The 144,179-nt window shown below is 40.0% G+C and overlaps 1 protein-coding gene and 1 long non-coding RNA gene across 4 annotated transcripts; one reads left to right on the top strand and one right to left on the bottom strand.

Annotated features, from left to right (window-relative positions):
• The first annotated feature begins 32,494 nt into the window (after positions 1–32,494).
• LOC133559229 (rab11 family-interacting protein 2) lies at positions 32,495–107,090 on the top strand. 2 transcript variants are annotated; one of them, XM_061910785.1, is made up of 8 exons: positions 32,495–32,683; positions 33,319–33,848; positions 46,347–46,753; positions 47,911–48,247; positions 49,111–49,183; positions 56,665–56,878; positions 71,857–71,976; positions 106,824–107,090. In XM_061910785.1, the coding sequence occupies exons 2-8, from the start codon at positions 33,496–33,498 to the stop codon at positions 107,027–107,029; spliced, it is 1,710 nt and encodes a 569-aa protein (XP_061766769.1). In that variant the 5' UTR covers positions 32,495–32,683; positions 33,319–33,495; the 3' UTR covers positions 107,030–107,090. The 2 variants fall into 2 exon arrangements, with proteins under 2 accessions (XP_061766769.1, XP_061766770.1); XM_061910786.1 differs by lacking the exon at positions 106,824–107,090 and adding an exon at positions 75,610–75,653.
• LOC133558797 (uncharacterized) lies at positions 89,105–91,048 on the bottom strand. Of its 2 annotated transcripts, XR_009808002.1 has the most exons (5): positions 90,941–91,040; positions 89,841–89,915; positions 89,577–89,641; positions 89,336–89,431; positions 89,105–89,240 (listed from the first exon to the last, which is right to left on the bottom strand). It is a non-coding gene; the product is annotated as an uncharacterized LOC133558797 (long non-coding RNA). The 2 variants fall into 2 exon arrangements; XR_009808003.1 differs by lacking the exon at positions 89,841–89,915 and having other exon boundaries at positions 90,941–91,048.
• Positions 107,091–144,179: the final 37,089 nt, after the last annotated feature.

Raw genomic sequence — 144,179 nt, 5'->3', positions numbered from 1 at the left:
CCCAGACCAGTAGTCTCGCATCTTCCATTTAAATCTGGCTGCAGGATGGAGGGAAGTGGTGTCCTGTGGGGATTAGCCTTCTGCTTTGTTTTTAGCCCCGCTCGGCATCCGCGTTTCCGATCACACCGCTGGCGTCTGCTCCGTAGACGGCCCCCGCTGCTACTATACTCCCCTGCTTCACAGGCCGCTGGATGTAGCCGCCGACGTATTCCCATGCTAGTTAGCACGTTTAGCACGCACGCGTCTATCGGTCCAAAACGGCCCGATATGTCCACATCCAGAAGTGTCTGGCGGTCGTACGTGATCACGGAGTGACCACGATGTGAGCCAGCCATGAAGTTTGTAGAATTGTCCGGTATTTCTGCCAAAAGTTTCATCTTTAGCAGGAGCTCCGCGAGGACGCAGCCCGTCCGGGCGCCGCCATCTTGGACATATGTAATATGTAATGCAATACATTGTATCGTATGCATGTTCGAAATAAACTGAAACTGAACTGAACTGAAATGGAAAACAATTTCACATTAAAGTGTTAAATGTTTGTTTGGGAAAACAGACATGTTTTTGTTAACATAAACATGATGTTGCATATTTAAAGCCAATAAAGTCATTGTAGAGAACAAGGAATTGGGATAAGATTGCTACAATATGAAAAGGGTTAGGATTAAATAAGCTCAGCTTTTTCCTACTCCTTTTTGAACGTGCTATAATGAAACAACTGGAAATATGTGATGCAATACATTGTATCGTATGCACGTTCGAAATAAACTGAAACTGAACTGAAACTGAACTGAAATGGGAAACAATTACACATTTAAGTGTTAAATGTTTGTTTGGAAAACAGACATGTTTTTGTCAACATGAACATGATGTTGCATATTTAAAGCCAATAAAGTCATTGTACTTCTAACCAACCTGATTGTTTTTTTCATTTATTTTTGCCATTTTGCAAATTATGCTGATACCTAATACTAGTTTTCTTAGCAATAGATTGTATCAGTGTTTCATTAAATAGTAGTAGTACTGTATTTATTTCTATTTCATCCTCCTTTCTACCCTTAGTATTGTTTCTTTGAGTATTGCAGCTATCAACATTCATTGATTTTATGTTTAATTATTTACTATTTGTATGCTGTTTCTGTTTTCATTGTCCTTGTTTATAGCTGTTACAGGTTTACATTGTGTATTTGTTGCTAATTTGCTCTATAAATAAATTATTAATGTGATACATTTTTGATGATTATGCTAAATATAAATGTCTACTGCTGAGACATTAATTCTCAGGAATAAAAATAAATAAATAAAAAAGTAACAAAACTAACTAAATAAATACTATACTACCCACTTGTTTTAAATGTCAACTTTGTACTTGTATGTTTGGGCATATTACTTAATAATACATATCAAAACAGGTGCATCCTTGCTGTAAATGTTGTGCTTTTGTTGACTTAGACAAGTGCAGTGAATTACAAAACCCAAAACCAGATCACCACATGGGCTTAGGAACACTTCAGAAAAAAACACTGTCAATAACTACAGTTTGTAGCTACATCTGTACATCTGTAAGTGCAAGTTAAAACTCTACTATGCAAAGCAAAAGCCATTTATCAACAACACCCAAAAAATCAGACTGAAAAGCTTCAAAAAATTGGTCTCCTCTCTTCCCAAACATTTACTGAGTGTTGTTAAAGGGAAAGGCCATGTAACACAGTGGTAAAAATGCCCATGTGCCAACTTTTCTGCAATGTGTTGCTGCCATTAAACTCTAAGATAATGATTATTTGCAAAAAAATATTTAGTTTTTCAGTTTGAACATTAAGCATCTTGTCTTTGCAGTTTATTTAATTAAATATAAGTTGAGAAATATTTGCAAATCATTGTATTCTGGTTATATTTACCACAGGGACCGGGAACCTTTTTGGCTGAGAGAGCCATGAAAGCCAAATATTTTGAATGTATTTGCGTGAGAGCCAGATAATTTTTTTTAACACTGAATACAACTAAATGCATACATTTTTAATCAATAACTTATTGTAAGAGTACAATAAGTCTCTTATTATTTTTAATTACATTTTTATTCTGAAGCTAACAAATAATACATAAAACACTTCTTACCAATAATGCGACTTCTTTAACAAGTGTGGTAGAATATGGATGGATTGAATAAAATGCATGAGAATGTTTTATATTTTGAACGTTATTTTTAACACTGTGATTACCAGCAAAATTACTAATTACTTATTGTGTTAAGAAATGTCAGCTAAGATTTATCTGAGAGCCAGATGCCGTCATCAAAAGAGCCACATCTGGCTCTAGAGCCATAGGTTCCCTACCCCTGATTTACCATGTACACAATGTACCAACTTCACTGGTTTTGAGTTTTGTATATTTATATCGTGCTTTCCTGCGATGAGGTGGCGACTTGTCCAGGGTGTACCCCGCCTTCCGCCCGATTGTAGCTCAGCACCAGCGTCCCCCGCAACCCCAAAGGGAATAAGGGTTAGAAAATGGACGGATGGATATAGTGCTTTTTTGTAGTGACTCAAAACACTTAACATAGTGCAACCCATTATCTAAGTTACATTTAAACAAGTGTGGGCGGCAATGGGACGAGGTGGGTGAAGTATCTTGCCCAAAGACACAACGGCAGTGATGAGGATGGCGGAAGCCGGGATCGAACCTGTAAACCTGAAGTTGCTGGCACAGCCACTCCACCAATACAGCCACACCGCCCCTAAATTAAATATGCTTCATATTAAATCATGTGCATACTCTCTTAAAACCCTTCTTTTGCAATGGACAACGGTATCTCAATGAATAAATATTTCCTAACGCATCTTTGTTACTGTTTTGAAGGTAGACATTTTATTTTATTTAAAGCAAACACAAATGCATTGCTGCCTATCTATACATTTGTTGCTTTAACCATCTTCAGTAGTTTATATGAAAAAGTAGTAACCTGTGTCTACTAGGGTTGTACGGTATAACAGTATTAGTATAGTACCGCGATACTAATGAATCATTTTCCGTACTATACCACCTGTGAAAAGTACCGGTTACATTTACATTTTAACAGAAGTGTAAATTGAACCCGCTAAAAAAAAAGTAAGCAGATATTAACAGTGAATGAACAAGTAGAATAATAATTTATTTTCTACCACTTGTCCTTTTATATTGTTGACAACATAATCGAATGATAAATGACGCAATATATTACTTCATACGTCAGCAGACTAGTTAGGAGTCTTTATTTGCTTACTTACTAATAAAAGACAAGTGGTCTAGTATGTTCACTATTTTATACATAAGGAGAACATTATCACCAGACCTATGTAAGCGTCAATATATACCTTGATGGTGCAGAAAAAAGACCATATGTATTTTAACCGATTTCCAAGCTCTAAAAGGGTGAATTTGGCGATTTAAACGCCTTTCAATTGTTCGCCTGTCGGACCTTTCACCCGTGACGTAACTTAGTGAAGCGACCCGCCATTTTCTCAAACGCATTACACACACCAAGTCGAATCAGCTCTGTTATTTTCCGTTTTTTTCGACTGTTTTCCGTACCTTGGAGACATCATGCCTCGTCGGTGTGTTGTCGGAGGATGTAACAACACGATCAGGGACGGATTCCAGTTGCACCAGTGGCCAAAAGATGCGAAAGTCCCTCGATTGTTCTGCACACTGTACCGACGCCTGCTATGCTACAACAGAGATGGCAGAGATGGTAAGAATGTGTGGATATCCTGCGACACTCAAAGCTGATGCATTTCCAACGATAAAGTCAACGAAATCACAAAGGTGAGTTTTGTTGATGTTATTGACTTACGTGGAGTGCTAATCAGAAATATTTGGTCACGGCATGACTGCAAGCTAATCGATGTAAACATACTATTTAGGCTAGCTGTATGTAGATATTGCATCACTATGCATCATTTGTAATTTTATTTGCATCCAGCCTTTCCCTCCACCCACATTTAATGCCAAACAAACACATACCAATCGTTGGTTAGAAGGCGATCGCCGAATTCGTCCGCGCTTCCACCCGTGCCGCTGTCTGTTCGGGATATGGCTCAAAAGCTTCTGTCTCTTCTTTAATTTTGTTTTCGGTACCTGCCCCCATACTCCAACAATCCGTTTCAATACATGCGTAATCTGTTGAATCGCTTACGCCGCTGAAATCCGAGTCTGAATCCGAGCTACTATGCTATATCTTTCTGCGCAATCCGCCATGTTTGTTTCTGGTGGCTTCACGCAGTGACGTCACAGGACAACAGACGGGTGGATATAGCGATGGTGTAAATCAGGCACTTTGAAGCCGTTTTTCGGGAAATTGCGTGATGGGTAAAATTTTGAGAAAAACTTCAAAAAATAAAATAAGCCACTGGGAACTGATTTTTATTGGTTTTAACCATTCAGAAATTGTGATAATGTTCCCCTTCAAGGACAAACTTACAAAAGGAAACATATGTTTAATGTACCCTAAGATTTTTGGTTAAAATAAAGTTCTCTTCATAGCACAACAGCTTCCATTCTTGTTGTGAATATGGAAAAAAGTGCAGTGGACACAAGTGTACTACAGGACGCCTGGCTTAGTTCAATGTTGCCAAGTTGCAAGAATCAGATTGATGGAATGAGGTGGCGACTTGTCCAGGGTGCACCCCACCTTCCGCCCGGATAGGCACCAGCGCCCCCTGCAACCCCAAAGGGAATAAGCGGTAGGAAATGGATGAATGGATGGAAAGTTAGGGAGGAGTTGTTGCTTCACTACTTTGCATGTGCGGGCTGCATTTAACAAGAGGATGGCGAGAGGGCTCAATACAAAAGCAGCGCAGCCCAAGCCCAGAAAAGGCGTCATCAACACCATCACAACATTAAAGAAGCTCATTATCCCACCAACAAAAGTACACTTTATTTTCACTTAACGCTATTAGTCATTAACAGCAATTCTAAGTTTTACATTCATCCAGGCTCCCATTCTCTGCCAATTAGTCACAGTTTCATGTTCATAACACATTGACAGTTTCAAAGCAAACATATTTCCAGTGCTGGTGTCTGTGTTAATCATGCCACCCACACATTTCATGGATTAGTCATTCACATTGCATGAAATATGAAACAGCGTGCAGCTCTGCCAGCGATGTATGTGCGCATTATCCAGACTCTGCAAGGGTTTAGGTAGTCGCTATATATGTATAAATATATGGAGAGAGAGAGTGAGGGGAGAAAAAACAATAATTCATAATCCACTCAACAAGCAGCTGAGATAATTATGCATTTCATAAATGATTAGCAAAATACAGGAATATTTAATCCCGCTTTGCATTGATGTATTTTAAACAGCTCTTAGGTACACCAGGGCATTTGATGAGCATCAAATTGGCCTTTCTACTGGAAAACAGTATATTTGTGGCACAAGCCATTTTTGAATGTGACATTTGCATGCACCACATTGAGGTTTTTAACATATTCATAATTGAAAATGCTCTAAACAGTTTACAAGCAGTCAATCCCCATGTCAAGGGGTACTGCATGCATTGATTAACAAAAAACAAAACGGCAAGTTTTACTCAAGAAGAAATGCATTTTTTCAATCAAGTATGGGTGTTTCCTCAAAAATAATCAGTAATATTGAGAGGTAATCACGAACCCATTATTTATTTTAATCATAGCAGAACTATGGTTTTATTTATTTTTTGTACAGTTGTTGCAATTTTTCTGTACATTTAGGTCAATACAGTGTTAATGCATTTAAAATACACTAAAAAGCAATGTTTTGGTCAGCAAAGTTTGAACATGACTGATTAACGTTATTATTTATCGTACCTGCCTCTATTTTTTTCCACACTGGCTGGAATCAGTTCAACAGGTTTATTGAAACTGATGATATGTTGTAGTGTGTATGCTACTAGGGATGATGTTTGATAAGAAATGATCGAGTTCGAGCGCATTATCGAATCCTCTTATCGAACCGATTCCTTATCGGTTCTCTTATCGAATCCAGATAGGTTGTTGTATATGGGAAAAAAACACACAATATTTGGTTTAACAAACACCTTCTACCATCCTAGTCACATTCGTGGTGTCCTTGGGCAAGACACTTCACCCTTGCTCCTGATGGGTCCTAGTGAGCACCTTGCATGGCAGCTCCCACCGTCAGTGTGTGAATGTGTGTGTAAATGGGCGAATGTGGAAATACTGTCAAAGCGCTTTGGGCTCCTTAAAAAGGGGTAGAAAAGCGCGATACAAGTACAACCCATTTACCATTTACCATAACAAAAGCTCACGTTTATTTTATGAGAAAAAAAAATATTAAATAAATATTGACGGTTGTTACTCCCCTAAAAAAAATGTAAAATAAATATTGATTATTGTTACCCAAAGTATATTACAGTAAGTGCATTTTCAGAAAAACAAATATATACAGTAGCACAAAAACAACCTGTCTCTGTGATCACTTATAGTAACAGGTTATTAATAATAGTCTAATACTACTAATAATAGTGTTAAATAAAATCAGTCCCTTGGCCACAAAACAGAAAATAATACAGCTCTACAAAAAGTGCACATCAGCTGCTATTGGAAAATACTAACTGCAAACACTATGACACTAAGTACGCCAGAGTCATCAATCAACAATTCTTCTTCCAATAAATGAGCATGTCTGCTTTTTCAGGATCAAGTCTGACCCTCTCTTAGCTAATTGTGTCGCCAGCGGTGGAAAAAACACATTCACTTTGCATTGAACTAGCTTGGACACACAGATAGGTTTGACGACATCCTCCTCCAGTCTGTATCTCATATTTGCCAACCTTGAGACCTCCGATTTCGGGAGGTGTTGGGTGAATCCTTCAACAGTCAAGGGGGGCAAGGCAAGAAGACAGTCCGTGGGCAGGCTGGAGAGAGGCAACAAGGTCCGTGTCCAAGCGGAGGTCTAGGATCGAGGGAAGCAGTCCAATGTCCAGTGGGAATTCAAGGCAAAAAGCTCGATCACGGGAAACAGAGGAAACATTGTGGGGAACACAGAGGACAAAAGAAACCGGCAGAGGGAAAGCACAGAGAGAACAAGTACGCAGAGGGAAGCCTGAGACGGATGCTTAGTACAAGGAGTGAACTATGTTCCGGCACTGTATCTTTTGGTCCGCTGGTCTTTATACCGCCTGCCCTCATCAGAACCAGGTGCGCTCATTGATGATTGTCTGCAGCCATGCAGGTGCATGGCCACGATGCGGGAATAGCGAGCAGGGGCCTGTCCCGGTGTGCTTTTAGACAAGCTGCCGGCAGCGCTTGCAGCAGATGACATGCAGTACTGCGCATGCGCCGTGACACTTTTGATTTCAAAATCAGTTTCTTTGTATAAAAAAAATAAATAAATGTAATAATAATGCAATGCAGTTACTTTATGTACTTTATATAACACTATTGTGACTTGTGATTAAAACAAATTTGAAGTTATGTCAAAGATACAAGAGTTAACACACATATATTTAACCGTTGGAGTAAAGACATTGCTAACCAAAACAGCAGCACCCACAGAAGCCTGTGTTAACTAAAGGTGTTGTACATTAATTTTTACATGCCTTTTGTGTACCTTTTTGGTTGTTCATTCTCAATTATGTTACTAGTGTGCATTTTGTGGTGAAAACTGGGGGGTCTCCTACCTGGTAGAGGTCTGATCATTGAAAGTTTTATTCTAATTACCATCAACAAAAGAGTAGGACATATGTGGTATTATAGATTGCTCCAATCAGGATGAGTCATGGTTACGAACAACTTACTAAAGTGATTTAGTAGGTGTAAAAAATTGAACAAAATGTTGTGCTGTATGACTGCTTCTATTTGAACTCTCATATATCATGGTGCATCGACGATATCGTCTCCAAGTGTATTGTGCTTAAAATCGTCATCAACCATCCACCAACGTCATCAGTTACTTGTCAACAGACTGCAAGCTCTGTGAGCACTTTTTCTGCAAAGTTAACGTGAGTGGTAGTTCATATAGACATAAAAGTGGAGCGGCAAAGGCTGCAATTCACAAATAAAAGGGAAAAAAAAGAGAGCAGGTGTAGCGATTGTGTGCTATTTCTCACTCTGCGCTGCATTGAGGTTTCCGACTGGTTCGAGCGGAGCATGAACCCAGGCATGAGAGGCAAGCATGACCACCACCAAACTTCCAGCCAGGTGTATCAATTCGATAGGATAGGGCCAAGAAGGCCCAGTCATGCGGCGACCGACCAGTTAAGGTTATAAAGTCAGCTGGGATAGGCTCCAGTTCACCTTTGATGCTAATGAGGACAATGTTGGTATGAATGACTCTGAAGGAAGTTGGTATCATAGGAAGACAGCGCATCACAAAAGGTCATGAGCCTCCAAGTGCCAATCAGACATGGCAGCTCTGCTTAATGTCATCTGGCTAACCTTTTGTGGTTGATATGGCACCAAAATGAAACAATAATATAGTATTTCTCCATCATTGGTCTTGACCTTTGTTGTCACATTGACAATGTGGAAATGATCTCCAGCCACTGCAGTTTGTCATCACCGAACTGATAGCTACTAGCAATTCATGCGCCCCACTGAACAGTCCATGAAGTAATAAACTTCAAAAGACACAAACTTTTCCGTATACTTCCTGTGTGACCAATCAGTGTTAAAGCGTTGTTGTAGATATAAATAATATATTGATTAACATTATTTTCCAGCATCAATCAAAGTCCATTGTTTTATTGTCTTTTACACAAATGTCTTTAAAAAACTATTAGTAGTTGAACAAGCTCTTGGTGATATCCAAACATCTGGCGAACATGTTTATGAAGTTATTGTGTATGGCGATGACAGGGCATCTGTCACTGTGCTTTGGCGTGAGAAGAAGAGCAAACCATGTGCTGAAAAACCAGCAAACCTTCTGACCTGATTGAGGATCCCCTCTAGGGAACGATTAGTATAGATACCTATAGACTATCCTGACACAGTCAAGGTGACTAAGAGTACACACACACGCACACACACACACACACACACACGCACAAAACACACACGCACACACACACACACACCAATAATTAATTTCGAGGCCGAAAATAATATTAACAAATCTCCATAGTAGATGTATATTCTGCATAAAACAATGGAGTTAAAGGTGCCATATGTAATAATTACACGTCAAGTCATCATTAAATGGCCCTGATACGTCAAAAGGCATTAATAAATCATGTTCTTTTCGAATACCTTTATAACTGATAATGGTAGTTCTGCCGGGATATGCTCATTTCAAAATTTGATTTATTGTTTTCATTTTGATGCCCCGCCCTCCACCGTTTGACCAATTAGAAAGTCTGTGAGTGTGTCACATCCAGGTTGCCAGTTACGCACTGCCACCTTCGTCAAGCTACTGCCACTGGTAAAGTTACTAAACATGTCAGACCGTAGTAAATATAAAAGCCGTCGTTACAATTCTCAACTTATTAATGACAAAGCCAGGAACAAAAAGAGGATTTGTATCGGCGGTGCCTTCGACAGATGGAGACGATTGAAGGCGGAGAAGATATTTTCATCTGACGCCAAACTTGCCAATTTAATCCTTGATAGTTAAGTAAGGCATTTACATTTTCTTATTACTTTTAATAAAGGGAAATGGACATTTTGTATGTAAACTATATTGTCCAATACAGGCTATGATGTTGTCTAACAAAGCTAGTATGTTCGTGCACACGAATGCTTAGATGCAAACCACCATCCAACTAGTGTAGCTCAGCATGCTATATGACACATTGACATATAGGCTAACGAGGGAAATATATGCCCGTTAGCCTGGATGTCGATATTTCATCCAACTGACAGGGCAAAATATATTTTCGACAAATAAAACCCATGTGGATATTGGTTGTGTCAGTGCCTATTTCGTTCTCAATATGCTGATACGCTGAGGAAATGCATTCAAACATTAGAATGGCTAATTGCGGTTTCTGATACTGTATCTGCATCAGGCACAAATGGGGTGGTATTTGCTTGGCACAATATAATGCATTACATGTAATGATGTTCTACTTTGTGTATTGACATGGTAGTAGCCAAAAGGATTTATGCGTAACATGGTTTATGTGTAACACGGGTTGTCTCATGGAATCACACTTTGCACTGAAAGATGGTGATGTGTGTGCATGGAAGAGAATGCAGTGCATCAGGTTGGATGCAACATGGAGTTGTGCTGAACAAAATGTGGCTGTAATTTTACTGTTGGCCTTGACTTGCCATCAAAGTAGGCTGATTGTGACGCTTGTGTGGCATTGTAATGCCGGATTGGTTCTTCCGGGGATGCGTCGAAGCGATGAACACAACAAGGTAAGTTATAAATGGATTTATTAAATAATAAAAGGCTAGGAACAAAAACACTACTGTAAAGAGAAAGCAAACCAAAAACAGAAAAACAGTTCCTCAGCATGTGAGCTGGAATAGACAAATGGCTTAGCGTAAAAGCTAGCGAGAATATACATACAAAGATGAAGGTCGAGAGTCGTCAGTGTTGCGCGTGGGCAAATTAGGATCCGAGACTGAACAAAGAAAAGAGGAAAGCTTATATAGGGAGAAATCAAGGAGAACCAGGTGTGTAGAAAACGAGGAGCCGGTGAAATCAATGTGTAACCATGGTAACGGACTAAACAGGAAGTAAGTGGGTCAGAAGAGAATGAAACAAAGATGGAAAAATAAACATGTGAAGATCTGAGTCACAGATCGCAACAGTATTCCCCCCCCCAAAAAGACAGATTCCAGATGTCTCAAAGAAAACAAAAACAAATAAGAAACAACTTGAACCCCCTCCCCAAAAACAGAGTCCACAAACGAAGGGAGGGCGGAGGGAGGCCACGGTGGAGGGTCGCCAAGTCGTGTGTCCCCGAATCCACCGAGGACAAGTCAAGTGGCGGCGGCGGATGGAACGCCGCTGCCGAAAAAGTTTTGGCGGGCGACCTCGAAAAGGCCACATTAGTGGCCGCATCGCAGGATGAGGTGCCCGGCGAGGCGGACGACCCGGGCACGGCCACATCCGTGGCCGACATGGAGGAGGGAGTGTCTGGCGAGGAGGATGACCTCGCAGAGGCCACGCCCGTGATCGACGTGGTGGACGACGCCTCAGCACCGAAATCCCAGCAGGCTTGGAAGCAGCAGACGAGGGTGCGGGGACTGCAGCCAAAGCAGGCCCGAGTGCAGCTGGCGAGGATGATGCGGGTGCTGCAGCCGCAGGAGTCGTCGGAGGCGGCCTGGGAGCCGCAGGAGTCGTCGGAGGCGGCCTGGGAGCCGCAGGAGTCGTCGGAGGCGGCCTGGGAGCCGCAGGAGTCGTCGGAGGCGGCCTGGGAGCCGCAGGAGTCGTCGGAGGCGGCCTGGGAGCCGCAGGAGTCGTCGGAGGCGGCCTGGGAGCCGCAGGAGTCGTGACTGGTGTGAGCTCCAGCCTCATCGTCGGCGCCGGTGTGGGCTCCAGCTTCTTCGTCGGCAGTGCTTGGCGGCGTGGAGCTGGTACCGGCGCTTGTCGAGGAGCTGGCACTGGAGTGGGCTCCAGCCCTGTCGACATAGGTGAAGGTTCCAGCCCCGTCGTCGACGCTGGTGTGGGCTCCAGCCCCGTCGTCGACGCTGGTGTGGGCTCCAGCCCCGTCGTCGGCGGTGCTTGGCGGCGTGGAGCTGGTACCGGCGCTTGGCGGCGTGGAGCTGGTACTGGAGTAGGCTCCAGCTCTGGAGCTGGTACTGGAGTGGGCTCCAGGCTAAAGTCTGTAACTGGTATGAGAACCAGTTCTGGGTCGGAGGCTGGTGTGAGAACCAGGTGGGAGTCTAGTGCTGGCTTGAGAACCAGGCTAGCAACATTTTCTGGTGTGAAAACCAGGCGAGAGTCTAATTCTGGCTTGAAAACCAGGCGAGAGTCATGTGCTGGTGTGAGAACCAGACTGGGAGCAGTGCAGAACACCGGTGGTGGAGGACGTGCTGGAGGTAATGACCTCGCGAGTCCGAACACCGGTGGAGGAGGTCTACAAGGCCGTTGAGACTTGGCCGGGGGAAAAACAGGTGGAGGAGGTCTACAAGGCCGTTGAGATTTGGCCGGGGAAAAATCAGGTAGAGGAGGTCTACAAGGCCGTTGAGACTTGGCCGGGGGAAAAACAGGTGGAGGAGGTCTACAAGGCCGTTGAGACTTGGCCAGGGGAAAAACAGGTGGAGGAGGTCTACAAGGCCGTTGAGATTTGGCCGGGGGAAAAACAGGTGGAGGAGGTCTACATGGTGGCTGTGGTTTAGAGGGTAGTATCTGTGCTACCTCCGTAGCACAGCTATAGGTCATAGCCCCTTCCTCCAGACGGGGATCCCAGACCCGTTCCCTATGGTCAGGGACTGACCTTAAGGGAGGGTGGTGGGAGGCTTGGAGGCGGGCCGACTCCTCCCCTTTAATTTGTCCAGAATTTCCTTTAGAAAAGGGAGGAAACACCTTGGACTTGGCCGGAGAATGAGGTTTTAAAGGAGGTGTAGGAGAAAAACTAGGTGACTGAGGTTGACTAGAATAATAAGAAAAAATATCCTGATAATTCTGTATCTTGTCATGAATGTTATTGATATTCAAAAAAGGTTGGGAATGAGAATTACTGTCCACAATATAAAAATCTTCTGAAAAAATGTCATCAACAGAGGCCGGTGTTGCGTCACCGGTGGGCGTTCCCCAATTGACGTCATCGCTTGTGTCAGAAAAAGTGTCATGGCAGCTTAAGGAATGATTTGAAAAAAAACAAGCAGGATTACCGGTAATGACGGGTGAATCCTGGACGGGGTGAAACTTGCTGTGTCCATGGGGAGGAATAAGTGGTGCTGGAACATTACTGCCGTGCGGGGGGCCTCTCCACTGGACCCCCCGCCTCTTCGGGGCAGCGCGAACGGCTTCGGAGGGGACTTCAGGCCCACAGTCAAGTCTTTCCTGCTCCCAAGCCACGAGCTCCAACCACAAACCCAAGTCGAAGGGTTCCTCCCGTGGTTTCGACGCGGAAAAACATTTTGATGCTCGGATCCTACTGTGACGCTTGTGTGGCATTGTAATGCCGGATTGGTTCTTCCGGGGATGCGTCGAAGCGATGAACACAACAAGGTAAGTTATAAATGGATTTATTAAATAATAAAAGGCTAGGAACAAAAACACTACTGTAAAGAGAAAGCAAACCAAAAACAGAAAAACAGTTCCTCAGCATGTGAGCTGGAATAGACAAATGGCTTAGCGTAAAAGCTAGCGAGAATATACATACAAAGATGAAGGTCGAGAGTCGTCAGTGTTGCGCGTGGGCAAATTAGGATCCGAGACTGAACAAAGAAAAGAGGAAAGCTTATATAGGGAGAAATCAAGGAGAACCAGGTGTGTAGAAAACGAGGAGCCGGTGAAATCAATGTGTAACCATGGTAACGGACTAAACAGGAAGTAAGTGGGTCAGAAGAGAATGAAACAAAGATGGAAAAATAAACATGTGAAGATCTGAGTCACAGATCGCAACACTGATGTGATATATAATATATTATACATTATTATATACAGGTATAATTATTTCGATGGTGGTCCGTGCGGTCAAACTAGACATATTTTAACAGGGTAATGCCAACAAACTGTCCCGACTCCCGACTAAATTATTGCTGCGTAACTTTACAAATACATTAGGCTAATCAACATTAGTAAAATGTGGCATAATTACTTTGTAAACCATCTTGCAAGAAGCATAAACAAAATAAATCTACAGCAAGTTCCCTGGAGTAGGATTTGGATTTGGCTGTGTCTCTGGCAACCTCAGTCAGATAGAGTGGGAGGGGACTACAGAACTTTGACCGTGATTGCAGTACCATTTCTGGCCACATTAATACATATGGCACCTTTAAACTATGGAAGGGATTGAGCATAAATTTTGCATGATGACCCAGTTAAGAATTAAAAAATCAATAAGGTGTTTAAAAAGGTACATTATATTGCTGTCCCTTGTGTATTGTGGTTATTACAGTGTAGGATTATTATTTATATATCAATTATTTTCATAGTGAGAGCATAAAAAACTGTTTGTGACCTTACATACACTATGTTTAAACAACAGCCCCATAAACATGCAATAACAGCCATATAGTAACTTTCAGCTAATGCCATACGAAAAAGAAAAATATTTTTCTCTTACAATAACAATGTCGCTACAGTTTGGTTGTTTACAGGCTACGGAATGTAAATTAAGTATTGTTTGCGGTTTTGGGATGCACTTTCAAAGTGACTTAGAGGCACAATGGAATGATCCTATTAGCTGCATTGCTAGCCACCGAGAACGAGATGATTATTACACATTAGAATCCGAAAAAAAAAAACTTTTGTTCTCTTCATCCATCCATTTTCTACCGCTTATTCCCATTGGGGTTGCGGGGGGCGCTGGTGCCTATCTCAGCTACAATCGGGCGGAAGGCGTTGTACACCCTGGACAAGTCGCCCCCTCATTGCAGGGCCAACACAGATAGACAGACAACATTCACACTCACATTCACACACTAGGGCCAATTCAGTGTTTCCAATCAACCTATCCCCAGGTGCATGTATTTGTTCTCTTGTCCCTCATTATTGTGAACAATAGGCAAAATAGTATGAACGTGTGAGTATTGTTGACTATAGCTTCAGAAAGAATAGACTTCAAGGCTCTGCTGCATAAAAAGTGTCTGTAACTGTCATAAATTGGCAACATACATAATGTATTCAAAGTACCTTTTCAGGGATGGAGCATGTCACACAATATTTTACGTACATCAGGTACTTTCTCTGTGTTTTTTCTTATAGTTTGTTCAACTTTTCTAAATGCAAATTGTTTGTATTGTTTTTTGGATGTAAAAAAGCTGTGGCGGGCTTCGCATTTTGTACCTGGGTCATCAGTGATGGCTCAACCGATCCACCTCTTTATAGCACCACTATTGCATCGCAAATATACAACAATCAATAATATACAAAATGCAATATGACAAGGTGTGTGACACATGGTAAATGGGTTATACTTGTATAGTGCTTTTCTACCTACAAGGTACTCAAAGCGCTTTGACACGATTTCCACATTCACCCATTCACACACACATTTATACACTGATGGCGGGAGCTGCCATGCAAGGCCCTAACCACGATCCATCAGGAGCAAGGGTGAAGTGTCTTGCTCAAGGACACAACGGATGTGACGAGGTTGGTAGAAGGTAGGGATTAAACCTAAACCTCATCCTAACCTCTCTAGGAGCCGTCCTCACCCAGCGCGACCCGTCCACTGGGAAACTGCATCTCCGGAAACATCTTATTTCTCGTCACCTGACACAGGCAGAAAGAAATTACAACATGGGAAATCGGGATCTCCTGGCTATCGTATTGGCCTTGCAGGAGTCGAGGCATCTCTTGGAGGGCTCACAAGTCACAACAAACCTTTAATGTCCTCACGGATCACAAGAACCCGGCATGACTCTGGTACGCACAAATACTCAATGCCAGGCAGGCCAGGTGGGCACTTTTCATTTCAAGATTCGACTACTCTCTTGTGTTTCGCCCAGGGACTTTAAATGGCAAGCCAGATGCCTTATCCAGGCTACATTCTGCAGAAATGAAGGACAATTATTCCTCTTTCTTGGATTCATGTTGGCTTCTGGTGGGATGCCTAAAATGAGATGGAAGAAACACTCAGGACCTCACCTGCACCTGCTGCTTGTTTCGCAGGTGGACTATTTGTGAGTCTTAAACTACGGCCTAAGGCATTATCCTGGGCCAATAGCTCTGAAGTGGCCTGCTATCCTGGTGTCCATTGGACTATTTTCCTGCTGGCCCAATGATTTCAAGGAGTTTGTTGCCACCTTCTTTGTCTATGCCCGCAAAAAGTCATCGTACCAGGCTCTAGCAGGCTTCTGGTCTCACGTGGGTTCGGACTTTATTACTAAACTTTCGCCACCTAATGGTAAGTCTGTCATACTCACTTTCGTCGACCATTTGTCTAAGGTGGTACATTTTGTCGCTCTGCCCAAGCTTCCTACTGATTTAGAGACTGCCCATCTCCTGGTCCAGCATGTGTTCAGGCTGCACGGCATTCCTGTGGAAGTGGTTTCCAACCGAGGCCGACAGTTCACATCAGCTGTCTGAAAGGAAATCTGCAGGGCATCTGCCAACTTGTCCTTGCCGTACCACCCGCAAACCAACAGCCAGATAGAGCGTGCAAACCAGTGTGTGGAAGCAACAAATTTTGCATATATCACCAACAACCGGTTTCCTGGGCCCTCAATTTACCATGGATAGAGTATGCACAAAATGATCAATCAATCAATCAATGTTTATTTATATAGCCCTAAATCACAAATGTCTCAAAGGACTGTACAAACCATTACGACTACGACATCCTCGGAAGAACCCACAAAAGGGCAAGGAAAACTCACACCCAGTGGGCAGGGAGAATTCACATCCAGTGGGACGCCAGTGACAATGCTGACTATGAGAAACCATGGAGAGGTCCTCAGATATGGGACTCCCCCCCCCCCCCCTCTAGGGGACCGAAAGCACTGGATGTCGAGCGGGTCTAACATGATACTGTGAAAGTTCAATCCATAGTGGCTCCAACACAGCCGCGAGAGTTCAGTTCAAAGCGGATCCAGGACAGCAGCGAGAGTCCCGTCCACAGGAAACCATCCCATGCGGAGGCGGATCAGCAGCGTAGAGATGTCCCCAACCGATACACAGGCGAGCGGTCCATCCTGGGTCCCGACGAGCGGTCCATCCTGGGTCTCGACTCAGGACAGCCAGTACTTCATCCATGGTCATCAAACCGGACCCCCTCCACAAGGGAGGGGGGATATAGGAGAAAAAAGAAAAGAAACGGCAGATCAACTGGTCTAAAAAGGAGGTCCATTTAAAGGCTAGAGTATACAGATGAGTTTTAAGGTGAGACTTAAATGCTTCTACTGAGGTAGCATCTCGAACAGTTACCGGGAGGGCATTCCAGAGTACTGGAGCCCGGACTGATGATCTCGTCAGTTCAGCCACTGGAGTTTCTCATTTTCACATGGCCTATGGATTTCAACCTCCCATATCCCCATCATTGGAGGAAGAATCCGCAGTACCAACAGTATCGGCCCATCTTCGCCATGTACGCAACCAGAAGCTGGCCAACCGTCATAGTCGCCCCACACCAGACAACAGACCTGGTCATATGGTATGGCTCTCCACTAAAGACTTACCTCTTCAATATGTCTCTCAGACGGTTCGGCATAGGTGCATTGGTCAATTTCCGGTCACACGCACCTTCTGTCCCAACTCCAACTGCCAGAGTCCCTCAAGGTTTATCCGGTATTCCATGTCTCTCCTTTAAACCATTGACGTCCTGCGACCTGAGATCTCCTAAGGGGTTTCCAGTACCTGGTGGACTGGTAAGGTTATGGCTCAGAGAACCGATCCAGGGTCTCCCGATCACTCACTCTCAATCCATCTCTATTGTCAAACTTCCATCAACAATTTCCCGGAAAAAACGGGGGCGTCCATTAGGGGAGGTACTGTTACATATCTGTGTTTTGGTGCCTCCTACTGGACTAGTCTTTTCCACATTCCTTTTTTCTGTTTCGGACGCCAGTTTACCCAAGGAAAAGCAGGATTGACCAGCACAACTGTAGTCAATTTACCCCCACCTATATAATCTCCCCTCACGCAACTACTTGATGTCGGATCTTTCCACGTAGTCCCTATTTGTGACTCCAAGTCTATTCAGCTTGCTTCCAGTTCCTCCAGCTTGTTGAGTATATTCCTGTGCTTTTTTTTCCCAGTTTGTTAGTTTTGTATCTGAGTATCCAGTCCTCCAGTTTTTCCCTTGTGGTCTCAATTTTGTTTGTTAATTGCTTTATTTGTTTTTTTTTTTCTTTTCGCTGGTTTTTTCCCTCAGGTGACATTGTTTTTTGTTTTCACCCTCCAAGACTAGCGTAGTGTTCAGGTTTTTACGATCCTGGCCTTTCTGGCCCTGATCATCTCCTTTTGTTATGTGTCGCTTTTTGTGAAATTAAAAAGACATGTTTGTATTTCGGCCTCTCTAGTATTTTTTGAGATCTCTTTTGGAGTCAAAGCGTAAAAAGGTGTGGCACTACAGAGAGCGAGTCATTCTGCATATTGGTTATGAACACCATTATTACTAAAGCAAGAAACCCATTTAACCCTTTATCTTCAAGTACATACTTGGCTGCCTGTAAATTGGACGAATGTAATGTATTGTACTATTATGTCAATGTAATATTTATCTAAAACCATAGCAAAAACATCAAAACAATTAATGGATTACCGTATTTTGCGGACCATGAAGTGCATCGGTATACAAGCCGCACCCACCAAATTTTAAAAGAAAAAAATATATTTACATATTTAGCCTCACTGGGTATACCTCACAGATATGTATGTAATGAAATGAGTTATTTACACTAAAATATATTGTAGATGTCTATTTACATACCTTTTAATTGTTTTCAAACAGTGCCTGTAACATAGCTGTAAAACAGCGGATCAAACAAAATTGAAGTCATTGTCATGGACTAACTAGCTCTCCAATCAACTAAACAGACTCAATAACTCTACAGTGACGTTTTGTTGAATTTACTGAGCAATTTGTGAAACTGAAACTATAAAAAAAAGAAGGCCATTGAAAATTATGTTTCTAATGACGGTAGCTTCATTCCATAATGATTGCATGTACAAGTATGCATGAAAACACTCATACTGACATCACAAATGGGACGGTTTAGTAAGTCTAATTGGTTTTAGTTATATTGTAGAACCTACGAAAGTTGCCTGGAGTAACAAATGAAGAAACCATATCAGTAGAAATGCTCTAAAAAAATACTAGACACCGGGAACTGCACTTGTACTTCCGGTTGAAAGCACTAAACAGGAGGAGATAATGTAAACGTTGACCCCGCAGCACATGCATTGAGCGAACTTGTCTGAAAGATGGCACCATAGTACAAACACTAACACACTTTTTCAGTGTCTTTGCCTGTGTTTTATGAAAACTATTTGCAGTAGCCGTTAGCAAAAACAAAAAAAATCCAATAATTAGCTGCACCGTTTTTTAAGCTGCAGGGTGCAAAGCATAGGGGGAAAAAAAAAATCGGAATGATGTCCGAAAATTATTATACATCCTACTCACTAAAGATGCTGATTATTTGTATACAAACTCCATCTTCCTTTTCATAGACCATTAGTTAAACGGTTTTGCTCCCATCACCCAAATATAAAAATGTTATAAATCAGTACACCTGATTTTACACTAACATGGCAACACATAGAAACTGAAATCTGATTGGACGATAACATCTAACATACACATTCTGGAAGCAGTGCAGCCAAGAGACACACTACGAAAGGAACATTATACACTGTTGGGAGTGAAGGAACTCAATATTATGGAAAAATAGTGGAATATAAATTGTAAAATGTCAAAACCATATAATGTGATAACGCCACATTGTGTGACGCTTACCTGGCATTGTGGTTATGCGGGTGCGTTCTCTCTGTATTGCAGGTGGACAGGACACAGCGTGAAAGTAAGAAATTATGATTTATTTCTACTATAAAACAGACTAAGAACAAAAAGACTTGCACAAGGCACTGAAGACAAAACCAACAGAACTAGCATGGGAGCTAGAAAAAACTGAAAGCACTAGCATGTGAGCTAGTGGAAGCTAACAAATACAAAAATACTTCTACCACAATAGGAATTGGCGACGTCACCTGTTGCATCGATCAGCAAACTAGAATCCGAGGTCGAATGAAAAAAAAAAGGCAGGCTTAAATGAAGAGGATAATCACAAAGCAGGTGCGCGTGAAAAACAAAAGGCAAGTGACACAAATGCGTTACTATGTAAATGGAAACAAACAGGAAGTGCCACCAGGAACTAACATGACGAGATACAAAACAAAACCCGAATATGACATGATCCGAGCCGCGGATCATGACACATTGTTCCCACATCCATTCAAGTTTTGTATGAACTAATCCAATGGTGGTGCTGAGCTAAATAATTATATTAATTAGAAGAAAATGTAAATGTCTTATGTTGTATAGGCAGGTTGCTGTAAAGTTGAACAGAGTGAGTAGCTGTGTGGGATGTTTATCCTTGTGGAAATGCTTCTAGCATTGAAGGCTTGTAAATATAATGATGCAGCTCACTCTCTTTTGCTGAAAAGTAAATCTATCTCATGTGTATGATGACGCTCTCATTGCATGTTAAAGCAATGCCAAATTTGCTACAGTGTGCACATGTTGGTGCTGTTAACATGTCAATGGTTATTTTAGTAGAGGCATTTGATAGAAGATTTACATTAATTACCTGCGGTGTTGAATCGGCTCACTGAAATACATTCTTATACTCTCCAATGTATTCATACCTGAGAGTTTCCATTGGCCTCACAAACATGTTCTTGCCATTAGTATGCCTTTGAACTCTGGCTCACAATAATGTCTCCACCCCAACAGTTGTGATAAATGATATCATTGTGTATGGGCTGACCTCAGGGCATACATGTGTGGGTAGAGTCGGCAGGACTGACACCTGTTTCATGACCTGTGAATGTCTGGCTGAGGCTTAACGGTATCTGCGTGTACTGTAAATCTGCAGCATTAAGCAAGTTATTTGTCTCTGGTGCAAACATGTAATCTACTACAGTGTTTTTCAACCTTTTCTGAGCCAAGGCTCATTGAAAAAATTCTGAGGCACACCACCAGCAGAAAACATAAAAAAGTGAAACTCAGCAGCCGATATTGACAGTAAAAAAGCGTTCTCGCAGTTGTTGGATATGACTTTGAACCATAAACAACCATGCATCAATATAGCTCTTGTCTCAAAGTAGGTGTACTGTCACCACCTGTCACATCACGCCGTGACTTATTTGGAGTTGTTTGCCGTTTTCCTGTGTGTAGTGTTTTAGTTCTTGTCTTGCATCTTATTTTGGTGGCTTTTTCTCCTTTGTTGGTATTTTCCTGTAACAGTTTTATGTCTTCCTTGTACGCTGTTTATATATTATATATTATATATATAATATATGTTATATATTATATATTATTACTATTGTCTATTGTGAGCGAACTGTGGTGCTGAATTTCCCCCAGGGATCAATAAAGTACTTTCTATTCTATTCTATTCTATTCTATTCTATTCACTGCGGACACTATCCTTCTTTGTGGGTACATTGTTGATTATTATGTCATGTACGGATGAACTTTGTGAACGCCGTCTTCTCCACAAGCTGTAAGTCTTTGCTGTCGTCCAGTATTCTGTTTTTGTTTACTTGGCAGCCATTTTAGTTTTAGTTTAATTTTGCATAACCATCCCTAAGCTTCAATGCCTTTTCTCAGCGGCACTTGCCTTTTGTTTATTTTTGGTTTATGTTTTAGATACCTTTTTACCTACACACTGCCTCCCGCATATTGTGATCACGACATCGACTAAGCAATTAGCTACCTGCTGCCACCTAGTGATAATGAGGAGTATTACATGAATAGTCTGCCGAGCTCTGGACAGCACAGACACTCAACAACGGCACATTTGCAGATTATAATTACTGGTTTGCAAAAAATATTTTTAGTTAGTTAGTTGAAATTACATATTCTCCCACGGCACACCAGACTGTATCTCACGGCACACTTGTGCCGCGGCACAGTGGTTGAAAAACACTGATGTACTAAAATGTATTTCCTATTGCGCAGCTTGAGGACCACTTGCAACATGCGGCTAGAATTGTATTGGTTATACAGTCTATACACTACATTTAGAATTATGGCTACGTTAAAGAGAGAAAACTTGAAATAATGAATGTTTGAACCAGTATGATAATTTGGAGTTTAGCATATCTTAGCTCACTGGTTTTACTGTGTTTAATGGAAAATAATATTGTGAAAAAATGACTACATTTCCACAGCGTACTTTCATTTTTCTGAAAGTCGCTTACGGTGTGAAGAGTTTGGACAGCCCTAGTATACTATAAACGTATTTAGTTCAATATATGTGTATGTATTTTCTATTAAATATTGGGATGTTTTTACACACTTGCTTATGAGTAACATGAATGTTTGCATTTAAAAACTACAAATTAAAAGGAAACTTTTTCGAAAATAATGGAAAATGAGGGAAAATAAAGGCAAGTCCCCGCGCCGTGGTGTCACATTACTACTATGTGGTGTGCTTTTATTTCGAAGACATAACTTTACAGGCTGCAAGACATGGTAAACCATAGGTGTCAAACTCAAGGCTCGGGGGCCAGATCTGGACAAAATGTTTGGGTATTGGATAATAAAAAACATAGAATGTATGCAATTCAATGCAGTACATGTATTTTTTCCTGTGAAATGGAAAATAACTAATACATTTAGTAAGAAAAGACACCTTTACGCATATTTTTTGAAACGTTCACGGGCCACATAAGTTTTTTATTATCCAATACCCAAACATTTTGTCTTGTTAAAAAACAAATAAATACTTCAATATCTACTTTCAAAGCAAATGATCAAATTGTATGCAATAAAAAGGACAATAGATTTCATGGTAAAAACGTGTAACTCTAAATTGAAAATAACTGTACCACAGTCTTTACTGTAAAATTCTGGTGACTAAACTGCCTTTTTTTTTACTCTAAAATCTGTGGTTTAATGATGTATTACTGTAAATGTTAAAACTGTACTGCGGTTTTTTTAATGGTAAAAAACTGACAGCTTGGTTGCCAGAAATAAGAACAACAATGGTACAGTTTTTCCATTTACAGTAATATGTTGTAAAAAATAAATCATTATTGTACTGCAGAATTCGGGCAACTAAACTGCCAGTATTTTACTGTTAAAAAACAGTGGGTACTGTTTTTTTCATTCCAGAAGGTACAAGCAGTAGGAAATGGATGGATGGATATTGTAGAATAAATCTGTATATTTTACAGTAAAAAACTGGCAAGGCATTTCCCAGATTTTTTTTTTACAGTGTACATAGAAAATATACAATAAAATGTATAAACAAATTCATATATTATTCACTGTTACCAGCGGCCCTCTGAGTGCAGCCATAATTGCGACATGGCCCGCAGTGAAAGCGAGTTTTATACCTGTGTGTTACACCAATGTTTTCCAAAGAGTTGCCTCGTAGACCGGAAGCTATGCTGCTGTGCTCTGGCAAATCTACAACATGTTGTTGTGTTTTTTTATGAAAGGTGTAATATGGGAAAAACTCAGAAAAGGGATGCAAGCGGGAAAGAAAGGAAAAAAAAGGAGTTTCCTGTGGACGAACTTGGGGGTTTACACAGGGTCCCGAATCAGAATTTTATCTTGAGCCCACTTTTTCATATATGTGTAACATGTTTTACAAATTTTTTCATCAAAATGTCATATAATTTAATGCATTATTTGCTAAAAAACAAAAAACAATGGCAAAGACATTGTTCAATAATCTATTTCATAGTACAAAAATAGCAAATTTGTAACATACATTTGTATAGCTTTCTGGCATATCTCTGGCCCGGTACCAACGCTGTGTGCTATAAGGGACAATGAGTTTGGTGAAATTTGCCATTGTATTCCTATGACTGAGCAACAAGAGGAAAGGAATTACAATGCTGTAAGATTTAATATTATTTGACATTTTAAATACTCACACAAAACTACGCCCCCCACCGATCTCGGGGCCTGACGCGGAGCTTGAGATCTGCGTTTTGCAAGAGGCCGCCCTGGGTTTACATGTAAGTAAATTGTATAGGTTTGAACAGTTTTAACACTATCATATTCCGAAATATACATTATTTTAATGAACACATTATACAGAGAGAAAAACACCCAGTACTAATAAAAAGGTGTCCAATGTAACCATTGGGTTGACATAACAAAATATACATAACACCCCATCGAGGATAAAATACTTTTTATTTTTATCCGTTCAAGTTTTAGAAAACAGAAAACATACCTAATCTTTAGGAAGTTAAAACGTGGAAATAAAGACTTTTAGGGAGTCACCACAGTTGAAATGTTGCTCCAGCTTAGCGGCCTGTGTTAGCTCTGCTTTGCACATTTGCACATCTGCACCCATATATCAGTGAATTTCCACAAAAACATTCCTGAGGAAAAAGCCGGCGGTTGATTTGTGTGCCTCTCTCCTTCTTTTTCATTAAAATTTATTCAGGATCTCGACTGATCGCTGAGCTAAAAGCTAAAAGGCCTTTTAAATCAGTCAGTCTTGCAGAATTTGGACATCAGTGCGTCCGCTATAAAATTACCTCAGTAAAAAGACAAAATGGTGCCTCAAGATGTTTTTAGGTATTTAATAAATTAATCTAACATACAATATAAGGGGTCTAAACATGGTAGACCATGTGGCCCCAAACATACAAGCTGGTTCACTTGGACAGTTTATGACTCTGTGACAAGCGAGTCCACATCATACTTCTAAATTATAGAGTGATATTTTATTTGGAAATGCAGCAATGTATTTTCTAGCAGAGGTGGGTAATAAAAGGACACAGGTGATGTTGGAATGCAGCGGCTTTCATGCTTTATCTCACAAAGGAGGAGTGCACTGGTATTATGTTCTTCTAGGGGGTAATATATGACGTTTGCTTGACTTATTATCAAATCATGGGAGCGCAGTGACCCCAGTGGACCATATGGATTCCTCTGGACATTAGTTCATACAGTTCAACACAATACTCCCAAACGGAGCAGGTAATACAATAATTCTGAAAATGAATGTAGGTGCTCATTAAACTGGATAAATCATACTTGGGAGTAAAACAGGAGCTTCAGTTTTGACATACAGTATTATATTCACTAAATACAAGGTTTTGAATGAAACTATATTCAGATAAATTACATGTGGTGGATAAATAAGCTATGTCAAAAAATAAATCCTAACTGATGAAGAGACCCATTTGAACAGGGATGCGTAATTAGAAGAGGCAGGTGAGGCTCCTTAACTGTCCATCCATCCATTTTTTTCCGTTTATCCGAGGTCAGGTCGCGGGGGCCGCAGCCTAAGCACAGAAGCTGAGACTTCCCTCTCCCGTGCCACTTCGTCCAACTCCTCCCGGGAGATCTCGAGGCGTTCCCAGGCCAGCAGGGAGACATAGTCTTCCCAACATGTCCTGGGTCTTCCCCGTGGCCTCTTGCCGGTCAGACCCTGATCTTGTCCTTTTGGTCATAACCCAAAGCTTATGACGATAGGTGAGGATGGGAATGTAGATAGACCGGTAATTTGAGAGCTTTGCCTTTCGGCTCAGCTCCTTCTTCACTACAACGGATCGATACAGGGTCCGCATTACTGAAGACACTGCACTGATCCGCCTGTTGATCTCACAATCCACTCTCCCCTCGCTTGTGAACATGACTCCGAGGTACTTGAACTCCTCCACATGGGGCAATATCTCCTCCCGAACTTTTCTGATGGCACTCCACCCTTTCCTGGGCGAGAACCATGGACTAGGAGGTGGTGATTCTCATCCCAGTCGCCACACATTAGGCTGCGAACCGGTCCAGTCAGAGCTGAAGATCCTGGCCAGATGAAGCTATCAGGACCACATCATTTGCAAAAAGCAGATACTTAATCCTGCAGTCACCAAACCGGATCCCTTCAATGCCCTGATTTCGCCTAGGAATTCTGTCCATAAAAGTTATGAACAGAATTGGTGATAAAGGGTAGCCTTAGCAGAGTCCAACCCTCACTGGAAAACGGGTCCGACTTTCTGCCAGCAATGCGTACCAAGCTCTGACACTGATCATACAGGGAGCGGACCGCCACAATCAGACAGTCCGAAACTCCATACTCTCTGAGCACTCCCCACAGGAGTTCCCAGGGGACACAGTCAAATGCCTTCTCCAAGTCCACAAAGCACATGTAGACTGGTTGGGCAAAGAGTATAGAGATGGTCTACCGTTCTACGACCACGACGAAAAACCACACTGTCCCTCCTGAATCCGAGGTTAGACTATCTAGCATAGCATCCTCTCCAGTACATCTGAATAGACCTGACCGGGAAGGCTGAGGAGTGTAATCCCACGATAGCTGGAACCATACTTGGCAACCCTCCCGGATTTTCCGGAAGACTCCCGAAATTCAGCGCCTCTCCTGAAAACCTCCCGGGACCAATTTTCTCCCGAAAATCTCCCGAAATTCAGGCGGAGCTGGAGGCCACGCCCCCTCCAGATCCATGCGGACCTGAGGGAGGACAGCCTGTTTTCACGTCTGCTTTCCCACAATATAAACAGCGTGTCTGCCCAATGATATTATAACTGTAGAATGATTGAGGGCGAGTTATTGGTTTCTTATGCGGGTTTATTGTTAGGCAGTTTCAATAACGTCCTCCCAGCGTGGTAACAACTCACAACAACAGCAGTCACCATAAAGCAATTTGTCTGCCGTAAACAGCAATGTTGTGACACTCTTAAACAGGACAATTCTGCCATCTACTGTACATGCATATGTGACGATAACATCTACGGTTTTTAGAGAGTGCAGTGCACAACTACGCACACAACAAGGAGACGAAGATGGAAGATTCCAGACTGTAGTGCATTTGATGAAAGCACTTTTGTGTGTGCCACACAGCAATGCAGAGGGTGTTCAGCATGTTTAGAAAAATAGTGACAGAGAATAGAACAAAGATGGACAGTACAACCCTTAACTCAACAATGAGTAGATGAGTGTTTTGTATATATATATATATATATATATATATATATATATATGGGGCTTCACGGTGGCAGCGGGGTTAGTGCGTCTGCCTCACAATACGAAGGTCCTGCAGTCCTGGGTTCAAATCCAGGCTCGGGATCTTTCTGTGTGGAGTTTGCATGTTCTCCCCGTGAATGCGTGGGTTCCCTCCGGCTACTCCGGCTTCCTCTCACTTCCAAAGACATGCACCTGGGGATAGGTCGATTGGCAACACTAAATTGGCCCTAGTTTGAGAATGTGAGTGTGAATGTTGTCTGTCTATCTGTGTTGGCCCTGCGATGAGGTGGCGACTTGTCCAGGGTTTACCCCGCCTTCCGCCCGATTGTAGCTGAGATAGGCGCCAGCGCCCCCCGTGACCCCAAAAGAGAATAAGCAGTAGAAAATGGATGGATGGATATATATATATATTTATATATATATATATATATATACACATATACAATAATAAAACAAATATATATATATATATATATATATATATATATATATATATATATATATATATATATATATACATATATATATATATATATATATATATATATATATATATATATATATATATATATATATATATATATATATATATATATAGCTCAACAAACAGCACAGTGTCCTGTGATTTGGTTTGATTTTGGAAATGTTAGATATAAACTCATGCTATACATTGTATCCATTAGGTCATCGATGGTATTGTGCTTATTATAGGGTTTAAGAGGTCAATGATTAAGTCACCACATAAGAAAATTACTTTTGATGTATTTTAAATTTTCAGGAGTTATGCAGATCCTAAATGCACAACAGCAGGTACCTATGGGTTCTGCATGATAGGACCCCTTTAATCCACTCCTTAAACCAGGGGTCACTAACGCGGAGCCCGCGGGCACCAGGTTGCCCGTCAGGAACAGATGAGTGGCCTGCTGGCCTGTTCTAAAAATAGCTCAAATTGCAGCACTTACCAGTGAGCTGCCTCTATTTATTACATTTTATTTATTTACTAGCAAGCTGGTCTCACTTTGCCTGACATTTTTAATTCTAAGAGAGACAAAACTCAAATACAATTTGAAAAACGTGCACTTAGGGAAAATATAAAAATAAAGTGTTGCATATTGATATTTATCTGTTTCTATATATATTTATTGTGAGAAATCATTTAGATGATCAGTGTTTCCACAAAGATAAATATCATTAACTATTAATAATAACATAGAGTTAAAGGTAAATCAAGCAAATTGGCTATTTCTGGAAATGCATTTAAGTGTGTATCAAACTGGTAGCTCTTTGCATTAATCAGTACCCAAGAAGTAGCTCTTGGTTTCAAAAAGGTTGGTGACCTCTGCCTTAAACATTTCAATACTTGATTTTGCTGTTCATTATAAACAGATGATCAATATGCTTTATCTTTTTTCATGACCTATTTCAGAGGTTAGAATTCTAAGATATTATCAATATCAAATAACATGTATTTTTTTTTTTTCACCACTTTGTAGTTCAGGTTCTTTCACCTACATTGCTACTTCTCTGACGTTCTTGTTCGTTGTGTTGATGTAATTTAGTTCATATCCTTGCAAAAGCTATTCCTTTTTTTTTTTTTTTAGGATCAATCCATGTTTCTGAGATAGCGAATACTATAAAATGCTCATTGAAATGTTCCCAAGAAATTTTAATTACAAAATAAGGCAAAATTCCTGATCACAAAGGTTTTTATTTTTCAAATTACGTGGGAACACTTAAAAAGTTTATTTTTACAAAAAATATATGGTGGAGTGAATGGGGAAATATAAGCTTGAGGATAGTCGCGTGTGGAATGAGGAAGGGTTAAATTGTGTGACTCTTAACACTCAAAGCATGAGGCTTGGCAGCCCTGAATTGGCTATTTCTCGTCTTCCAGAAACTTAGTTTAATACCCGCCATGGAAGCGAGAATTGTTGACTTAGAAGTGGCTCTACACTGTAGAGGGAGATTAGCCGCTAGCAAATATACTACAGTGCTTTACGTTCGTTCGCTTGTTGCTGTCAAATTTGCAAAACACAGTTAGAATGTGTGATCAACATGCAGTATCACGATATAGTGATAGTATTATAAGCTACGACAAATTTGTATAGCTTCTGTAGCCGAGGAACGGACCGCCAAGTGCCCTGCCTTCGGCTGCCGCCCATCTCACATTGCACCCGACCTCTATGGCCCCTGCTATGGGTGGTGAGCCCATTGGAGGGGTGACCCACGTTGCCTCTTCGGGCTGTGCCCAGCCGGGCCCCGTGGGTTCAGGCCCGGCCACCAGGCGCTCGCCATCGTGCCCGACCTCCGGGCCAGGCTCCAGAGGGGGGCCCCGGTGACCCGAGTCCGGGCGAGAGAAATCTGGGTCCACGATATTTCTTCTTCATAAAGGTCTTCGAGCTGCTCTTTGTCTGATCCCTCACCTAGAACCTGTTTGCCTTGGGAGACCCTACCAGGGGCATAAAGCCCCCGGACAACATAGCTCGTAGGATCATTGGGACACGCAAACTCCTCTACCACGATGGTGGCAGCTCAGAGAGGATGAGAATCAGCACCTCCAAGTCCGAGTCCATGGTTCTCGCCCGGAAAAGGGTGGAATGCCATCTCCGGGTTGGGGAGGAGACCCTGCCCCAAGTGGAGGAGTTCAAGTACCTAGGAGTCTTGTTCACGAGTGGGGGAAGAGTGGATCGTGAGGTTGATAGGCGGATCGGTGCACCGTCTTCAGTAATGCGGACGTTGTACCGATCCGTTGTGGTGAAGAAGGAGCTGAGCCGGAAGGTAAAGCTCTCAATTTACCGGTCAATCTACATTCCCATCCTCACCTATGGTCATGAGCTTTGGGTCATGACCGAAAGGATAAGATCACGGGTACAAGCGGCCGAAATGAGTTTCCTCTGCCGTGTGGCGTGGCTCTCCCTTAGCGATAGGGTGAGAAGCTCTGCCATCCGGTAGGAACTCAAAGTAAAGCCGCTGCTCCTCCACATCGAGAAGAGCCAGATGAGGTGGTTCGGGCATCTGGTCAGGATGCCACCTGAAGGCCTCCCTAGGGAGGTGTTTAGGGCACGTCCAACCGGTAGGAGGCCACGGGGAAGACCCAGGACACGTTGGGAAGACTATGTCTCCCGGCTGGCCTGGGAACGCCTCGGGATCCCCCGGGAAGAGCTAGACGAAGTGGCTGAGGAGAGGGAAGTCTGGGTTTCCCTGCTTAGGCTGTTGCCCCCGCGACCCGACCTCGGATAAGCGGAAGAAGATGGATGGATGGATGGAAATTTGTATAATAAATAGTGTATATCATCTTTAATTGCGCAACCCTACACCACGCTACCGAAAGATTTAGTTAAACTCATGGTGCTCCTTCGTTTACCCAACAATGAAGATATGTTTTTAAGGATTAGGTAAAATATTATTTATGACACACATTATGAACAGTACACAAAAAAAAGCCCAGATTGAAACCAAACACAGAACTTAAAAACATTAATGCTATCACCGCATTATTTATCCCATACCGATACTATATTGCACAGTATAAATGCAATTGGATTGTTAAGCTGAACAATATAATATTGGGTCAGCCATTTTTAACTAATCTTTAACTTAATTCAAAAAAATTTTTGGATAAACTTGTGTTCGATGAATGGCATGGCCAGACCCCAGCCTGGTGGTGTGTACCCTGAATGTGTGCAATGCAGTGGATGAAGCACATGATAAAACCAACACAGCTTGGTGTGTTTGGTTAAGAAGCTCTTGTCAAGTGAGGTGACAATCAAGTCTGTGCTCATTCAAGAGAACCTCTTATCTGTACCTCCATGTCCCACTCAGGGGACGAAAGCACTTCCTTGTATTTGTATGATTTTCTTCTTAAGAAAAGTGCACACGCTCATTTTGCACATTAACTCACTGTGGGGGGTCCACGCGTCCATGTGGGCAGGGCATGTGCGGAAGGCGGCTACGAAGCAGCTGCAGGTGAGTTGACAACCCAGCTGGAACAGGTTGTCTAATCACCTGTCTCTTGTGTTTAAAGCAGCGCGAGGAGCCCAGGAGGAGGGACGAGCCAGGGGAGACGGAGAAGGGAGAACCTTAAGACCAAGAGACTGTATAAACAAATAAAAAGAGTGTATATGCTGATAAAACGGCTGCTTATTCCTGAACACTGAGAACCCCGAGCACGAGACGTGTTACACTCACATTTATATTTAACAAAGGTACCTTGCTAGAGAAAATGTTGCTTCGTTTCAGCTTATAACGTGAAATCCATCCATCCATTTTCTACCGCGTGTCCCTTTCGGGGTCGCAGGGGGTGCTGGAGCCTATCTCAGCTGCACATGGGCGGAAGGCGTCGTACACCCTGGACAAGTCACCACCTCATTACAAGGCCAACACAGATAGACAACATTCACCTTCACATTCACACACAAGGACCAATTTTAGTGTTGCCAATCAATCTATCCCCAGGTGCATTTCTTTTGAGGTGGGAGGAAGCTGGAGTTCTTTGAGGGAACCCACGCAGTCACGGGGAAAACATGCAAACTCCACACGGAAAGATCCCGAGCCCGGGATTGAACTCAGGACTACTCAGGACCTTCGTATTGTGAGGCACATGCACGAACACCTGTACCACCGTGCTGCCCCTAACGTGAAATCATTGCTACAAAACATTTAAAATATAGTGTAATGTGTTAATATTTCATGTTTTTCCATGTGTTTCATTGCTTTCACATGCCTCTTAATCACGTTTTATCTGTTGAGCTGTAGAGGTCAGTGATCTGTTTGTGGAATGTGAGAGTGTACATGTGTTTTGGGAGGAGATCAGAGATTGGCTGAGAAACAAGGGTGTGGAGATGTCCCCATTCTCTATTGAAGAGGTCAAATTTGGTATTTTTATAAATGACTGTAACATAGAAATGTTTGTCAACATTATTATACTACAGGTAAAAAAAAAATCTACATAAATGTCGATTTATGAAAGTAAGGTCAACATGTTCTAATTGGCTTGATAATTTAGAATTATCAATCAAATCTTGAAGGATGATTAAGAATACAAACACCCTTAAATGGATATACCGTATTTCTTTGGATTGCCGCAGGGCATATAGTATGCGCCTGCCTTGAATTACTGCCGGGTCAAACTCGCTTCCCAAAAAAATTAGCGCATGCTTAGTATTACCGCTTGGTCAAACTTGTGACGTCACGAGTGACAATTCCCCTGTCATCATTTGCAAAATGGAGGAGGCTGATTTCAATACCGGTAATTTGAAATTGTATAAAGGGAAGAAGATTAAGAGGTATTCAGTAGGATTTAAGGTCCAAGCTTATATCACACTCAATTTTTTACTGCATACTTTTGGTAAGTGCCGTAGTGAGAAGAGGTTTTAAAATAATTAGCGCATGCTTACTTTTACCGCATGCCTTTGGTGAGCGCAGGAGTGAAAAGAGGTTTTGAATTAATTAGCGCCCTGGCAGCAATTCAAGGAAATACGGTATGTGTTAAAAACATTTAATGTGATTTAGGTAGCCCTTTTTGTCTGTCATATTTATTGTTATTATTTTTAATTATTATTATTTAATACTCTAGCTGAATTTGCTTTTGTTTTCTTTCCTTGACATGTTTCGCTGATGTTGAAAGTGCCTTGACATTTGTGTACATTAAAAATGTATGTTTGTCGTTGAATAACAAAAATAAATTAAACAAACATGCCACGTAATTATTTCTGTTGGGTGTGTCGTTTTACAGCAGCAGGGGGGAGTTATTTACCTCAACTTCTGCTGGCGTGTACAGGAAGTGACGTTTGACAAGGAAGTAGCTGTCGTATCCGGTCGACGGCAAGTGATTAGCAATGGAGAGAAAGAACTCGAACTACAACTTATCCTAACAAGTACCTGGTGTAGAAAAAAAAAGCACCGCGTTTTTTTTTACCAATGAAGTCGACCCGTGTTGGACTGAAATGTCACCTCAAATGACTCTCAGGTAAGAGTTATGTATAAAGTGGTGTGCGACTGCTAGCGCTGTAGGTAGCCGCTTAAAGCTAATGTTGTGGTGCAGCCTGCTCGTTTTAAACAATCACAACAATATAATAGTTGTTGTTTACTGTTAGTCTTTTGTTCGGGAAGCAAATGTTTTATTCACCGTGTCAAACTTCTGCAAATTGGTTGACGATGGCAAGCGAAATGTCACAGTATTGTATTGTGCATTTTCTGCGTTCTGTAGTTGAAATACTAGATTAAGACTCCTTAACTCCATTGTATGACATTGCATGTGTGAATGTGAGCCATATACAAAACAATGAATGAAAATATTGTCAGTCACTAGTAGTGATAGTGTAATCATGGGCGTTTCCCCTGCATCACTAGTTTACTGTCACCATGATGTGATCATCACTCATATTTCATCCATCTATTTTCTACCGTTTGTCTTTCTTGGTGATAACATAATCACATGCATTGCAGCTCAAGATTGTAGCAGGATGATTATATTCTGAAAATAATGTATATTCATCTCTCAGAACAAGTAATTATTTTGTAATCCCTGTGCACCATGACTAATGCCATCGATCATAGGACAAGTTGCACGTTTTCATCTTGTTTATTTTTTCCCCCATCCAGATGACTTTCTAGTGGCTTGGACACCTGTGAATTGAACTGTGTATGTTTTTTTTTTTACTGTAGGTGGTATACATTATTAACATGAATAACAAGTTACTGTTAAGTATGTTTTTTTACATTACACTACACATTATTTACATTACATGTTCAGATCTGTAACACTATAAACAATTGACAATGTCACTGGGTGAACAATCACAGAAGTGGTTTCCAACTCATGTCCAAGCCACTGTTCTTCAAGCCGCGGGTTTACAGCCCAAAGGCAAAAATGGCACCAATGATGCGTTCACTATCATCCAGCTGGGGAAGGAAAAGTACTCTACATCAGTGGCGGAGAAGACACTCAACCCTGTCTGGAGAGAAGAAGCTTCGTTTGAATTACCAGGGTTACTTTTGCAGGGCAACCCGGAAGTGTATGAACTGTGCTTCATTGTTATGCATCGGTCATTGGTCGGGCTGGACAAGTTCCTCGGGCAGAGGACCATCAATCTCAATGAAGCATTTGACGACAAGGAAAAACAGAAAACTGAGTGAGTATTCCTGAGTTCCAGCCTTAATAATCAATTGATTAAGAATAACAGATACATAAATAATAAGTCATTTAGAATTTGGTAAAGTTTGCCCACCATTCTCCTTAGATGGTCTGCCTGGTTTCTATCATATAGTGGTTCATTTTAGACCTGAAAATATAGGAAGTGGAAAATATTTACAGAAGTTGCATCTACTAAATCAGTTTCCTTAATAGGAAGTAGTGTATCATCTCTTAAAGGGGTCATATTATGATTTTGTTTCTACATTCAAAACATTTGTGGTCTACAGACTACAGCAGTGTTTTTCAGCCACTGTGTTGCGGCACACTAGTGTGCCGTGAGATACAGTCTGGTGTGCTGGGGGAGATTATGTAATTTCAACTAATTGGGTTAAAAGCATTTTTTTGCAAACCAGTAATCATAATCCACAAATAATGTTCCATTGTTGAGTGTCTGTGCTGACTAGAGCTTAGCAGAGTAACCATATTATACTCTTTCATATCAGTAGGTAGCTTTTTGCTTTGTAGATGTCGGGAACAACGACACTGGTTTGTAGTGATCACAATGTACAGACGACAGCGGTCAAAAGCTATGTAATGCCGAAACCAAACATGAACAAAAGGCGAATGCCGCTAAGAAAAGGCATTGAAGCTTAGGAAAGGCTATGCAAAACAAAACTAAAACTGAACTGGCTACAAAGTAAACAAAAACAGAATGCTGGACGACAGCAAAGACTTACAGAGTGTGGAACAGAGACGGCATTCACAAAGTACATCCAAAATGAAAATGACAATCAACAATGTCTCTACAAAAAACGATAGCGTCCTAAGCAGAGAAGCCCAGACTTCCCTCTCCCCAGCAACTTTGTCCAGCTCTCCCTGGGGATACCGAGGCGTTCCCAGGCCAGCTGGGAGACATAACCTCTCCACCGTGTCCTGGGTGGTCTCCTACCGGTCAGACGCGCCCTAGACACCGCCCCAGAGTGGCGTTCATGGAGGACTATAGTTTTAGTAAGTGGATAAACACTAGCTTTTTTTTTCACACACTTTGGCCATGTGCAAAGCGACTGCTGTAGTGATCGTTCTTCACTGTGCTTCTTTCTCATCATGCATGGTATAGTCATACATATCTGGTGTAAATGATTCCTCCATAATAAGCTGCTTTATAGCCAGAGTTTGTTTGCTGTTGTGGTCTTTTCGCCTTGTAAACAGTTACATTTCCTGCCCCCAACTGTAGAACACTTTTATTTACTTTGGAATAAACGTCTCGCTTTCATTAGCGTTAGCATTAGCCATATTTTGCTAGGTTTAATTAAGAGGGAGGGTAGAAGCTACGGAAGCTCCTGGGGGGAAAAAAATGCCGTAGCAAGAAGGGGCACATTAAGATATTGGGATTTTTTTTAATTGCTTGCGACAAAAAACTTGAATTTATCAAAAAAAAAACTAATACCAGGCAGGTCCATGGGAGCCAGTCCGCCCCACAACAAGATGATAGAGAAAAATAAAGAACTTGTTGACTACAATGTCGGACTACAGTGGTGGATATTGCGCAAAGCTCTTCGGATAAACCTTTACCATTTATGGAGCTCTTCGTTGAGGTCACATGTTGTAAAAACGTCACAAGTTGTGCAAATTCCAAACGGCTCGTTTGGAGGTAGTACTGTTTGAAAGAAGGAAAGATTATTTTATAAATATCTGCGCAATGTCTTCATTGATCCCAACTACTCAAAAACAGGTACCAGTAAGTAAGAAATTTTATTTTTATTCATAATACAGGAATGTCAAATGTTGCGTCAACATATCATTATTGGGTTTTATTGAAATATTGTGCTAGGATGGCAGTCAAAAAAAAGCGTCAAAAGATTAAGTTAAATGTTTTAATGACTTTCCGACTTCCGTGGCTTCTCAGTGCAACATACCATGAATTGATTTACATGGACCCCGACTTAAACAAGTTGAAAAACTTGTTCGGGTGTTACCATTTAGTGGTGAATTGTACGGAATATGTACTGTACTGTGCAATCTACTACAAACCCCGTTTCCGTATGAGTTGGGAAATTGTGTTAGATGTAAATACAAACAGAATACAATGATTTGCAAATCCTTTTCAACCCATATTCAATTTAATGCACAACCAAGACAAGATATTTGATGTTCAAACTCATAAACTTTATTTTTTTTTGCAAACAATAATTACCTTACAATTTCATGGCTGCAACAGGTTCCAAAGTAGTTGGGAAAGGGCATGTTCACCACTGTGTTACATCACCTTTTCATTTAACAACACTCAATAAACGTTTGGGAACTGAGGAAACTAATTGTTGTAGCTTTGAAAGTGGAATTCTTTCTCAATCTTGTTTTATGTAGGGCTTTAGTCGTTCAACGGTCCGGGGTCTCCGCTGTCGTATTTTACGCCTTATAATGTGCCACGCATTTTCGATGGGCGACAAGTCTGGACTGCAGGCGGGCCAGGAAAGTACCCGCACTCTTTTACTACGAAACCACGCAGTTGTAACACGTGGCTTGGCATTGTCTTGCTGAAATAAGCAGGGGCGTCCATGATAACCTTGCTTGGATGACAACATATGTTGCTGCAAAACCTGTATGGACCATTCAGCATTAATGGTACCTACACAGATGTGTAAGTTACCCATGCCTTGGGCACTAATACACTCCCGTTCCATCACAGATGCTGGCTTTTCAACTTAGCGCCTATAACAATCCGGATGGTTATTTTCCTCTTTTTTCCGGAGGACACCACGTCCACAGTTTCCAAATATTATTTTAAATGTGGACTCGTCAGACTACAGAACCATTTTCCACTTTGCATCAGTCCATATTAGGTGAGCTTGGGCCCAGCGAAACCAGCGGCGTTCCTTGGTGTTGTTGATGAATGGGTTTTGCTTTGCATAGTAGAGTTTTAACTTGCACTTACATGTAGCAACCAACTGTAGTTACTGACAGTGGTTTTATCAAGTGTTCCTGAGCCCATGTAGTGATATACTTTACACATTGATGTCGGTTTTTGACGCAGTACCTCCTGAGGGATCAAAGGTCTGTAATATCTTCGCTTACTTGCAGTGATTTCTCCGAATTCTCTGAACCTTTTGATGTCTTTACGGCCCGCAGAAGATACAATCTCTAAATTCGTTGCAATAGCTCGTTGAGAAATGTTGTTCTAAAACTGTTCGACCATTTGCTTACGAATTGGTGACCCTCGCCCCATCCTTGTTTGTGAATTACTTAGCATTTCATGGAAGCTGCTTTTATACCAAATAATGGCACCCACCTGTTCCCAATTAGCTTACACACCTGTGGGATGTTCCAAATAAGTGTTTGATGAGCTTTCCTCAACTTTATCAGTATTTATTGCCACCTTTCCCAACTTCATTGTCATGTGTTGCTGGCATCAAATTCTAAAGTTAATGATTATTTGCAAAAAAAAAAGTTTATCAGTTTGAACATCAAATATGTTGTCTTTGTAGCATATTCAACTGAATATGGGTTGAAAATGATTTGTAAATCATTGTATTCCGTTTATATTTACGTCTAACACAATTTCCCAACTCATAATATGGAAACAGGGTTTGTAATAAAAGTTCCAATCAATCAATCAAAACAACACACAACACTGGAAATGTGTCCCGTGAAAACCCGTCCGACCGGACTTCCTAACAATAACCACAGTTCCGTGGTTGAATTATTACCCACTATGTGGCAGCACATCATGCAGATAGAATTTTTTTTTTTCTGTCATTTGTTCTCTTTCTTTTCTTTTTTTCCTAAGAGTGCTCACATACCTGATAATAGGTCCCATTTGAATTAAATGATCATGTGAAGCACTTAAAATACAAAGACTAGCATCTCTGTTACTGACCTGTTAACCCTCGGATTATCTATTTTAGTGGTAGCCTAAACAGGTTTTCCCACAGGACTGCAATCTATTTTGGCATTGAGTTGTGAGTGGCCGTGGGAGGGACATTGTCTAATTTGCACAAATGGCCTTGGACGCATGTGCATGCAATTTTGAGTGATGCTATGGGAGACAAAATGTGAGCAGTAAACATGAAACTCAAAAACAAATATTTTTAGAAATTGAATTTAATTTTTTTCTATTGCTTGTTTTTCTGGGGCGGTCCACTGCAGCACCTTCTGCTTGTTGAGAAGAACACTACATGCTTTCATAAAAAATATACCAAAACACCAGAATAGTTTGATCAATATAGTTTCATTAAACGATCTAGATGGTTTTAAATGAGGGATGTGCCCATCGATTGGCCACCGGTCATTATCGCAGATTTTCCCGAAAAATTATGTAAGCCCCATTAACGATTATTAGCTGTCAAACTGTGGACTATAGGGTTTGTTTTTCCAGAAGGCAAAGGAAAGTTGGCACGGTCAAGACGTGATTGTAAGTACATATTTATTTATTACACTAACAAACTACAAAAAAAAAAGCATACAAAAGGCGCGCACAATGGCGGAGAACCAACTTGACTATAAAATCAAAAAACTAGCACAAAGGCAAAACTATAGACAAAAGGCAAAATTCGATAACTGTGACATAAAAACAAAAACTTACGTGGCATGGGCAGGAGGGAAACTATGGACAGAATGATTAAACAGGCATGGCATGGCATAAAGGAAGTATAGGTAAAGTCGCCAGGCTGACTACCTGGCAACTACAGGTTTAAATAATGCTTTGGAGATTTGTGACAGGTGAGCAAGTGCAAAACGTGAGACAGGTGCGGGACATAAGGACAAGTGAAAACTAATGGGTTGCTATGGTGACAAAACAAACAAAAATGCACAAAGTGTCCAAAAACTAAACCGAACATGACTTAAACAAAACATGATCACACAGACATGACATTAGCACAGGACCAGGCATGCTAAAAGCTAACATAGGTGCTCTCAGCTGGCTTGAAATAAGAGGCAAAATACGTTCTTAATAATGTTTAAAAAGTGTAGATGGAACTGCGTTACAGCAGAAAGTCATCTGTTATTAACAGGAAATTTAACAAGTAGATTAAGAGTCTAAAGAGAAAAAAATACAACAACCGTTGTTGCAGTCAGTACACAACATGTAAGGGAAGTGGGTGGATTGATCCATAAATTAGTGGTGTCGACAAAGGTAATATGGTATCATGAATTGATCAATACTAGAGTAATTAGATGGATATTTTAATTTTTTTATGTTGTTTTTGTTAATGTGTACAGATTCAGAGAATAGAGCATCGGTCTTTAAGTGCAAAAAGGATTTAAAATAGTATTAGACAGTATTTTTTTATTTTGTCGTTGTGTCCTAAGGACTTTGTTTTGCCCAAACAATTGTATGTCATAAAAAATAACAAATAACTTTTTTTAATATTTAACTGATATTGTTAAAGGGGAACTGCAATTTGTTTTTTAAATGTTGCCCATCGTTGACAATTATTATCGAAGCCATGACGACAGATTTTTTTAATGCATTCGAAATATTCAATAAACGTAAATAACAGTCTGCATACAGCAGAGCTAACAGGATGTCCAATATTTCGCCCATTAAATCCAATAAATAACCAATCAAAAACCGCCAACGGTAATTCATTTACATTACGTAAATGTATTAGTGATATAATATTGTTATTATAAGCGATAACGCAGACAAACTATTTTAACGGCGCCGTGATCAGTTCCGTGTGTCCCTAAGTTAACATCATCAAGTGATCTGCTGCTTTCTCGCTTCGTTGCTCCCTGCAAGTTTATTGTAGATCATAAATCATACATCTCACCTGGACAGAAAAAGTCTTGAGGAAGTAATCCGACGAGTTGGTACACTTCGACAGCCATTTAGGGCCAGGAAATGTCGACAAAGAAACAAAGATGCTTGGTTTCTTTCATTTAAGTGGGAATATATGAACATTCGACTGTAGCAGTTGGTATCCTATTGACAACAGACATTGCACAGTAAGATATTTTTTATTACGTTGGCTCTCAAAGTCTGCCGTGAGTAATGAACAGTGATCAAGAGCAAAAAAAAAGAAAACGTGACGCATGTTTTAAATTGATGTGCGGCGTATGCTTAAAATGATCAAAATATATAAATATTATAAATTACCCATTACTAAATCACATGTATACTTACATCATGTATATAAAACCTCAATGGAGGTGTTTGAATGTTTTTTTGAGGGCTTTAAACAGTGGTGTCCATTTGCGGCCCGCATGTCATTTTTTTAACGGCCCCACGGCACATTTTAAAAATACTATGGCAAAAAATTAAGAACATAAAAAGTGGTATAAAAGAGTAAACAGGTGAAGTGTGACAAGAACATGTTGAAACGTTTACTCTAATAACACAAAGCTGTCATGCAGGCTGTTTCTTCCTTTAAAAAAAAATAGTGAATCAAAATCAATTATGAATTATTGACCAATTTAAGGCTCCAATTTTGTCACATTAAATATTTTTGGGGGCAAATGTTGCATATTTTGTGTTTGCTATATAAAAAACTGAGCTGTTTTGTTTTTTTTTCAAAGAAAGGCCTAAAACGAACAAACAAAAAACATAAACTACAAAAAAAATTATAATTGACGAATAGATCTGAAGTCGATCTCTCGAGACCATTGTGTTAAAAGTAAACAGTAAAAAAGATATTATTTATTTTTTAACACTTTAATGAGTAGGACCCTTTTGGATCAGCGTGTTTTGTTTTTATGTGTCATTGCACAAAAAAAAACAGTGAATTAAAATCAATGGTGTTATGAGTTGTTGACCTTTTTACGGCTCCAATTATGATATAATCTCAAACATTCTACTTAAAAAAAATTTCTTGGGTAAAAATATTGCATTTTTTTTCCCATAAAAAACATGGTTTTCTTTGACAAAAAGAGCATGCAACTTAAATCTTTAAAAACGTCATATTGACAGATAGACTTAATGTTGATCTAGAGATTCAAAATTTAAATAATAATAAAAATAATAATACTGTATAATGACACATTTTCAACATTTTATTTTTACCAAAACCCTTTGGGGTCATTGGGATCAAGATTGAGTGGAGGCCTAAATGTATATTTTTTATTCATATATTGATGAGGTGGCGACTTGTCCAGGGTGTACCCCGCCTTCCGCCCGATTGTAGCTGAGATAGGCGCCAGCGCCCCCCGCGACCCCAAAAAGTGAATACGCGGTAGAAAATGGATGGATGGATGTATTGGTTTTTTAAATAAATGGCCCCCTGCTTGTTTTGATTTTCCAGTGTACGGCCCTCAGTGGAAAAAGTTTGGACACCCCTGGCTTTAAAAGTGGGATTGCGCGCCTCCCATAGGTTCCATTGTAAGCAAACTTTTGATCGCATTTATTTAATATTTTAAATGCAAAAAAAAAAAAAGATCCATCGTCATGTATCCCATAATGATTGTGGATGATTTTCCGAATTCCCCAAAAAGTCCAGTTCCTCTTTAAACTGTCAGTAGCACTCATACATAAGATTAAACAATTACAGTTAATGTGACCTATACCAGTTTTTGGTATTGGCCGATTTTACTCAAGGATTATCAGTATCGGAATCCTCAGCATAAATCCCCAACCAGAACATCCCAAGTTTAAATACTTGCTAAATAAAGCTACACAATCGCAACACATTATCTTGCATGATGGTAGCAGGTTGCACCAAATCAATGTGGCAGTCATCTATGAATAAGTGGATGTATGGGAGTTAATATTAGTGGATATTCTGGACTGTTCTTGCTGTTAGTAGTAATGTTACTGTGCTATATTTGCCACAACATAAGTTAAGGTTGCGCAATACTCACAAATATGCCTGACAAAACGAATTTTTGGTCTATCGATATATTGGGATTATGCTTGTTGACATATTCTAGCTGCTTCCTGGAAGTTTAACAGCGCCAAGCATTCTCAATACTCACAAATATCCCTGACAAAAAGAATTTTTATTCTATCGATATATTGGGATTATGCTTGTTGACATATTCTAGCTGCTTCCTGGAAGTTTAACAGCACCAAGCATTCTCAACACAATGTTCTGTCTTCTCTAGTGAACATGGATAATGTCCATCTTCTAGGGGTGTAAAGGTACACAAAAATTTCGGTTCGGTACGTACCTCGGTTTATAGGTCACTGTTCGGTTCATTTTCGGTACAGTCAGAAAACAACAAAATATAAATTTGTTGGTTATTTATTTACCAAATTTGTAAACAATGGCATAACATACATATACACACAGGGTCCATTGCCAGGGTTAATGTGGTCGACATATATAAAATAAAAACTAAATAAGATAAGGCTCAGAATGGTTTCTTAACAAAACCTTTCTACAAATAAAGTGCTTTTTTCGATTTGTTGATTGATTGAGACTTTTATTAGTAGATTGCACAGTACAGTACATATTCCATACAATTGGCCACTGTCTGCTAACACCCCAATAACTTTTTCAACTTGTTTAAGTCGGGGTCGACGTTAATTAACATTAAACTCTCTCAAGTTGTTGCTCAGATTAATTAAAATGACAAAACTTTTCTTCTACATATAAAAAGGGCAACCTTAATTAGTTTCAAGTCAACTCGGCCTCTGATCAACTTTTCTTTTCCCCCCTAGCCTGGCTAACTTGGCAGTAAGAGGATATATGGGCTCATTTTTCTTCCACCATAGAAGTGGGTCAAAATCTAGTTTTTAATGCAATATGGACTTAAATCTGCTGCTATAAAAACATGTTATTGCTTTAACCCTGCCTGACTCGCAGAGGAGAGGCTGCTTGAATGTGGTGGTAAAGCTTCAAATGGGTTAGCATGTGTTATTAGAGTAGCGTATGTGTGTTTGTGTGTGGCCCTTTTAATATGTGAAAGCATGTGAGGTGAGTGTGTGGGCGAGCGAGGTGAGGGAGCGGTAGCGTGAGTGCGGGGAGTGGCTACTGTTTTGTTGGATTTGCTGTGTGCAAGACCTCAATAAAGCCACAATTTGCAACAAATCGGCAGACTCTTCATTTACCCTGGAGTCCGGCGCTGTGGAGACCCTCTGCCGGGTAGAATGACGGTTGTTACCCCCGAGAATACATCAGCCCTGGAGGAATGTCTCCCCTGCGCTCCTCGACTACGGTCTGGGAGCTGGAAGCAGGAAAGGTGCAACACATGTTTGACGTGTTGTCAGAAGCAGCTGCTGAACAATGTCGGCAAACCTCTGTCCTACATTGTTGTATCGCGCAGCCAAAGTGTTCCCACACGGGAGATCTTAACGAGGCAGGAGGGTCTTCCAGCTCTGGCTTTTACTTGTTGTCCTAGCCCGGTCGCTGTTAGCATGTGTACTCGTTCGGTACACCTCCGAGCCGAACCGAAACCCCCGTACCGAAACGGTTCAATACAAATACACGTACCGTTACACCCCTACCATCTACATACACTACGATATATCGGCACTGACAATACCAGGTACAGTGTCAGTTTATGGTCGATACTACAGTAATTTGATTGATGATTTTTTTTTATCATTGCTAAATTGGTGTTTGTTATTTTTATTAATTTTTACAAACTCAAAGTATGTTCCTAGACACAAGAGGACTATGGCGCAAAAACAAGGATTCAAATCAAAAGCAATAATAGTTTTTGTTTGTGTTTAGCGAGTGTGTAGTAAAAGGCACTAAGTAAGTAATAAATTGATAATGTTCAACCACCATACTGTTTATAAATCTGTTTATATTTGTGATCAAAAATGTAATTGTCAATGATCTTGTAAATTTTGAGAATCATATTAGTATGGCCAGTTTTGCCTCTAACTGCAAGTATCCAAACAACAAAAAAATAACTGGTTTGTGTTGATACAACCATGTTACAAGAGAAAGTAACCAGCTAGTAACAATAAGGTAATGAAATGTTTTTGAAAATAATACAACTGTGAATGACGCAATTTGTTACCGCATACCCGAGCAGCCAAATTAGGAGCCTTTTTCACCGGTTTGAAATGGTTCGTTTGTCATTTATATGCCAAAAAATATTATATATTGTTGAGGATGCAATGTATTTCGCGGTATAGATTTGAGACAATTCCGAGCATAAATGTGATTTTATTTATTTACTTATTTGTCTTTTACGAAAAGGATGAAGTTAAACATTGTTGCTGGCTTGTGGACATTTACTGACCTGATATTACCTTTTTGTGACCCTTTTTTTGAGGCTTAGCAATGGCTTAGGCTTCTTTCTGTAGAAAGAGTATTTTTTGCCTGATCACTTAAATGGGTAGCACGGATTGACCTATTTATTAAACAAATGGCGCTTGCTGATAAATGAACATGTTATGATGGACCATTCGATTCATTTAATCTTTTTTTTTTTTGGAAGTAATTCATTTTATACCTGTTCTGGTTGATTTTGCTTTACCTCATGTTTGATAGTCACTGACTGATAAAAGACTAGCTAATTTATGGTGAGGTGTAGACTGTATAAAACATCACTGTGATTTACCAAAAGCCTGACGTAATAATTGTAGTGTAAACTAACAAATTAGGTTGATTTTCGACCTTTAAAGACCCACATGCTCTTGCTTAACTCTACATTAAGGAAACAGGAACATATTAACCAAAATGGATCTGGTGTTAATTAGCTCAGCAATAAAGAAACACATTAGTACTTCCTCACCGCCCAGCAGTTTAGACAATGTAATATGTTATAATCAGTGTGGATGTGGGACGGATTTAATTTTTCTGCCGGTACTTTTTCCCCTCCAAGGTGGTGGGCTTTTGTCATCATAGTGTTGGTAAGTGTAGTGTTGCCCACGCTTCTCGTCGGCCCATTCCCACACTGCAGGCAAGTTTTACAATGACACCTGGACCGTAGAAACTATATCCGCACTCCACTGTCTTATATGCTGCGGCTCATTTGTGATGTTTTGAACTGATATTTTGGGGAGAAAATACTGTCTCTGTATGTGAGTGGGCAGCACATAATTATCGTGCACCTGTGTTTGTTGATTGTGACGAGTTTCTCAGCAGTCTGGGGGCCAAATAGGAGGATTGTCATTGCAAATGCAAGGTTTATCTTGGCCTTGAGACGCACTTAAGCTGCAGCCTCGGCCGGCCCCAAAGCGTAGGCCTGCTGCTGATCTGACCGAACATGCTGTGCAGCCTGAGAAAAGGATCCAGTAAGGCCCTTCATGATGGGCTACTGGGAGCTTGATGGTTTAGATTAGCTGCAGTTGCGTCAAGCCAATTGCAACATATTTTGGAATTGAACTGATAACTATGCATAGTGGAATTCATAGGAAATAGTACCAATACCAATATATAATGCCACCCAAACGCCTCCTTAGGGAGGGGTTAAGGGCACGTCTAACCGGTAGGAAATCACGGGGAAGACCCAGGACACGTTGGGAAGACTTTGTCTCCCGGCTGGCCTGGGAACGCCTCGGGATCCTCTGGGAAGAGCTGGACAAAGTGGCTGGGTAGAGGAAAGTATGGGCTTCCCTGCTTAGGCTGCTGCCCCTGCGTCCCGACCTCGGATAAGCGGAAGAAGATGGATGGATGGATGGATGGATAGATAATACCAGTCATGAAGATTCATTGAAAGTTAGTGGGACATCAAAACGACAAAAGCATTCATCACGCAGCAATGTCATTGAAGACGTGCATATTTGTGATGAGCCTTTTGTAATGACAATTACCTAATACCAAAAAAAAAAATTGCTCTTTAATTGGTAAAACAGGTGTGTTTTTTCTAGTGTGGCATAAATGATTTTTAAAAAGTATGTCAATTGTGTGAAATGTATTATGGATTGTGTCTTTGAGTGAGTAAGGCAAAATGAAGTGTAGTCCTCGGCTACAACTCGCATAGCTCCTGCGGATGTTGTTTCAACAAAGAACAAGAAAAATAATGTCATCTTTGGGAAGTCAAGCTCTATCCTAAGGTAGCATCATTTTGGAGTTTAAATGATTAAATAGATTGTCCCATCCTCTTAAAATATTGTTTATTTTAGTTTATGCATTTATTTTTTTATAGTATTTTGGTGTCATGAACTGTGTTTTGTAAATTTCTGATAACACAGAGGATATGGCTGGTTAGCATGCATGAACTGGCTGGTCACCCTGTGGTTCAGTGTCCCAATTGCTTGTCTTTGCATTTCTCAACAAAGGGCAGATTTGTGCAAATGCCATTTTATTTTTCCTCCGAGTGAATGCATAAATCCTATTACTTCCAGTTGAAAATGCGGGGAAGTTAAACGAGTAAGTGCCCAAAAGGAAGCCTGAAATACTTTTATTCAGGAGAAGGCTATTTTTTTATATTATGATTTGCAAAGAATTATGTTTGTCCAAAATGTATCCTCTATAAATGAAATAATTTGAGCTGCTCCGTTGGTGTGTCGCTTTTGGATTAGTCTCCTCAAATTAATCTTGTATCGTTTCCATAAATTCTGCTTTAATGGATATTCAACATGGATGAATCCTGTTCCTTTTTGTATAAATGGCCTCATTTAATACGGAGTAATGCTAAGCTTTTCCCGTTTTCATTTCAGCTGGTATATCCTGAACTCCAAGCCATCAAAGAAAAAAAAAGAGCGAGGACGTATCCAAGTCAACATCAAGTTTATGCGGAACAACATGACAGCCAGTATGTTTGACTTATCCATGAAGGAAAAGCCCCGCTCACCTTTCTCTAAACTTAAGGGGAAAATGAAGGGTCGGAAACATGACAGTGGTTTAGGTGACACTTCGTCAGCCATCCTGCCTCACTCTGCTGCTTACAACTCCGAACTCAATCATCAGCCCACTGCCTCTATACCAAAAGCCAAAACTGATACCAAGCCTAAGAAATCGCTGCTCTCTGGGGCCCATAAACTCTCTGCTGCCCATTCCATGTCAGATCTCATTGGTACCCCCTTTCGCCCCAAACTGGACTCCATGAACTCCATAGAGGAAAGGGGTGAGTAAATATATATTAATAAAAAAATGTTATAGCATGTCATTTGTATTACCGTTGTTCAAAGCTCTCAAAGACTACCTGTTGAGCATGGTAGTTTTAACTTGGCAGTAAGTAATGTGGTCATTAATACATTAGAGACATCTCTAAAATTGCCACTCCCATTTATCTCAAAAGCCCCTAAAAATGTCCAAACTCACATATTTCAAATAAAATGCAGCACTGCATAGTGATGCTGAGATTAGGTGATATAATCAACCATGAAAATCAGTCCACGGCAATTATTTCATTTGAATGTGTTGATTTTCTAACACTCTAACCTTCCCAGGCGCGGCCATCGCTGCCACCCACTGCTCCCCCCACCTCCCAGGGGGTGATTAAGGGTGATGGGTCAAAAGCAGAGAATAATTTTGCCACACCTAGTGTGTGTGTGACAATCAATGGTACTTTAACTTTTTAACTTAATAATACAACAACTACATAAACACTACAATAAGTTATCATATATGTCAGCAGGCAAAGGAAGAGCTTTTAAGCTGTTATAAAAATGCTTGCATTACAATTAATTAATGGTAATACAATTAATCCTTCAAGAGCACGGTGACCAGGCCAGCATATATACCAAAATAATAATTTTGGTATATATCGTGCGCAAGAGGCTGCAATTCATTATTAAGCAGAGTGGACAAATTGATTGATTTTTTTTTTTTCCCGGGTTGTTTAGATCAGTTGACTATTAGAAAAGATTAGCTGTTTGAAAGATAGTTGTTATTGGCAGCACTATCAATGTACAGGTATACTAAGGCCAATAAATCAGTTGTAATGTGATCAAGGCCAGCAGCATCAAACCTTGTCCTTACTTCGCTTGTGTTTATAAAATTGTTGTATTTCCATTTAGAAACCACATTCATCACCAGCGATGGTTTGGGATTTACAAAGGTCACACATAAAAAATGCGACGGAATGTTATGTTGCAAAAATTTAAAAAATCGTAGGACAGCACTAAGTTTGACCAATATGAGAATGAAAAAATATTATATATTCATGTTTTTATTGACCATTTAAAAAGTTGTAACAATACAGATGACATGATAATCAACTCTAGGAATTCAAACATTAATGAGTGATGTAATGCCATTGCCTTTTGGTTCAACATACAGCTGGCCCTCACAGGCGTTCCCAGAGCGAGGTACCAGGCCTCGAAGACAACGAGGCACACGGTGACCCTTTTACTGATATCAGTGACACCCTGCCACAGAAGTATGCCACGCTCCCACGCAACCGCAACCCTTTTGAGGGGGAGCAAGGGCAGCTGTGGGACCGGGCTGAGCGGAAAGAGAAAAAGGAGAAGGTCAGCCTACTAGAACGCATGACTGGAAAGAAGGACGGCCGCAAGACTAGCAATGGGGGTCGCTCTGGCAGTTCTGGAGACCCCAACCCTTTTAGTGGCAATTCACAAGTGCACACTAACCCTTTCAGCTCTACATACAAAACAAGGTACATGACGCGTTTTGTTAGTTGTTTAAAAGACCACTTATGATTTATGTAAAATTGTCAATTTCCTTAAATGCTTAATTCATTCCGGTTCCATGGCCTGTTTCAGCATAGTCGGAGTAGTTATATTATACACTGGAACAATTGTTGTCCATAATTCCTCCCTCAAGAGCGCGGTGACCAGCCAGCCTTTACATCATTGTTAAAGGTGTATGACGAATTGTACATTACACCTGTTATAACTGGTACGTCAAGTCATTCATCCATCCATTGCTACCAGCAAATTTTAATTAACTCTAACAAATACAGTAGGCTCAGCTGATGTAAAATGTTATTTTATACTTAAGTTCAACATCTAATATTTTGTTGATCATATTGAAATACATTTCCTATAGATCTTTCATTCTACCAGTTATTGCTGTTTTCATTGTGCCTGTTGTGTCTTTTCCTTCCTTAAAGAGTAGTGGAGCGCTGCAGTTATATAGTGCTTTATCAGAAAAGAAGGTGTCATTAGTGGCTCTTTAGAGAGCTTTAGCTTGATAACAGAACCCTCTGAGCAATCATAATGCGATCCTCTGCAGTGATAGACCACCCAATTAACCACTTATCTTTATAGGCACAAGTCCATCATCTTTACTGCAGCCTTTGTTATCCAGTAGCTCATTGGTCAGTTGTAATGGGGTGCATTGATACATAGAGGTGGTTTAATATCCATAATTACATGCATTTCGAACATAATCGCAACTGATGTATAATATTCATGCACATCTGCCCCATTCCTTTCATGTATTTAAACCTGCTTGTTATGTACCTGATAGTTATATGCATAACTTATCGATATGTCCTTCTGTTTGTTTACTTTGCAGTGACAAAAAGTCAGTTGGAAATGAAGTCATAACCCCAGGCCAAAGGAGCAGCAACATCGACGGCATGAAACATGTGAGGCAGGGAGCAGAACTTGGCATGTCTAACTACATAATTCCTCCGGTTATTTATTATTATTGCATGGTGTCACTAGTAACAAATTAAAATGGAAGAAGGGACTTCCATTCTATAATGCTGAAGTTTTGTAATTGAGAACATGTCTCATTTGACGCAGCAGCTGGTGACAATGATCCATGAGGCCTAGTCCTAAAAATTCAAATGTGTTATTACACTAATTAGCAGCTGCACACTTTGGTCATCATGTCTGATCTGAATTTGAAGCAGTGTTAAATTGTCGTAAGGTTTGATAGTTTTCTATGTTTTGTACTTTGAGGTTTTGGTTAATAAAATCCATAGAAAAATAGTTTATTTTTTAAAATATTAATATTTGCACATGCTATAATATTCTTTCTACTTAATTATATGAATTGTATAAAATGTTGTCATCCATAACAGAAAAAATTGGTATTTATAGCACAGTAGTAGCTCAAGGGATGCCTAAATGAGAAAGTGAATGCTGATAATGGCTTTCGTCACCTTTCTTAGAGGGTGTTGAGGTCTGTCATTATCCACACATGTGCCCGTGCACATGGTGCAATGGCTTGCAGAAATGGCAGCTCCCATTTCCTCCTCTTCAAGGACCTAATTAACCACATGCAAGAGTGTGGGGTGTGGGGGTAGGGGCGTTAGTGCACAGGATTGAGCTTTCAAATTCTCAAAGTTTAGCTCATTAGAAACAGTAATGATGCAACTCGAGAAGTTTATTCCTTATCTTTTCTTACCTGTGAAGAGGAATAGTCATCATGTCAGTTCATGGTCAAAACTGATGCTCATTTCAATGTACAAACCCCGTTTCCATATGAGTTGGGAAATTGTGTTAGATGTAAATATAAACGGAATACAATGATTTGCAAATCCTTTTCAACCCATTTTCAATTAACGCACTACAAAGACAAGATATTTGATGTTCAAACTCAAACTTTATTTATTTTTTATTTTTTGCAAATAATAATTAACTTAGAAGTTCATGGCTGCAACACATGCCAAAGTAGTTGGGAAAGGGCATGTTCACAACTGTGTTACATCACCTTTTTTTTAACATCACTCAAACGTTTGGGAACTGAGGAAACTAATTGTTGAAGCTTTGAAAGTGCAATTCTTTCCCATTCTGGTTTTATGTAGAGCTGGGGTCTCAAACTCAATTTTCCTAGGGGCCACTGGATGCAGAAACTGGGTGAGGCTGGGCCGCAAGAAAAGATTTCTTAAAAAATCTAACATGCACTTTTTAATGAATTCACCTTCAATGAATGGCTTTCCCGCCCTAGCAACATACATGCCAATCCTCACGATTTTTCCGGGCGACTCCTTAATTTCAGTGCACCTCCCGACAATCTACTGGTGCAACCATTTTCCCGAATGTGTCCCAATTTTCACCCGGCCGACATTATTAAGGGCTGCCGTGACTGCACTGCCTTTAACATCCTCTACAACAGTGGTTCTCAACCTTTTTTCAGTGATGTACCCCTGTGAACATTTTTTTTATTCAAGTACCCCCTAATCAGAGCAAAGCATTTTTGGTTGAAAAAAAGAGATAAAGAAGTAAAATACAGCACTATGTCATCCGTTTTTGATTTATTAAATTGTATAACAAGTGCAAAATATCATCATTTTCTAACTATAAAGCGGACCCACCTAATTTTTGGACATATTTTTTTTAGCAGATGTATTGGCCGCACAAGTCTATAAGCCCCAGGTGTACACATAATACAGAATATTTACACAGGTAGTTGTGCTCATTCACACATTTAACAAAAGACAGTGCCTGCAGCAGTGAGTACCCTTCTGGGGAGGTCAAAGAGCACCAATAAGAATACAAATTAAAGATGCATAGAATGACGTGCATTTTATACAATAAAAACCTACCCATGGGGCGGCATAGCTCGGTTGGTAGAGTGGCTGTGCCAGCAACTTGAGGGTTGCAGGTTCGATTCCCGCTTGTGCCATCCTAGTTACTGCCGTTGTGTCCTTGGGCAAGACACTTTACCCACCTGCTCCCAGTGCCACCCACACTGGTTTAAATGTAACTTAGATATTGGGTGTCACTATGTAAAGCGCTTTGAGTCACTTGAGAAAAAGCGCTATATAAATATAATTCACTTCACTTCACTTCACTACCCGGTGTGTCAGAATGTTCTCAAAGAAGACCCTTATGATACATGTCGGTAGACAATTATCAAAAATATTTTATGCCAACTTTTTTTTGTATTCACAATGGAATTTAAATACAAAACCAGTTCAGTTGGCACATTCTGTAATTCGTAAATAAAAAAATAATACAATGATTTGCAAATCCTATTCAACTTATATTCAATTGAACACACTGTACAGACAATATATTTAATGTTCAAACTGAGAAACTTTATTTTTTTGCAAATAATCATTAACTTAGAATTTAATGGCAGCAACAGATTGCAAAAAAGTTGGCACGGGGGCTTTTTTTTACCATTGTGTTACATGGCCTTTTCTTTTAACAACACTCAGTAAATGTTTGGGAACTGAGGAGACCAATTTTTGACTACGTTATTACACCTCCATACCATCACAGATGCTGGCTTTTGAACTCTGCACCTTTTAACAATCGGGATGTTTCTTCTCTTTGTTCCGGAGAACACGACGTCCACAGTTTCCAAAAAACAATTTGAAATGTGGACTCGTCAGACCACAGAGCAGAGGTTTACCTTGCACTTACAGATGTAGCGACAAACTGTAGTTACTGACAGTGGTTTTGTGAAGTGTTCCTGAGCCCATGTGGTGATATCCGTTATACACAGATGTCAGTGCTTGATGCCTTAGGGATCGAAGGTAACGGGCATTTAATGTTGTTTTTCAGCCTTGCTGTTTACATGCAGTGATTTCTCCAGATTCTCTAGACCAGGGGCCTCAGATATGCGGTCCGCGGGCCATTTGCGGCCCGCAAGACGTTATTTTGCGGCCCCCACCTTAATATGAAAGTTTATTGTTAGTGCGGCCCGCAAGATTTACATGAGTGCCGCTTGACAGTGTTGTGTTATTTGGGTCCAAAATCGCTCTTTCAATGTTCCGGGTTGCCCACTCCTGTTAAGTTAGTGGAAAAGCGGCAAATGAGTGAAAGCGACAGAGACATTGCCATGGAGACGAGGGTTTTCTAATGTGCCTGGCTGCAGTCACACCCCGACACCTGTCCGTCAGTAATAACAGTCCCCAATAACCTAGACCAATTCAAACCGTTATTTGTTTAATTTGCATTGCCTCACACGATGAACACTACATATATTTCTATATGACACCGGATAACACTCCGGGAGCTACCACTTTTTTGCACTCGCTATCCCGGTATTTTGCCGGCTATTAGCCGCCGGCAGCCGTGTTCCTGTCAGGAGCGTCACTAGACCTAATACTGTACTGGGGCACACCTGGGGCACAAATAATTCATGTGAGCGTGCAAAGCGCGCAAGCAAAAAAAATTTTAGCACTTATTTATCATAAAAAATACATAAATAGTGCTTTAAACTATGAAATCATATCAGATAATGTTGTATGGATATTTGATTAACCACCTGAAATTAACTAATGCATTTGACCTACTTGTGCACTTTTTTACTCCAGACTTCTAAACTGCTACTGGTAAAAGCAAAAAGGAAGAGCAATGAATCTTTTTGAAATATTTATTGCAGTAATCATCTGCTAATTTAACATCTACAAAAGTAAAACAAAAATTAAAGCACCCCTACCTCTCTGGGTTCTATTATATTATTTAATTTCCATTGATGGCAATGTGGCTAATCCTATTTCAGATACAGAAAACTATAAAACATACACAAAACAATAAAGCCCCAGTAGTAGAATAAATGAACAACTGTTGTGTGTCTGTTCAGGGAATCATTTTCTGAGAAGTAAACTGTAACGTCTCGTTTTCATTTTTGCAAAGTGGTCAATCACTCTGGACAGACATGGAAATATTACAGTAACTGTTATACAGTTGACCAGTGGTTCCCAACTGGTAGGTCGTGACATAAAAGTGGATTGTGTGTCATTTTCAGTGAGTCGCAGTCAGATGTGTGCATGAAAAAAAAAATTCTAATTGTGGCAACAAAACCAGATATTTTTAGCCATTTTTCTTGTGACTATTAGTGAGTATTTTAACAAAAGGCAAACCGACTAACAAGTTGGAGGAGTACTCAGGACAGACATGGAAATAAAAAATTTTTAAATCTAAATGCGGCAACAAAACTCAATATTTTCAGCCATCTTTCTGAAAACCAATACAGAAATGTTAATTTTTTTTTCTGGAAACAAAACCAGATGCTTTAGCTGTAGCCATTTTTCTGGTGACAAAACAAGATTATTTTAGTCAAAGTCACACCGATTAACAAGACAAGTCGACTGAGCTATTTTTCTGTGAAATAAACTTCCATCCATCCATTTTCTACCGCTTATCTCAGCTACAATCGGGCGGAAGGCGGGGTACACCCTGGACAAGTCGCCACCAAACTTGAAAGATTTAAAAATTTGGCTCACGACTTGATATGGAAAAAAAAAAATTCTTCCTGAAGATAAACCATTTGAGAAGCACTCAACTCACACATGCTTACTTTAAAGCATCATTGATGCAGAACCAGCAGACAATAACCAACATTATGTTTCATGTTCATTGGAAATTCCCCCGACAGCACGTACAGCAAATTAATCTGTTTGTCTTGATACAAGGAATAACGTTTGCTAACTTAGCATCAACTTAAGACAATGATGTTGCCTAGCTAGCTAGGACTTCACTTACATCTATCATTCCTGCTGCTTCTTCCCTGCTGCGGGCAAATAACTTTCTTAAATCCATATAGGAGTTACAGTTTGAGTCAAATCAAAATCAAAATAATGTAATTAACAAATTGTTGTTGGCTAACGTTACCTACCTCAGCAGTGATGCTCATCCTCTCTCTTTCTCTCTCTCAACTGAAGCCTCGATCCACACGTGAATAAATTACCATATTAATTAGCCATGTGCTCATTGTTAGGTGGAGTGAATACAGTAGCAATCAATTACCATACTAAGTAGTATGTGCACTGTTGTCTATATTATGTAGACTTAAAACTGAAGCGTTTTTTTTTTATTGGTGAAATTTTTACTGGGGCACTGCAGATCAACAGTGGGGCACGTGCCCCAGTGAAATCTGTCTGGTGACGCCCCTGGTTCCTGTAGGGAGGAAAAGCAGAACGACACACTTTGCGAAAGTAACATTATTCTCTTTGCGTCGGCTAAATACAATTATATTCCACAACCCCAAACATGTCTTTTTCAAAGCCTGCAGTGAAGAGTAAGGTTTGTGATGAGCAAAGACAATTCCAAGAAAAGTGGGAGATGCAATATTTCTTTGTTGAGCACAGGGGTACCCCGAAGTATCGTATTTGCACAGAGAAAGTTGCGGTGCACAAGGAATACAATTTGAAACGCCATTATACAACTAGACACGCTGAGGAGTATGCAAACATTTTTTTTTTCTAAGAAATCTTTTCTCGCGGCCCAGCCTCACCCAGATTCTGCATCCAGTGGCTCTCAGGTGAATTGAGTTTGAGACCTCTGCTCTAAACCTTTTGATGATATTACGGACCGTTAATGATGAAATCCCTAAAATCCTTGCAGAAGCTCGTTGAGAAATGTTGTTCTTAAACTGTTTGACAATTTGCTCACTTATTTATTCACAAAGTGGTGACACTCGCCCCATCCTTGTTTGTCAATGACTGAGCATTTAGTGGAAGCTGCTTTTATATCCAATCATGGCACCCACCTGATCCCAATTAGCCTGTTCACCTGTGGGATTTTCCAAATAAGTGTTTGATGGGCATTCCTCAACTTTCTCAGTCTTTTTTGCTTCTTGTGTCAGCTTTTTTGTAACATGTTGCCAGCATCAAATTCCAAATCAGCTAAGATTTGCAAAAAATAACATTGTCCAGTTCCAACGTTAAGTATCTTGTCTTTTCAGTCTATTCAATTGAACATAGGTTGAAATTTATTTGCAAATCATTGTATTCTGTTTTTATTTACAATTTACACAACGTGCTAACCTCACTGGTTTTGGATTTTGTAGATTAAAACAATTTGTGTATGTTTTATCAGTCAGTAATGAGTACACAACATTAGGTAGATAACATAAGTACTTTAGTGAGTCTGCCTCAGTAGATATATTTTTGCGAATGAGAAAAACATATTTAAGTAACATCATTAATCATACTTCATTTAGTGACATAAGAATGTAATGTCCATTTACAAGGTTTGTATACAAATTTAGATAGTCAATAGTTATTCACAGCTGCTTTCAATCAAACCCAACTCCATACAACTGTCATTATTTCACTTTGCATCCCTTGATGAAGTGAATAGACACATATTTGTCCATTGTGCTATTTAGATCAGCAGCACAAGTCGCACACTAAAAAGGAGCCAAGTGAAAGATTTACCTGATGCGTCATAGTAATGTCAGAGTTTTAAATGCATTAAACCTTAATGTTAGCGTTATTGACTCTGAATGTTTGATTAATTGGCCTAATGATGTCACGCTTTTTAAACATAATGTCATTGTTTTAGATGGCCAAGTGTGGTATTTTAATTGCATTTTTGTTTCTTTGCAAGTCAGTATCGTTACTTTTACCCTGCACCCGCCCACTCCTCAGTAGCCTTTGTGCTCCTAAAAGTGATAAGGCACCTGGCGAACAGTTCAACACAGTGCCCTTCTGCATTGTCTATACTCAGTAGTCGAGGCATGGGAGTGCAGGATGATAACTGTGGTATTTTAAACAGTCAACCATTTGCCACGCTATCGATTTAGGGGAGGATATTCAGCATTAAGGTGATAAAGTGCTCCCTCATTAAAAATGATTACAGCTACTGTGGTTCTCATGCAATAAGATCCTTGCATAGAATGTCTATGCCGGTGAAATAGTATGGTCTCATTTGAGCAAAAAGGGTAAGAAAATATGTGAGCCAACAAATCATGTCGTTAGAGCTGGTGGTTTTGCAAAATTGTTAAAAAAGTACAATATGGTTTTGTGGCTAAATGAGTAGAGGAAAGGAGTTTTTATTTACATTTCACAGTTACAGTTCACTACACCTTGAACTGGTCACCAGGCAATCACAGGGCTCTAGACAAATAACCACTCTCATTGAGACCATCACTGAACTGGAGCTGAACTTCTGCAGTAAGAGTCACTGCAGGTCAGGGTTTCCATCCATACAATTCATTGACATGTCACTTCTAAGTCTACTATCTTAATGTGTTCCAACTGGCCTTTATTAGCAACACTCAACACAATTTGTCACCTCACTGTGATCTATTTGTCCAGCACTTAAAAGGTAGTCTCATGCTCTAAAGATATATTAATCAATGTCTCTTTGCACGTAGCAGAACAGGTGAGACACCTTTTAGGGGAAATTAAGCAATTTGTGTATTTTCCCTTCTTTCCAGGCAACAACACAAGCAAATATGGCACCCTATAGAAACATGTCTTTTGAAGAAGTGGTGCAGGAACTTATCAAGCATAAAGAAGTGGTAAAAAAGAAAGATGCCCATATCAGGGAGCTGGAAGATTACATAGATGACCTGCTGGTACGTGTCATGGAGGAGACGCCAAGCATACTGCGAACACCCTATGAACCCAAGAAAAAGGCTGGTAAAATGGGTAAGAAGTAGATGAAGGAGCGACACAGGCAATATACTTTGGCAGTCGGTTGTGCATCTTGTGGTGAATTAGGCTTGATCAACTTAAATGAAACTATTATACTGTGCTCATGGTTCCTTCTTCAAATCAGATATTTCCAGTTATAAATTGTTTAAAGCTACCAATGCTATATGCATTTGAGATACTTATAATGACTTAATTGAACACATAGCACATGGCTCCAATTAAGTTTTGTTGTTTGCACTTGTTGCAGACTTAGCCTATATCATTTTCCTAGAATCTCTTCAAGTATGAAAAAAGCCAAATCTGTGTTTACTAGATGCTGTATAAAACAAGTTAATATTGTTTATTAACAGGTGATTGTGATGAATGAGTATGTAACATTTGCGTTTACGCTGTAGCGCACGTCTTAAATCCGCCACATTTAGTCCAGACGGTAACCGTTTACTCCAGAGTTGCTTCCTCGTCATTTTTGCCTATTTTAAATGAACAATTTTAACATTCCTAGCCTTAATTCCAGGGTTGTTTACTTTTAAGTGTGACGACTATCATTCACGACCATTATCTCTCTTTTGTTGTGGGGAATGATTTTACTTATATGAAGTGCAATAATCATCTTTTTGCATCTTGCTTTATATTATGCTGGTAAACTTGTTTTCTCTTTTAGCATGTTTTTGAGTTCATCTTACCATTTCCATTATTCTAATGTATATACAATTCAGTTTGTTATATTTTTACCTGCTTTCATCTCCAATTCAGTGCAACTTACTGATGTGATTGTATTCATGTTACCTACCATAGTTTACCTTTTACTTTACTTACTAGATGCTGACACAGCTCTGTTACATTTGAATACTAATTGTATATATTGCTTAGGTGGATTGCTACTGTATCTGCCTACCCTGACCTTGTCAATGACACTGCTGTTTTAACATTGGTACAAAATGCCTGCTATAAGAAGTGATGTGGCAATATGAATGATGAATCTTTTTGCATTTAAATGCTTCTTTTTTTGGAAAGTACTGTAGTACAGTGTGTGACAGCACTTTTCTTTCTTTTTGTCTCATTAGAAGAGTCCAAAGCAAATCATTTATTTTAATCATGGATTTCCTACATAGTCTGTTAACACTAAATTATTAATATGAACTTGTTTGACTTTGTGACTCATCTTGATGTGAGTGAGGTGCAAAAAGCAGCTGTTGAATCACACTGCTGGTACTGACATTAACAAAACAGTTATCTTACCATATTTTCTTAAATCATCTGTGCTACGTGTTGAAAAGTTATCTTTAGGTTTGCTTTTTATTCTTTTGAGAGAAATCAGCTGCATCCTACAGTGTTAAAGCCTGTGTTATTCCTAATGTGACTCTCTTACATCCAAAGTTACATATGTGCAGTTTATTAACTCTCTGCTATAAATAGTATCATCATTCCTGATACCTGTTCAACCACTTTGCCCTTTATGATACAAAATGATCAGGGAAATCACTTGATTAATTACCCTTGCTGCCATCAAGTAGTTATTTTTGCAAGAAGGTACGTGGTTTTGTACCTAAAGCCAAACTTTTTTCTCGAGAATGTATTTTGGTTGGAATCCAAGATTGTTTCATGTGTAAAGATGTCAAACCAACAACGTCATTGACCCTTCCTTGCTTTTCTGTTATGTCACCGTTCCAAAGAAATAATTTAATCTAATAAATTTGTTTTTTTTTACCTCCACAACTGTTGGACAGGCAAAGAAGACGCTTACAACTATGTTGCATGTTTATACTCCAGGTGTAATGAAGGAGCATTTTGTGAGTAGATTAGTCCATTTTTGCATGAATACTGTACTACTTATGTAGATAAAAATTTGTTTTTCCTTTCTGGAAAATGATCACTGATTGCCTTCTAACATGTGCTTAAGTGTGACCTTACTGGCGTTACATTCTTGACCTACTATTTTTTCAAAGTGTACTTGGTAGCTGTTTAAAAGTAACTTATGTTGGTTGGTAACCATCCTTGTCTACCCTCAAAATGTTCACCTACTGTTTATGTCGTTTCTTGTAAATTTTTATTTAAAAAAAAAAAAAGGTAGAGCAGCAATGTAAGAGGGAAACAGTGCAACACATGGGCCAGCAGTAGGCAGGCAGAAGTAGATTGTAATGGAAATGATAGTGAAAAAGATCAGAATTTCTCTTTTTTCACAAATGTTCCTTATTTACAAGTGCATATGTTGACAGGTATGATTAGAATGAAACGCTCGTTGAAATAATAGTCTATCTTTGTTGTTGGGCTTGAAAATATTTTCTTTGGCGATTTACAAGTGCACATTTTTATTATAGATCTGGAGACGGAAACTTGATGCTCCGGAACTGACATTGTTCTCCAAATAGGGCGCTTTCACAGCCAAATATGGTTTTGTAGGCCTAATAAATCAATAGAGTTCTATCAGCGTGATATAAAACACCATATAATTTATGCTCATTCCCACTAGGTGCCTGCAGAGTGGAGCATATCTTACTAAAATGATGAACTAGTAATATTAAAGATGAGATGCATTTAACATATTTCCACCCTAAGGAGATTTAATTTACACAAACACAAAAAAGATGAGTGATTTGTGGAAATAACTGTGGTTTTTGTGTTGTCTTTTAGCTTCATTGCAACATTTGCATTATGTTGTCAGATAATTTGGTGCTTTGGTATTTGTCAGACAGCAACATGTAAATCTAAAACGAAAAGCATTTTCAAATCATTTTTCAAGCACAAAAGTGAAAGGGAAGTGACTATCCTCATTATACTTCTTTGCTGCCTCTTTGCATAATGTTTATCGTTCAGTCAATGCTGCTGTTTGAATATGCAAAGCACTGAATACGCTTGAAGGTAATATTCCCTACAAAATATGGTTATGGCCGTCTGTCTGATTGTTGTGTGGAATCATTGCGTGTGAATATATCCCACAAGGTAATGTAAAGCTTCTGATCATTCCCATAATTATTTTCTTGCAGTATTCTTGCGCCACATTGCTTAACAATGTTTATAATGCATTACAGTTCAAGAATGAAATATGACCGTCTTTGACAAACCATTACAGTTACGCACATAAATAGATGAGTTCATCAAATGGTACTTCAGGGTTCTTATGTATTTAAGGTCTTCCGTTTAGTTCATTCACATGCCTTGAAGTGTAAATGACCCAACTATTTAATCAGTGTGCTGTCATCACATCTGCATGTTTATCATCAACAATTTTTTACTATTCACCGTCATATTTCCCATTAATTTTCTCAAGTAAGTACTAGTAAATGTTCCTTCTTGAAAGGTTGGAAGTTGACTGACTTATATTACATTAATATTTGCCTTCTGTGGCCAGTTTGAGGTTTTTAAACCAGAATATTTGGGAGCAAGGTTGACTTTCGTGCAAGGAGGATTTGATTATGTTTAAGGTATAATTCAGACATGATGACTATGTCAAGTGCCAATAAAAACACTCAAACTAAATAATGCTTACATGTGTTTGATGATTAAACGAATGCAAAGAACATGTTACTAATCATGTTGTAATTGAATTCCAAGGGTAATTTGAATATTGCTTAAAAGGCACAATCAAGACTGTATTGTCCTTCTGAATAAACTCACTCAAAATTCTGCTGACTCACTGCTCTTTCTTTTGTGTCATTCCTGTCAAACTGTTCATTTTCCAAATTTGATTCATCACACTTTAAATTTTTTTATTAATTGTGATTCCAATTGTCAGGAGCAGGTCCTGACTGTTCTCGGTGCATTTGGACCTGGAGTCTATCTTGTGGTTGCTGGAGAGCATCCCTACTGAAGATTCTGTAGTTCTTCTTGGAGTTTTGTATGCCCATGTTGGCAACAACGGTATGACCTTGCTGGGTGCGATTGGGAGGAATAGCCTACCCAAATTAAACCTCTGCGGTGCTATGTTATCAGACTTCTGTGCTAACCACGGTTTGGCCATAATATCCTGATCATGTTTGAACAATACTTTAAGACCCTTCTCAACCCAATTGACACACTTTCTTTAGGAGATGCAGATTCTGAGGATACAAATGCAGATGTGTCCATCATTGTGGCTGACATTGCTGAAGTGGTCCATAAACTCCTCAGTGGCAAGGCGAGTTTATCCCTTAATTCCTAAAGACCCTGGATGTTATAGGACTGTTTTAGATGACCCATCTCTAAAACATTGCACAGAAGTCGGGACCAGTACATGTGGATTGATGTCGTGGTCCCACTTTTCAAGGAACGTCACCAGAGGGTATTGGCACTACAAGAGGATCACACTCCTCAGCCTCCCTGTGAAAGTCTATTACAAAGTACTGGAGGGAAGGGCAAGACCGTTAGTCAAACCTCAGCTACAGGTGGTACAGTTTTCGTCCAGCAGTAAGTTGAGCACGTTCACTGTGAACATTGGACTAGGCCAAGGCTGCCCTTCTATACTGGTTCTGTTCATACTTTTTATTGACAGAAAAGGCATTGAGGGTGTTCAGTTTGAGAGCCTTAAGATCTCATCTCTGCTATCTGCGGATGATATGGTTCAGATGGCCTCACAAAGCCGTGACCTCCAGCGCTTGCTGAGGCGGTTCATAGTTGAGTGTGAAGCTTCTGAGAGGAGACTTGGCACCTTCAAAACCAAGGCCATAGTTCTCAGCTGGCTTAAGGCGGATTGCAGCCATTGGTTAGGGAGCAGAGGAGGAGTAGCTCAGGATCTTGTACATGAGCGAGGGAATGAGGGAGCGTGATATCGACAGGTGAAACGGTGCAGCTTCTGCAGTAGTAGGCCCTTTTCCACCTGTAGTTCCTGGAACTAGAGGTTCCTGTAGAAGTGTGTGGTTTGTGTTTCCGCCACATTTTACAGTTCAGGGTAGTTGACTCCGAGTGCTTTACCATATTTCTACACTCATACCATGCAAATAAAAAGACAATATTAGGTCATAGTTATTTCACTAAAAAGCAAGTAAATTAAATACAAAGCAATAATATACAAAACCATATGACTTAAAAAATAAAGTGTACCAAATTGTTAATGAAAAGTCAGGCCTTAGTCCGCAATGTCCAACACTCAGAAAGTCGTCTTCTCAGTAAATGATGAATTAATGAGGGTCGGGTGGTTCCTTATGGTCCATTTCCGCTTTAAATAATATATAAGTAGTAAATTTCAGGGTTCATATCATGCCGACAACACCAACACATAGGCGTTAGCGTTAGCCTATTAGCATTAGCATTCTATTTACACGGGTTGAGGCTAATAACTACACAGAGTGTCACTGACTGATTTTACAACATGTAATTAGGTAAATAGTTTATAATTTGAGCCATTTACCTTCACTCCACTTGTGTACTACCTCCTTTATTTCACATTTACACTACAAAGTCAGAAGAGTAAGCACGTGAGGTTGTTGCTTCGAGACCAGCTTCATACTCCTCTGTAAATACAGTATGTTTAAAAGAGCCCTTACACTTCTCATAGCTTTGTGAATCGAAATGAAGTTTGTAAAAATAATAACATTAAACTGCATACAGTTTAAAGACTAAAGCTGAGTAAAAACACTGCAATGAAGTATACTTTTTTAAATTTCTTTTCATTGTCACGTTTTGTTGTAATAGAAATACACAAGAAATAATCAAGTCATCCTCGTATACTCTGTACTGGCGGTCGTGTGTTTGAAAAATATACGTTTTAGGAACGCCCCCAACATTGTTCAACAAATAAGCGACAGCAGAGCCCGCCCCTGAGAATGTTCAGGGTAGCTTTGAAAAGTCACAAATAGCTAGGAGGAACTCCAAAAGATTCCAGAAGAACTACAAACCCCGTTTCCATATGAGTTGGGAAATTGTATTAGATGTAAATATAAACGGAATGCAATGATTTGCAAATCATTTTCAACCCATATTCAGTTGAATATGCTACAAAGACAACATATTTGATGTTCAAACTGATAAACATTTTTTTTTTTTTTTGCAAATAATCATTAACTTTAGAATTTGATGGCAGCAACACGTGACAAAGAAGTTGAGAAAAGTGGCAATAAATACTGATAAAGATGAGAAATGCTCATCAAACATTTATTTAGAACATCCCACAGGAGTGCAGGCTATTTGGGAATAGGTGGGTGCCATGATTGGGTATAAAAACAGCTTCCCAAAAAATGCTCAGTCTTTCACAAGAAAGGATGGGGCGAGGTACACCCCTTTGTTCACAACTGCGTGAGCAAATTGTCAAACAGTTTAAGAACAACATTTCTCAAAGTGCAATTGCAAGAAATACAGGGATTTCAACATCTACGGTCCATACTATCATTGAAAAGTTCAGAGAATCTGGAGAAATCACTCCACGTAAGCGGCATGGCCAGAAACCAACATTGAATGACCGTGACCTTCGATCCCTCAGACGGCACTGTATAAAAAACTGACATCAATCTCTAAAGGATATCACCACATGGGCTCAGGAACATTTCAGAAAACTACTGTCACTAAATACAGTTTGTTGCTACATCTGTAAGTGCAAGATAAAGCTCTACTAAAGCGAAAAGCATTTATCAACAACATCCAGAAACGCCGCTGGCTTCTCTGGGCCCGAGATCATCTTAGATGGACTGATGCAAAGTGGAAAAGTGTTCTGTGGTCTGACGAGTCCACATTGCAAATTGTTTTTGGAAATATTTGACATCGTGTCATCCGGACCAAAGGCGAAAATAACCATCCAGACTGTTATCGACGCAAAGTTCAAAAGCCAGCATCTGTGATGGTATGGGGGTGCATTAGTGCCGAAGGCGTGGGTAACTTACACATCTGTGAAGGCACCATTAATACTGAAAGGTACATACAGGTTTTGGAACAATATATGCTGCCATCTAAGCGCCGTCTTTTTCATGGACGACCCTGTTTATTTCAGCAAGACAATGCCAAGCCACATTCAGCACGTGTTACAACAGCGTGGCTTCGTACTTTCCTGGCCCGCCTGCAGTCCAGACCTGTCTCCCATCGAAAATGTGTGACACATTAGAAGCCTAAAATACGACAGCGGAGACCCTGAACTGTTGAACGACTGAAGCTCTACATAAAACAAGAAAGGGAAAGAATTCCACTTTCAAAGCTTCAACAATTAGTTTCCTCAGTTCCCAAACGTTTATTGAGTGTTGTTAAAAGTAAAGGTGATGTAACACGGTGGTGAACATGCCATTTCCCAACTACTTTGGCACGTGTTGCAGCCATGAAATTCTAAGTTAATTATTAATTGGAAAGTAAAAAGTTTATGAGTTTGAAAATAAAATATCTTGTCTTTGTAGTACATTCAATTGAATATGGGTTGAAATAGATTTGCAAATCATTGTATTCCGTTTATATTTACATCCAACACATTTTCCCAACTAATATGGAAACGGGGTTTGTACATCGACCAAGGTAGTTTTTGGTGGAAACACGGGGGATAACTTAAAGTAAGTGGGAAAGTTCCTGAAAAAGTTATTGAGGTAGAAAACGGCCAATTGGCTGGAAGAACAGTTAGACATTTACTATCTACTATCCATACCCCTACCTATGTTCACCAGTTTTGGGAAGTGACTGAAAGAGCAAAATCACGGGTACACGCGGCCGAATTGAATGCCCTCATTTGCAGGGTGGTTGGGTGACTAAAATGACCGAGCGGGGAGCTCGATCATCCTTGAGGAGCTGTTCTTCATTTCCAGAGGAACCATTTGAGGTGGGAATCTTGTCCAGATGCCTCTAAGACATATTGTCGGTAAGGTGTTCCAGGCATGTCTAAGCCGGAAGGGGACCTGGGTTACCCTTGGACATTGGCGGGATTATGTCTTACAGCTGGCCTGCGAACACCTCTGTGTTTCTCCAGTGGACCTGCAACAGATGTCCTGAGACCGAGAAGTCTGGGTCTCCCCGAAAAAACAGACCTAGGATAAATGAAAGAACATGGATCGAATATTTGCATTGAAATACTTGTTTGTATTTAAATTAAATGTTAAAAAAAAGACAACAATATTTTGACCTACTGTAAATGCAATTGTATTGACAATTTTATACACAATTTTTAAAAATATTCATTTATTTGGCTAAAATTTTGAAACAGTTTTTTTCTACACTGAAATTTACCAGTGAGCTCACCCGTCATTGACTCCTTACTAATCTTTGCACCGACTCCATGCCACCTTCCAGGTAACAATGTGCGGTTAAAGTAAAAGAGCATGTGCAATCGAAATAAAATGTGAGTTAGTGGGCGGCCGAGGGTGAAGTCGGCTCTCTTGGTTGCTTTGTTGGGTCTGCTTCTGTCTCTGGCCATGCTCCCCCCACCCTAGCAGACGGTGGCTTGGAAAACCGCAGAGGCCACCACTGGGTATATGTTGTTTTTTTTTTTTTCTGGACCCCCTCTCCAGGGCGCAGGCTTAGGCCATGACTACACTAAGTCGTTTAACCCTTTAAAGAATAATCATTTAGCCTAAGCCTCGTTTCAGCCACACTAAACCAGCGTTTCAGGTCCCCCACCTCAGGAAAATGTTTACACGGGTAAGTCAGCCGTGTGATTCTTGAATCTCCGGCACTTAGCTTAGTATGGGCTCATTAATCATTTACAAAGTGAGTTTGGACAGGAAGTGAGGCCAGAAAGACCCCGCCCACACAGGAAGAGACCTCTTAAAGAACGCGCCATAGTCAGCTTCATAACAAAGATGGAGTTGAATCATTCAGACATGCTCGTGTTTCTCCTTCTATGTGTACAGGTGCTTTCGGAAATCACAAATCAATACCTTAAGAAAAGGCAACAGGTGATTGCAGCTATTTCGGATACAACACATCTACAATAGGGCCCCACAGCACACTGGATTCTAGTTAATTGAAATACCACACCATTGGATATTGTTCAAAGGAGATACATTTTAATTTAACAATCCTGCACACAAAACAGAGCAAACAAATTGAAAATGCAAAGCAAACTATTTACAATATAGATCTTTTAAATAATAACTTCACAGTGAAGTAAAGTCACCTACTGCAGAGTTTGGAGCACATGGACGCTCCGGTGGATTTAAAAATGTTTTTTGCACATGCGTACTAAGTGGCATTGCGCCCGCGGACGGAGGGGGCCAGGAGTCTTAAACGGTGGCATTGTTGTGTGTGGACAACAAGGTTAGGTGTTATTAACCCTGGATAAAATTATCCAGTTTATTGTAAACAGGGCCTCAGACTGAATTTTTTCCCCCCACCAATCCCCCAGCGTTTACCTGTTTCTCACCTTTTTTATAAGGTGCGCCGAAAGTTGGCAGACCCGTCAGCGATCCTGTTCGGTCTCCCTGCAATGTTTGTCTGCTCTTGAATGGGATTGTGCTGAAAAAAAATAATCTCCCCTCGGGGATTATTAAAGTATTTCTGATTGGATACATGATTAATGCACAATTTTTATTGGGATTCAGCTCTATTTCAAATACAAAACAAATCATTAAACTATGCATAACATTCTGTATTTAGTGATTAATTGTACAGCAAATGTATGCATTTCTTCCAAGTGTCTTTTTATCTTATAGGGATTCATCCCCATTACGCTGGTAATTAAATGACTATTAGCTTTTTTTAATCATGTTTTTTGTCAATAACGTATCTCTCCTTTCCATGAGCAGGCTCTTCATTTTGTTCTTGAGGAATTCCCATGCCTCTACTGCTGAGGCCCCGCATTGTAAATGCTTTTTAACCCCCCCCCCCCCCCCTCTCATTTGCCTATGTGTATAACGAGCCCGTGCCGTAGAAAAGTGACGGAAAACACTTGTGTTGTTTATCGTCTTACGCTTTTGTCGCCGGCTTTGCTCGCCACCTAGCAGGTTAAAACCGTGCCCTCTCTCCTGTTACCCCAATTATTAAAGTATGGCAGCTGCTGCAGAAACAAATGTTACCTGAGGAAACCAGGAAGACATACAGTAGGGCAAAAAAGTATTTAGTCAGCCACTGATAGTGCAAGTTGTCCCACTTAAAATGATGACAGAGGTCTGTAATTTTCATCATAGGTACACTTCAACTGTGAGAGACAATGTGAAAAAAAATCCAGGAATTCACATTGTAGGAATTTTAAAGAATCTATTTATAAATTATGGTGGAAAATAAGTATTTGGTCTACTATTCAAAGCTCTCACTGATGGAAGGAGGTTTTGGCTCAAAATCTCACGATAAATGGCCCCATTCATTCTTTCCTTAACGGATCAATCGTCCTGTCCCCTTAGCAGAAAAACAGCCCCGAAGCATGATGTAGGTATGGTGTTCTTAGGATGCAACTAAGTATTCTTCTTCCTCCAAACACGACGAGTTGAGTTTATACCAAAAAGTTCTGTTTTGGTTTCATCCGACCACATGTTATTTTCCCAATCCTCTGCTGTATCATCCATGTATCCATTTTGGTATAAACTCAACCCGTCGTGTTTGGAGGAAGAAGAATACTGCGTTGCATCCCAAGAACACCATACCTACTGTGAAGCATGGGGGTGGAAACATCATGCTTTGGGGCTGTTTTTCTGCTAAGGGGACAGGACGATTGATCCGTGTTAAGGAAAGAATGAATGGGGCCACGTATCATGAGATTTTGAGCCAAAACCTCCTTCCATCAGTGAGAGCTTTGAATGGTTGACCAAATACTTATTTTCCACCATAATTTACAAATAAATTCTTTGAAAATCCTACAATGTGAATTCCTGGATTTTTTTTCACATTCTGTCTCTCACAGTTGAAGTGTACCTATGATGAAAATTACAGACCTCTGTCATCATTTTAAGTGGGACAACTTGCACAATCGTTGGCTGGACAAATACTTTTTTCCCCCACTGTAAGTGCACTGACAAGTCTTGTAGATGATTTAAAATGAGGCAAAAAATAGACGCTCACACTAACAACCTGCGTCATGATGAATATTTCATCCTCTGCCTTGGAAGATAAGTTGTAATAGGGCTTTACGTAGCTGTCACCTGTTGTATTGATAAACTAATTGGCACACTCATTGTCATCCTTAGTCATTCATTGCTGGATCAGATGACAAAGGTGGCAGCTTGTGGCATTGGCACGTGTCACCCGAGTGCCTTCCTTCTGAGCTGCGCGTGCATTATATCATATTGCTGTAATTTGAGGAAATATCCGACAAATGTGTTGCGTAAGATTCCGAGAGCCTAAACATGCCACGGTGCCCTTTAAAAGGTCAGCTGCACGCCTTTTTAAATATGGATGGGCGTCATAGCAGAGGGATCAGTGTCATTCTGCACGCGTCTGTGGCTGAGATGGCCTCAGGTAGTTACTGACAAACTTGTTTGGGGAGAAATTCAGCAGATGGAAGAGGTGTTTTTTTTCAAGAAAAACCTACTTATCCTGTCCTATTTAGTCAGCTGGCATGAACTTGGTGGATGGACCGAGGGCCAGATGTCATGGTTCGCTCTTCAGAGTGTTAGACCCCACCCAATCCCCCAACACAGGACTCTTTTGTTGCATAGTTAGCTCATCCAAATAGGTGCTCGACATAAATTAGGTGTCAGACGTGCCACCGACCCTTAGTTGCTTCTATGTGGAAGCTATTGTTTCTCTGATAGCGGCCACTCGTCTGGTGTCAGGTGAACAGACAGGTGACAAGAGTAGAAGGACAGACGGCACGGACGCCAACTCATTTAGACGAGTGTACATCATGACCATTCCGTAAAGAAACAAATGCACTAAACAACTATCAACATAAATGAGTTCAACTCTTGCAGTTAGACGGTGGAAGTAGTCATAACATTGTTGTATGGTCAACAGCTACAGTTAACCTTTAGTTCAGATAATAATGAGTCATATATTTGAATATGGGATTCATTATTTGAAATTAATTTTACTTCAAAATGAACCTGTAAAATATGACTTATTTTATCTTTGCGGAAAATATTGGACACTTACAAGATGCGATGCAAGTGTATAAGCCACTGTGACGCTTTTGTTTATTTTTTAAATGTTTTTATTATTTTATTATATTTTTTATCAATGGCTGTGATGATAATGTAAATGAGGGATTTCTAATTACTGCTATGTTGGAATTCTCAATAATATTGAGAATACTGTTGTTGATAGTCACTTTTGTTTGACTACTTTTGGATTATTTTGTGTCATGTCTGTGTGTCCTCTCAAATGCTCTGTTGATTGCAATTCTGAATGTTGCTGGGTCGGGTTTGGTTTTGGAATTGTATTTTTATGGTATTATTGTGTATTGTCCTGGGTTCAATCCCGGGCTCGGGTTCTTTCTGTGTGGAGTTTGCATGTTCTCCCCGGGACTGCGTGGGTTCCCTCCGGGTACTCCAGCTTCTTCCCACCTCCAAAAACATGCACCGGAGGATAGGTTGATTGGCAACACTAAATTGGCCCTAGTGTGTGAATGTGAGTGTGAATGTTGTCTGTCTATCTGTGTTGGCCCTGCGAATGCAGCTGAGATAGCCCCCCCCCCCCCCCCCCCCCCCGCGACCCCGAACGGGGCAAGCGGTAGAAAATTGATGAATGGATGTTTTGTTGGACTGATTAATTGAAGTTAAAAATTTAAAGTCCAACGATAGTCACACAGACACTAGGTGTTGTGGAATTATCCTCTGCCTTTGACCCATCCTCATGTTGGGAGGTGAGGGGAGCAGTGAGCAGCAGCGGTGGCTGCGCTCGGGATTAATTTCGGTGAATTAACCCTCAATTCCAACCCTTGATGCTGAGTGCCAAGCAGGGAGGCGACTTGTCCCATTTTTATAGTCTTTGGTATGACTCGGCCGGGGTTTGAACTCACGACCTTCCAGTCTCAGGGCGGACACTCTAACCACAAGGCCAAAAAAAAACTACAGTTAAAGACACAAGTTTGCATGAACTCATCACATATATATATACATACATATATTAGTCTTGTGATTTTTTTCCCACACATACATACATATATTGCGCTCTACCATGGTATCGAGCACTATTCTCTGGATAATCTTATTAAGATATATATATATATATATATATATATATATATAAGTGTATATATATATATATATATATATATATATATATATATATATATATATTACATAAATTAAACATCTTTTCAGTTATTTAACCTTTTATTTGTTAAGTACATAACGCCACATGTGTTCATTTATACAGTAGTTTTGATGCCTTCAGTGACAATCTACAAAGAAAATAGTCATGAAAATACAATACTTGATGTTCTCAAATAAAATGTATTAAGATTTTGTTTTAAATGTTTTTTTTAAGGGGGAAACCAAAAACATTTTGCAAGGAAACGATAAATGTTCTTTTAAAATATTACGCATAAGACTATCCATTGTTTGTATTATCTTTTTATTTTTGCTGGTGTATGACTAGAATGTCCCAACGAAATAAGAATGAAATGGGTTAAAAACAATTAATATTTAAATAACAATCATACAAAAATAAAATTTGTATTATCAACAATAGTAATTATATATGAAAAATTAAAAAATAAGAATACCGGTAGTTTAAAATGATAATAAGAAAATGAAATAAGTTAACATAATTAGACGGGCAATTACGTGTTGCCAATGCGCCTATCCCTAGATGGGATAAGCTCCAGCTTCCTGCGACCTTGGGAGGGAAAATTATGGATGGATAATTAGAGGGATTCAAAATAAATTTGTAAATAATGAAGCAAAATTTGACATAAAAGTGTAATTCAAAAATACAGATTCAAGCAATAATCTAGTAAGGTTTTAACAATTATACATATCCTGATATTTTTATTATTGTCATGCATGCTTCTGCTGTTGGGATGAATAATAATTTATTGTTATTGGTTCATAGAGTAAAAGGAGTAACTGAAAATGTAAAAATAAATCATGTGACTATTGTATAAAAAGGGATTACATTCTACATGTTGGCACAATTTTTAGACAAAAACGGAATCATACACCATTTTTAACATTTTTGATGATTATTGCGAGTTATCAGGCTGGACAAAATCAACATTACAGCCTGACCTCATTATCATCTATTGTTATTGTCTAATATTATAAAAATACACTTTGTGACTGAAGGTTTTTTCACTTTCAACAGTGTTAAGAATGCACAGTATTCAGGCTAAAATAACTAAAAACTTGTTGAAAAATAAACAAGTAATTCAATTATAAATAAAGATTTCTACACATAGAAGTAATCATCAACTTAAAGTGCCCTCTTTGGGGATTGTAATAGAGATCCATCTGGATTCATGAACTTAATTCTAAACATTTCTTCACAAAAAAAAGAAGTCTTTAACATCAATATTTATGGAACCTAGCTGTCAACACTGAATATTGCATTGTTGCATTTCTTTTCACAGTTTATGAAGTTAAATTCATATTTTCTTGAAATATTATTCAATAAATATATTTATAAAGGATTTTTGAATTCTTGCTATTTTTAGAATATATTAAAAAAATCCCACGTACCCCTTGGCATACCTTCAAGTACCCGCAGGGGTACGCGCACCACCATTTGAGAACCACTGCATTAGGACACGGCGTGGCGAAGTTGGGAGAGTGGCCGTGCCAGCAATCTGAGGGTTACTGGTTCAATCCCCACCTTCTACCATCTTAGTCACGTCCATTGTGTCCCTGAGCAAGACCCATCACCCTTGCTCCTGATGTGTCCTGGTTAGCGCCGTGCATGGCAGCTCCCACCATCAGTGTGAATGTGTGGGTGAATGTGGAAATAGTATAAAAGCGCTTTGAGATCCTTAAAAAAGGTAGAAAAATTCTTTACAAGTACAACCCATTTACCATATCACAACTTATATTGTTTCTGTCAGCTTTGGAGTTAGGATGTGTGGTCATCACAGCAGAAGAAACATTGCTCCCTGTTTGATAGAACATGAAGTGCACTTCAGTCTGCAATGTTTGGATCACATTAGGTTTCCTGCAATAGTTTGCTAAAGCCATGCTATAAGTGAGTAATACAATCAATCAATCAGTCATCTTTTGACTTCACAGCACAGAGGAGCCCTGCTGGAATGCTGCTAAGCTGCAGATGTACCAGCCAAATTACTCCAGAGGGGGAATTACCAGGCCATAAATCCAGACGTCACAAAGACGACTGTAGCCTATTTCACGGTAAGAAGAGGGGTGGTGGGATCCGTGAGACTTGTTTTCATTACCTCCATAAAGTATGTTTGGAGTTGAAATGTCTGTGGACAGATCTAAACATGTTTGCTTATAAACATGGATCACGCAGCCTTGCACCATGTTGTGGCAAGTGTTTCTTAGTTGAATGATTTACGTCTTGATGAATGGTAAGTGCAACAGTAACCGGCAGCTCAGTCACTTTTGATATAAACCTCCAAACAGTTGACACTCTTCTCATTGATTGATTGAAACTTTTATTTGTAGATTGCACAGTTCGGTACATATTCTGTACAATTGACCACTAAATGGTAACACCCGAATACGTTTTTCAACTTGTTTAAGTCGGGGTCCACGTTAATCAATTCATGGTACAAATATATACTATCAGCATAATACAGTCATCACACAAGTTAATCATCAGAGCATATATATTGAATTATTTACATTATTTACAGTGTGGGGGGTGGGATGAGGAGCTTTGGTTGATATCAGTACTTCAGTCATCAACAATTGCATCAACAAAGAAATGGACATTGAAACAGTGTAGGTCAGGGGTAGGGAACCTATGGCTCTCGAGCCAGATGTGGCTCTTTTGATGATCGCACATGGCGCTCAGATAAATCTTAGCTGACGTTGCTTACCAGGATAAGTATTTAATAATTCCGCTGGTAATCACAGTGTTAAAAATATTCTTCAAAATATAAAACATTCCCATGCATTTTAATCCATCTATCCGTTTCTAACGCACTTGTTCAAGAAGTCGCATTAATGGTCAAAAGTATAGCTAACTTCAGAATAACAATGTCATTAAAAAGAATAGGAGATGCACACAGTTAGTTGTTGTAATCTGGGAAAGTCCAAATGAACGAGGAGGCGTAGAATTGTACATGTGTACAGGTCTACGGGTTTCTCTCCTCATTGAGCTAAATTGATTCCTGTCTCTGTTTAATTCCTTGCTTCTTGTCTGTTTAATAGATGTCATCAGTTTTTGAACCTGACAGTTGTATTCGGTGTTAATAATGTTATATGGCTCTTACGGAAATACATTTTAAAATATTTGGCTTTCATGGCTCTCTCAGCCAAAAAGGTTCCCGACCCCTGGTGTAGGTCTTACTTAGTAGGATATGTACAGCGAGCAGAGAACATAGTGAGTTAAAATAGCATAAGAACAAGTATATACATTAGAAATACATTTGATTATTTACATTAGGTTATTTACAATCCGGGTAGATGGGGTGTGAATGGAGGAATGTATTAGTAAAGGGTTGAAGTTGACTGGAGGTGTTGTTTTAGAGCGGTTTTGAAGGAGGATAGAGATGCACTTACTTTTACACCTGTTGGGAGTGCATTCCACATTGATGTGGCATAGAAAGAGAATGAGTTAAGACCTTTGTTGGATCGGAATCAGGGTTTAACGTGGTTTGTGGAGCTCCCCCTGGTGTTGTGGTTATGGCGGTCAAATCTTATAAGACGTTTCGCCGCTCATCCGTGTAGGCTTTGTCAATTGATGCTCAGAGACTTAGTTACATTGGTCAGATCTAGTCGAGCGGCTGGTGCCAAAACCTCAAATATTTATACTCCAACACCAGAAGGGTGTGCCTGGGCAAGGATGGTTTTGTCCTATCGTAGTAAGAAAAATAACTGTTTTGTTGCAATTGAGCAATCCTACTGTCAAAGCTAACGACAGTCGTTGAGGTGTAAATTACCTTTGTTAGCTTTGATGTACTGTGTGGAAGAATGATCCCTGTGGATCAACTACTACCAGTCCAAAATAGTCTGAATCCCATACGGCAGAATTCCATTCAGTTTTACCCAAATGGCACAAATTTCTAACTCATGTTATTTGTCGGAGTCTTTTAGGAATGGTTGAAAGGACAGTGTTGTATGTGCGAAACAGGTGTTGTTTAGGAATGGTTGAAAGGACAGTGTTGTATGTGCGAAACAGGTGTTGTCGCGGACCAGCTCCTTTGTTCAACCTTGACATAGATGGCTTCCCTCACATCTCTTTTGTACCATCCGTCCTCCATGTTCAGAATCTGTACGTTTGTGTTCTCAAAGGACTGTTGTTGGCCTGAAGAGTTTGGCCGTCTATGCTATGCCATGCGTCGGCTTAGTGGTTGTTTTGTTTCCCCATTATATAAATCAGTGTAATCATCATTACACTGGATAGCATACACCAGATTGTTTTGTGGGTTTGAGGTGTCCGGTCTTTAGGATGCATCAGTCTCTGTCTCAGAGTGTTCCTTGGTTTGAAGCGTACTGGCATGTTGTGTTGGTTAAACATTATTCTGAGTAGCTCAGAAAGACCTGATACATATGGAACGACAGTATTTTTGCGTCTGTCATCTTTTCTCTCCTCCACTTCTGTTATTATTATTTATGGAACTGGATGCATGCTCCTACTACAAGAGGGGGAAATCATCCTTGCCCAGGCACACACTCCTGGTTTTGGAGTATACATATTTGGGGTTTTGGCACCAACCGCTAGACTAGATTTGAGCAATCTAAGTCTATGAGCACAAACTGATGAAGCCTACTTGGATGAGCGGTGAAACGTCTTCTCAGACAAACCAAACAGTCCAGTTGCGATCATTTCAATGCCCTGAGATGTCAATGACCTGGATAAATGAGAACATTCATAGCCATACCTCCTCGTCAAATTAACTTAATGCAGAAGACATTGAAGTGTTTTTGATCTTGGGAAGAATGTACATATTTACACAAGAATGATAAATATTTCCTTTTTGGGGGCCATTTTTGTTTTCCAACAGGAAACCGTTTATGTAAGCTGCATTCTTTTGACTATTGTGTGATCCTATATTAATTAGCATAACAATTGTATTCCATCGATGTGGAGCTGTTCAATTTTGAATGTGGTGTTTCTTTTGTATAAATATGTGTGTTTCCTTTTGCCTTAATGCTGACCATGTGCTAAAGCATTGTGACATTTTAGACCCTAGGAAGCTGCTAATGTGGATCTTAATGCACAAACAGACAAACATTTTTATTCCAGAATAAACCCAGGATTGGATTCATTTCCATTAATCTTGTTTAGGCATAATTTATTTTAATCTAAATAAATCGTGTTTAAAATTGCATGAGCAATGAGAGTAAAAAAAGAATGGAATATATATGCACTTAACGTGTTTATCAAACATCTTTAACGTCAGGATCATGTTAACAAAAAAACATATCTGTTTAAGGAAACAAACATTCATCCACAATAATGTGGCCCTTTTATCGTTTTTTACGGACTATAAAACGCACTTAAAATCCTTCTTTTTTTTTTTTTCTCAAAACTCGACAGTGCGCGTTATAACCTGGTGAACCTAATGTACAGATTATTTCTGGTTTTGCTTACCGACCTCGGAGCAATTTTATTTATTGTGTGTTAATTTTAAATGTCTTTGGTCCCCTTTGAAAATGAGATGCTGCATCTCAAGGGGTTGTCCATTAGTACATTCAAATTCAAATCCCAATTGTCATGTACAATATTACAATATATGTAACAGCTGCAGCAAAAAAAGGGCTGCTTTTTCCAGGGACTGACTCAAATCACCACTACTGTGTGCCTCCAACATCACTGAAAAAAGTAAATAAGACCTCTCCAATGGTGCACAGGTGACGATAATGACGGCATCCATCAGTGACGTGCTGTCAGAGGAGGCAAGTGAGGCAGTGCCTCACCTGCCACCAGGTGGCTTAACCATGAGATGTTCCAAAACGAAGAAATAAAATAAAATAAGTTTTAATATTTCTCTCTTGGTTAATGCTTTCTATGTGATTTTGGTGTGGTTCCTGTATATTTTGATAATTTTCATGGTCAAAATTGCGAAAATTCCATGTTTCTTGGTCAAAACAATGCAGCAGACGAGAAGTGAGGCAGACACAGGCGGTTCCTCCACGGCTACACACAGTGTGTATCAGGGGGAGGCGCATGCTTGTTGCCACTGGGAAAAGGCAGGTCATGAGGCAGCAAGTACCTCTGCCTCAAGGTAGGGGGCAATACATTGTCAACTTGCAGTTCAATGCCTCAGCAGTACTCTGACTCGCCACACTGGGAGAAGTGGGGGGCGATTAAGCTAGCAGACACAGGTTTCTCCAGCAGAAGCCAGCATCTTTTCTTTTCTTTTTTTTTTTTAACTGTATTTACAACAAACAAGGCATTTTTATTAGAGTAAGCCAGCGTTTGTGGGTGTTTTTTGTCAGATGCAAAAATATTGTTTAATTTCTTGGAATGAAATTGAATTAAATGAATGTTTCTGCTAATATGGAAGATAATATACTGTATCCAAGATTACATACTTCTCTTAGCTGGACTTTAAGACAAAATGAATGCGATCATACAAAATACGTTTTCATGGAGGATAGCTATTGCTGCTTCAGATACAAATACAGAAAGGTAAAATACACTCACATTACTTGATTTATTTTTCTAAAAGCAAATGGGACCAAAAAATATTTCATAACAACTATATCAAATAGTTTTAGGACCCATTTATCATATCATAATATCATTATAATAACGTTTTTATGAAAGCGAATAACTCCCTTTATTTTCCTGTAACTCTAATGTGCAACCTAAATCAACAATGACTAGAGCTGCACATATGAATTTAAGTAAAACATTTTTTTTTTAAAAGTATCTATGCCTCACCTGGGGTTTAGTTCACTGCACGCCACTGGCATCCATTATTGAACAGTTAAAATGGGTCAAATGTTATTCAAACCGATAATATAGTTGATAGTTTTATGAAAACTAATTTTGTTTCTAAAATCGAAAAATTCAGATTCCATTGAACTTTAGAGGTCTGATCGCAGTTTAGACCCTTTGCCCATTTCAATCAATCAATCAATGTTTATTTATATAGCCCCAAATCACAAATGTCTCAAAGGACTGCACAAATTACGACTACAACATCCTCGGAAGAACCCACAAAAGGGCAAGGAAAACTCACACCCAGTGGGCAGGGAGAATTCACATTCAGTGGGACGCCAGTGACAATGCTGACTATGAGAAACCTTGGAGAGGACCTCAGATGTGGGCAACCCCCCCCTCTAGGGGACCGAAAGCAATGGATGTCGAGCGGGTCTAACATGATACTGTGAAAGTTCAATCCATAGTGGCTCCAAGACAGCAGTGAGAGTCCCGTCCACAGGAAACCATCTCAAGCGGATCAGCAGCGTAGAGATGTCCCCAACCGATACAGGCGAGCGGTCCATCCTGGGTCCCGACGAGCGGTCCATCCTGGGTCTCGACTCTGGACAGTCAGTACTTCATCCATGGTCATCGGACCGGACCCCCTCCACAAGGGAGGGGGGGACATAGGAGAAAGAAAAGAAGCGGCGGATCAACTGGTCTAAAAAAGAGGTCTATTTAAAGGCTAGAGTATACAGATGAGTTTTAAGATGAGACTTAAATGCTTCTACTGAGGTAGCATCTCGAACTGTTACAGGGAGGGCATTCCAGAGTACTGGAGCCCGAACGGAAAACGCTCTATAGCCCGCATACTTTTTTTGAGCTCTAGGAATCACTAATAAGCCGGAGTCTTTTGAACGCAGATTTCTTGCCGGGACATACGGTACAATACAATCGGCAAGATAGGCTGGAGCTAGACCGTGTAGTATTTTATACGTAAGTAGTAAAACCTTAAAGTCACATCTTAAGTGCACAGGAAGCCAGTGCAGGTGAGCCAGTACAGGCGTAATATGATCAAACTTTCTTGTTCTTGTCAAAAGTCTAGCAGCCGCATTTTGTACCAACTGTAATCTTTTAATGCTAGACATGGGGGGACCCGAAAATAATACGTTACAGTAATCGAGACGAGACGTAACAAACGCATGGATAATGATCTCAGCGTCTTTAGTGGACAGAATGGAGCGAATTTTAGCGATATTACGGAGATGAAAGAAGGCCGTTTTAGTAACGCTTTTAATGTGTGACTTAAAGGAGAGAGTTGGGTCGAAGATAATACCCACATTTTTTACAGAGTCACCTTCTTTTCTGATTTGGTTGTCAAATGTTAAAGTTGTATTATTAAATAGAGGTCGGTGTCTAGCAGGACCGATAATCAGCATTTCCGTTTTTTTGGCATTAAGTTGCAAAAAGTTAGCGGACATCCATTGTTTAATTTCATTAAGACACGCTTCCAACTGACTACAGTCCGGCGTGTTGGTCAGCTTTAGGGGCATGTAAAGTTGGGTGTCATCAGCATAACAGTGAAAGCTAATACCGTATTTGCGTATGACGTCACCTAGCGGCAGCATGTAGATGCTGAAGAGTACAGGGCCAAGGACCGAACCCTGGGGAACTCCACACGTTACCTTAACATAGTCCGAGGTCACACTGTTATAGGAGACGCACTGCATCCTATCAGTAAGATAAGAGTTAAACCATGACAGGGCTGAGTCCGACATACCAATTCGTATTTTGATACGCTCTAATAAAATATTATGATCGACGGTATCGAAAGCAGCGCTAAGATCGAGGAGCAGCAACATAGATGACGCATCAGAGTCCATCGTTAGCAATAGATCATTAGTCAATTTTGCGAGGGCTGTCTCAGTCGAGTGATTTGCCCTGAAACCGGATTGAAAGGTTTCACATAGATTGTTAAACGCTAAGTGCTCATTTAGCTGCTCTGCAACAATTTTTTCGAGGATTTTCGAAATAAAGGGAAGGTGAGACACCGGTCGGTAGTTTACCATGAGGTCAGGATCGAGGTTAGGTCTTTTAAGGAGAGGATGAATAACCGCTTTTTTGAATGCAACGGGAACAGTGCCCGAGGAAAGTGATAAGTTTATAATATTTAGCACTGATGGACCTAATAATACAAAAAGCTCCTTGATAAGTTTCCCAGGAAGTGGGTCAAGTAAACATGTTGTTTGTTTTATTCCATTTACACGTTGTAACAATCCTTCTAATGTTATTTCATCAAAACGAGAGAAACTATTTTGGATATTTGCAGTATCCGCCGTACATACAATCGTATCTGTGTTACTATAACCCCGTTGTAACTGGGACGCATTGTCTTTAATCTCCTTTCTAATAAGTTCAATTTTCTTATTAAATAACTTCATAAAGTCATCTGCCGAATGGGTGGAGCTACTGGAAGGAGTCCCTTGTTGGGTTAGCGATGCTACTGTACTAAACAAAAATTTTGGATCGTTTTTATTAATGCGGATGAGATTTGAGTAATAATTTGCTTTAGCTAAGGTAAGCATGCGTTTATAAGTTATTAAACCATCACTCCATGCTTGATGGTGCACCTCAAGTTTAGTCGTGCGCCATTTGCGTTCCAGCTTTCTACATAATAATTTCTGAGCTCTAGTTTCTTCAGTAAACCATGGCGTACGCCTTTTTGGAGCCTTTTTTAACTTCAGCGGTGCTATACTATCAATGGTTTCGCGCAGGGCGTTGTTAAAGTTGTTAGTGAGGTTATCAATAGAGCCCACATACTTTGGGAACGGTGCCATTACCGAGGGCAGTAGGTCCGCAAGAGTCGTCGTTGTGGCAGCATTAATGTTGCGGCTGCTATAGCAGTTATTATTAGCTTGCCGAACATGAGTCTGAACTTCGAATTTTATAAGGTAATGATCGGACATTACTTTAGTATACGGGAGTATCATAACTTTGGAGACGGTGATACCTCTGACAAGCACTAGGTCTATCGTATTACCGCTGCGATGCGTCGGTTCATTTATTATTTGTGTAAGACCACAGCTATCAATTATAGTCTGGAGCGCCACGCACGGTGGGTCCAATGGGGTATTCATATGGATATTAAAGTCCCCCATTATAATTATATTATCGGCGTGCGTCACTAGATCAGCAACAAACTCTGAGAATTCACTAATAAAGTCCGAATAGGGCCCTGGGGGGCGGTAGATAACGGCCAGGCACAGAGGCAGAGGTGTGGCAGACTTCATAGAAAGCACCTCAAACGATTTATATTTATTATTTAAGTTAGGACTAAAGTTAAAGTTTTCGTTGTATATTAGTGCGACACCCCCTCCCCTTTTGAGGTGACGGGCAATATGCGCATTCGTATAGTTAGGAGGGGATGCCTCATTTATCGCAAAAAAGTCGTCTGGTTTAAGCCAGGTTTCGCTAAGACCGATGACGTTAAGGTTGTTGTCTCTAATGACCTCATTGACTAATAACGTTTTGGGAGACAAAGATCTGATGTTTAGAAAGCCCATATTATAGGTAGTGGGCTGTTTTAAGGAGTTGTTGATAAAATTATCCGTAGTAGCAATATTAATAATGTTGCGTTTATTATGCGCAGTGTACTTAAAATAATTACGACCATATCTAGGAATTGATATGATGGGAATTTTCAGATTGTCTACTTGGCGCTGCGATAAACTGAACGCATCATAATTTGCCACCTCAGTAGAACGCATGTCTAACTCTGACGTAGTCATAGACACAGTAGAAAAAACATTTTGTGAGTTGTGTATTATTCTACGACAATTGCTATGTGTACAGGGATCATCCAGCCTGGCGCTGGCTAGTTCTAACTTAACTGACTCCATACCCAGGCTAGCAGGCTCTGTAATTGCCTGTGACCGGGCTTGCTCTAGTGCAGTTAGTCAAATGTGGCTCAATGCGAAGTCTATGTTCCGAGACAAGAGGATAGCGCCTTCCTGGTTAGGGTGAAGGCCGTCTCTCCTCAGCAAGCCAGGTTTGCCCCAGAAAGAGGGCCAATTATCAATAAACGTAAATCCCTGTTGTCTGCAGAAGCTATCCAGCCACCTGTTAAGAGAGACTAATCTGCTATATCTCTCATCATTGCCTCTCCCAGGCAGGGGGCCAGAGACAATCACTCGATGCCTGGACATCTTTCTGGCGAGATTACAAGCCCTGGCTATGTTTCTCTTTGTAATCTCTGATTGTCTCATCCTAACGTCATTGGAGCCAACGTGTATTACTATATTCGCATAACTAGTGGTGCGGTTAGGCTGCCGTACGTGTTTACTAGACCTGTTGCGAGTTAGCTCCCTAAGATTAGCTTCAATGTCAGGTGCTCTGCCCCCGGGAATACACTTAATTGTGGCTGGTTTGCTAAGCTTTATGTTTCGGGTGATGGAGTCCCCTACGACTAAAGTGTGGTGCCCGGTAGACAGGGGTGTAGGACTAGCTAAAGGGCTAAATCTATTATGCGTCTCAACCGGTACACCGTAGCATGTAGGCCGGTTAGGGCTGCTACAAGCTGGGCTAGTTAGCTCGCTACAGCTAACGCTAGCAGATGTGTCCGCAACATCTAAAGTTACGAAATTACACTGCTCTAACTGGCGGACACGGCTCTCTAGCAAAGCCAACCTATCCATGAGTAAAGTGCACGAAGCGCAGGAAGCCATACTCACAGAAACTTTCCGTCGCCGAGTGGGGTGCCAGCTGTCTTCGGGAAGTGGTGGTCACGGTGGCGGGGGAGAAGCTTCCTTCAGACCGGCGCTGCCTTTCTCCGCTAGCCTCGTTAGCTTAGCAGCTAGCTAGCTGAGGGCGAAGTGGTGAGACAGAGATCGGGTGATTTGCAAGTTAAATTGAACTATTAAATATGTTCGATAAGTTGTAAATAAAGCTGCAAAACAGTTAAAATCACACAGATAGAACGATACTTAGCTTTTTTGCAACAAGAGCAGTCAGCGAGCAGTCATTCACGTTGACCCGGAATGTATGAGTAATTTGGATGTAAGAGGTCAACAGTTTAGTCAACACAACCACAGGCATCAGACAGTTGGCAGCAAGTGGGTGTCATTATTACTAATTAAGATGTATGAATATGTTGTCTGGCTCTTGACTTGCCATTTGGAAGAGGAACATTTTTTCCCCATCAAGCTCCAAAAGTGCCAAAATAGACACGGCGAGGGTACTGGTGCAGGTTGTGATGCTGCATTGTGTACTCATGGGCGCACTTTCGCTCAGCTGGCACACATGAAACTGACGCCTTTGGGTGCCAGCGGCTAAACAAGCGCAGGTTTGAGTGGCGCGTTTCACATGTTTGTCTGCACTCAAGCAAAGTTTGCCAATGTCTTTGAGTGGCAGCTTTATATTCTCTGCTGCATCATGCATGGCCACAGTTTACAGTTACTGCCAAACAAATGCAAGCTCATTGTCTACATTTTTAAAACTAAATACTTCTGCTGACTTGATTTAGAATAGTTTTTTTTTTTTTAATACTGTCTTTTTTTTAATGCCATCTCAGGATATTAAAGGTTTTTATTGTGTAATTGGTGTTGTGGTGATACAAAAAGAGGTAGTGTTTGCTTGTGCAGTAACAGTCCATTGAATTTGGGATAATGTCCAGAATTACTGGCAGACTTAAACAAAACTTCCTGTAAGAGTGTGTAATACACCAAAATAGCTTGTATTACATGTTGCTGCAAATCTAGATAAAAGGTGTGGATGATTTTTGTGGCAAGTTATTAGGGTCCGCAGGCCCATTGCCAAAGGACTCCACAGGAGTCCTTTGGCAATGGGCCAAGGACCATATTGAAACTGCAAGGTTTTTTCTTTATTATTATTCCGCACTTTTGCGCTGTAATTTGACCCCCTTAACATGCTTCAAAACTCACCAAATTTTACACACACATCGGTACTGTGTACCTTCCCAACATATTAAGCAACCAAACCCCAAAAATTAAAATTGCATGCTAGCGCCCCCTAGGAAAAAAAAAACAGACAGCTTGTAACTTCCGTTAGCAATGTCGTAGAGACATGAAACAAAAACCTCTATGTAGGGCTGACTTAGACTTAGATTTCATAATTTTACTTTCTAGGGCAAAAGTCAACCAAAATTTTGCAAAAACACATTCAAAGCTAAATTTTCGCAAAAAATGCTATTTTTGCCTCTTTGAGCTGTAATTTGACCCCCTTAAAATGCTTCAAAACTCACCAAACTTGGCACACACATCAGGACTGGCAAAAATTGCGAACTAATGAAAAAACCAAATCCCAATACTCAAAATTTCGCTCTAGCGCAATTTTTGAATATAAAACAGCAAACACTGCTCCTAGGAAGAAAACACAAACAAAATTGATTGTAACTTCCAGTAGGAATGCCGGAAAGACATGAAACAAAAACTTCTATGTAGGTCTCACTTAGACCTACATTTTAATTATTGACATCCTTCAGCAAAAATCAACAGGAATTTGGCAATTACCCCTTCAAAATAAAAGTTTTCTAAACACCCGTCACCTTTTTTCAAAAGTTATCTCCTCTGAGCGCGTTTGTCGTTTCGGCTTCAAACTCACACAGGAGAGAGTTTGAACCCTTCTGATTAAAAGTATAGAACAGAGTTTTGATTACTGCTCCATTTTGATTTTACGCGCCTTCAAAAAACTCCTGCGCAAAGTTACCTAAAAAATGTCATTTTTGCCTCTTTGAGCTGTAATTTGACCCATTTAAAATGCTTCAAAGTGCAAGTTAAAGCTCTACTATACAAAGCGAAAGCCATTTATCAACAACATCCAGAAACGCCGATCTGTAATTTGACCCCCTTACCATGCTTTAAAACTCACCAAATTGTACACACACATCAGGACTGGCGAAAATTTCCATCTAATAAAAAACCAAACTCTAAAAATCTAAATTTCGCTCTAGCGCCCCCTAGGAAAAAACCCAGACAAAATTGCATGTAACTTCTGTTAGAAATGTCATAGAGACATGAAATAAAAACCTCTATGTTGGTCTGACTTAGATCAGGGCTTGAGTAGTGGCGGCAGCCAGAGGCAGACCCGACCAACGCTGCTTGCAGCTTTAATTTAATTTACTGTAAAATGGGATGCGCCTTTCTGATATTAGGGACGTTCCAATCAGGGTTTTATGCTATAAATGTTTTAATTTATTCATGGTCAGTGCTATTGATAGTTTAACAATATCAACATTTAAACTAGTTCCTTGTTCCCTTTTATCACATACAATTGTTTGGTCAAAACAAAGTTAGTAGTACACAAAAAAACTACTCTCTGCTACTTACTTCAAAATCATTTGTTTTTTGCTCTCAAAGTCCCTTTTCCACATTCCCTGAGTTTGTAAATATTAATACAAATACCGTTAAATGATATTGTGAAAATAAAAATACTGATCTACTCACTCTAGTATGGATCATGTATTGATCAAGGTTCCCGCAAGTCATTAAAAAGCATTGAAAGTCATTACATTTGAATATTTCTAGTCTACTTTATACCTGCATTATAATTTCCACCCTTTGTTATTGAGCTACTGTATAAAGCAATTTTCCTTGTGGATCAATAAAATTTGTCTAAGTCTAAATGGATGCCTTAAATGGCATTCAAATAATTTAAAAAGATTAATACAGTTGTAGGCCTGGGCTGATACTTCTTAAGTCAATAAATCGAGCAATAAATGAAAATGAACTATTCTTCGTCATCAAATTGCTCCAGTGGGTCTTCGTTTTTGAAATTTCAAACTAGATATGAGAGTTCTAATTATTTGCATCGCTCGCAGCCCCTAAATATATATATTCGACAATAGACTTACTCGAACAAAGTGAGCCTCTTGTTAGTAATTCACAGTCTTTGTTTAGGTACGCGGAGGCGTAACCGACTTGCAATTCTCTTCCAGATGTTTTCCTGAGTGTAGTAGTGGTAGTAACACTCACTTTGATGTTGCAGCTAAAACAAATCATTTTGAAACAGTGGTCACTGTTAAACTACACATTGCTTCAAAACTTCAGGAAGAAGCGTTTGCAAAGGTGCAAGCATATCTAACTGTGGTCGTGCAGAACTACTCCCACTCTAATTCAAAGTTGCGTCCACTCTATAAACGTTCCAGCAGGGTTGACGACACTGGAAGTGAAGTCTATCCATCCATTTCATACCGCTTGTCCCTTTTGGGTTTTTGTTGCTGTTAGGTTTAGGATTAGGGTTTGTGTTGGGATTGTATATAATCAGTCGAAAAAGCAATACATCCAACAACCAAACTAGTATAGCAACCAATGGTGCATTGCATTGGCCATCTTGAATAACATTACAAATCAAGCGTCTACTCCCACGATGTCAGCGCCACAGTGGACATGTCTTTAAGACACGGTTCTGTCTGTTGTCGTCACTCTTGTTGGCGCAGCTTGGAGTGGGCAAAACTTAAAGTAGATCTGCGGCCACCGCTATACCACGCTGACCAATCTCAGCTCTTTTAAAAAAAAACTTGATTGCATCAACAATATGATATTCAAAAAATCGGAGCATGTGTGTCTATACATTTTTTTTTAAATATGTACATAGAAATAATGTATAATTATATGTGTATATCTACATATATGAGTATACATATATAAATAAATACATGTACTGTATATGTAAATATCTCATTGTATCCCATTTGGTTGAGTTTTTTCTTGCCCTGATGTGGGATCTGAGCCGAGGATGTTGTTGTGGCTTGTGCAGCCCTTTGAGACACTTGTGATTTAGGGCTATATAAATAAACTCTGATTGATTGGTGTATGTATATACATATATATACATGTAGCTACATACATGTATATATATATATACATATATGTCTTAATTGGATTATCCAGAGAATAGTGCTCGATACCGTGGTAGAGCGCAATATGTATGTGTGGGAAGTATCACAAGACTACTTCATCTCTACAGAACTGTTTCATGAAACAGTTCTGTGGAGATGTAGTCTTGGGAATTTTCCCACACACATACACACTATATATATATATATATATATATATATATAAATATATATATATTGTGTGTGTGTGTGTGTGTGTGTGTGTGTGTGTGTGTGTGTGTGTGTATATAGCATTGACACAATGAATCTATGGATCACTCCTACAGAGTACAACCCCAGTGGGCACAGAGACGTTTAATTAACGTTGAAACAACGTTACTTTACCATGTTGAAACATTCGATTTGGGTTGAAAATGAAAGTTGGATCAACGTTTAAATACAGACGTTGAATTAACGTCAATGTTTCAACGTTGATTCAACTTTCAGTTTCTACCTAACAGATACGTTGAAACAACGTTACTTTTCCGTGTTGAAATAACGTTGGATTTGGGTTGAAAATGAAAGTTGTATCAACGTTTAAATACAGACGTTGAATCAGCGTCAATGTTTCCAAGTTGATTCAACTTTCAGTTTCAACCTAAGATCAACCAACCAATTATCAACGTAACATCAATCAACCGGCTGGATATAGTCGGACTCACTTCGACGCACAGCAAGGGCTCTGGAACCACTTCTCTCGAGAGGGATTGGACCCTCTTCCACTCTGGCGTTGCCGGCAGTGAGAGGCGACGGGCTGGGGTGGCAATTCTTGTCTCCCCACGGCTCAAAGCCTGTACGTTGGAGTTCAACCCGGTGGACGAAAGGGTAGCCTCCCTCCGCCTTCGGGTGGGGGGACGGGTCCTGACTGTTGTTTGTGCTTATGCACCAAACAGTAGTTCAGAGTACCCACCCTTTTTGGGTACACTCGAGGGAGTACTGGAAAGTGCTCCCCCGGGTGATTCCCTTGTCCTACTGGGAGACTTCAACGCTCACGTTGGCAACGACAGTGAAACCTGGAGAGGCGTGATTGGGAAGAATGGCCGCCCGGATCTGAACCCGAGTGGTGTTTTGTTATTGGACTTTTGTGCTCGTCACAGTTTGTCCATAACAAACACCATGTTCAAACATAAGGGTGTCCATATGTGCACTTGGCACCAGGACACCCTAGGCCGCAGTTCCATGATCGACTTTGTAGTTGTGTCATCGGATTTGCGGCCTCATGTTTTGGACACTCGGGTGAAGAGAGGGGCAGAGCTTTCTACCGATCACCACCTGGTGGTAAGTTGGCTGCGATGGTGGGGGAGGATGCCGGACAGACCTGGGAGGCCCAAACGCATTGTGAGGGTCTGCTGGGAACGTCTGGCAGAGTCTCCTGTCAGACAAAGTTTCAATTCCCACCTCCGGAAGAACTTTGAACATGTCACGAGGGAGGTGCTGGACATTGAGTCCGAGTGGACCATGTTCCGCACCTCTATTGTCGAGGCGGCCGATCGGAGCTGTGGCCGCAAGGTAGTTGGTGCCTGTCGGGGCGGCAATCCTAAAACCCCTTGGTGGACACCAGCGGTGAGGGATGCCGTCAAGCTGAAGAAGGAGTCCTATCGGGTCCTTTTGGCTCATAGGACTCCGGAGGCAGTGGACAGGTACCGACAGGCCAAGCGGTGTGCAGCTTCAGCGGTCGCGGAGGCAAAAACTCGGACATGGGAAGAGTTCGGGGAAGCCATGGAAAACGACTTCCGGACGGCTTCGAAGCGGTTCTGGACCACCGTCCGCCGCCTCAGGAAGGGGAAGCAGTGCACTATCAACACCGTGTATGGTGCGGATGGTGTTCTGCTGACCTCGACTGCGGATGTTGTGGATAGGTGGAAGGAATACTTCGAAGACCTCCTCAATCCCACCAACACGTCTTCCTATGAGGAAGCAGTGCCTGGGGAATCTGTGGTGGACTCTCCTATTTCTGGGGCTGAGGTCGCTGAGGTAGTTAAAAAGCTCCTCGGTGGCAAGGCCCCAGGGGTGGACGAGATCCGCCCGGAGTTCCTTAAGGCTCTGGATGCTGTGGGGCTGTCTTGGTTGACAAGACTTTGCAGCATCGCGTGGACATCGGGGGCGGTACCTCTGGATTGGCAGACCGGGGGGGTGGTTCCTCTCTTTAAGAAGGGGGACCGGAGGGTGTGTTCCAACTATCGTGGGATCACACTCCTCAGCCTTCCCGGTAAGGTTTATTCAGGTGTACTGGAGAGGAGGCTACGTCGGATAGTCGAACCTCGGATTCAGGAGGAACAGTGTGGTTTTCGTCCTGGTCGTGGAACTGTGGACCAGCTCTATACTCTCCGCAGGGTTCTTGATGGTGCATGGGAGTTTGCCCAATCAGTCTACATTTGCTTTGTGGATTTGGAGAAGGCATTCGACCGTGTCCCTCGGGAAGTCCTGTGGGGAGTGCTCAGAGAGTATGGGGTATCGGACTGTCTTATTGTGGCGGTCCGTTCCCTGTACGATCAGTGCCAGAGCTTGGTCCGCATTGCCGGCAGTAAGTCGAACACATTTCCAGTGAGGGTTGGACTCCTTTGTCACTGATTCTGTTCATAACTTTTATGGAGAGAATTTCTAGGCGCAGTCAAGGCGTTGAGGGGTTCCGGTTTGGTAACCGCAGGATTAGGTCTCTGCTTTTTGCAGATGATGTGGTCCTGATGGCTTCATCTGACCGGGATCTTCAGCTCTCGCTGGATCGGTTCGCAGCCGAGTGTGAAGCGACCGGAATGAGAATCAGCACCTCCAAGTCCGAGTCCATGGTTCTCGCCCGGAAAAGGGTGGAGTGCCATCTCCGGGTTGGGGAGGAGACCCTGCCCCAAGTGGAGGAGTTCAAGTACCTAGGAGTCTTGTTCACGAGTGAGGGAAGAGTGGATCGTGAGATCGACAGGCGGATCGGTGCGGCGTCTTCAGTAATGCGGACGTTGTACCGATCCGTTGTGGTGAAGAAGGAGCTGAGCCGGAAGGCAAAGCTCTCAATTTACCGGTCGATCTACGTTCCCATCCTCACCTATGGTCATGAGCTTTGGGTCATGACCGAAAGGATAAGATCACGGGTACAAGCGGCCGAAATGAGTTTCCTCCGCCGTGTGGCGGGGCTCTCCCTTAGAGATAGGGTGAGAAGCTCTGCCATCCGGGAGGGACTCAAAGTAAAGCCGCTGCTCCTTCACATCGAGAGGAGCCAGATGAGGTGGTTCGGGCATCTGGTCAGGATGCCACCCGAACGCCTCCCTAGGGAGGTGTTTAGGGCACGTCCAACCGGTAGGAGGCCACGGGGAAGACCCAGGACACGTTGGGAAGACTATGTCTCCCGGCTGGCCTGGGAACGCCTCGGGATCCCCCGGGGAGAGCTAGACGAAGTGGCTGGGGAGAGGGAAGTCTGGGTTTCCCTGCTTAGGCTTTTGCCCCCGCGACCCGACCTCGGATAAGCGGAAGATGATGGATGGATGGACATCAACCAATATATAAATATAATTAAAGACAACAAAACATAGTGCATATATAGCTCCAGGCTGAATCTTGTTAATGCTAAATTAAAATTAAGTACAAAGAAAATGGAAAATGTCAATCGATATAATTTATTTAGCCTGTGATGCCCATCCTATTCCTCCCTTCTGTCCAGGGGCATATTTCAGTATATATTTTTTATGGCATCATGGACCATCGTTTCGGTCCCCTTCTGGGTATCCAAGACACTAGCTGTAAACAGGCAAAAATAATACAAATTAATTAAGAGTGCATGTGATTTACCCCAATCAAGTTAATGTAATTATTAAACACACACACAAACTCACCTGTAACTACATCGAGCAGCTTCGTCTCGGCAAAGCTATTTTTTTCCCCCTCTCCCCTTCATGTTCAGATTAGACATTAATTCATTTGTCATGAGCCTGAAATTGAACATGCAAGTCATACATGCAGGCCAAAAAGTACGGAATATTGCATTATTATAATTCCCGATCTAGCACTCATAGATTAGAATTTGGGTCTTACATCGCCTATTTTCAATATATATGTAGAGAAAGAGGAAAATACCTGTCCATGATGGTGCTTAAACAGCTCTTTAAGTCATATCCACCAATCTTTGAGAGCCTGGCTGTCTGCAAATATACAAGAGAATGTGTTTAGCATACGCTGGGGAAGAGGCTGGCAAACACATACATATACATTTAAGTATAGGGCCTTTTTTATCTACACGTGTTTTATCTACACGATTTCATAACCTTAAATTTCAATCTAAATACAATAATATTTCCGATGTAAAAACAGCTACACAATTATAATGTTATAATTACTTACCAGCAAATCTTTCTTGCTTGGTTAAGTTTTTATCAACTCGTCAAGGTCGAGTAGTTCCTCCACTGTCTCCAATTTCTGCACATGTTTTATCAAAAAATTATCCTTTTTGGTATTATATGTATCATAGCAAGTGTACTGTGTCGTTCCATATATGCATAAACTGAAATCGTTGGTACATTGCCCTGCATTAACGTTCTGCTTTTCATATACCGGTAGTGGTACATGTACATAGACTTAGGGGCGGACCAGATGAAACGTGTGGGAGGGTATGTTGTTTTTTGGAAAAAAAGAGATTGTTTAGCAAAAACTGAAAAATAAATAGTTTGTTCTCCTGACGTATATTAAAAAAAAGTTTGCTCCTGTAAGCTCTGCAAAAAAAAAGTTGGTTGCCTTCTTGTGCCAAGAGAAAAAACTTTGTACCCCCAAAAATGTCTGTGCTCCGTGCAGTCTTATTATCAATCATAAAACATATGAAACAAAATCTGTCTGGATATTTTATTGTCATATATTTTAGTATACATGTTGGCCAACAGGTCAACAGTGAAACCATTTGGAAGTTTCAATACTTGACAAAAACTCTTGTAATAGCAGTACTGGCCTTATCAGTAAACTAAAAAAATAAGTAAAAGATCATAGCATTTAATATTACATGGATCCTTTTATGGGCGACCCGTGGACTTGCCTTTTGAGACAAAGCCTTGCTAACAAGTCAAACTAATTAATAAGTACCTGTACTTAAAATAAACTGGCAACATTTTAAATAAACATTAAAATGAGCCAGAAAAACCTAACTGCCATCCAGACGGGTATTTTGAAGATCAAAATCAAGAGGAAGTAAATTAATACAGTGACTGGCGCGGCTGTAAAAGACAATGGGTACAGAACCAAAAAAAATTGTTTGTTTTGTGTTAGCCTGGAAAAACAATTGTTTGCTTTTGGCCAGGTGGGGAAAAAAATTGTTAGTTGTCCGCTTGGGGAGAAAAAAAAAGTTTGCTCAGGTCCAGTTTATACAGTCAAAATAAACGTTTTCCTGCAACCCTCTTGTGAAAGGGCCAAAAATATATCGATATAAATAACCAGTATTATCTCAAGGTACAAACCTGAATCTTTATGGACGTCGATGGTTTTCTTTACAGTGAAATAGTTCGATTTCCAATTCAAATCTTCGCTCTTCGTCTTGCTTGCTGGATTGGAAAGGAAGTACTTCAGCACGCATGCGCACAAGGTTGGCTTTTAGTTCACGCTGCCATCAAGCGACGGTTTCGTTGAAAACTGTCGCAAATGGCCGATGCGCGCAGAATGGTTGGCAAGTTGACTTGTACACGTTGAAACGACGTTGAAACGACGTTGAAACGACGATGTCCCCCAATGATGAAAACAAACCAGATTTGCAACATATGGTGTGGTGGGGTCAGTTGGTTGTGATTTGGTCGGGACATGGTTGAGTGACGTCGCGGCGTAATTTCTACGTCACCTCGACGTTGAACTAAGGACGGGTGCCCACTGGGACAGTTTCTCTTATGTCATCTTTTCTCTATACTCTTGGTGGCTGATCATTGACGCATCTTTAACTGATACAAATAAGGACTCGTACAAAAAAACATTTTACTCAATATAATCTTGTGTTTAGCAACTTAGTTGTCCTTGTTTTGTTGGCTGATTAGTTAGCTTGTTTATGACGTGTGTGTTAGATTTAAGTATAGTTTAAGTTTAGTATTATTCAAGAAAAGAATGTGCCTGGTAAAGAAAAAATAAATGTGTTGATTTTAGGTCTGGTTTGTTTTTTTGCAGGTTTCATGCAATGCCCTTTTAGTGCATTCTAATGTACAAAGAAAAACATTTGTGTTATTTTGAAGCCTTGGATAATTCATACAACCAGAAATACAAATACATTCAGATTTAAAGTGGTAAACACTTGGGCAGCACGGTGAAAAAGGGGTTAGTGATTGTGCCTCACAATACAAAGGTCCTGAGTAGTCCTGGGTTCAATCCCGGGCTCGGGATCTTTCTGTGCGGAGTTTGCATGTTCTCCCCGTGACTGCGCGGGTTCCTTCCGGGTACTCCGGCTTCCTCCCACTTCCAAAAAAATGCTGAGAATAGGTTGATTGGCAACACTAAATTGGCCCTAGTGTGTGAATGTGAGTGTGAATGTTGTCTGTCTATCTGTGTTGACCCTGCGATGAGGGGATGACTTGTCCAGGGTGTACACCGCCTTCCGCCCGAATGAAGCTGAGATAGGCTCTAGCGACCCCCAGGGAACCCGAAAGGGACAAGCGGTAGAAAATGGATGGAAACAAACACTCAACACATTTTTTGTCTCGTTCTTTGTCCGTTGATGATAGAGTTGCTTTACGTTTGTTCTTTCCTACACATACAGTAAGTACGTTTGTACTGTATGTACTGCGTTAAATGCACATACTGTAAATGTCAGTTGAAAGTTTGGCACGTACTTACTTTAGGAGCGTGATGTCCCTTTAGACCTGCAATGATCAAAAACATACTTTTTTTTTCTTTAGGAATCTGTGACATAAATTGAAATTCTTTCACCCTCATTTTGGAATGTTGTGTTTTCATAGAAATAATCATTCACGAGTAAAATGTCTGCTCATCCATTGAGAGTTCACTTATTTTGAATGAGTGTGTGCTGCTTCCTCATTGCTCACCTTTGCAGCACCTGCCAGTGTTAGCCTCATCATGCATTCATCATTCTTATTGGAGCATGTCCTGTGACCTCACGTAATGCCCGGTGTCCCATCTTCAGTCTGAGCAGAGGTCTAATCAGTCAGAGTAAGTGGAAACACCTGCAGGAGTGTGCAGAGTGGACTCATAGTGCTCTTTGTAAAATGTTATGGCTGCAACACTATCTGCGCATTAAAATGGCCCATCTCTAATTTTTTGTAATTTGTGAAAAGATTGTGTTTTAAAACTCTCGTAACTACCGTGAATAGTTCTAATATTGTTTCACTCATGTTAGTGTTATACATTCTTTGGAATGCCCTCCCGGTAACAGTTCGAGATGCTACTTCAGTAGAAGCATTTAAGTCTCACCTCAAAACTAATTTGTATACTCTAGCCTTTAACTGGATTCCCTTTTTAGACAATTTGATCTGCCGTTTCTTTTCTTTGTCTCCTCTATCCCACTTTCCCTTGTGAAGGGGGTCCGGTCCGGTGGCCATGAATGAACTGGCTGTCCTGAGTCGGGACCCAGGATGGACCGCTCATCCAGAGTCGGGACCCAGGATGGACCGCTCATCCAGAGTCGGGACCCAGGATGGACTGCTCATCCAGAGTCGGGACCCAGGATGGGTCCGCTTGCCTGTGTATCAGCTGGGACATCTCTGCGATGCTGATCCGCCTCCGCTTGGGGTGGTTTCCTGCTGGCTCCACTGTGGACGGGACTATCTCTGCTGTGTTGGATCCACTTTGGACTGGACTCTCACGTTTGTGTTGGATCCACTATGGATTGAACTTTCACAGTATCATGTTAGACCCGCTCGACATCCATTGCTTTCGGTTCCCCTAGAGGGGAGGGGGTTGCCCACACATGCGGTCCTCCATAGTCATCATTGTCACCAATGTCCCACTGGGTGTGAGTTTTCCTTGCCCTTATGTGGGCTCTACCGAAGATGTCGTTGTGGTTTGTATTGTGGTTTGTGCAGCCCTTTGAGACACTAGTGATTTATGGTTATACAAAGAATCATTGATTGATTGATTGATTGATTGATTGAGTTGCTCCAGGATTTTTTGGGGGATCATTGCATCCTAAAATTTCTGATTTCGCAGCAGCTTTTTGACAAAGTTGCGACTAAAGTTTTGATGTTTAAGGCTCATTTTATTATTATTATCAGCTTAATAGTTTACGAATTTGCCATCCATGTGTTAGGAAGAACTACAGCGAGGGTGCTAAAAAAAAAAAAAAAATCACATACGAATTATTATTATTTATTGAAATTGTAAATCAATTCATAAATTTCAAAAATACAGAAAAAAAAATAAATATAGATTTTAAAAGTATACATTTTTAAGATGTTTTTTAGGCCATTTTCAGGCTGTGCGTGTACATCATGAACCTAGAGGAGCTTTTGTAACCTGTAACTTGTTTTGATAGGATTACTTCGAATTTGTATACCAAATAATATGTTAGGGAGAAACCGTTTGAATCGAGAATCGTGTCGAATTAAAAATAGATTCTGAATCGATTGGTCACCTTAAGAATCGGAATAAAATAAATCATGAGTTGTTGTAAGATTCACATCCCTAGAGCAGCTATTGATTTGTTCAGTCAACAAGTAATCAGTCGAATAATTAAGTACCACACTTTTTGGGCTATAAAGCACACAGATATTTAAGATGCACCCACCAAAATTTTGGAGAAAAAAACTTTTCTACACGTATTAGCCACAGAATATATAGTGGTTCAAAGTAGAATAGAATAGAATAGAATAGAAATTACTTTATTGATCCCTGGGGGAAATTTCGCACCACAGTTTGCTCACAATAGACAATAATAATAATAAATAATATAATTTATATCATATATATATAATATATTATATATGAATATTATAAATATATTCTACATATATACTACAATTAAGTGCAGTCAAGAAGGAGCATATGCATTATACAGTCTGATGGCTGTCGATATGAAAGACCTCCTGTGTCGCTCCGTGTTGCATTTTGAAAGTATTACAAAGTATTTTGTAAATGTTTATTTACTTTACAATAATTGTTTCCAAACAATGCCTGTGACATGGCAGTAAAACGGATGATCAAACAAAACAGAAATCATGGACCCACTAGCTGCAGAAGCTCGCTCTCCAATCAGCTAAACTGACTGACGGTGATGTTTTAGTTAAGTCATCAAATTAAAACAATACAGAGGTAATGCCATTGTAAGTTAATATTTCTAACACTTGCTAGCTTAAATACATTTTGATAAGACATACAAATATGCACAAAAACACGCCTATGGACACCACACATTTGATGGTTTGGTAAGTATAAATAGTTTTAGTTATATTGTAAGACTTACAAACGTTTCTTGCAGTAAGGAACGAAGAATCCTTTCGAGCTGAAACGCTAAAGACGAATAGTAGACAAAATAGGGTATACTTCTGGTTTAAGGCACAAAGCAGTAAGTACATTTTCAACCCGTAGCACTTGCAGTCAACAAACTTGTTCAAACGTCACATGTCACTTCCTGTCAATGAGAAAAGACGCAAAAGAAAAAGGCTCGACTTCTTCTACCGGAGTTTTTGTTAAGTCTGAAGATTTTGACCACTGATTTGCGATCACAGCTACAGGAGAGTCACCTGGCATCTTCGACCTGATTTTGGTCAGTGGAGAGACACTGATACGCTGAAATAAGACAAGTTGGAAGAGCCGCTAGCCGCAAGCCATCGGCGCCTTACCGCAATTCAAAGTGGTTGCCTAGATACCAAAAGCTACGGCGCGTTTACAGCTGTTGTAAACTGCTTCCAACGTCGCAGAGTGATACAAGTTGACAGGCTGATATCTCAAATTGATCTCTGAACGGCGCAAGGTACGAATTTGTTGAAACAAACAAGTTAAAAGTGCCGCAAGTCGCTAAAGCAACTGCCGTTAAGACACAAGAGGCACTGACGTCATCGACCTGCCGCGATGCCAAAAGTTAAAGGAAAGACTGAAATCCCGAAACGTTCGGTGTCAGCTGACACAGGACTTAACTGGGAACAAGATTTGAGACTGGACACAGGACATGATGGGAATCAAGAAGGGGTACTACAAAAAATACTCCATGAATTTAAAGAAGAATTGAAAGAAAGAATTAAAGAAATGATGGGTGGATGGAAAAAAGATGAAAGAAATGAAAGAAGAAATCAAAGAAATGCAAAAGATTTGAGAAAAGCAACAACAGAACACAAACAAGATGTGAAAAGTCTGCATCAAAGTATAGAAAGTCTGCAAACTCAGAACAACACCAGAAAAAATGAAGCCGCTGATACGTTCCAACAAATGAAGACCCTTCAAGAAGATATGCGCCAACAAATGAAGATGGATTAAGGCAACTTACATGGACAATGGTAAAGAAATAATTGTCTTATGTGGTGACTTTAATATTGACTTATTGAACCCTTACAAGCAAAAGTCTATAATGTACAGCATCAGTTTGTATCCAAAAACCACAAAGCCAAGCAGAATCACAGGACACTGTGCCACGCTTATTGATAATATTTTTACCAATGATTTTGGTAATAACACTACAAGTGGTCTACTTATAACCGACGTTAGCAATCATCTGCCAGTTTTTACAATATATGATGGAAACTGCAAAAAGAACAAGGAAGACAAAAGGACATTTCGAAGACTGTGCACAGAGAAGAGGATGATTGCTTTCAAAATTGAGCTACAAAAGCAAGATTGGGACAGTGTGTACAATGAAAAAGAAGTTGATGAAGCATTTGAACATTTCTTAAACAAGTTCATAATACTTTATGACAAACATTGTCCATGGAGACAACTCAGTAGTAAACAGAGAAAGAATAATCAACCATGGATGACAAAAGGATTAAATAATGCTTGTAAGAAGAACAATACGCTATATAGATAATTTATAGCACAAAGAACTACAAAGGCAGAAATTAATTACAAAACGTATAAAAACATACTACGATCATGTAGAAAATAATATTACAGCTAATTATTGGACAGGAACAACAATTATTGGAGAGCAACATGGGGCATTCTCAATAGCATTATTAAAAATGGCACTAAGAGGGATTACCCCCGATACTTCTTAGATGGAAATAAACATAATGACAACATAAAGGAAGTAGTTGAAAGCTTTAATAATTACTTTGTAAATATTGGACCAAAATTGGAAGAAAGGATTCCAGACCTAGTTTCTATTGAGGACTATAATGATACCATAGAGCGAAATCCCAACTCCATGTTCCTCAGTAATGTGACACAGGAGGAAATAGTTACAATCGTGAAAAAATGTAAATCTAAGACATCAACGAATTGATATGGAAACGATAAAAAAAAGTTATTGAAGAGATCTCAGGACCATTAATGTAAATTAGTATTAAACCTATCATTTAAAACAGGAACATTTCCAAACAAAATGAAAATAGCTAAAGTTGTACCATTTTTTAAGACTGGGGACAAACATCTATTTACAAATTATAGACCTGTTTCTTTACTTCCACAATTTTCTAAAATCATTGAAAAACTGTTCAATAACAGATTAGACAGTTTCATGAATAGAAATAGAATACTCAAAGAGAACCAATATGGATACAGAGCTAATGTTTCAACTTCAATGGCTTTAATTGAAATTACAGAAGAAATTATCAATGCAATAGATAGTAAAAAATGTGCAGCAGCAGTGTTTATGGATCTACCCAAAGCATTTGACACAATTAATCACAATATTTTAATCAAAACACTAGAACGATATGGCATCAGAGGGTTAGTCTTAAATTGGATAAGAAGTTATCTAACGAACAGGAAACAATACGTGAAGCTAGGCGAACACACTTCTACAATGCTAAATATATCCTGGGGTGTACCTCAGGGATCAATACTAGGTCCTAAATTATTCAATCTCTATATAAATGACATTTGTAAAGTTAGAAGAGATTTAAAGTTAGTATTATTTGCGGATGATACAACAGCGTTTTGTCCAGGAGAAAACACACAGAAGATAATCCAAATAATAACAGAAGAAATGAACAAATTAAAAAGATGGTTTGACAAAAACAGACTATCATTGAATCTCAGTAAAACTAAAATAATGCTATTTGGTAACAGTAGAAGAGAAAGTCAAACACAATTACAAATAGATGGAATAGAAATTGAAAGAGTAAATTAAACCAAATTTCTAGGTATAATGATTGATGATACATTAAACTGGAAACCTTATATAAAAAATATACAACATAAAGTAGCAAGAAACACATAAATAATGAATAAAGCCAAATATGTTCTAGACCAAAAATCAATTCATATTCTCTACTGCTCACTAGTGTTACCATATCTGAGTTACTGTGTAGAAATATGGGGAAATAATTACAAAAGTTCACTTCATTCACTGTGTTACAAAAAAGATCAGTTAGAATAATACAGAATGTTGGATATAGAGAACATACAAACCCTTTATTTATTGAAGCAAAGATACTGAAATTCCACGACTTAGTGGATTTGCATACAGCTAAAATGATACACAAAGCAAACTATAACCTGCTACCCAAGAATATACAACAATTCTTATCAACAAAAGAGGAGAAATATAATCTTAGAGAAAAAAGTTATTTAAAACATTTGTACACACATACAACACTTAAGACCTTCAGTATATCTGTTTGTGGTATAAAATTATGGAATGGATTAAGCAAAGCAATCAAACAATGTACTAATATGATCCACTTCAAGAAACTATTCAAACTGGAAGTGTTTACAAAGTACAAAGAAGAAGAATCATGATAAACATTCTGAATTTATTCATCCATCCATTCTTTCGTTCTCAAAATAGCCTTACTTAGCTCATCATATGGAATATAACTTACTTCACCAATTATTTATTTATTTATTTTTATTGTGATTACTTATGGAGTATGTTGTGAATACATTGAGAACAGGAAGTGAACAAAAGTTTTAGCAACTGTTATGTAAAAGAAAAGGTGAAGGATTTAATAAGCTCTGCTTCTTCCTACTCCTTTTCGAACATGCTGAAAAGACAAACTGGAAATTGTGATGTATCATGTATGCTTGCATGTTCAGAATAAACATAAACTCAACTCAAACTCAAACTCAACTCAAAAGATGGTGCCATAGCACAAACAATAACAGACCTTCTCAGTGTTTCAGTTGGTGTTAAAAACGATTTGTTTAATACAAAACAATATAGCCAACAGCGAAGAAAAATCCATAAATTACTGTACCGTATTGTAAGCTGCAGGGTTTAAAGTGTAGGAAAAAAGTAGCGGCTCATAGTCCCCCCCAAAAAAATGGTTATCGAATAAAACCCACTTTATCACCTCAATGAGTCCTTTAGGGAAAAAAGTTTACTTTAACAAATATTTTTCTGTTTACTAAAATCTTTATTCTTTTTTATAAATGCACATTTTCAACATTGAAATTGCACTTTTAACATGTGTGCATTAGTAAAAAATAAATAAATAAAGATAAATACATACATTTTTGCCGTTAGTCGCCACTCAGATCACAACACCCACCCAACATTGTTCTCATGTGTGCGTTCTTGTAGCGATGGTGCCGAAGCTATGTCCGCATATTTAAATTACATCCATGCATCCATTTTCTAATGCTTTTCCCTTTTTGAGGTAACAAGATTTAAATTACAATAAAACCTAAATACTGTATTTAAAATTTATTTAGTTTATTTAGTTTATTAAGGATCCCCATTAGTCTACACCGCAGTGGAGACTATTCTTCCTGGGGTCCAGGCAAAAAACATCACACAACCACAGAACAAACGATTAAAATGCAGTACAACATGATCCAATAATAAATTGTCATAATACAAAAATAGCAACAACAAAGAACCAAAAAATACTAATAGATGTTGTTACTTAATAATTTTCATACCAAAGATAAAAATAGCAATATAAAAATAGATATACTGTATACATTTTTGCAAAAATAAAACAAAGAACCAATGGCCTAAAACACATTAGTGTACCAAAGACAAACAATAAGTGACGAAAAAGTATCATTCATCCATTTTCTGCTGCTTATCCCATAATCAATAAAATATTCAATAGTCAATAAAAACAGTCATGACATTAGGTACAATCTAAAATAATCTCTTTACGCAATACTTCTCCTTTTAGTTTATTCTTAAAGCCCACTATGCTGGTGATTGATAGCAGATATTGTGGAAGTCTGTTCCAGTAAGTGATTGCCCGATACATTACAGTCTTTTTCAAAACATCACTTTTGGGTTTAAGACGGGTGAGAGCACCTCTTTGGGCTAGCCTGGTACCGTAGTTGTGACTGTCACTGGCAAGCAAGAGCTGAGAATACAGATATGAGGGTTTATGGTATGTATAGATGTTTTTTAAAAATAGAATCAAACTACAAGCCAGTCTTTCATCAACTTTCATCCATGACAATTCATGATGCATGAGCTCAATGCCAGTCCTAAATGAGCAATGGAGAGCTAGTCTGGCAGCTCTGTTTTGGGTAAGCTGGATTTTTTTTAGATCTTGTTTAGATGCATTAGACCAGATTGCTGGGCAGTAGTCCATATGTGACAATACAAGGGATTGTATAACTTGCTTCATAGATGTGTTAGTTAAAAAATAGGCACTTCTCCTTATGATTGAAATGCTTCTGCTCATTTTTGTTACTATGTTTTTAATGTGAGTGGCCCAAGATAGTCTTTCATCTATTGTAACTCCCAGCAACCTGGCCTCTTTAACTTGTTCAACATGAACTCCGTTCAGAGAAACATTTAATATGCGTTCCTTTCTATGAGCATGTTTTGAGCAAATAACAAGACATTTTGTTTTGGAAATATTAAGTTTCATCTTATTTTCTGTAACCCATTTTGAAATCCGCATGACTTCATCTTGTAGTATAGTGCTTAGGTCGGTGAAATTATCTGCATGTGCATATATTGTTGTGTCATCTGCGTAAATTGCACAGCAACTATTCTTTAAAATACATGACATATCATTTACAAATATTGAGTATAATAAAGGTCCCAGGCAACTTCCCTGTGGAATACCACAATATAATGTTTTAATATTTGAAAGGGTTCCATTGAACATGACACATTGCTGTCTGTTGACTAGGTAGCTTTTCATCCAGTTAATCGCTGAGAGTTTAAAACCATAAGCAGACAGTTTTATAAGTAGTAGTTTATGATCAATAATATCAAAAGCTGCACTAAAATCTAGTAGCACTGTGCCAACTAATAATTTACTGTCAATTTGTTTTAGCCAGTCATCTGTTATTTGTGTGAGAGCTGTGCATGTTGAATAGCCAGTTTTATATGCATGTTGAAAGTCTGAATGAATGTTATTTATAGAGAAATACTTTTGAATTTGCTTAAATATAATTGTTTCCATTACTTTTCCTAATACTGGTAAAATGCTAATGGGCCTACTATTTAATCCAGTGAATGTTTCTTTCCTATTTTTTGGTAGAGGAGTCACTCTTGCGACCTTCCATACTTGAGGATAGATTCCTTCTTTAAAACTTAAGTTAAAAATATAGCATATCGGACTGGCTATTATTCCAGCTGACAACTTTAAAAGTCTACTATCTATATTATCATGACCACAAGGTTTGTCAGATTTCAATTCAGACAATAGATTCTCAATTTCCAATACATTGGTGACTGAGAATTCAAATGTACATTCTTTGTCCTGCATGATATCATTTTTAATAAGTGACTCAGATAGAATACCACTTACAGGCAGCATGCCATTTCTTATAGTATCAACTTTACTTATGAAATAATTGTTGAAGTAACTAGCAATTTCTTTGGGCTTGGTGATAAATCCTTCACCTGATTCTATAAATGCTGGTGTTTTTCCCCTTTTATCTCTACCCATGATTTGATTGAGAGTACTCCAAAGTCTTTTGCCATCATGTTTAACTTCTTCAATTCTAGATTGGTAGTACACCCTTTTTTTCTGTTTATTTAATTTGGTCACTTTGTTTCTTAAAGAGCGATATGCTAGCCAGTCCTCTGAGCTACCTGAATCTACAGCAACTCTTTTCCATTTATCTCTATCTTTCATCAAGTGTCTCAGGTCAGAGTCAAGCCAAGGGGCTTTGACAGATCTGACGGTGAGTTTCTTGATGGGTGCATGCTTATCACAGACAGAAGAAAAGGACTTCATGAATTCATGCAGAGCTGCTTCAGTATGCTTTGACTCAAATACACTGTCCCACTGTATGTTATGTACATCTTCAATAAAGGCATTATCACTGAAATGTTTGTAGAGTCTCTTGTATATAATTGTGGGTCCAACTTTGGGGACTTTCACTTTTCTTGCCATTGCAATCATGTTATGATCACTAAATCCAATTGGCACTGAAACAACCTTTGAGCATTTATCTACTGAATTAGTAAAAAGATGATCAATGCAAGTTGAAGACAATACACCAGCATTGTTCATATTTATTCTGGTTGGTAGATTTATCATTTGAGCTAGGTTACATACAGTGGCAGTGTCATCAAGCTTTCTTTTCATAGGGCAGTTTTTTGAGAGCCAGTCAATATTTAAGTCTCCTAAGAAATAAATTTCTCTGTTTGTGTCAGAAACATTCTGAAGCATTGCACATATTTTTTCAAGATGTGCTGCATCAGAGGAAGGTGGTCTATAGCAGCAGCAGATTAGTAATGGCTTTAGATGTGGCAAGTGAACCTGGATCCAGATTGCCTCTACATCTGTCAAGTTGAGATCTCCTCTTTGCTTTATTGGAATGTGGTCTTGTACATAAAAGGCTACTCCTCCCCCGTATCTGTCTCTATCAAGTCTAATTATATTGTAACCTTGTATAAATATTTCAGTATTGTCAATTGAATCATCCAAATGAGTTTCAGAAATTGCTACTATATGTAGATCATTATCAAACATTATTTTACCTAACTCAATTGCCTTGTTTTTCAGACTACAGATGTTCAAGTGGGCAATTTTGAGTCCTTTTTTGGGAAGTTTGATAGACATTTGAAGTTAGTAAGGATTTGCAGAATAGATGTCAACCCTAAAAACACAAAAAACATATAAACCAGCAAACCACAGTCTATGCAAATCTTTCCAAATCATTTAAGCTTGTGACCATTAGCACTTGTGCCTGCTCAGGTGCACCATTTAGCTTTATGTAGACTTTGCAGTTGGACGACCATGTTGCTTGTATTTTTCCCTCTTTGCGTAGGAACCGAGCTCTTTTAGCAATATCAGCATTGTTCTTGGTTAAATGTTCATTGAGATAAACATTTGATCCCTTGAGCATCCTACTTTGTCGCAAAAGACTGATTTTGAATTTTCTATTTGCAAACCTCATAATGATGGTTGCCGGTTTGCTTTTATCTTTCTGAGGGAAACGGTGACAAGCTTCTATATTCTCCTCATTTAGGCTAATTCCCTTTTCTTGGAGGAATTTCACCACTTGCCGCTCCACTGAGTCCAAATTTTGGTCCCTGGGCACTGATCCCTGGACCCCGGACCTCACTGCAAGAGCAAATGACGCAGGTCGCGTTGGCAGACCAGTAACAATGACATCGTTCATTCTAGTATACTGTTCTATATTAGATAATCTACTTTGCAGTTGCATAATCATTTTGTCTTTTTCTTCATTTTGCTTCTTCAGTTCCTTAATATCTTTCATCATGCCCATCAAAGTGTCTTGCTTACTTGTCATTGCTTCCATTTGGTGTGCCATAAACTCCACTGATTTCCGTAGCTCCTCATTAGATCTCTTTAGTTCTTCCATGTCTCTTTTGGTGGCCATTGTTGATGATAGCTGCTGGGCCTCTGTTGAAGCCTGGAGCCAACCTGAAGATAGCTGCTGGGCCTCTGTTGAAGCCTGGAGCCGACCTGATGATAGCTGCTGGGCCTCTGTTGAAGCCTGGAGCCAACCTGAAGATAGCTGCTGGGCCTCTGTTGAAGCCTGGAGCCAACCTGAAGATAGCTGCTGGGCCTCTGTTGAAGCCTGGAGCCGACCTGATGATAGCTGCTGGGCCTCTGTTGAAGCCTGGAGCCGACCTGTTAGCTGCTGGGCCTCTGTTGAAGCCTGGAGCCGACCTGATGATAGCTGCTTTAGATTCAGATGAGTATTTATATGTAAAAGACTGTAGTGGGGGACAAACTTGTGCAAACTGAAACAGCTCATAAAATAATGAATAAAGATGCATTGCATTTAAAACACTTATTAATTTTTTTTGCTTTTGTCCAAATTTGTAAGCTTAAAAATAGACCGAAATGCTTAATCAATCATGTTTGTTTCTCAAGCTCATCCCCCTTTCCATGCCATGGACTATTTATTCCATGTTCCTGTGCATCTGCAGACTTGATGGTGGAAGATATTCCAAAACACTTATTTGCACGGGCTTGAATGTTTCATTTAAAATACAAAGCAACAAAGAGGAAAAGGTGAGAAGAAAATAGATTTAATTTTAATTTTTTACCTAAGCTTTCAAACTTTGACAGTGATTAAGACATTGTACAAGAGCACCAATCTGGAGCAGCATTGCCACCTGTAGAATGCAGAGTTGTAGTAGAGGAAGATGTTTTTTGTCACAAATAAGTATTAAAGCCCTCCAAATAATAAAGTATACCAAAGATCTAGTACGGGGGCCAACAACCCGTGGCTCTAGAGCCTTATGTGACTCTTTAATGCGGCCCTAGTGGCTCCCTGGACCTCTTTCAGAGGTGTGTGTAAATGGAAAAAGATGAAGAAAAAGATACATTTTTTGTTTTAATATGTTTTTGTAGGAGAAAAAATATGACACAAACCTTCTTAATTGTTAGAAATCCCACTGTTTATATTATACGTGCTTCACTGATGACAGTATTTGGCAAGCACCGTTTTGTCCTACTAATTTCAGCAATCCTTGAACTGATCGTAGTTTGTTTACATGTACAACTTTCTCCGATGCTGCCACTGAAAGACGTGTTTTATGCCACTCCTTCTTTGTCTCATTTTGTCCACCAAACATTGTATCCTGTGTGTGAATGCACAGGGGTGAGCTTTGTTGATTTTATTGATTTGCTGGAGTGCTTATCAGGCATATTTGGTCACTACATGACTGCAAGATAATCAATGCTAACATGTTTTTTAGGCTAGTTGTATGTTCATATTGCATCATTATGCCTTGTTTGTAGGTATATTTGAGCTAATTTATTTTTCTTTACATACTGTATGTCCTCTGTGTATTTAATTTATATTTGCATGTCTTATGACATATTATCTGTTATATTGGCTGCATTTCTCTCTCATAGTTGTGTGCCATGTTGTTCCAGACCACTGCAAACGTTACCCAGCTTGCAAAGATTAAATTAATCCTTTGGCAGAAGACAGCCTGCCGTTTCCTTAAACTTGGACACACACATACAGTATATACCTTTGGCCATTCTGAGCCAGTAATTTCCAGAAGTTATCGCATCCCGTGAGAAGCCTCCATTTTACAAATGATTTCCAATGTTGCAAAAATGTGTAGAATACAAATTAAAATAAAAAATTTCTGTCACCGAAGATTCGCGTCAACCATTGATAGTAGTCTAATATAACTAATATAGACACTTACATCATGTGTTGCCTTCATTTTAACACTTACATAAGACTTTTAAAGTCATTTTTATAGTAGGCTAATATAGCTAATATAGACACTTACATCATGTGTTGCCTTCATTATAACGCTTATATAAAGCTTTTAATTTTTTGTAGCTCCAGACAGATTTTTTTTTTTTTTTTCCGGTCCTTTTTTGTTGTTGTCAACAACCCTTGTCGAAACTATTCTTGTTTTTCCGCTGCCACTGTTAAAAACCCTTTTTAAGCACCAGCACTTCTGGCCTTCAGAAAGTTAACACTATACGTCACATTTGGTCCAGCTGTGCTAACTAAAAAAAATGGTCTCTAAAATATAATAAATATGCAGCTCGCTTCGTAGTTTCTAAAAAACAGTGGTAAATTGCCAATTTTTTTAAAGTTGTAGTTATTTTTTTAGGGTAATTATTAAAGTAGCTTATGTTTTTTCTTCCGATTGTTGTGTTGCAAATATATCGTCCTTACATTTTAAAATACAATTAACTTTTCTGCTGCATATGAACGTGTCTGGGGGGGAGTGTGAGTGCGCGCGTGTGAGTGTGTGTGTGTGTGTGTGTGTGTGTGTGTGTGTGTGTGTGTGTGTGTGTGCAAAGTCCATCCCTGCCTGGGGCGTCAAATGACCTAGAGCCAGGCCTGGCTGCAGCTATCCATTATTTTAGTAATCGAGTAATCTATTGATTAATTTGTTCGATGAATCGGGTGACAACAAAAACGTGTTACAGTTTCAACATGTCTGTGACAGACTCTTGCTGTTGTGCGGGTTCCACTGACCACCAAGGAAGGACATTTTCCTCGAGCAGGTTTGACTCTTGTTTCTTCTTTCAATAAATCAATTTTTTTGCCGGGTTGCTTTTCAGCTCCTCATCTGCTGCTCGCTCTTTGTTCGCTTTAGTCGTTGCCGTCTTCTCCCTGTAGCTCTTGCGCTGCATGTGCCGCGGACTCTCCAACTCCTTTTTCCTGTTCTCTCTTCATTCGCCTCTTTTATACATTGTCAGGAGAAATGTTAATAATTTCCCGGTGTGTGAGCCACGCACCTGAATTTGATTGCAGTGGCGTCGCTCCCGGTACGCCCTGCCTCTCCGCTCCGCCGCATCCTCCGCTTACTTGCCGCCATCTTGGGCAGTGCTGCAGCGTGCCCTGCCCCGCCGTCGGCCCGTTGGCTCCGCCTCTCCACAATGTCTTTTAGGGTAAAGTTGAAAGAAACAATAATTTTCTTATTACATTTATTCTTATAAATGCACATAAAACAGAACTTGCACTTTCACCATGTGAACATAATGTGCTACTTTTGCATAAATAATTCAATTAGTAAAAAAAAAAAAAAAAGAAACCATGTCACCTAAAACCATGTAACAGATTATGAATAAAAAACTAACAAAAACATTATCTGATAAATTATGATGAAGTGAATGCCAGTGTGTCTAACAATTTAATACATTTAAGACATATATTAATTGGAGGAGTAGTGGATTTTTGGACATACATGTTTATACATGGTAATTGGGATTTGTTATATGATGTACATACTATATAAAAATATAATATTATATATCAGTATACATTATATACTGTATATTTAATATTTAAATATTACATATATGTTATATTCTATATTGCTACTGTGGTACATTTCTACTACTACTACTTTCTACTTTATATCTATTGTTTTTGCCCTCTTTTTGTGCCCTCTAGGACTAGGACTAGAACTTGGACTAGGGCTTGGACTAGGGCTTGGACTTGGATTAGGACTTGGACTTGGACTGAAAACAGCTACAGGTGCATGCCGTGGTGAAGCTAGCTGTGGTGCAGGTGGAGGTGGCCTAGCTGGGGGTTGCGGTTCGGCGGGCCGAAAGACCGGTGGTGGTGGCCTCGCCGGAGGTTGCGGCTTGGCTGGGTGAAAGACCGACGGTGGTGGCCTCGCCGGAGGTTGCGGCTGGGCTGGGCGCAAACAGCGTTTAAACTAACTAACAGTGTTTAAGCTAGCACAGCTCCCCCCCCCCCCCCCCCCCCCCCCCGCAAGAAGCGCATGCCAAACGTGCTCCCCGTGGTCTGGAATTGTTTCTAGGGGTGGGTGGAGGGAGGCCAGGAGGGGGGTAGACCCTTCCCCTCTAGATTGTTCAAAAAGTCTTCTCCCAACCCCCACCCGAGGTTTATTGGGAAAGGCCACTGACGTGGGCGGGGCTTCAGTCCTTAAGGGCGGAGTCCAAAATTCAGGTGACTGGGATGACTAGACCTGCAATTAATAAAATTGTCCTGATAAAGTTTGATCATTTCTTCACCTGGTGCGCAGCGAAGCGTCTCAGCCTCCATCGCTCGGAGTACAGCCCACGTTCCTTTGTCGACCTCCGAAAAGCCCGCAGCGAAATAACTTTTTTCTGCTTGCTTCCTACTGTGACGATTGCGTGACATCGTGATGCGGGTTCGTTCTCTCAGAGATGCAGTCAGGCTCGGACACAGCGTGACGGTAAATACTGATTTATTTAACAAATAAAACAGGCTATGAACCAGAAAATTTTGCACAAGGCACGAAAGGCAAAACGAACAGAACTAGCATGGGAGCTAGAAAAAAACAAAAGACTTAGCGTGGAAGCTAGCTGGTTGCAAACAGGAATACAGGATCGGAATCAGAGTTGTCACTGTTGTGAAACACAAACTAGGAAGCAAAGCTGAATCAACGGAAAAGTCAGGCCTAAATAAGGACAGCAATCAGAAAACAGGTGCGCGTCAAAAGCAAGGGGCAGGTAAAACGTTTGCGTAACTATGGTAACAGACTAAACAAGGAAATACAACCAGGAACCAAAATAGTCCAAAACAAACAGAAAACACAAAAAGACTCAAAAACCTAAATCAAAATATGATCCGGGCAGTAGATCATAACACCCTTGTTTGCATTATCCTTTCCATCCTTTGTAACCGAGCTACTGTGTGGAACAATTTCCCTTGTGGATCAATAACGTTTGTCTAAGTCTAAGTCTAAGATAGCATTAACATACAAACTGTAGATACTAACATGTAACATGTGGTCCACATGTGTTTGAATAAAACATGCATTATTCAAGTCAAAAATAAATCATGTGCGTTAGCTTTGTTTCTGCTTGTTTGCTGCTCTTAAATATGAAAATTGCTTTGTGGTAAAGTGCTGCATTACTGATGTAGTGCTGTTCTGCTATCTCCCTTTGACAGTGCAAGCATTTATTTAAGTTCAACAACTGATTTAATCGATGAATCGTTGCACCTCAAAAATGGGTGCGCTATGTATGAACACATTTGATTGGGTAGACAGTTGACATGCACATTTGTGTGCTGCTTGGGGACAAATGTGATCGGAAAAAATTACAATAACTGGCCAAAATGTGCGGAGAATCTCCGGGGATTGGATAGAGTTGTGAGGCTATGCATAATTTGCAGGATTGGTACAATTTGCATGAATTGGCCTGATTGAAACTAATCAAAAAATCCTAGAGGGTCTTATTAATTGAGTGGAAGTGTAATTTAGATAATAGTTTCAGGGAGTAATATTTTTTTTCTCATGTAATGTATTGAACATTATATCTAAAAATTGAAACAAAACCAGTAACAACATTATACTAAAATACAGTGGTGGGTCGGGCGTTTCCCACCTAGGCCTTCGGTGATGCCCGACTTCAAAGATTACTTCTCAAAATACCATCATTTATGTCACCACATGACCAATGTTGTAGAAATACTATACAGAAACACATTTACGCACTACTGGGTATTGACTCAACCTCAAAAGTATACATAACGAGTTATTTTCTGGCGCATTTAAAAATCAATAAACCCGCATCAGCAATTAAAACATATATGTGTTATTGTTAAAATTAAAATGGCAAAAAACATATTAAATGGGAAAAAATAAAGGATTACAATATTTGAGCTCACAATATCAACTGTGTTCTCTGCATTGTTGATTCTGAAGGCCTTGGGCAGATTTAGTACAGCATGACAACATACTAGCTGAATTCTGATTGGAAGGAGCATTACATGACATGAAGAGACTATGAATACTTTTAGATATTTAGGGAAAGTAAATAAAAAATAACTTTTATCTTTAATTATGATCATGATTTCTGGTTATGTTAGGCCAGCAGAGAAGGCCTCGCTGGCCCTGAAGGCCCATCACTGCTACAATATAATATTGTATATTGCCAAATATACACGATATTGCCAAAAGTATTGTGCCACCCATCCAATTGATCAGAATCAGGTGTCCTAATCAATAAATGTAAATAAATATATAAATCACTTGGCCCAGCCACAGGTGCATAAAAATCAAGCACTTAGGCATGGAGAGTGTTTCTACAAAAATGTTGTGAAAGAATGGGCCGCTCGCTGGAGCTCAGTGATTTCCAGCGTGGAACTGTCATAGGATGCCACCTGTGCAACGAATCCAGTCGTGAAATTTCTGATGCACGAGTCTGGGTTTGGAGGTTGCCAGGAGAATGGTACATTTCGGACTGCATTGTGCCGAGTGTGAAATTTGGTGGAGGAGGAATTATGGTGTGGGGTTGTTTTTCAGGAGTTGGATTGGGTTCCTTAGTTCCAGTGAAAGGAACTTTGAATGCTCAAGGATACCAACTCGTTTTGGACAATTCCCTGCTCCCTACTTTGTGGGAATAGTTTGGAGCTGGCCCCTTCCTCTTCCAACATGACTGTGCACCAGTGCACAAAGCACGGTCCATAAATACATGGATGACAGAGTCTGGTGTGAATGAACTTGACTGGCCTGCACAGAGTCCTGTCCTTAACCCAATAGAGCACGTTTGGGATTAATTAACCTACTCAGTGGCCTAGTGGTTAGAGTGTCCGCCCTGAGATCGGTAGGTTGGGAGTTCAAACCCCGGCCGAGTCATATCAAAGACTATTAAAAAAAAAAATGGGACCCATTGCCTCCCTGCTTGGCACTCAGCATCAAGGGTTGGAATTGGGGGTTAAATTACTATAAATGATTCCCGGGCGCCACACCGCTGCTGCCCACTGCTCCCCTCACTTCCCAGGGGGTGATCAAAGGTATGGGTTAAATGCAGAGGACAAATTTCACCACACCTAGTGTGTGTGTGACAATCATTGATACTTTAACTTTAACTTTAATTAGAACGGAGACTGAGAGCCAGGCCTTTTCGACCAACATCATTGTGTGACCTCAACAATGCGCTTTTGGAAGAATGGTGGAGAATTCTAACATACAGACTCCGCCAACTTGTGGACAGCCTTCCCAAAAGAGTTGAAGCTGTAATAGCTGCAAAAGGTGGACTGACATCATATTGAACCCTATGGGTTAGAAATGGGATGAAACCTCAAGTTCATATGTGAGTCAAGGCAGGTGGCCAAGTACTTTTGGCAATATAGTGTATGTATTAGGTAAAGCTGACTTGAATTTTGTTTTTTCATTTTGTATTAACTTTATAAATTATTTTTTTAACTAAAAAAATGATATTGTGAATCTTCGAATGCAACATTTAAGTGTGTTTTTGGAGGGTGAACAAGCCTGTTGACAAAAAGTCTAAGTGTGAATCATTAGGATATATAAATAATTGATAACAATATCTTAAAGATATCTGACAATCTAATTTGTCAAAGGTTTTCTATAAGAACATTTGCAGAGTAAATCATATTAGAGTGCCCGCCCTGAGATCGGTAGGTTGTGAGTTCAAACCCCGTCCGAGTCATACAAAAGACTATAAAAATGGGACCCATACTCCATGCACCGGGGGATAGGTTGATTGGCAACACTAAATTAGCCCTAGTGTGTGAATGTGACTGTGAATGTTGTCTATCTGTGTTGGCCCTGCGATGAGGTGGCGACTTGTCCAGGGTGTACCCCGCCTACCGCCCGATTGTAGCTGAGATAGGCACCAGCGCCCCCTGCGACTTCAAAGGGAATAAGCGGTTGAAAATGGTTGGATGGATGGATAGATACTTCCCTGCGTGACACTCAGCATCAAGGGGTTAGAATTGGGTGTTAAATCACCAAAAATTATTAACCTGCGCCGCCACCGCTGCTGCTCACGGCTCATCTCACCTCTTGGGGTGATCAAAGGTGATGGGTCAAATGCAGAGAATAATTTTGCTACACCTAGTGTGTGTGTGTGACAATCATTGGTACTTTAAAGAAATATATATATATATATATATATATATATATATATATATATATAGTCAAGGTTTCTGTGGATGTATCCGTTATACAGTGCTCAATACCGGGGAAGAGTGGAATATACGTTAGGTCAGGAAAAAACACAAGAGGCTATATCATCCCAACAGACCTGTTTCATGATATATTTCCCTGCTCGTCAGGGGATTTTATAAACCACTACGCAGCAATACCATAACAATGCAATCCAATTCCAAAACCAAACCTGACCCAGCAACACTCAGAACTGCAATAAACAGAGCAATTGAGAAGACACAAACATGACACAGAACAAACCAAAAGTAGTGAAAAAAAAGAGAATGATCAACAACAGTATCAATATTTGTTATAATTTCAGCATAGCAGTGATTAAACATCCCTCATTGACATTATCATTAGACATTTATAAAAATAAAAAAAAAGAACAATAGTGTCACAGTGGCTTAAACTTGCATCTTATCTCATAAGCTTGACAACACGCTGTGTCCAATATTTTCACAAAGATAAAATGAGTCATATTTTTGGTTCGTTTAATATTTAAAACAAATTTACATTATTGCAATCAGTTGATAAAACATTGTCCTTTACAATTATAAAAGCTTTTTTTTATTTTAAATCTACTACTCTGCTAGCATGTCAGCAGACTGGGGTAACTGAAATCCTATGTATTGAATTAATACAGAATTGTTTTGAATCGGAAAAATATCGTTTTTGAATCGAGAATCGAATCGAATCGAAAAAATCGATACGTTATCGAATCGTGACCCAAAGAATCGATATTGAATCGAATCGTGGGACACCCAAAGATTCACAGCCCTAATAATAATATAAATATATATATATATATATATATATATATATATATATATATATATATATATACATATATATATATATATATATATATATATATATATATATATATATATATATATATATATATATATATACGTAGGTGTGGGAAAAATCACAAGACTACTTCATCTCTACAGAACTGTTTCAGGAGGGGTTCCCTCAATCATCAGGAGATTTTAATGGGAGCATTCACATACAATGGTTTATATAGGGCACAGAGTGGGTGGGTACAGGCAGGCGTAGGATGTGGTGATTGGCTCATGTGTTACTACTACCTAGGAGGTGTTTCCGTCTGTGGCGGCATATTGAAATGATTTCACTGTGCTTGTTTAGGGATGACAGGTATGGATGATATATAGTAAACAGTTTCTCTTTTAAGCATAGGTTGCATCTTTTATTACCACTGTTGTAAGGTGTGCTGTGCTGGATGCAAGAATTTGCCATGTTATTGAATATTCAACATTATTGTCTTTGAGGTTCCAAATGTGCTTGCTGAGTTCTGTAGAATTCCGCAAAGTCTGGTTTCTAATGGAAGCCTTGTGATTATTCCATCTGGTTTTAAACGCAACTTCGGTTAATCCTACGTACGTTTCGGATGTGTTAATGTCCTTGCGTGTTACCTTTGCTTGGTAAACGACTGATGTTTGTAAGCACCCCCCGTTGAGAGGGCAATCCGGTTTCTTGTGACAGTTACATTCCTTATTGGTAGGCAGTCCTTTTGCAATTGCTTTGTTGTGTTTTGAAATGATTTGTTGTATGTTATTCATACAGCTGTAGCTCAATTTATTGCTGCTCTTGTTGAATATTTTTCTTAGGGTATTGCCTTTGGGAAAGTGTTTGTCGATCAGAGTGAGGAACTTGTGGCCGATATTGGTTGAGACGTTTTTGCTGAATGGGGGGTTGTACCAGATGATGTTGTTTCGTTTTCTGCTCTTTTTTGGTTGGTTTCCTGGCGTGGGTTCATAGATGAGGGTGAAGTTGTATCCGCTTTCATCAAGTGCTTTCTGGTACGGGGGGGTTGCTTGGTCGAATTCAGCTTTGCTAGATGACAGCATCGATAGCCTTTTATTAATTCCGGTAGGTATTCTTTTCGTGGTGGTGGGTGGGTGGTTGCTGTCATGGTGCACATATCGGAGTGTTGTGTTGGGTTTCGTGAATGGTTGGTAGCTGTTATTTCTCAGGTTGAAAGTGACGTCGAGGAAGTTGACAGTTTGCTTGTTGGCTTCAATCGTGTTCCGTAAGCCGTTCTCTTTGAAGATTTGGCATATGCGCTTCTTGGTGTTCTCGCTGCTCCTTGGCAAGGCGCGGCACACTGCCAGTCCGTCATCCCGGTAAATAGCAAGGTTCAGGTTGAGGCTAGCAAGCTGGGAGAGGAGGAAACTCCCAACGAGTTCACACGTTTCTACTCCGTCAAAACTCCCCATAGTAACGTCAAATGTTGAATTGTTCTTTTTTTGCCATGGTGCACTGTTGCGGATGAGTATGGAGTTCTTTGCGTGGATGATGATGTTTCTTTCGTTGCCTGTGATTGAGTCGTAGTCCGAGGCGAAGTCTAGTGCTTGGGTCAGTAGGTCTTGCGTGATGGAAGGGTAAAATTCTTCGATTTTGAAGAAGATAAAGTTGTGTTGTTGTTTGTCTTGGATGTTGTTAAACCATTTGATTACTGCTGCTGTGCCCTATATAAACCATTGTATGTGAATGCTTCCATTAAAATCTCCTGATGATTGAGGGAAACCCTCATGAAACAGTTTTGTAGAGATGAAGTAGTCTTGTGATTTCTCCCACACCTACATATTGCGCTCTACCACGGTATCGAGCACTATTCTCTGGATAATCCAATCAAGACATATATATATATATATATATATATATATACATATATATATATATATATATATATATATATATATATATGGTCTGGGTAAGGAGTCAGTTAAATTAGAACAAGTTTTTTCTGCTTTGAGTGTTTCAGAGTTGGACATGTGTTTTACTGAGGTGGCTAACTATGATGCGTGCAGTTTATCAAAGCAACAAACAAACAATCGGAAAATCCCCGTTACTGAGGTGGCTAACCATGATGCGTGCAGTTTATAAAAGCAACAATCAAACAATCGGAAAATTCCCGTCGTATCAATTCCTAGATATGGTCGTAATTATACTGAATGCACTGGGCATAATAAACACAACATTATTAATATTGCTACTACGGATAATTTGATCAAAAATTCCCTAAAACAGCCGACTACCTATAATATAGGTTTTTTAAACATAAGATCATTGTCTCCCAAAACGTTGTTAGTTAATGATATTATCAGAGACAACAATCTTAACGTCATCGGTCTCAGCGAAACCTGGCTTAAACCAAACGACTTTTTTGCGCTAAATGAGGCATGTCCTCCTAACTTTACACATGCGCATATTGCCCGTCCGCTTAAAAGGGGTGGGTGGGTCGCACTAATATACAACGAAAACTTTAACCTTAGTCCTAACATAAATAATACATGTAAATCGTTTGAGGTGCTTACTATGAAGTCTGTCACACCGCTTCCTCTACACCTGGCTGTTATCTACCGCCCCCCAGGGCCCTATTCGGACTTTATCAATGAATTCTCAGAGTTCGTTGCTGATCTAGTGACACACGCCGATAATATAATCATAATGGGGGACTTTAATATCCATATGAATACCCCATCAGACCCACCGTGCGTAGCGCTCCAGACTATAATTGATAGCTGTGGTCTCACACAAATAATAAATAAACCCACGCATCGCAACGGTAATACGATAGACCTAGTGCTTGTCAGGGGTATCACCGTTTCCAAAGTTTCGATACTCCCGTACACTAAAGTATTGTCTGATCATTACCTTATAAAATTCGAGGTTCAGACGCATGTTCATCAAACTAATAATAATAATAACTGCTATAGCAGCCGCAACATTAATACGGCCACAACGACAACTCTTGCTGACCTACTGCCCTCGGTAATGGCACCATTCCCAAAGTATGTGGGCTCTATTGATAACCTCACTAACAACTTTAACGACGCCCTGCGCGAAACCATTGATAACATAGCACCGCTAAAGTTAAAAAAGGCTCCAAAAAAGCGCACCCCGTGGTTTACAGAAGAAACTAGAGCTCAGAAATTATTATGCAGAAAGCTGGAACGCAAATGGCGCACGACTAAACTTGAGGTGCACCATCAAGCATGGAGTGATGGTTTAATAACTTATAAACGCATGCTTACCTTAGCTGAAGCTAAATATTACTCAAATCTCATCCACCGTAATAAAAACGATCCTAAATTTTTGTTTAGTACGGTAGCATCGCTAACCCAACAAGGGACTCCTTCCAGTAGCTCCACCCACTCAGCTGATGACTTTATGCAATTCTTTAGTAAGAAAATTGAAGTCATTAGAAAGCAGATTAAAGACAATGCGTCCCAGCTACAACGGGGTTATAGTAACACTGACACGACTGTATATACGGCGGATACTGCCCTCCAAAATAGTTTCTCTCGTTTTGAGGAAATAACATTAGAGGAATTGTTACAACGTGTAAATGGAATAAAACAAACAACATGTTTACTTGACCCTCTTCCTGGGAAACTGATCAAGGAGCTCTTTGTATTATTAGGTCCATCAGTGCTAAATATTATAAACGTATCACTTTCCTCGGGCACTGTTCCCCTAGCATTCAAAAAAGCGGTTATTCATCCTCTTCTTAAAAGACCTAACCTCGATCCTGACCTCATGGTAAACTACCGACCTTTATTTCAAAAATCCTCGAACAAATTGTTGCGGGGCAGTTAAATGAACACTTAGTGTCTAACAATCTATGTGAAACCTTTCAATCCGGTTTCAGGGCAAATCACTCCACGGAGACAGCCCTCGCAAAAATGACTAATGATCTATTGCTAACGATGGATTCTGATGCGTCATCTATGTTGCTGCTCCTCGATCTTAGCGCTGCTTTCGATACTGTCGATCATAATATTTTATTAGAACGTATCAAAACACGAATTGGTATGTCCGACTTAGCCCTGTCTCGGTTTAACTCTTATCTTACTGATAGGATGCAGTGTGTCTCCCATAACAATGTGACCTCGGACTACGTTAAGGTAACGTGTGGAGTTCCCCAGGGTTCGGTCCTTGGCCCTGCACTCTTCAGCATCTACATGCTGCCGCTAGGTGACATCATACGCAAATACGGTGTTAGCTTTCACTGTTATGCTGATGACACCCAACTCTACATGCCCCTAAAGCTGACCAACATGCCGGATTGTAGTCAGCTGGAGGCGTGTCTTAATGAAATTAAACAATGGATGTGCGCTAACTTTTTGCAACTCAACGCCAAAAAAACGGAAATGCTGATTATCGGTCCTGCTAGACACCGAACTCGATTTAATAATACAACTCTAACATTTGACAACCAAACAATTAAACAAGGCGACACGGTAAAGAATCTGGGTATTATCTTCGACCCAACTCTCTCCTTTGAGGCACACATTAAAAGCGTTACTAAAACGGCCTTCTTTCATCTCCGTAATATCGCTAAAATTCGCTCCATTCTGTCCACTAAAGACGCTAAGATCATTATCCATGCGTTTGTTACGTCTCGTCTCGATTACTGTAACGTATTATTTTCGGGTCTCCCCATGTCTAGCATTAAAAGATTACAGTTGGTACAAAATGCGGCTGCTAGACTTTTGACAAGAACAAGAAAGTTTGATCACATTACGCCTGTACTGGCTCACCTGCACTGGCTTCCTGTGCACTTAAGATGTGACTTTAAGGTTTTACTACTTACGTATAAAATACTACACGGTCTAGCTCCATCCTATCTTGCCGATTGTATTGTACCATATGTCCCGGCAAGAAATCTGCGTTCAAAGGACTCCGGCTTATTAGTGATTCCCAAAGCCCAAAAAAAGTCTGCGGGCTGTAGAGCTTTTTCATTTCGGGCTCCAGTACTCTGGAATGCCCTCCCGGTAACAGTTCGAGATGCCACCTCAGTAGAAGCATTTAAGTCTCACCTTAAAACTCATTTGTATACTCTAGCCTTTAAATAGACTCCCTTTTTAGACCAGTTGATCTGCCGTTTCTTTTCTTTTTCTTCTATGTCCCACTCTCCTTTGTGGAGGGAGTCCGGTCCGATCCGGTGGCCATGTACTGCTTGCCTGTCTATCGGATGGGGACATCTCTGCGCTGCTGATCCGCCTCTGCTAGGGATGGTTTCCTGCTGGCTCCGCTGTGAACAGGACTCTCGCTGCTGTGTTGGATCCGCTTTGGACTGGACTCTCGCGACTGTGTTGGATCCATTATGGATTGAACTTTCACAGTATCATGTTAGACCCGCTCGACATCCATTGCTTTCCTCCTCTCCAAGGTTCTCATAGTCATCATTGTCACCGACGTCCCACTGGGTCATTATTGTCACCGATGTCCCACTGGGTGTGAGTTTTCCTTGCCCTTAAGTGGGCCTACCGAGGATGTCGTAGTGGTTTATGCAGCCCTTTGAGACACTAGTGATTTAGGGCTATATAAGTAAACATTGATTGATTGATATATATATATATAATTTTATATATTCAGGGGATTTTATTTTATATAATAAAATCCCCTAACAAGCAGGGATATTTGTGAAACAGGCTTGTGGGGATGATATAGCCTCTTTGTTTTTTCCTGACCTAACGTATATTCCACTCTACCCCGGTGTTGATCACTGTATAACAGATTTTATTTATTTATATATATATATATATATATATATATATATATATATATATATATATATATATATATATATACATATATATATATATATATATATATATATATACATATATATACATGTATATATTAGTCCCTGCTTGGCTGGAAGCCAGCTGGATTTGTTCTTAAATGTATGTTCACTGCACATAATTGTGCAGCACTTAGTGCGTGAGTGACGTTCTTTTCTTGGCCATATGGGCCATTTTCATCATCATCATCATCATCTTTGAGAATCTGCATGCTCTTTTTCCTGCCTCCAATATTACTGAAGGTGTCCATTGTTATGAAAGTATCATGTTGCTGCATGAAGACCTACCAAGCATCTGCGCACTTCTCTGTAGAAGGCGAGAATGCTCAGCATTTGCAAGTGAGATGAGATGTCAAAACTTGTGCAGGTGGCGCAATTTGTATCCCTGTTTTGATTAAGCTGAAGCACTGACTTCTGGCCAAGTGTTGGTGAAGCTGGAGATGTCTGTGTGAGTTCAACAAGCGCTGCATTTAAGTTTTGACACACACAAGATTTTGCTGCCACTCTCTCCGAGGCTTGACATCATCAGCCCTAAGAGGTAATGGTTGGGATGTCTGTTAGTTGTCTCCTCAAGATAGTTGGACATACATGATGAACATAGTAAACCTGAGTTTAAATGAGTGTAAACCTACACTAACATTCAAGTATGCAACGTTTTAGGGAAAAAACAGATGGGACATTTAAATATTATCTAATGACACGGTTATGGAAACACATTCATAATTTGAACTTAGTGTTTATTTAAGGCAAAAAAATTAGTGGCACACATAACTCTGTCTGCTTTTCTTTTCCAACAGCAGTTATATATCAGACACACAACAACAAAAAATGACTGATGGTGAAATAACATTTCAGCTGTCGAGCAGACACGCCACCTTCATTTACATAATTGCCTGGATTTTTTTCACTTGTTTGTGCAGCCATTTGTTGCTAGGCAAAGTTCATAGGGCTCAATCAAAACTGTCCTACTGGCCAATAAAGTAAGTTGTAAGTACTAGCCACGCCCCCGAGGCTGTTTTTAAATGGCAGGGACCGGACAGAAAACGCACTCAAAGGGACTTTCTCCAAAAACAGCATTATTCAGTCCATAGCTGACAACATTTGCTTTTGAAAATATGGGAAACTTCTTGAAAAAATTGGAAAAATAATGAATTTAGTGTCTATGCATCCATCCATCCATTTTCTACCGTTTGTTCCTTTCGGGCGGAAGGCAGGGTACCTGAACAAATCGCCACCTCATCGCAGGGCCAACACGGATAGACAACATTGACACTCACGTTCACACACTCGGGTCGTTTTGGTAGCTAGCATTTGCCAAATTGCTATTGTTGGCTTTCAACAAACGTAACTCTTGTGTGTGTGTGTTTGTGTTTATGTGTTTTGCAGGGTTCTCAAACTTTTTGCAGCAACTACCACCTCAGAAAACACTTGGCTCCCCAAGTACCACCATAATGACCAACATTAAAATACAGTAGTGTACTAGGCCTAAGTATTGGTTAAAAATGGGGCTGTTAAAGGCCTACTGAAATGAGATTTTCTTATTCAAACGGGGATAGCAGGTCCATTCTATGTGTCATACTTGATCATTTCGCGATATTGCCATAATTTTGCTGAAAGGATTTAGAAGAGAACATCCACGATAAAGTTTGCAACTTTGGGTGCTAAGAGAAATGCCCTCCCTCTACCAGAAGTCGCAGACGATGACGTCACACATGTGGGGGCTCCTCACATATTCACATTGTTTTTAATGGGAGCCTCCAACGAAAACAGCTATTCGAACCGAGAAAACAACAATTTGCCCATTAATTTGAGCGAGGATGAACGATTTGTGTTTGAAGATATTGATAGCGACGGACTAGAAAAAAAACCCCCCAAAAAACGCGATTGCATTGGGACGGATTCTGATGTTTTTAGACACATTTACTAGGATAATTCTGGGAAATCCCTTATCTTTCTATTGTGTTGCTAGTGTTTTAGTGAGTTTGATAGTACCTGATAGTCGGAGGGGTGTGTCCATGGGTGTGTTGACGCCAATGTCTCAGGGAAGTCGACGGCAGCTTTATGGACGGGGCAAGCTCAGCTGATCTCCGGTAAGAAGCGACTTTTTATCACAATTTCCTCACCGAAACCTGCTGGTTGACATTTGGTTGGGATCCATAGTAAAGTTTCCCCTCCAGGAATTTTAAACAAGGAATCACCGTGTGTTTGTGTGGCTAAAGGCTAAAGCTTCCCAACTCCATTTTTCTACTTTGACTTCTCCAATATTAATTGAACAAATTGCAAAGGATTTCGTAACACAGATCTCCAAAATACTGTGTAATTATGCCGTTAAAGCAGATGACTTTTAGATGTGTGTTTGTGCAGCGCTCATATTCATAACAGCCCGTGACGTCAAGCGTACACGTCATCATTACGCAACGTTTTCAAGAAAAAACCCCCGGGAAATTTAAAATTGCAATTTAGTAAACTAAAAAGGACGTATTGGCATGTGTTGCAATGTTAATATTTCATCATTGATATATAAACTATCAGGTGGGTAATAGTGGGTTTCAGTAGGCCTTTAAAACTATATCAATATATATCGTGGTAGAAATGTAATCATATCAATATGAAATGCGTTGGATAAAAAGATCGATAAATATATTTTTTGGTCGGAAATAGACGTAGAGAATTAAGCTTGGTTAGTTGCATGAACAAAGGCACCAGCAGTCTTGTAAGCTAGCCAAACAGAAAGTGGTTGTGAAATGGGACAGACACGCTAAACGGCCAACCGCGCAACAGTATCAACCATCGCTTTTGGTTGCACCATTTCGCTGTCGATGTTCTGTACGGAGCGAAATAAATGAAAAATGAGGACTGCAGGGAGCGAAGAACTAGTGAATAACACAGGAAAAGTCACCTCCGCAGAATGGCAGTTTTTTGATTTTTTCAAACGGACCCCACTCATCTTTTCTTATCAACACATGTCTGTTACCTCTTCAGATGTACGGAAACGAGTAGGAACTTAAAGTCAGGAATTATTTAGCTAAAATAAATAACAAAATATAACAAATATGCTGTTTTTAAAATATTAATTTGGTCCAATAATATTGAAAAAATAATTACTGCACAACATTACTTTGGGGCACTAAACCTGCAAATAATTGTTCTTCTCAGGTTTTTCAAGTATACATTTTCACACTTTGCACTATTTTGTTACACTTTATTAGGCATTTCTTACATACCGTATTTCCTTGAATTGCCGCCGGGCATATAGTATGCGCCTGTCTTGAATTACTGCCGGGTCAAACTCGCTTCGCAAAATAATTAGCACATGCTTAGTATTACCGCCGGGTCAAACTCGTGACGTCACGAGTGACACTTCCCCTGTCATCATTTTCAAAATGGAGGTGGCTGATTTCAATACCGGTAATTTGAAATCGCATAAAGGGAAGAAGATTAAGAACTATTCAGTAGGACTTAAGGTCCAAGCTATTGAATACTGGCATGCTAAAAAGAACAGTAAGCAGCTATGTTTTATTAATATACCGTAGCTGCGTCTGTCAAATATGAGTCATTAAATGACTCCTGCCTCCTGGTGGTAGAGGGTGCTAGCGATCCTTCTTGCGACTACTCGGCTGCAGAAGAAGTGACAATGAGTGACGTGATATGTGCTGGGACGGATATAACGCGGGGGGTGCACGACGGACCTTTTAGGATGTAACACTCCAATGCTGTCTATGTAAACATCCGGGCTGAAATAAAGCATATTCCACTCCTAAATACCCAGCGTATTATTTATACAATAACACTTCATGGTGGCAGCGGTGGGATAAAGAGGTCACCCATGGAGCAGAACGGGAAGGGGAGTTGTCCGAGGGTAATTCTGTCGTCGCCCGCACTTGAGGAGTCGAGCTAACTGATCGCAGCGGTCTGATAGCAGTTTTCTAAACTGGACTTTCAATCAAAGCAGAAGGCAATAAAGGAAGATTTCCATCGAGACAGAGATACTTTTAAAACTGAAGAAAGATAAGGAAGACTTCTATAAACAAGTTATCGATGCTTTTGATCAGAAGGAGATGGCATGGACTTCATTTATAAGTAAAGGTAAGACCATAATAACGTTTTTTTTCTTTTATTAAATGTGCTTTTCATGATGGTATCCTTACATCATACTCAAATTTTTACTGCATGCCTTTGGCGGAGTGAGAAGAGGTTTTAAATTAATTAGCGCCCCGGCGGCAATTCAAGGAAATACGGTATTCCTGTGTTTACCTTAAAGAGGTTATTGTTAAATGTGTATTGTGATTTTAGAATTGTTTTACAATGACTGACTGTTTTCCATGCTTGTATTGATATCTATTTATTTTCTGCCTTGATAGCTGAAGGGATTTTAATCAGAGGAAGGTTACATTTGAAAAAACTATTTTAACATTTATCATGTTTTTCTCCTGGTCCATACTTCCATAGGTCATATAAAAATCTAATTACTGATATAAAAAACCTATATCGTGATACAATTTTCAGCCATATTGCCCAGCCATAATTAAAAACAAGGCAAATCCATCCATCCATTTTCTATCGCTTATCCCTTACAGCAGGGGTAGGGAACCTATGGCTCTAGAGCCAGATGTGGCTCTTTTGATGACTGCATCTGGCTCTCTGATAAATCTGAGCTGACGTTGCTTAACAAGATAAGTAATGAACAATTCCACTTGTAATCACAGTGTTAAAAATAATGTTCAAAATACAAAATATTCTCATGCATTTTTAATCCGTCCATCCGTTTTCTACCGCACCTGTTCAAGAAGTTGCGTCAATGGTAAGAAGTTATTTATTTATTATTGGTTAGTGTGGGGATTGCCCTCCTGGGGGTTCTTACAGGGTCATGGGGGGCACTGGAGCCTTTTCCAGCTGTACATGTTTTATTTAATTTAAGTGTATTTAATATTTTGGCCACTGTAACCTTATAAACAATTTGAACAGTAGCACTAGTTGGAGTCACATCATTACAATATTTAATCACGAAAGACATTATTTGGCTTACCATTAGTCTTTTAGAATCACTGTTGTAATCTATTCCGCCTATAAAGTGCTCTAATACAACTACAACCATCCAGCAATGCTCCTTTTACAACCCTTAGTAAATTATGGAATTATCAGACTAACTTGTCCATTCAGTTGTTTAATTGTGTAGTAATAAAGCAGATAACACACATGACTAAATTTTTTAATCATTTCTAATAGCAAAGTTCTGGCTTTAAGAAACACTAAAATATATCCATCCATTCATTCTAAGGCTCTATACCACCTGCACTTGGATTTGGACAAGTCACCACCTCACCCCAGGCCCAACTGATCAAGAAAATAAGTTCTAGTAGTCAGTAACAGTTTAATTTTTCGATTAAGCATTTTGATAATATTATGGAACCATTCATTTCTGCAGATTAAATTATGGAAACACACTGTAATTTTTAGTGTCCAAAGCCAACACCTGCATCAGATTAAATCTGTTCATTAGTCTGAAGTTAAAAAAAGAGTGTTCACACCTGGAGAGCTTTGGCATCAGGTGGCTTGACATGCATCATGGCTCCAACACGAGTGTTGTCAATTGAAACAAAGGGGAGGAATATCAAATGTCTTCAAGAAGGTAGATAAACAATAAATGTTGCAAAAGATGTTGATTGTTCACATTCAGCTGTGTCTAACATCTAGACCAGGGGCCTCAAACTCATTTTACATGGAGGCCGCTGGAGCCTTGATTAGTCTGGGCCGCATCAGGTATTCTACAAGAAAAGCTTTGTTGAAAAATGTCTAATCTTCTCAAATGTCTTTATATTCATTTTTTTCTCACAATACTATGCTAGATCCACTCAGCGTCTATTGCACCGATCGCCAGGGGGAGGGGGGTAACCACATCTGCAGTCCCCTCCAAGGTTTATCATTCTCATCCCATTGGATTGAGTTTTTTCTTGCCCTGATGTGGTATCTGAGCCCAGGATGTCGTTCTGGCTTGTGCAGCCCTTTGAGACACTTGGGATTTAGGGCAATATAAGTAAACATTGATTGATTGATAATTTTTTGACAAAAAACAACAATATTCAATTTGTAGCCAGACGTGTGTATTTATATCCATACCTGACCGTTTCGGCTACAACTGTGGCCTGCCTCAGAAGTTGTCACGTGATGTTGCTGTGACGTGGAAGGCCACAGTTGTAGCCGAAACCGTCAGGTACGGAAATAAATAAACACACAGGTCTGGCTATAACATTAACAAATTGCATAATTCTTTGAAGACCTAATGACCCTAATTGGACTGCTAAGAGGAAAAAGAAATAAAATAAATAAGCATATTAACAAGGAGTAAGAAAATAATACATATTTGGAGATGTGGAATATATTTCAATTCCACTTGGTGTCAATGCACAGAATTAATTTCCACTTTTTCCTGTTCAGCAGCACAGTGGCGGATAATAGCCTGGTAGCAGTCTCCTTTGTTTGTGCGCTCGTGATGTCTTTCATGATGACATGATGAGCACCATGGCCACAAGGGAAATTGTTCAACACAGTAGCTCAGTTACAATGATGGAAAGTGTAAGGATGGATCGGACAATGCAGGTATAAATAGACTAGATATAGCAATATAAAATATAACATATCTGCCAATATGTAAAATATATACTTAATATGTGTACAGCATATTATATATGCATATATATTATGTCTATAACATATATACCAGGGGTCACCAACGCGGTGCCCGCGGGCACCAGGTAGCCCGTGAGGACCAGATGAGTAGCCTGCTGGCCTGTTCTAAAAATAGCAGCACTTACCAGTGAGCTGCCTCTATCTTTTAAATTTTATTTATTTACTAGCAAGCTGGTCTCGCTTTGCTCAACATTTTTAATTCTAAGAGAGACAAAACTCAAATAGAATTTGAAAATCCAAGAAAATATTTTAAAGACTTGGTCTTCACTTGCTTAAATAAATTAATTATTTTTTTTCTTTGCGCTGCTGATCCGCCTCTGCTTGGGATGGTTTCCTGTGGACGGGACTCTCGCTGCTGTTTTGGAGCCACTATGGATTGAACTTTCACAGTATCATGTTAGACCCGCTCAACATCCATTGCTTTCGGTCCCCTAGAGGGGGGAGGTTGCCCACATTTGAGGTCCTCTCCAAGGTTTCTCATAGTCAGCATTGTCACTGGCGTCCCACTGGGTGTGAATTCTCCCTGCCCACTGGGTGTGAGTTTCCCTTGCCCTTTTGTGTGTTCTTCCGAGGATGTCATAGTCGTAATGGTTTGTACAGTCCTTTGAGACATTTGTGATTTAGGGCTATATAAATAAACATTGATTGATTTTTTTACTTTGCTTCTTATAACTTTCAGAAAGACAATTTTAGAGAAAGAATACAACCTTAAAAATGATTTTAGGATTTTTAAACACATATACCTTTTTACCTTTTAAATTCCTTCCTCGTCTTTCCTGACAATTTAAATCAATGTTCAAGTATTTTTTTTATTTTTATTGCAAAGAATAATAAATATATTTTGATTTAATTCTTCATTTAAGCTTCTGTTTTTTCGATGAAGAATATTTGTGAAATATTTCTTCAAACTAATTATGATTAAAATGAAAAAAAAATATTCTGGCAAATCTAGAAAATCTGTAGAATCAAATTTAAATCTTATTTCAAAGTCTTTTGAATTTCTTTTAAATTTTTTGTTCTGGAAAATCTAGAAGAAATAATAATATGTCTTTGTTAGAAATATAGCTTGGTCCAATTTGTTATGTATTATAACAAAGAGTAGATTGTATTTTAACCTATTTAAAACATGTCATCAAAATTCTAAAATTAATCTTAATCAGGAAAAATTACTAATGATGTTCCATAAATTATTTTTTTAATTTTTTCAGAAAGATTCGAATTAGCTAGTTTTTCTCTTAATTTTTTTCGGTTGAATTTTGAATTTTAAAGAGTCGAAATTGAAGATAAACTATGTTCCAAAATTTAGTTTTCTTTTTTTTGTGTGTTTTTTCCTCTTTTAAACCGTTAAATTAAGTGTTTTTTTCATCATTTATTCCCTAAATAAAAACATCTGTAAAGGTAACAAAAATGTACGACGGAATGACTGACAGAAATACCCTTTTTTTTAATATATAGATTTATTTATTAACGGTAAATTGAGCAAATTGGCTATTTCTGGCAATTCATTTAAGTGTGTATCAAATTGGCAGCCCTTCGCATTAATCGGTACCCAAGAAGTAGCTCTTGATTTCAAAAAGGTTGGTGACCCCTGATACATACAATATATACCAATCACTATGTACTTTATTACAGTATATGTGGCAGCCCCAGCATAAAATAGAGAGTAAATCCAGTAGAAAATAGAATATAGACATTAAAAACAAAGAGAAGTAGATGACATAGAAGGTGTCAGGTAATAGACGGATATTATCTATTGCACTATGTGGAGTGATTATACAGCTGGATGGAGGGCGGAATGAAGGAGTTCTTGAATCGCACAGTGCGGGAAGGAAGCTGAAGGAGCCTGTTGGAGTATGAACTACGCTGTCCCTCAATCGTCTGGTGGCGTGGGTGGGCAGGATTGTCCATGATGGGCAGCAGTTTGTCCAGTGTCCTCCTGTCCCTCACTGACACAAACGCCTCCAACTGCGAGCCAATAGTTTGGCCAGCTTTCCGGATTATAACACTTACATGAGTCTTTACATTTTTCGCGGCCCTGGACAGATTTTAATTTTTTTATTTTGGGTCCAATATGGCTCTTTCAACATTTTGGGTTGCCGATCTCTGTGCTAGACTAATGAAAACATCAAAGCGTCAAGACAGAATATGTCTTCAAAAAAGAAAATGAACAGCAAAACAAATGAACACATGGGCGGAAACTGGAGTCTCCGTCTGTGACTGAACTGTAAGAAACCCCCTAAGGGAAATGGGATTTCAATACAGAAAAGTTAAAAGAAAGTCTTTACAGAAAAAAAAACAAGGTTAAAATGAGCTAAGGAAGAACAATCACGGACTATGGATGACTGGTTGAAAGTCTAATTCAGGGAAGAAGTTATTCTCTATACGTCTCTTGGAACAGATAAATAACGGAAACTGAGGTACCATGTATGCTTAACCAGTCTAGTCTATCCAGATGAGCCTGTTCAGGTAGCAAACAAGTAGTTAGGCCTGCTGGTGGTTAGTCCAAAGGTTTGAGTCTGAAAGATGCAGTCTCCTCTCCTTAAGCGGTCAAGCAGAACCAAGCGGAGTGAGCCCAGCAGGCCACAAGAGCGCCATTGTTCTTCGCATTAATCAAACTGAGGAACGGCAGGTAACATTTCTGGAGCTCACCCCACACGCACACCCTGCCAGCCTCCATGAATGGAGTGCTTTTTTAGCTGGCAGCGATCGGCCATCGGAGCTCCAAGAGGATGTGTGTCTGTTTAATTAGTGTGATGAGCTCAGCAGAGTTTATGTGCAGTGTCAGACAGCAGGTATTAACCTCTCCAGTTTGACCCTGCAAGGGGGGCGGCCAGCCTCAATCTTGACATCTCTTTCTTTCCACTCTTCTCACTTTCCTCCTCTTCATTAGAAAAAGTTAGATTATACAGGCTAAACACGCTGGAAGTGGGCGAGTTGGGGCTTTTTTGCTCCCTGTGCCTTTCCTGTTCTCTGAGCCTCCTCATTAAAATCTTATTTCATTTTTATGTACTGTACGTCTAACCCTGGCACGCTCACGGACACTGAGAGAATGAGCAACAAAGGTGGAACACAATCAGGACATTCTCAGATTTGTTTGGATCTTGGAAAAAAAAAAAAATCTTATTCCACCGTTTTTTTTGTGCATGTTCTTCTCAAACATATTTCATCAGATTCAAACCATTCTGCTTTCAACATGTTTGACTTATTCATGACACCCAAATACATATTTACAAATATGTAAAAACATGTAAACTAGGAGATAAATGTTTATATCTTACTTTACTTAGAATGCTTAGCTCCATAGATAAGAAACGGAAGTAGGTCTAAGTCAGGGGTCGGCAACCCAAAATGTTGAAAGAGCCAAACTGGACCAAAAATACAAAAAAGAAATCTGTCTGGAGCCGCAAAAAATTAAAAGCCTTATATAAGTGTTATAATGAAGGCAATGTCACGCCAAATTTCTTCCCCACTACAAAAAACTCCCCCCGCCCCCCACCACCTATTTACTTCTGGGGTCATGATTTATACAGACGTTTTGTTAACGCTATATTATAAAAAAAAATAAAAAACAATTTACAAACACAAGCTATGGGATGACGCATTTACTTCCGGGGTCAAGTTTCCTCTTATGTCATCCCATAGCTTGTGTTGTAAAATGTTTTTAAAACATTCTTTATAATATAGCGTTAACAAAACGTCTGTATTTTTATAATATAGCGTTATATTTTTATAATATAGCGTTAACAAAACGTCTGTATTAATCATGACCCCCGAAGTAAATGGGGGGTGGAGGGTGGGTGGGGGGGAAGAAATCTGGCGTGACAGCAACTTATAAAAGAATGTCTACATTAGCTATTTTAGCCTACAATCAAATGTGGACGCGAATCTTCGTTGACAGAAATGTTGTATTTTTGGTTTTATTCTCCACATTTTTGTAACATTGGAAATCATTAGTAAAATGGAGACTTCTCCCAGGATGAGATAGTTCTGGAAATGACTGGTTCAGAATGGCCAAAAGAATAGACGTGTGTGTCCAAGTTAATAAAGGACATTAAATGAGCTGTCTTTTAGTGACCCTTTTTGGGTACACTCGAGGGAGTACTGGAAAGTGCTCCCCCGGGTGATTCCCTTGTCCTACTGGGGGACTTCAACGCTCATGTTGGCAACGACAGTGAAACCTGGAGAGGCGTGATTGGGAAGAATGGCCGCCCGGATCTGAACCCGAGTGGTGTTTTGTTATTGGACTTTTGTGCTCGTCACAATTTGTCCATTACAAACACCATGTTCAAACATAAGGGTGTCCATATGAGCACTTGGCACCAGGACACCCTAGGCCGCAGTTCCATGATCGACTTTGTAGTTGTGTCATCGGATTTGCGGTCTCATGTTTTGGACACTCGGGTGAAGAGAGGGGCGGAGCTTTCTACCGATCACCACCTGGTGGTGAGTTGGCTGCGATGGTGGGGGAGGATGCCGGACCGACCTGGCAGGCCCAAATGCATTGTGAGGGTCTGCTGGGAACGTCTGGCAGAGTCTCCTGTCAGAGAAAGTTTCAATTCCCACCTCCAGAAGAACTTCGAACATGTCACGAGGGAGGTGCTGGACATTGAGTCAGAGTGGACCATGTTCCGCACCTCTATTGTCGAGGCGGCTGATCGGAGCTGTGGCCGCAAGGTAGTTGGTGCCTGTCGGGGCGGCAATCCTAAAACCCCTTGGTGGACACCAGCGGTGAGGGATGCCGTCAAGCTGAAGAAGGAGTCCTATCGGGTCCTTTTGGCTCATAGGACTCCAGAGGCAGTGGACAGGTACCGACAGGGCAAGCGGTGTGCAGCTTCAGCGGTCGCTGATGCAAAAACTCGGACATGGGAGGAGTTCGGGGAAGCCATGGAAAATGACTTCCGGATGGCTTCGAAGCGATTCTGGACCACCGTCCGCCGCCTCAGGAAGGGGAAGCAGTGCACTATCAACACCGTGTATGGTGCGGATGGTGTTCTGCTGACCTCAACTGCGGATGTTGTGGATAGGTGGAAGGAATACTTCGAAGACCTCCTCAATCCCACCAACACGTCTTCCTATGAGGAAGCAGTGCCTGGGGAATCTGTGGTGGACTCTCCTATTTCTGGGCCTGAGGTCGCTGAGGTAGTTAAAAAGCTCCACGGTGGCAAGGCCCCGGGGGTGGACGAGACCCGCCCGGAGTTCCTTAAGGCTCTGGATGCTGTGGGGCTGTCTTGGTTGACAAGACTCTGCAGCATCGCGTGGACATCGGGGGCGGTACCTCTGGATTGGCAGACCGGGGTGGTGGTTCCTCTCTTTAAGAAGGGTTTAATCAGGTGTACTGGAGAGGAGGCTACGCCTGATAGTCGAACCTCAGATTCAGGAGGAACAGTGTGGTTTTCGTCCTGGTCGTGGAACTGTGGACCAGCTCTATACTCTCAGCAGGGTTCTTGAGGGTGCATGGGAGTTTGCCCAACCAGTCTACATGTGCTTTGTGGACTTGGAGAAGGCATTCGACCGTGTCCCTCGGGAAGTCCTGTGGGGAGTGCTCAGAGAGTATGGGGTATCGGACTGTCTTATTATGGCGGTCCGCTCCCTGTACGATCAGTGCCAGAGCTTGGTCCACATTGCCGGCAGTAAGTCGAACACATTTCCAGTGAGGGTTGGACTCCGCCAAGGCTGTCCTTTGTCACCGATTCTGTTCATAACTTTTATGGACAGAATTTCTAGGCGCAGTCAAGGCGTTGAGGGGTTCCGGTTTGGTGACCGCAGGATTAGGTCTCTGCTTTTTGCAGATGATGTGGTCCTGATGGCTTCATCTGTCCGGGATCTTTAGCTCTCACTGGATCAGTTTGCAGCCGAGTGTGAAGCGACCGGAATGAGAATCAGCACCTCCAAGTCCGAGTGCATGGTTCTCGCCCGGAAAAGGGTGGAGTGCCATCTCCGGGTTGGGGAGGAGACCCTGCCCCAAGTGGAGGACTTCAAGTACCTAGGAGTCTTGTTCACGAGTGGGGGAAGAGTGGATCGTGAGATCGACAGGCGGATCGGTGCGGCGTCTTCAGTAATGCGGACGTTGTACCGATCCGTTGTGGTGAAGAAGGAGCTGAGCCGGAAGGTAAAGCTCTCAAGTTACCGGTCGATCTACGTTCCCATCCTCACCTACGGTCATGAGCTTTGGGTCATGACCGAAAGGATAAGATCACGGGTACAAGCGGCCGAAATGAGTTTCCTCCGCCGTGTGGTGGGGCTCTCCCTTAGAGATAGGGTGAGAAGCTCTGCCATCCGGGAGGAACTCAAAGTAAAGCCGCTGCTCCTCCACATTGAGAGGAGCCAGATGAGGTGGTTCGGGCATCTGGTCAGGATGCCACCCGAACGCCTCCCTAGGGAGGTGTTTAGGGCACGTCCAACCGGTAGGAGGCCACGGGGAAGACTATGTCTCCCGGCTGGCCTGGGAACGCCTCGGGATCCCCCGGGAAGAGCTAGACGAAGTGGGTGGGGAAAGGGAAGTCTGGGTTTCCCTGCTTAGGCTGTTGCCCCCGCGACCCGACCTCGGATAAGCGGAAGAAGATGGATGGATGGATTAAATGAGCTCAAATATAGCTACAAACAAGGCATACTGATGCAATATGTACATACAGCTAGCCTAAATAGCATGTTATGACCAAAAATGGATTGACCAAATATGCCCGATTAGCACTCCAGCAAATCAATATAATCAACAAAGCTCACCTTTGTGCATTCACACACAGCATAAAACGTTTGGTGGAAAAAAAAAGGCAAAGCAGGAGTGGCATAAAACATGTCTTACTGTCGCAACATCGGAGAAAGTTGTACATACAAACAAACTACGATGAGGTCAAGGATCGCTGAAATTAGTAGGACAAAACGGTGCTTGCCCAACACTCTCATCAGTGAAGAATGTTTAATACAAATAGTGGGATTTCTAACAATTAGGAAGGTTTGTGTCATGTTTGTTCTCCGACAGAAAATATATTAAAACAAAAACTATTTTTTTTTCTTCATCTTTTTCCATTTTCACACATCTCGGAAAGAAGTCCAGGACGCCGCTAAAGAAAGCCGCGGTTTGCGGGTGGACGGCACTTAACCCGCTAGATCGATAAAAACTTGATATATAGTCACACATTGTTGTTCTTGCTTTGTCTACACGAGAAACAGACACTCGTTTTGTTTGGACGGTTGACGTGGACAATTGAGCGTCGCTCAAAGGCAAATTCAATTGGCAAAAATGACAGGGATTGGGCAAAATGTACATGGAAGCTTTGATCTTTGGACAAAGTTGCGAGGTCGAGCATAATTTGTGCGGGTTGATTGTATTTGTGTGAATTGGCGCGATCGCAATATCCTGGAGGAACTTCCCACTAAGTTCTCTTTTTTTATTATATTTGTTTCTGATTTTGTGCTGGATTTATTCCCTTCACTTAGGCTGGGGGTGTGCAGCTGTTTGTAATTGCTAATCAGGAGGGTTCAAAGGCTTCAAACATCCTTAATGGTCAATCTCTCCAAATATGTAAGTAGGCCTGTCGAGTGGTCCATCAGATTAATTACACTCTTGAACTGTGATTAATCATGATTAATCACAAGTTATTTGGGGCAGTACAGCTCGGTTGGTAGAGTGGCCGTGCCAGCAATTTGAGGGTTCCAGGTTCGATCCCCGCTTCCGCCATCGTAGTCACTGCCATTGTGTCCTTGGGCAAGACACTTTACCCACCTGCTCCCAGTGCTACCCACACTGCTTTAAAGGGGAACATTATCACCAGACCTATGTAAGCGTCAATATATACCTTGATGTTGCAGAAAAAAGACAATATGTTTTTTTAACCGATTTCCGAACTCTTAAAAGGGTGAATTTGGCGATTTAAACGCCTTTCAATTGTTCACTGTCGGAGCAATGACCTTTCACCCGTGACATCACAACATGAAGCAATCCGCCATTTTCTCAAACACATTACACACACCAAGTCAAATCAGCTCTGTTATTTTCCGTTTTTTCGACTGTTTTCCGTACCTTGGAGACATTATGTCTCGTCGGTGTGATGTCGGAGGGTGTAACAAGACGATCAGGGATGGATTCAAGTTGCACCAGTGGCCAAAAGATGCGAAAGTCCCTCGTTTGTTGTGCACACTGTCCCGACGACAGCTATGCTACGACACAGATGGCAGACATGGCAAGAATGTGTGGATATCCTGCGACACTCAAATCAGATGCATTTCCGACGATAAAGTCAACGAAATCACAAAGGTGAGTTTTATTGTATGTGGAGTATGCTAATCAGACATATTTGGTCACGGCATGACTGCAAGGTAACCGATGCTAACATGCTATTTAGGCTAACTGTATGTACATATTGCATCATTATTCCTCATTTGTAGCTATGTTTTTTTTTTTTATTAAATCAACACAAAAACACACAAAATACACTTTCCATCAGTGCATCAACCCCCCAAAGAAAACCCCTCCCTCCCCCATTCACACCCAGCCACACCCACTCACACAAAAAAGGGTTGTTTCTTTCTGCTACCAAAATGCTGGTTCCCACAACATATATATCACAGTCTGCAAGGGACATAGTCCCTGAAACACACATGATTGTGTGTGTCGCCGGTCCACTAACACTATCATTAATTACTATTTTTTATGTAATTGTTTTATATGATTTTACTTTCTTTTTTATCCAAAAAAAATGTCATTGTTTTCCTTTTTTTTAAATCTCATTTTATTTTATTAAAAAAATAAAAAATAAAAAATAACCTTATCTTCATCAGACCAGGTTGTTAATGGAATTAGACTTGTCTAAAAGGTTTTTAAAACCAGGTCCAGTCCAGACAATGTCAAAGTGGGCCTCAGCAACACACACCCTCATCCATGTGCAACAACAAAAATTAGGGAAACAACAAATTGCATATAAGTTATAAACAAAATTACATTTTCATAAAAAGCATTTGTGTATAGTCCATATTATGTCCAAGTCAGATTCAACACACACCTTCATTTTGTACACTCAAAAAAAGGGAACACAACAACAGATAGCATATATGTTGCTGTTGTTGCATATCTATAAACATTATTACATTTTCATAATAAGCCTTTAAGGATTTCCCATCTTTTTTCATGTTTTTTGGCATCATTATCGTTGTCAATCATGTATCTTTCTAAAGTTAAAAAATACTGAATAAATGTTTTAAAGAAAGTAATACTAAGTGAATATCTATTTTTGGCCTTAAAAATAAACCTTTTACCAAGTACTATAATTAAATTAACTAAGTCATGCTTGTCAATAAACTCTCCTAAAATAACAGAAACTATATCAAGCTTCATAAACAAACCAATCCTTGAACACGTTTTTTCAACTTCCACCCAAAAGGAAGACACAATATGACAATACCAAAACAAATGCATTTGTAGCTATGTTTGCATCCAGCCTTTCCCTCCACCCACATTTAATGCCAAACAAACGCATACCAATCGTGGGTTAGAAGACGACCACCGAATTCGTCCGCGCTTCCTCTCGTGCTGCTGTCTGTCCTGATATGGCTCAGAAGCTTGTGTTTCTTCTTTAATTTCGTTTTCGGTACCTGCCTCCATACTCCATTCATCCGTTTCAATCTGTTGAATCGCTTGCGCCGCTGAAATCCTAGTCTGAATCCAAGCTACTATGCTATACCTTTCTGTGCTATCCGCCATGTTTTTTTTTTTTTTTTTTTTGCTGTCACAGGACAATAGACGGGTGGATATAGCGATGGTGTAAATCAGGCACTTTGAAGCCGTTTTTCGGAATATTGCGTGATGGGTAAAATTTTTAGAAAAATTTTGAAAAATAAAATAAGCCACTGGGAACTGATTTTTATTGGTTTGAACCCTTCAGAAATAGTGATTTATGTTCCCCTTTAAATGTAACTTAGATATTGAGTTTCACTATGTAAAAGCACTTTGAGTCACTAGAGAAAAAGCGCTATATACATTTAATTCACTTCATTAAATGTAATTCACATTTACGTTAATGAAATATACTTAAGAATAGAACCTAATATTTGGATACAATTGCCGTTTTGTAGTTAGAATGTCATACAGGAACGTTTTGTAAACGTTTTACTGAACTGTGAGTCATTGATTTGCTCAAAACTTAATGACAATAATTTTAGTAAGTATTTAGTGTACTTTTGTAAAGTCCCTGCAATATTACAGAAAATTAGTTACAGATGTACATTATAATAATGTAATAAAGACACTCATAAACAACATCACATAGTGCACCATTTTCATCCACATTTATGCTTCTTTAGTTTAGCCAGTTGTTAAGACCAATGTAAGCCATTTTTCATTTTGTTGGCACAGTTTGCTCAGATATGATGTGCCACGCAATAATTGTGAAACAGGAGGTGTGTTTGTGTGATAAAAGGTACTTTGACGAGAAGCCAGTCTGATGAGAGACGTGACGTTGTCAAAAAAAAAAATTGCCTTTCCATTCACTCGTTACTGTCTGTCTTTTCTGCTGTGCTTCATCTAATTGCAAAACCTCGGTGACACAAACAAGCTTATTAACTTTTTTAGATGACAGCGCTGATCTCTTTTTTGTAAAGACCACCTCTAATTTGTACAACGTTAGATGGCGACATGTAGCATTCATGCGAGTGACGCCAACCTAACATTCATGTTTGGCTTTAATGATATTTACATGAATTAATCAAAGTTTACTTACATAGCTTTTAGGGCCGCACAAGCCACAACGACATCCTTGGCTCAGATCCCACATCAGGGAACAACGAGAAACCTTGGAAGGTACCGCAGATGTGGGGATGCCCCCCTGGGTGACCGGTGCAATGGATGCCGAGTGGATATTAACGTTAAAGTTAAAAGTACCAATGATTGTCACACACACACTAGGTGTGGTGAAATTTCTCCTCTGCATTCGACCCATCCCCTTGTTCATCCCCTGGTAGGTGAGGGAAGAAGTGGGCAGCAGCGGTGGCTGCACCCGGGAATCATTTTTGGTGATTCAACCCCCAATTACAACCCTTGATGCTGAGTGGAAAGCAGGGAGGCTAATGGGTCCCATTTTTAAAGTCTTTGGTATGACTCGGAAGGGGTTTGAATTCAAAACGTACCGATCTTAGGGTGAACACTCTAACCACTAGGCCATTAAGTAGGTATAGTTAATAATGTGAGAGTCCAGTCCATAATTGGACCCGCAGGGGAAACCTCTTCCGTGTAGACACATCGGGGCGCAGAGACGTCACCGACTGATGCATAAAAAGTGGTCCAATCCCGGGTCCCGACTTCATGTGAAAGTCCAGTCCATTGGGAGACCAGCAGGGGATTATCTTGAATGGATCCAAGTCAGCAGCGCACAGACGTCACCAACTGATGCAAAGAAGAGTGGTCCATTCTGGGTTTTGACTTTGAACAGGTAGCACTTCATCCGTGGAGGCTTTGCAAGAGGGAGGTAGAGCAGAAAAGAGAGACAGCGGATCAACTGGTCTAAAAAGGGGTCCATAAAGTCTATAGCATACAAATGAGTAAACTTGATGTGCGTCGATGATGAGAAAGTTTGTGGCTGTAATACTAACTAATTACTCTCAGTTTTATCTAAAGTTCCATCTGCGTTTGTTTTGAAGGGAGCAGAGCACACCGCTCAATCATCGCTCTAACGGAATCACTGCCAGTGAAATGCACATTGCCTTCCGCCAGTCAAAACAAACATGGTGATTAATTCATTTATGGTAAGGCGATTTTTTTTTTTTTTTTCACATTTGTTAACGCGTTAACGTTGATAGCCCTACATGCAATTTTGAAGAATTGAGACACTTGAGCATAGTTTCATCAATAATCTATCCCAGTCATTATAGATGTACTAATTTTTCAAGTTCATAGAAACTGCATAATTGTACACACGTCAGGCTTGATTGTGATTGGCAGGAGTGTATGAAAGTCATGTTAGATTGGAGAGATATTTTTAAGATGTTTTTAAAATACTTGGAAAATGTAGTTTTTGTGTATGTTACCGCCCTAATTGGTTACAAAAGTAGCTTCAACGCGGAAAATATCTCTGTTGTTCAAAATAGCGTATTTCCAGACGTACAGTGTTTTTCTTTCCTTCCTCAGATTTCTTCTTATTGTTTTTTAGTAGTGTATTTAGTCTTGTGTTTTTGTTTTGTTTTACTAATCTGCTTCATTTTAAGGCACAGACAGCACTCAGATGTACATTTAAAGGCCTACTGAAATGAGATTTTCTTATTTAAAAGGGGATAGCAGGTCCATTCTATATGTCATACTTGATCATTTCGCGATATTGCCATATTTTTTCTGAAAGGATTTAGTAGAGAACATCCACGATAAAGTTCGCAACTGTCAGTGTTGAGAGGAAAAAAGCCCTCCCTCTACCGGAAGTCGCAGACGATAACGTCACATGTGTGGGGGCTCCTCATATTCACATTGTTTTTAATGGGAGCCTCCAACAAAAAATGCTATTCGGACAGAGAGAACGATAATTTCCCCATTAATTTGAGCGAGGATGAAAGATTCATGTTTGAGGATATTGATAGCGACGGACAAGAAAAAAAAAAAAACCCCGATTGCAATCGCGTTGCATTGAGACGGATTCATATGTCTTTAAAGACATTTACTAGGATAATTCTGGGAAATCCCTCATCTTTCTATTGTGTTGCTAGTGTTTTAGTGAGTTTAACAGTACCTGATAGTCGGAGGTGTGCGTCCACTGCCAGATGTTGACGCGCAGTGTCTCGGGAAAATCGATGGCAGCTGTACGGGAGGCACAAGCTCAGCTGATATCCGGTAAGTGGCGACTTTTTAACCACAATTTTCTCACCGAAACCTGCTGGTTGACAAGTGGTCGGGATCCATGTCCGCTGTGATCCATAGGAAAGTTTCAACTCCGTGAATTTTAAACAAGGAATCACCGTGTGTTTGTGTGGCTAAAGGCTAAAGCTTCCCAACTCCATCTTGCTACTTTGACTTCTCCAATATTAATTGAACAAATTGCAAAAGATTCAGCAACACAGATGTCCAAAATACTGTGTAATTATGCCGTTAAAGCAGACGGCATTTAGCTGTGTGTGTGCGTAGCGCTCATACTTCCTAAAAAACCGTGACATCTTGCGTACACGTCATCATTACACAACGTTTTCAAGACGAAACTCCCGGGAAATTCTAAATTGCAATTTAGTAAACTAAAAAGGCTGTATTGGCATGTGTTGCAATGTTAATATTTCATCATTGATATATAAACTATCAGACTGCGTGGTGGGTAGTAGTGGGTTTCAGTAGGCCTTAAAAAAAAATACTGTATGATACACATGTTTGTTTCATTTGTCATTCAAGTGGAAAAAATAAAAAAACTACCGTCAATGTAAATATGTAAAAACAAACACACAACCCTTGATAGGTGACCACGATTAAAAGTGAACTGCACTTTTTGGGGAATTTTGCCTATAATTAACGTTCCTTATGAGAAACAAGTTCGCATATGTCTTTTTTCAATGCAGTGTAACTTGTGAATAAACATAAATAAATCAGCTTACAATGGAGCCAATATAAGCTATTATGTCACTGTGTCTATTCCAACCATAAAACCCTCTCAATACCTATCCAAAAAGCGCCAACAATGCATTTACATTTCCTGACCTTAATATTAACCGAGTATTTAAAAAATTGTTGTATCAAGCCTTATTGTTAAGTACCTACATTTAGCGGCGCATTGTCACAAAGAGGTACTTATTTTGCTTTATTGACATCACCAGCTGGTGAGCTACTTTCTCACCTCAGAGCTCATGAAAGTTTTTTCTAGATTGTAAATAATGCCTCTGATCTGGATGGTAAAATAATATGAACATAAACCATGAAGTGGGTACACTTTAACAGCCAACTTACACCCAGAAATGGCGAAAAAGACACAACAAGACGTTTGGTTCGATCTCCCTTTTTTATTCTTTGCAAGGATTATGAGTCACTCTTTATCTAAATGAGCATAGCTCAACATCCTAACAGTCGACATCCCAATGAGAGCAGACATTGTACAGTAAAGTTATGTTTAATTATGTTTGTTGGCTCTCATGAAGTTTACATTGAGTAGCAATCAGTGACATTGTTGAAGGAAAATGCGAACGTTGTGATGCGCTTCTGACATTATTGTCCCGCCGTATGCTTAAAATGAGCAAAATACAGTACATGGTTTTATGAATGTGCCTGTTACTGCATTACATATACAGTATAACATGTCAGTAATGTTTGGGTGTTTTCTAGAGCACTTTAGAGGTAGAATATATCAACTCCCATATGCTCCATTGTAAGCAGACTTTTGCTCCCCTTTATTCACTATAGTTAGAATGCATAAAAAAAGAAAAACAAGGCTAAATAAAAAAAAAAAGTGTAGTTCCGATTTAAAGTACGTTTTTTATAATGTCACCTCCATATTTATACATTTTTTAATTTTTATTTTATTTTTCTTTCCTTTTTTTTATTTTTTATTTTTTTAAGCTTAGTACCTTGTGACTTGTTGAAAGGTGGACTAGCAAAGTAAGATTTTCATTGTACGGCAAACTGTCTGTTTAACTGTGCATATGACAATAAACAATCTTGAATCTTGAATAATGTCTTTTTTTTTTTTTTTTTCTACTGTAGATTGTTCTTCATTTTACGTTCCATGTGGAGGCTGGTCCAATACAAATAATACACAAAACATGGCATAATGTTATGATTTCCATTGAATTGAACTCTTACAGGACTCTAAAGTTTTCGTGTTTGATTTCCAAAGTTCTTTGTGACATTGGTGGAAAATCAATCAATCAATCAATCAATCAATCGACTGTACAACCGCAGGGTCTCTCTTTTAGATGTTGCACAGTATTACCACATGCATACAGGTAAATTTCTTCAATCATCCTAAAGTGGTTCAAAAAGCCTTGGAGGCAGTAGAAAGTCACTCAAAGATAAGCATCACTGCTGCGGTTTTCTTTATTTTTGTACCATAAACATCTGCCAATGAATCATCTATTAGCCAAATTAACAGACAACTTTGGGCGAGTGTTAACATCAACCACAGGCACTCTTTGAATCCATCTAACCACAGCAGTTTTCCTGAACAACTTCAGAACTATGAAAATATATATTTTTTTAAATGCTCCCCATCCTCAATATTGGGTTGTGCGCTTTATTGGTCTAGTGGAACAAACACAAGCATCTACTTCAGGACGACATGCTTTCACACACTAATGCTTGAGTCGTTAGTTCAACACTTTTTTTCTTCCTTCTAAATATTCTGACTGCTGATCCCCAGAATGCAACATGGTCAATGCAGCGCCACACATCCCAGAGTTGAAGGGCACTCAGAGGGCACTTCCACTGATGAGTTATGGTAATGATTTAGGAAACTCGTTTTGATTTTTTCAATAAACGGCTAATTTGGGAAACCATCTGGCAATCATTTAAATACTTATGTGGACTAACACGGGCAGGGACTTTCATAGGAGGACACCATGCGGACATCTTACACTCAATGTCTTCAAGAAAGTGCCGTTATTTATTGACACAACACTGTTTTTGTTCTGTAAAAGTATTGTTTTGGAAAGTCATTCATGCCACGTCAGCATTTAGGAGGAGGTAAAAGCAGCCATTTCAAAATATTTTTTACAGTTTATTGTATTGTATGGTTGTTCAACTTAGAGACAATTTACTGTATCTGTGGATATGGAAAACATTGATTGATTGATTTATTGATTGATTGATTGATAGATACTTTTATTTGTAGATTGCACAGTTCAGTACATATTCCGTACAATTGACCACTAAATGGTAACACCTGAATAAGTTTCTCAACTTGTTTAAGTCGGCGTCCACGTTAATCGATTCATGGTATGATGGTACATGTTCCTGCTGTAAAGTGTAGGTATACTACATTACAGGTGATACTACTTGGAAAAGTGTACTTTTAACCAAACAGCCAAGGATGACAAATTCATGTTAACAGCGTAACTGCGAACATTTATCCATGAAAATGTGGAAAAACTGCTTATAGTTTGTTTGACAGAGATCAGCTGAAAGGAAATACGGTAGAAGTCCACTCTCCAAGGATTGAATGCGTTATAGGATTAATACAATACTATATAAAACTACAGTAGTTGTTGGTAATACATTCTTCTGTTTTTTTTCCTTACAGTATTCTTTTTGTTTATTTAAAGGTTTGTGGTCTCTTTTAAAAGGCATGTTACAAAAGTTGCCACTTTTGGGAGGCTAGATACAAATTAAATTTAATTTAAAAAATGGGTGGTGTGAATTTGAAATGCTAGTGGTATGCGTTAAGAGCTCCGTCACACAGCCAATTAAGCACGGAAGTTGAGGTATTACTGCAGTACATGTACCGCTAGTGTTGCACAATATAAATGATTTAATTTGGGCCATCAAAAGAAATGTTACTACTGTTTTATCCAGTAGCGGCTGCTAGTCTTTCAAGTAGGGGGAGCTCATTTTCAGCTATTCTCGAAGCACAAATACAGTCTTCAATAACAGATATTAGATTTGACAAAGAAAACGTCACTTACTGGATTGTAAAATGATCATTATCGACTCGGACCAATGGAATGAAACATGAAAAATTATCTAGCGGTGTTTTATAGAAAAAGAACTAGAACGGTGATCTAGTTATTTTTTCCTCTTAATCTAAAAAGGATTCAGCTTCTGGCAATCATCCAATAATGCGAAAGCTCAGCGCCTAGGCCAGCCGAGGCCAAGCCCAGTTCTCACTTCCAGAGACACTGAGCATCCGTGGGCAAGACGAAGTTGAGCATTTATCCAATGACTGTCTCGTGTTGCTGCAGTGGAGAAACCCACTCTATGCTCCCCCCTTGAAGTCAATGGACGCTCGGCTTCAACATTATTTAGTGCACTGTAACGCTAACACAATGCGTTCAAAAGTTGAACGCATTCTAATGCATATCTAGTCAATGAAATCTAAACACAAAAGTGCTACTTTGACCAACTTTTTTACATTCTCAGGGAAGCTCCCTCGCAGTCTTTGAGCAACCGCCACTGGTTGTATCGTGAAAAAGCATGTTGATCACACATTTATTGCTGTGTCCCAAAAATGTGCAATGTAGCGTGCAAGCAAGCCAGCTAGCAGCTAACATCTCTCAACAATGCAGTTTCTAAATCAGTAATCTTCGCCTCCATGGAGGAAAATAAACTATGTATCATCAATATCATTGGAAAGGAATAGCTAAACCTCCTCCACCATACACACCACAGGAGGGTACACAAATCCATAGCTAACTGCTAAGCTAGAGGTCTTGAACGTAAACAGAGGTGGGCGGAACTTACACAAATATCAACAGTAACAATACCAAGTATAGTATCAGAATATGGTCGATACTATAATGATTATATCAATATTTTTTCCATTTTTGTTATTGTTTACAAACTCATGAAATAAGAGTCAATAGTAGTTTTTGTTAAATTGTCTGCACCGTTGACTTTACGATAAATGTGGTATGTAATAAAAGGGACTAGGAAGCTAATATATTAATTGATGTTGTTATATAACATCCTGTTTTTGTTTGATTACAGTTATGATAAAAAAATGTTTAATAATTTAGGACCCCTAATTTTTTTAAATGCCAGCATTGGTTTGACCAATAATGCCCCTGTAAGTATTTGGTATTGGATCGATTGCCAAATTTGTAGTATTGTCCACAACTAAAATACCGAATTTTTCAGACTATAAGGCACACTTATAGTCCTTTCATTTTCTCAAAAATCGACAGTGCGCTTTATAACCTGGTGCGCCTAATGTACGGATTAATTATGTTTGTGCTTACCGACCTCGAAGCAGTTTTATTTAGTACATGATGTAATGATAAGTGTTACCAGTAGATGGCAGTCACACATAAGAGATATGTGTGGACTGCAATATGATGCCAGTAACCAACACCAATACTTTAAATGTTCCATTGAGAATATAGAACATTACACACAGAGCTCAAAAATATGTGAAAATGTTCTGATACGACTTCAGTAAGATATGAAGCCGCACACTTTGATGCATTTTCTGCAAATTGAAGCTACCGTAGTCAGACATACAAGTATTATTATGGTGTGTGTATAAGAACCGCAAAATGGCACCCATTTGCAGACATATTATCTGGCGTTTTGTTTTGCAAATTATATGCAAAATCAACTTTTCTTGCCTTCTGGTACCTGCTGATGTGTATTTGGGATCCGCATAAGTCCTGAAAATGTGCACGCGTTCACCATTGTAGTCCTAGCCGACACCGTAATCGATAAGCTTCTTCTTTTTTTTTATCTTCTTGTTATGGGACATTCATCCTCTGGACGGTTTTTCACGGGACACATTTCCGGTGTTGTTATTGCATTAGTGAGGCATGGATGAAGAGATGCTGCTCTGTTATTGATTTAAGTAAAGTGTGAATGTCATTAAAACCGTTAGCTCCATCTTTTGACACTTCTTCCACTCCGTCCTTGCATGCTACACGGCTACAACAAAAATGATGGGGAGAAAACGCCACGTAAATAAGACCGCCCACAAAAAACGGTATATCCTTAAGCGACTTTCAGAAAGCAACTTGAAAATGGTCTGTATACATACCATAATCTGTGCAACATTTTGTCCAAAGAACCACCGTTACATCTTATGTAGACCACAAGGAAATGTTTTACATTCAGAAAAAAATAATGATAATATGACCTCTTTAATGGGCCTTATAATCCAGCGCGCTTTTTGTATGAAAATAAACCTGAATAGACCCGCTCACCGGCAGTCCGCCGTATAATCCGGTGCGCCCTATGGTCCGTGAAATACGGTAATTATATCAACTCCCAAAAAGTTTTTTGGGTGTAAAAATACGTTAAAGTATTGAAACAACTGAAGAATAATTGTGTGAAGAGGAGTGTGGCCTGCGGGCCTGCCGCGGAACGGGGTGTGCCAGGACCGGAGACAGGTAGTAGATGACCCAGGTGGGTCTTGTTATCTAATCACCTGTCGCCTTTATTAGCAGCAGCCGTAATGAAACACGCTGTTGGGGTTGTAGTTGGAGTTGTAGTGTACCAATCCAGAAAAATACATTTTGCTGGAAAGCAAAAGCTTTGCACAATTGCTGAACATAAAACAATGTTTTACCCTGAAATCCGGGCTCTCGTGACAGTGTGTGGTGGTCCGAAGAACAATCTAGAGCAGGGGTGGGCATTACGTCGATCGCGATCGACTGGTCGATCTCGGAGGGTGTGTCAGTCGATCTCAAGCCAGGCATTAAAAAATATACATAAAAATTAGCAATCATCATTCATACCAAGACTTCACTTTCGTCAGTTGTTTGACATTCTCGGCACCCGAGGATCTTGTGAGATGACGCTGGCTGCTGCGAGCTCATATTTAAGAAAAAAATCACTAACAGGGCGGACGCAGAGAAACACATTTTATTTCTAGAGACTCCGTACCTACTGTCAAAACTCTAAAGACCGACTGCACAGTTCCTGTCTTCACCATAAAAGACCTGTTTCATCCTGCCTGTGCTA

This window comes from Nerophis ophidion, linkage group LG09 (genome assembly GCF_033978795.1).
Source record: "Nerophis ophidion isolate RoL-2023_Sa linkage group LG09, RoL_Noph_v1.0, whole genome shotgun sequence".
NCBI lineage: Eukaryota > Metazoa > Chordata > Actinopteri > Syngnathiformes > Syngnathidae > Nerophis > Nerophis ophidion.
The sequence above is the reverse complement of the archived record's forward strand: the minus strand, read 5'-3'. Positions and strand labels throughout refer to the sequence as shown.

Coding starts and splice junctions, on each gene's coding strand:
- LOC133559229 (XM_061910785.1), top strand. CDS start 33,496: ATGTCACTGGGTGAACAATCACAGAAGTGGTTTCCAACTCATGTCCAA. Junction 56,879..71,856: donor GAAAAAGGCTGGTAAAATGG/GTAAGAAGTAGA, acceptor TTGACTTCACAG/CACAGAGGAGCCCTGCTGGA. Junction 71,977..106,823: donor CGACTGTAGCCTATTTCACG/GTAAGAAGAGGG, acceptor TGTGCCCTCTAG/GACTAGGACTAGAACTTGGA.